General features: G+C 46.6%; 6 protein-coding genes across 6 annotated transcripts; 1 reads left to right on the forward strand and 5 right to left on the reverse strand.

The window, feature by feature from the left end:
* Positions 1–18,063: 18,063 nt before the first annotated feature.
* On the reverse strand, positions 18,064–20,696 carry LOC139830193 (uncharacterized). Its single transcript, XM_071818196.1, has 7 exons — positions 20,606–20,696; positions 20,278–20,517; positions 19,810–19,887; positions 19,608–19,636; positions 18,942–19,108; positions 18,501–18,573; positions 18,064–18,336 (listed from the first exon to the last, which is right to left on the reverse strand). Exons 1-7 carry the CDS (start codon positions 20,694–20,696, stop codon positions 18,064–18,066), a joined length of 951 nt encoding a protein of 316 aa, XP_071674297.1.
* On the reverse strand, positions 20,661–24,664 carry LOC127295860 (uncharacterized). Its single transcript, XM_051325859.2, has 5 exons — positions 23,916–24,664; positions 21,760–21,955; positions 21,514–21,643; positions 21,096–21,420; positions 20,661–20,795 (listed from the first exon to the last, which is right to left on the reverse strand). The coding sequence occupies exons 2-4, from the start codon at positions 21,927–21,929 to the stop codon at positions 21,349–21,351; spliced, it is 372 nt and encodes a 123-aa protein (XP_051181819.1). The 5' UTR covers positions 21,930–21,955; positions 23,916–24,664; the 3' UTR covers positions 20,661–20,795; positions 21,096–21,348.
* A 651-nt stretch (positions 24,665–25,315) lies between these two features.
* On the reverse strand, positions 25,316–30,041 carry LOC127295859 (uncharacterized). Its single transcript, XM_051325857.2, has 6 exons — positions 29,610–30,041; positions 28,230–28,427; positions 27,906–28,145; positions 27,299–27,516; positions 26,516–26,767; positions 25,316–26,031 (listed from the first exon to the last, which is right to left on the reverse strand). Exons 1-6 carry the CDS (start codon positions 29,989–29,991, stop codon positions 25,747–25,749), a joined length of 1,575 nt encoding a protein of 524 aa, XP_051181817.1. The 5' UTR covers positions 29,992–30,041; the 3' UTR covers positions 25,316–25,746.
* A 35,333-nt stretch (positions 30,042–65,374) lies between these two features.
* Positions 65,375–67,659, forward strand: LOC127295861 (protein disulfide isomerase-like 5-1). The gene is made up of 4 exons (XM_051325860.2): positions 65,375–65,572; positions 66,093–66,151; positions 66,253–66,428; positions 67,301–67,659. Exons 1-4 carry the CDS (start codon positions 65,438–65,440, stop codon positions 67,384–67,386), a joined length of 456 nt encoding a protein of 151 aa, XP_051181820.1. The 5' UTR covers positions 65,375–65,437; the 3' UTR covers positions 67,387–67,659.
* Positions 67,660–69,340: 1,681 nt separating this feature from the next.
* On the reverse strand, positions 69,341–72,538 carry LOC127295862 (elongation factor 1-alpha). Its single transcript, XM_051325862.2, has 3 exons — positions 72,435–72,538; positions 71,236–71,718; positions 69,341–70,463 (listed from the first exon to the last, which is right to left on the reverse strand). Exons 2-3 carry the CDS (start codon positions 71,695–71,697, stop codon positions 69,582–69,584), a joined length of 1,344 nt encoding a protein of 447 aa, XP_051181822.1. The 5' UTR covers positions 71,698–71,718; positions 72,435–72,538; the 3' UTR covers positions 69,341–69,581.
* Positions 72,539–124,526: 51,988 nt separating this feature from the next.
* On the reverse strand, positions 124,527–125,503 carry LOC127348988 (LOB domain-containing protein 1). Its single transcript, XM_051374823.2, has one exon. It carries the CDS (start codon positions 125,451–125,453, stop codon positions 124,776–124,778), a length of 678 nt encoding a protein of 225 aa, XP_051230783.1. The 5' UTR covers positions 125,454–125,503; the 3' UTR covers positions 124,527–124,775.
* Positions 125,504–144,179: the final 18,676 nt, after the last annotated feature.

Raw genomic sequence — 144,179 nt, forward strand, 5'->3', positions numbered from 1 at the left:
ATCAGGAGCCAAAAATAATCCAAGAAAAGAAATTTTATTGTACATAGAGGATGACATGCGGGTCCCATGAGCCTGTAGGGTCCTCAACGTGGCATGAGATCGAAAGAAAAATGCAAGTGACCAAATATCAGGAGCCAAAAATAATTCAAGAAAAGAAACTTGATTGTCGTAGAGGATGACATGCGGGTCCCATTTAGCAGCAGCGGTATCACCGTTTGAGAGGCTGCACGGGATCGAAAGAAAAAGGCAAGTGACCAAATATGAGGTGCCAAAAAAAATCCTAGAAAAGAAAGTTTTATAGTACATAGAGGATGACATGTGGGTCCCATTTAGCAGCAACGGTCTCACCGTTTGAGAGGCGGCAGGGGATCGAAAGAAAAAGGTAAGTGACCAAATATGAGGTGCCAAAAAAAATCCAAGAAAAGAAAGTTTTATAGTACATAGAGGATGACATACGGGTCCCATTTAGCAGCAGCGGTATCACCGTTTGAGAGGCGGCAGGGGATCGAAAGAAAAAGGCAAGTGACCAAATTTGAGGTGCCAAAAAAAACTCCAAGAAAAGAAAGTTGATTGCTCATAGAGGATGACATGCGGGTCCCAATTAGCAGCAGCGGTGTCAACGTTTCCAAGGCGGCAAGGGATCAAAAGAAAAAGGAAGTAGCCAGAAATCAGGGGGTCAAAAAAATCCAAGAATAGAAAGAATTTTGGTTCATAGAGGATGACATGCGGGACCCATGATCCTGCATCGTAAACGGCTCGATCGGAGAGCGTTGAACGAGAAGGCGCGATCGAGAAAAAAAACAATGCCAGAGAGGCTGCCATCTGGGCCCTACATCCCTCGGCGGTGCGGATTTGCGTTGACTCGGCTGGCGAACCCGAGAATTCGAGATGCACCACGTCCCGGGCCACCATACGCAACGTTTTGGCCGGTTTCGGCGGGCTAGGTGGCTCAAAAACGAGAAAAAAACGTTTTGACATGCACAACGGACATACCCAAAATTGTCGGCGATGGTACACCAGCAACCACGGCGCGACTTCAACTTCGTCGGCCATGGCAACTTTTCTTGTAGTGGGAGAAGTGTTCTATTAGGATATCACGGGGATTTGCATGGTGGATAGGGCACAAGCATACGCGTTTATCATTCTCTTATTGCTTGTGTCCTTTATGTGTTTTATTTGAACTATGTTGCTTGTTGGTGTGATCGTTTAAAACTATGTGCTACTTGTGGTTGTGAGACTTTATGCTAGTTTGCTATGGATTTCGGATTTCTATATGTTGAGACCAAGATTTATCATATGGTGTGTGATATTATATATCCGGTATTATATATCTCCATATGGGTATGATTTCTATCACTTGTCTCAACTACATATTTGTCATGTTGGATATATCTAGTGTTGAGGCACCTCACACCTATATGTTGTGTATTTGTATTCAAATGCAAATTACTTGTATTCAAATGCAAATTACTTGTATGCACACATGTAGGGGGAGTGCCCCTTTGTTTTTGCCATCATGCTTGCTCTCTATAGTGTTTTTCTTGCAAATCCGTATATTGTCATCAAACACCAAAAAGGGGGAGATTGAAAGAACATCTCTCACAATTTGTTTTGTGTGTTTGATGTCAATGTATGCGATACTCTAATGTTTGATGAAGTGGTGCGGGATGTATATAGGTACATGAATATTTGTGTGTCTTGTGTGGAAACACGAGTCAAAAGACAGCTGAAAAGGACCATCAGGCCGGATAATCCGGGCCGGATATTTGCAAAATATCCGGCCCCCAATTTCTAGCTAAGGACTCGAGGAATTGTGGCTCAGTACAGGGGCCGGATTTTTGGCCGGACATTTGGCCGGAAATTCCATAGGGCCGGATTATCCGGGCCGGATTTTCCTGAAATATCCGGCCCCCCAAGAAACGACTAAGGACCAGAGGAAATGTGGCTCAGTATAGGGGCCGGATTATTGGCCAGACTTTTGCCCGGAAATTCCCTAGGGCCGGATAATCCGGGCCGGATAATCCGGGCCGGATTTTCTCGAAATATCCGCCCCCCCTCAAAAATGGCTAAGGACCAGACGCGGAGCAGCCCTGGACATGGGGCGGACTTTTGGCCGGACATTTGGCCGGATTTTTCCACAGGCCGGATTTTTGGTGTGGGGCAGATTATCCGGCCCCAACTTAGGCCGGATTATCCGGCCCCCCGAAGACTGCAACGGCTGGATTTCTGGGGGGGGGGGGGTATAAATACCCTCCTTCTTCTACCTTGGATGCTTGCTAAAATCATTGCTCAAAAATCAGCCAAGCCTCACCTCCATTAGAGCCACCTCAAGAAACACAAGATTTGCAAGATCTCCTTCCTCCCCCAACCAAAGCTCTTGATCTTTGGAGATTCGAAGGAGAAGACACTGATCTACATCCTCACCGAAGCGTTTTTCATTTCCCCCTCTCTTGTTTGAGGGATCTCATGCTAGTGTTCCTATTTGGTTCCCTAGTTGATTTGTGTTGATGTGTTGTTGTTGATTGTTGTATTGTTACAGATTTGGGAGCCTCCAATTCAGTTGTGGATGTGTGCCCCAAGAACCTTGTAAAGGCCCGGTTTCCGCCTCGAGGAAATCCCTTAGTGGAAGTGGGCTAGGCCTTCGTGGCGTTGCTCACCGGAGATCTGAGTGAAGCCTTCGTGGCTGTTGGTTTGGCTTTCATAGCAACCACACTCCTCCAAACGTAGACGTACCTTCTTGCAAAGGAAGGGAACTACGGGAATCATCTCCGTGTCATCGCGTGCTCCACTCTCGGTTACCTCTATCCTATTCTATCTCTTATATTGCATAGCTATATCTTGCTTAGTTGATTGCCTTGTCATATAGGTAAATTCACTTAGTTGCATATCTAGAGAATTTACCTTTGTGTCAAGCCTAAATTGAAAAAGAACTAAAAATTGGTTAGCACCTATTCACCCCCCCTCTAGGTGCGGCATACGATCCTTTCAGGGGGTCTCCTTTAGCCTTCTTGTTCCTTTGATACACCATTTATGCCTCTTTGCCTAATACCTGAGATTATCCTTATAAACATGTATTAGGCCAAATACTCTAGCACGGTGTCATTGTTACCAAAATAATGGATAAGGGTAAAATACCTTTACAATCTCCCCCTTTTTGGTATACGGTGACAAACCTAGCTAGAGTCACATATAAATATTATGATAAGCTCTAAACCTTGATTCCATATAAGATATTACGACAGCTCCCCCATAATATGTGCACTTGGAAAATTTGCGTTTGAATACAAAGTGCACCATTTGTGGAATATGAGAAGCTCCCCCAATATCTTTAGGAAACAAGCATGGTATGGACAAGTATATCAAGATATATAAGCATAAAGCATGATCATCCTAATAGAGTGATTAAGCATACAAATAGTCGTCCATACACGAATTATTCGAAGTAGCAAATGGTTCTTGAGAAATCAAAGCAAATAAGCACAAGCCATATAAGAATCAAATAAAGCAACACCCATGGCTTGTGACAATCAAAGAACCCCGTGAGTCCTAGACTCTACTCTCTTCTCCCCCTTTGGCACCGGAACACCAAAAAGGCGAAGAAAAGAGGAGAGATGCTACCACACCCATCAATAGAACTCATGCCCAGTGGAATATGAGCTCTCGCCATCATCACGCGCATCCTCATCACCTTCATCCTCTTCATCATTATCATCATCAGCAGGGGCACTAGCAGTCCTAAGAGGAAGGCCACCATGAGCATACATGGAGAGGTCAAAGTTCTGGAGCATCTCATCAGTAATGGGAGGCATCTCCCAAGCAGGTGCAACCACAGGCTCCATCTCAGGGCCAGAAGGAGGAACAGGGACATTCCGTCCAGCCATGAACTCATTCTGTCTCCTCCGTGTCTCCTGGTTCAAAGCAAGACTTTGATGTGCAACATCATTGGTATTCTTGCACATTTGCCACATGCTGGAGAAGAAGCGAGCGGCACCGCGCTTGGGGCGCCGAGAGTAGCTGGAGCTAGCTGCAGGATCATGGCGTTCCTTGGAACGGCGCTCAGAGGGCATCATGGTAGGGACGTCCGGACGGTTGTCCTGAGTGGAGAACTTGAATGGTTCCATGATGACTCTTTGATCAAGTGTGTTGAGAGGAGGAGGTACCATGTGGTTGATGAGCCGCTGAACATACCGAGCATAGTTGGGAGTCATGCGGCCCATAACTGAACGCTTCAGTTCACAGTGAATGAGATCACAACCATCAATTTTTCTTATCCTGTCAGGGTGGCAATAGTACATCAGATTCAGGTGGTAGTTCCTGACTTCACTGGAATCGCCTGACTTGCTGATGAGACTCTCACGGAACATCTTGGCAAGGACAAGATAAGAGTAGTACATCCCAGAGATAGTGGGAGGCCCAGCTGTAGGGTTCGGGGGATAGCAAAAGGAGATGTCACCTTTAACGAGCTTAGCCCGAGAATGAATCTTGAACCCTTGAGCAAGGCCACCACCAAAACCCATGGCTTCACAGAACTGAGTGTAGGTGCATGAGTACTTCTCCTTGCCAGTCATCCAAGTCATAGTGCGATCCTCATCATCATGGAAGAATATGGTGCAATGGAATTGACGGACTAGAAGGGGACATAAATGCCTTCTGTTTGGTCATCATCGGGCTTCAGGCACACAACTTCATATAGTCCCAAACCCTTCAAGGTTTCAACCACAAAGCGGTACTTTGTGGCTTCATGCAAGGCAAGCTCTTCAGGGTTGATGGCCTTGGGCATCACAACAACACCATTCTTCATACACTCTCTAGTGTCATAGAAATCTCCCATAGGCGTGCTTGAGTCTTGGTCCAGAAGAACTTGTCCCCACCAGTGTAAGTCCGTTGCACATAGCGATACGGATTCTCCGTCCTCAAACTCTGCCAATCACCACGATGTGCGTCTCCTATATTAAAGGCTGGCACTATTTCATCATCCTCTTGGGCGGCATGCTTGTCCTTCCTCTTACCACCAACTGTCTTGCTTCTTCCCCCAGCGGAGCTGCCAGTGTCAGTAGTCTGAGGTGCTTTAGGGGGTATGCGGCCACTAGAATGGCGGGGTGGAGGCACTGTAGGCCTTCCTCTCTTGGCAACAGCGTCACGTTCTTCACCACTCCAACTATCTGTGAATGAGAAAGTAGAGCGAGGATAGCAGTGGGGTAACTGTACATGTCATCAGTAAGTAGGGAAGCCAAAAAGCATAGCATATATCCAAGTGTTTTGATGAGATTATGCGAAGAACTGGGCGATCTGGCGCACAGGCCGGTCCAACCGGACGGCAGACCGGACGAGCCGGTTGCCAATCCGGTTGACCGGGCGGCACGCCGGGCCGGCCGGTTGAGAGGCCGGTTGACCGGGCCGATGATCGGGTCTGTCGAATTTGTGAGATGTTGCCCAGAATTTCTACCACAAAATCATGCAAAAACTCATAAACTTGGACATATACTATAGCAATAGAGTGGAATATGTGCATTGTGCTGTGAGACACTCTAATGGCATGAGGACTTACAAACCCTAACCCTAACCCTAAAAATTTCCTCAAATCTTCTCAAAGATGTGCAATGTGTGATGAGGACTAGGAAATAGAGAGAAAGAGAGAACAAATTACCCGAAGACATGGTCCTCCTTGATCAAGAGAACAAGAAGAACACTTAGGTAGGCCTTGAGAGCCAAAACCCCAAGATCTCCTAAAATAGCTTGAGAGGGACCAAATCCTTTGGTGGAGATGTTCCAAGGGTCCCGATCTATGATATGGTGGAGTTTGGGAGGATTCTAATGGTGGGAAGACCCTAGGAAGAGGTGGGGATGAAGGGGGCGGCGGCAATGGTGTGTGGGGTGGATGGGGGAAAGTGAGGAAGAAGAACCCCCAAGGGGTAACCTCCTCCCACTTAACCAGCCGCACGACCGGTTTGGCGCCCGGTCGACTGGGCCTGGCGCCGGCTGGCCCGGCGCAGAGGCCGGTCCAACCGGGCCAGAGACCGGCCGGGACATTCTGCCCAGTTTTGTCTTGTTTCGCCTCGTTTTTGCCCCTATTCTTTGTGTAAATGTGTATGAATGCTCAGATGATGACATGTACATATAGATAGATAGATGATGATGAGATGAGCATAGGCATGGGGTTGGAAACATAAAGTTCTCTAGGCATACCCATTGGAGTGAAAATCCAAACAAGATGGAAATAGCAACAATGGGCATGATTCGAAATATATATCAAGAATCATAAGTCATTTTGAAGTGATTTTTGCAATCAGATCATTTAGCCTTATATAGTCAAATCAGGTTGTAATTGAGGCTCAATGAGGGGCGGGGGATTACTCCCCCTATGCTAAAGCGCAAATGTCATGAGACCTCGAAGAGACATGCTTGGGTCCATATAATGACATTGGGTCTATTTATGTTGCACACATGGGTATGCATCATACCAAGACATGGTAAGATTACTATCCCCATATGTGCTATGCCTCTAAGCTAGAGAGCAAGATAAATGTGAGAATATAGTGCAAGAAGTTAATCAATCCAAGTTTTTAGGATCAAGAATACCAAGTTCTCCTCTCAAGTTAACAAATCGGGCTTCATCCAAAGGCTTAGTGAAAATATCCGCCAATTGGTAGGTTGTCCCCACATGAGTGAGATCAATATCCTTATTGGCAACATGGTCACGTAGGAAGTGATGGCGAATGTCAATATGTTTGGTGCGAAAATGTTGAACCGGGTTATTGGCGATCTTAATTGCACTTTCATTGTCACAAAGAAGAGGCACCGTACCAAGAGACACACCATAGTCTTTCAAAGTTTGCTTCATCCATAACAATTGAGTGCAACAAGATGCCGCGGATATGTATTCGGCTTCGGCGGTGGATAGAGCGGTGGAGTTTTGTTTCTTGGATGACCAACTCACCAATGACCGGCCAATAAATTGGCAAGCCCCGGAGGTAGACTTCCGGTCAACCTTATCACCGGCCCAATCGGAATCCGAATAGCCAATGAGTTCAAAGGTTGACCCCTTTGGATACCATAGCCCGAGAGTAGGAGTGAGAACAAGGTATCTTAGAATCCGTTTGACCGCCATTAAATGGCTCTCCTTAGGAGCGGATTGAAAACGAGCACACATCCCTACACTTAGCATGATATCCGGCCTAGAGGCACAAAGGTAGAGCAAGGATCCTATCATGGAGCGGTATACCTTTATGTCCACATCCTTCTCACCGTCACATGAGCCAAGTTGCCCCTTTACGGGCATGGGTGTCTTCATTGGGCTTGCATTGGTGATGTTGAATTTCTTGAGCATGTCCTTCACATACTTTTCTTGAGAGATGAAGGTGCCTTTTGCAAGTTGCCTCACTTGGAAGCCTAGGAAGAACTTCAACTCTCCCATCATGGACAACTCAAATTTCCTAGTCATCAATAGCTCAAAAGCTTTGTTATGATTGGGGTTAGTTCCACCAAAGATAATATCATCAACATATATTTGACATATAAATAAGCCACCCCCTTTAACGCGTTTGGTGAAAAGGGTGGAATCGATCGTACCCATGCAAAACCCATCACGTAGTAGGAAATCCCTAAGGAACTCATACCAAGCACGTGGAGCTTGCTTGAGACCGTAGAGTGCCTTATGGAGTAGATACACGTGGTTGGGTCGGCATGGGTCTTCGAAGCCCGGGGGTTGAGCCACACATGCGGTTTCTTTTAGGGGGCCATTCAAAAATGCACTTTTCACATCCATTTGATATAGTTTGAAATTGTGGAAAGATGCAAATGCAAGCAAAATATGAATAGCTTCAAGACGGGCTACCGGCGCAAAGGTATCCTCAAAATCCATACATTCTATTTGGGCAAACCCTTGCGCCACTAACCTTGCTTTGTTTCGTATGACAATGCCATTCTCATCTTGCTTGTTCTTGAATACCCATTTGGTCCCAATAACATTGATGCGATGATCCTTGGGTCTCTCAACTAGAGACCATACTTCATTACGAGTGAAACACTCCAATTCTTCTTGCATGGAAATTACCCAATCCGGATCAACCAAGGCTTCATGTACCTTGAGTGGTTCAAAACTAGACACAAAGGCATGGTGTTGACAATAAGTGATAAGTAATGCATGGTGTCTACGAGTTACCACTCCTCTTGAGATGCTACCAAGGACTTGATCTACTTTCATGTCACTTGCCCTTGTAGCAGCCTTGATCTTCCGAATGGTTCCTTCATGATCAATGAATTCATCTCTTGCTAGTGCTTGATCATGAGGGATCACTTGAGCTTGATCATGAGTTGAGGATGTTTCTTGATCATCATCATGGTCTTGCTCAGTGGAATGAGGACTTTCTTCTTGTTCTTCGGAATGTGACTCATCTTGAGTGGAGGATGGTTCTTGAGTTGCACTTGATGGTTCGGCTTGAGTTGAGCTAGGCTCCACTTGAGCCGTGCTTGATGCATCTACTCCATCATCTTGATCATCATTATGAACTTCCATGGGCCGGATGTGTCCAATGCCCATATGCTTGATGGCACTAGATGGATCATCATTACTACCTGCAACACATGGAACAACTTGCTCCACTTGGGAGCCATTATCCTCCAAGAACACCACGTCACAAGATACTTCAATAGTCCCAGTGGACCGGTTGTAGTATCTATAGGCGTGAGAGTTCTCCACATATCCAACAAATATACCCTCTATGGTTCTAGTTTCAAATTTACCGAGCTTTCCTTTGTTGTTCTTAACAAGACATTTGCATCCAAAGACACGAATGTACATGACATTAGGCTTGTTACCTGTGAGAAGCTCGTATGGAGTTTTGTTATGGAGGGGACGGAGGAAGAGCCGGTTGGAGTAGTGGACAGCCGTAGAGATGGCTTCTCCCCAAAAGTTGTGGGGTGAGTTGAATTCACTCAACATGGTTCTTGCCATCTCAATGATAGTCCGGTTCTTCCTTTCAACAACACCATTTTGTTGAGGGGTGTATGGCGCCGAAAACTCATGCTTGATGCCCTAATCATCAACAAACTCTTGCATGGTGTAGTTCTTGAACTCGGTGCCATTATCGGTCCTAATCACCTTGATCTCGGATTCATACATACGTTGAGCTTTCTTGGCGAAGGTGATGAACTCTCTATGGGTCTCGTCCTTAGACTTAAGGAGAAAGACCCAAGAGTATCTTGAGTAATCATCAACAATGACAAGTCCATACTTGCTCCCACCGAGAGTATCATAATGTGATGGCCCAAAGAGATCCAAATGAAGGAGCTCCAAAGGCCTAGATGTGGTGATGATACTCTTGATAGGATGTTTCTTCTTGAGTTGCTTTCCGGCTACACATGCACTGCAAACACGATCTTTCTCAAAAGAAATGCCGGTTAGTCCCACAATGTGCTCACCCTTTAGGAGTTGTTTAAGATTTCTCATGTTAACATGACCAAGGCGGCGATGCCACAACCAACCTTCGTCATGCTTGGCCGCCATTAGACATGTGGAGGGAGAGGAGCTCTCTTTCGAGAGGTCAACCACGTAAAGGTTGTTCTCCACATATCCAACAAGGACCAATTTGAGATTGTCACTCCTAAATACTTTCACACAATAATTAGTAAAATATGAATTGTAACCGGCATCGGCAAGATGATATATAGAAAGTAAGTTATAGCCAAGGGATTCAACAAGCATGACCGTCTCAAGGCACAAGTCCTTAGAGATTTCCACCTTGCCATACCCAAGTACCTTTCCCTTTGAGTTGTCACCAAAGGTGATGCTTGACTTCTTGTTGATACCTTCAATGAATTGATCAAGCACACCTCTTCCTCCGGTCATATGATTGGTGCATCCACTATCAAACACCCATTTTGTACCACCGGAGGAATACCCCTACAAAATCAAGTAGAGGATTTAGGAACCCATCGATTAATGGGTTCCTTTGCAATGGCAACAATATCTTTTGGTACCCAAATTGAGTACTCTCTATAAGCATAGCCATTAGGAGGGCCAACATAGTTAGCATAGGCATCACCATAATAATCAACAAATAAAGCATAGTGATCGTTTGGCCCCGTGCGGTCACCACTAGTGGCTTTTACCTTTGAGGCTTTGCCATCATTAGTGACCTTCTTGTTCTTATCTTGAGCGGGTTTCTCCTTCTTGTAGTTATTCTTCTTGTAGGACTTGGGAGCATATCCAAGTCCAAACTTTTGATTGTTTGACCTTTGCTTACTCAAGAGGTCATCCAATCCCATCTTGTTCGTGGCGGTGGTGAACTTTGCAAGTTCCTTTGTTAACCTAACATTTTCCTCAAGAATAGATGCTTGCTCACAAGAAGATTCATTAGGATGATAGTCGAGACCATATTTAGCACCAAGGATTCAAGATATGCATTGGTCTCAACATGCAAAGAGAGTTCCTCTTGTAAACGAACATGTTCCTCAACAAGCTTAGCATGCTCAATAGTAAAAGAAGTGGAGGAGCTAGCAAGCTTTTCAACAACAATGGGATCCTTCATTGATCCAATAGCCTTTTTGTAGGTTTCTTGGAGTAGGTCATGGTTCTCTCCAAGTTTCTTGAGCTCATCCTTAACAAGCTTGTTAGCTCTTTCAAGGTGGTCAAGATCCCTAGTGAGAGAAGCATGAGCAACTTCAAGCTCCTCCTTTGATGCATTGAGCTCTTGAGTCAATGATTGAGCCCTATCAATAGTTTCTAGGTCCTTAACTTTATCAAGTTCATAAGTTTCAATTTGTTGCTTAAGGCCTTGAGATATGCACCTTTCGGTTTTTAGCTCTTGTCTTAGGAGATTGAATCTCCGTTCCTTTTCATTCAAATGATATTCTAATTCCTTAATGGACTCATCCTTTTCCTTGAGGGAGTCCATCAAGAAATCAAACTTGACAAGAGCTTCACCACGAAGGGTGCATCTAACATCATAAAGTTCCTTAAGCACAATTAATTCTTCTTGATTTTCAGTTTCATCATCGAGAACACTAGATAGAGAAGGTGGGGGTTCCATTACCTTGGTTTCTACGTGCGGAGGCATTGAGTTGACGGTTGTAGAATTCGGTGGAGGTCAACCGAATGGGATCATGTGGCTCCCGGTATCCATGAACAATGATCTCCCATAACTCCACACTGCAGCCACGAATATGAGATTCCATAGCAGATTTCCAAAAAGGAAAGTGAGTTCCATCAAAATGGGGAACATTCCCACTATGGTTTATATGAGGCATGGGTGAAGTGTTTTTGGGATAGTCTTGGTTGGCTTCATGAAAGCTCCCTAGGGAGGCCGAAGCCGCACTAGGAGTCCCACTAGTCAAGTTCTTAAGCATGGCAGTCATCTCTGCCATTTGGCTTTGTAGTTCATCCTCCTTTTTCTTCTTCTCGGCATCATATGCCAAGAATCTAGATTTCATCTCTTTAACCGAAAGGTTAGAGTCTTCATCTAGACCCTCGAATAGTTTATCCATCTCACTCTTAAGGCGGTGAAGCCCTTAATAAGAGTCCAGGCTTTGATACCAATTGAAAGTATACATATGGTAAACCTAGAGGGGGGGTGAATAGGTTTCTACAGATTTTAATTCTTTCTTTGCAATATTAGGCTTTGCGGAATATAAAGGTGAGCCTAATGCAAACTAGGTGAAACAACCTATATGAGAATACAACTAACTCGAGCACGAAGGCTCTCACAGCCAGTTAAATCACAAGTAAGGAGTTCGGTTAGAGATAACCGATAGCACGCGGAGACGAGGATGTATTCCCGTGTTCCCTTCCTTTGCAAGAAGGTACGTCACGTTTGGAGGGGTGGAGGTCCCACGAAGGATTCCCCACGCCACGAAGGCTCACCCTATTCTCCGGAGCCTATCCCACGAAGAAATAGCTCACTCACTTGTGGTAGACTTTGAGGTAGCCTCCAAACCTTCACAATCTTTTCCGGAGCAAATCCACAGCCCGGATGCTTCCGGACCACTCTTGCCCACCTAGGGTTTTCAAGGAACCCTAGGAAGCAAGCTTCTCGATGAATACAAGGGGGAATGAGATTTGGCTTGGTAGAACAGTAGATCGGGTCCTCCTCTAACGTTTCCCTGGAGGGATTTGAGTTTGAGTGGAGGAGGAGGGAGATCTGAGGCTTTTGGTGTTTCTAGCAATGGAGTATGAGAGAGAGAGAGCTCAAGAACAGCTTGTAGTGTAGTGCCTAACTCTTCAGAGGTAGGAGAAGGGCTATTTATAGTGTCACTTGAAATATGGCCGTTGGAACTTGACACATCAGCTTTTCTCTCGACAATCCCGGTCAACCGGACCACAGACCGGAGTGTCCGGTGCAGGGGCCGGTCGGACCGGACCAGGGACCGGACCCACCGGTCCAAACCGGTCGGCAGGCCGGACCCCGACCGGGGTCACTTTGCGTCTTCCAGTAGGTCACCCGGTTGGCGCCCGGCCGACCGGGTGGCATGCCGGAGCCAGTCCGGCGCACAGTCCGGCTGACCGGGCACGAGCCGAGACGATCAGCGCACTGATCCGGCCGATCAGGGCGCAGGCGGAGCCAGTCCGGCGCATAGTCCGGCCGACCGGGCGGCAGGCCGGATTCCTGTTGTAGACCCCTTTTTGATTGTTGTTGAAGTGGGGGGTCTCCTTTAGCCTTCTTGTTCCTTTGATACACCATTTATGCCTCTTTGCCTAATACCTGAGATTATCCTTATAAACATGTATTAGGCCAAATACTCTAGCATGGTGTCATTGTTACCAAAATAATGGATAAGGGTAAAATACCCTTACACACACCCAGTCACCCAAACTGGAAAATTCAGCGGGAGGATGATGCCCTTGTTGGTTCTACCGATGAGACGAACATCCAGAAACTTCCGTACACGTATTCGCTGCGAAGAAACAACACTCTTCATCATCAGTCGTCCTCCTCGTCGGTGTTGTCGCCGTGGTAGTCCCGACGGCCGCGCATCTCGTTGAAGACCTTGACGCTCATGTCCCTCGCCGAAGTAGGAGAACAGGAGGATGAAGCCAGCTTCGAGGCTGTGGTGGCGCGCAAACTTCTCCCAGCCGATGTTGAGGTACATCTTGCCACGCGCATCGTAGATCACGTCGACGATCCACCGGTAGTAGCCGCACGAAGCCTCCCGCAGATGCATCGTGCGCGGGCGGTCGTCGCCGGTGACGTACTCGGCAAAGTAGTCCGGCAGTGGATGTCGCGTGGGTCGCCCTTGAGGACGAGGACGAACTCGAACAACACGCCCGACTCCACGTCCATCTCCGACGGTGAAGACGATGGCGTGGCAGGCGACGGCGAGCGTGACGTTCTACCGCGGCCACGACCATGACCACGGCCACAACCACGGCCGCGAGCTCGGCCTCCGCCTCTACCAGACATGGCGTCGACTCTTGTTGAGATGGTGGCGGCTAGGGTTGCGGGGAGAGGCGCTAGGGTTTGTGTGTGAGAGGGATGATGAGAGACGGCCCTTTTTATAGGCCGGAGGGAGGCGGGGGAGCGGTGGCGCTCATTAACGCCGGCACGCAGAGCTAGGCGCGACGAGACGCGTCGATGTGCCTCTGCGGGAACTGCACCGTCGCTGCGCGCCAATAACTTCCGTCGCGAGGTAGGCGACGGTTAGGTTAAAATTTATTGTGCCGCTGACGGGTCGGCCCCGCCACTCTCCGCCTCGCTTTTCGGTGTGTCCGGCGTCCCCGGTGCGTCCCTGTGGGGCGGGGATGGGCTCGGGACGCCGGACACCGTATCGAGGCGCGCCGGACAAAATTGAGTTTTGGGGAACGGGAACCGTTTTTTGGTCCGGCGCGCCCCAAATTGCTTGGCGGACGCGACGGGAGATGCTAACTTTGGAACGATTCCAGCCGCAACATAGGCACACAGCCGGACTCTCGGCCAGCGACGACAACTGGTGCCATGAAGCCCGGCTAGAGATCTGAACACGAGAACAAGAACAAGATGATAGCGAAGATGGTGATCGACGTAAGAGTTTTTTTTTCGAGGGCACACAAAACGCGTGCCAAAGCTTTATAGAAGAAAAGAGAGTAATTTACAAGATCCGACGCCTAGATGCGAACATCTAGGGAGGGAACTCCACCCAAGACACCCGCTAGCCTACTCTCGCGGCATGACCCGACTCCCTCCGACTCGCGCTAACCTCCAAAGCTCGAACTCATCCTTGATTTGCCTGACAAGCTGTTGTACATTGCGCTGCTGTGTAGTGTTGTTGAAGACTCGGGCGTTTCGTTGTTTCCACAAAGCCCTTCCTGTCCTTCTTGTGCACCAGCTCCCTTGCTGCTTCCCACCAGGTACTGAGCTTGCTCTCCGTGTTTGGCTCGACGATGTTCAGACCTGCCGATAGCAAGCACTGAAACCAAACCTGCCGCGCAAAAGGGCATCGCATGAGGACGTGATCCACCGTGTCCTCCTCTTGCAAACAAGTGAAACATGTCTCCGTGTCTTCCTGTAGACCATGTCTCTGACGCCTGTCCGAAGTCCATAACCTATATCTGAGAGCCAACCAGCAAAAAATCTTGCATTTGAGAGGTGCTAGCGATCTCCAAAGAGGAATGTGCATGCTGAACTCCTCCTCTCCAAAGCATAGCAGACGGTAGGTTTCTCTTGCAGAGTAAGCGCCATTGGATGTGCCCGTCCATCTGAAGGAGTCCTGGCGCGTGACATCCCTTTGCACCAAGTCCACTGCTTCCCAAAGCCGTATGCACTGAGCCCAGGCCTCAACCGAAAGATCAAAATCGATGTCTAGGAGCCAGGCGTTCCCCATCATGGCTTCAGAAACACGTCTGGAGTTCCTCTTCCTCGTGCTGACTGCTCGTACCATCGAAGGAGCAAAGTCCTCGGCACATTTACCATTGATCCATCGATCCGTCCAGAAATAAATCCTCGTGCCATTCCCAACAGAGAACTGGGTGAAGCTCTGAAAGACGGTTGTCGCCTCCGTGTCTCTGGTCAACTTCAGCCCTTGCCAGGGTCTGCTCATGTCTGTCCTCTGGAACCATTCCCATCTCGCTCTGAGGGCAAGCCCTTGTAGCTTCAGGTTCTGGACTCCAAGACCTCCGAAGCGAGTGGGTTTACAGATTGTGTCCCAAGCAACAAGGCAGTGCCCACTACTATTACTGTTCTTCCCAACCCAGAAGAAGTGTCGCAGATGTTTATCTATCTCCTCCAGAAGCCATGCTGGGGGCTCATCCACAAGGATGCGGTGAATGGGTCTAGCTAGCATTACAGACTTGACCAAAGTCAGCCTACCAGCTCGCGCGATCAACCCTCGCTGCCAGGCCGGTACCACCTTGATCACTGAATCAAGAAGAGGTTGCCACTCCGCGCGTGTCAACGGCCTCAAGGCAAGCTGTAAGCCAAGGTATCGAATTGGAAAAGGGGTAACTTGGCAGCCCAAGTGTTCCTGAACCCTGGACTCCTCCTCCTCCGTTCCCCTGATCAAAGTGGCCGAGGTTTTGGTGTAGTTGACTCGCAGCCCTGAAGCTTCCCCAAACATCTCAAACAGGCGCTTGATCGCTATCAATTCTTGTGGCGGGGGTTTAAGGAATACTACCACATCATCAGCATAGATGGAAAGTCTCTGCATCGCTGTGATACCGGCCAGATTGCTCACAAGCTCCTCCTCAACAGCTTTCGTGACCAAGCACGTCAGAACCTGCATCCCAATGACGAACAACATTGGAGAGGCCGGGTCTCCCTGGCGCAAGCCACGCGTATGCTGAATTTTCCTCCCCGGCACGCCATTGACAGTAACCTTGGTGGTGGCCGTTTGGAGTAGCAAGGCAATCCATCTCATGAAAAGTTGTCCAAACCCCAGGCATCTCAGAACTTCAAAAAGGAAGCCCCAAGACATGGTGTCAAAGGCTCGAGACAAATCCAACTTAAGCAAGACTCCAGTTTGTCTCCTGGTGTTTATCTTCCTGGCAACCTGACGAACAAGCATGAAGTTGTCGTGCAAGCACCTGCCTCTGACGAAGGCAGACTGGTTCGGGCTGACCATCTATCCCAGCCTTCCCCTCAATCTGTTGGCAACCAGCTTGGAGAACAATTTGGCGAAACTGTGCACAAGGCTAATGGGCCTGTAATCTCTGATCTCTTGCGCGTCTTGTTTTTTGGGGATCAGCGTAATCAACGCCTTGTTCAGCCTCGCAAAGCCCCTTCCATCCCCAACTCCTAACTTGAACAGGCATGCCATGATGTCCGGCTTGATAACTGGCCATGCTCGTTGATAGAAAGCTCCAGAGAATCCGTCTGGTCCGGGCGCACTATCTGCCGGGAGTTCTCTGACCGTATCCCACACTTCCTTCTCCGTAAACAGCGATTCCAGGTCTTGTAGCTCCAGTGGCTGCATCCCGACAGCGTCCAAATCAAAGGTGTGCAGCCTGGTGCGAGCAGTGCCGAGGATATCTGCATAAGCGTCCGAGAATGCCTCCACCTTCTGATCTTGTTCCGTAATGATCTCATCGCCAACCCTAATCGAGGGGATAAAATTCTTGATTCTGCGTCCGTTCGCCACTGCATGAAACAGTTTGGTGTTTGCGTCTCCCTCGCGAAGCCATCTGATGCGCGACCTCTGTCTCGCCATGGTGCGCTCCATGGATGCCAAGCCCAACACTAAGTGCTTGAGCGTCCTCCGTAACCATTGTTCTCCCGGGGACAAGCTCCTGAACTCCTGTGCCGCATCCAACCGAAAGATAACCATGTTTGCCATGGCCAGTTGCAGCTTTAGGTTACCAATCCTCCTCTGTCCCCATCTCTGCAAGGCCTCCGCCGCGTTCCTAAACAGCGCGTCCAATCTCCTGAAAGGATCTGTGATCCCACTGCCGCAGACCCACGCCTCCTTAACCGCTTCATCGAAGCCCTCCAATTTCAACCAGATCTGCTCGAAGCGAAACCGTCTCTTTGGCCTGAAGAAAGCACCCAACGAAACGTGCAGTGGTGCGTGATCCGAGACCGACGCGGAGAGAGCTTGCATCAGGGCGTCAGGATGCTGTAAATCCCAGTCAACCGATACCAGTGCTCGATCAATTCTAGACATCGTGGGAGTCTCTCTCCCGTTGCTCCAGGTGAACTGCCGTCCGTGCATGTATAGATCCTTTAGCTCGAGGTTTTGCGCGAATCTGCGGAACCTCGCCATCATGGCCCTATCAAGATTGTTGTTGTTCTTCTCCGACGCATACATAATCATTGTTAAACATCATTCACAGAGGAGTTGCAGATTGCTCACCTAGCAGCTTCACCACCTGGTGCTATGCATGTGCTTGGGAAAGAGTAGCAGATTGCTCATGGGTGATCACCGACTGATGTAGGTCCACTGTCGAGCTCGAGACCACAACACTCGAAGCTGTGATGTACCAGTTTCGCGACCATGCCACTAGAAAAGCTCTCTGACTTGAGGGCTCATTCTGAATGAAAGCATTCTGCGGAAAAAAAAAATTGGAGTGCGCAAGCAAGAGTCTGAGGAAAAGTTTTTTTCCAGCCCGAACCTAGCCCAGATTAAAACCGGGCGTATTACAGGAATCACTGAATGCCAGTAGGCAACATGATCAAAAGCAACTGCGCTTCCAGAATCAGTAAGGCTGGAACAGCAAGACGACTATATAGCTGATGGAGCAATACAATCATCACATAACGTCAGTAACATCACATAATACCAAGTGTGCAAAATAAGTATGCAAGGGCGTCGCGTTATCAACGGCCAATCCAATGTCAATATCTGAGAGCTATACTAGATGCGCACCGAGCAGGTGATGATGTGCAGACCTTTCGAGACCCTTTGTACACTGCAGCAAACCAGTCAACCAGCACATTCACCAGTGGAGGCGGTGGAGCCTTTCCCCGTCCAGACTCAAGAGTTTGCTTGTTTATACTCTGCGCTCTACAGGCGCATGCCCAGTCCTCCACCTGTTGCTTGGTCAACATCCTTCACTAGTGGCAAAGAAAAGCCTATATGTCCTGTGAGATCTGTGTTAAAAGTCGTAGGTAGTAACATCTCCTTGTATCTATACTGATGATCCTCTCAATCCGGACATGATCAGGCCAAGCCTGTCGTTTCTTGCTCCTGATCTGCTACTTCCTCATGTGCTGCTGATGTTTCTTCCTCGAGTTCTGGGGTTGCATCGGGTACAGGATCAATCGGGCCCTGCGGAGTGCCGAACAGGGTGGAGAATATCTGCCTGTGGCACTCGTCGCAGAAACAGAAGTACGAGAAGTGGCCTTCGTCCAGGAGCTTGTGAACCGTGGCTCCTGGAACCATCCTACGGACAAACTCAGTTGCCGATGGAGGCACCACCCGGTCATCCATTCCCTGTTACAAAAAAATAATGAATGGAGTTCAGTGCTGCTTCAGGAATAATAGGACAAATGGGGATGCAGGCTATAGGATTGATCAAGCAGTATATCGATTGGACAGTAGCAAAGATGACATGTTGTGCTAATTTATGTGCAACAATGCCCATTTATCAATTTTACTGCCATTTGAGATTCATTCTGAGTACATAGGCAAGTCATTGCTGTCAATATCAACAGGTAGACCTTGAGCTTCCTAATCATGCAATGCATGACCATTTCAACTATAATTAAATACATATGCAAAGTCCTTGTGCTGTTATAATTCATTTTCCAAACAAATTTAACCAATAGTAAGGTTGTTCAACAACAGTCCTCGTGAAAAGCAGCTGAACAGTATGTTCTACTAACCCCAGCCACTGTCATTCAATTAGAAATCAAGCTGAAATATCCATATTAGTTGGACTAACAACAACTGTACACGAATATGCCATCTCGATTCGAAATCAACAGTTATTTCTAGCAAACAGATTACAAACCTGCCATATGTGTATTGGGTCCAGAAATCCCACCCACTCTAGTTCAGTGTGGCTGAACAGGGACATGATCAATTCAAATAATCACTGATCCTCTTTCTTCTGCATTTGAATGTCAGACAGGCTGAAACCCCAATCAGATACTTGCATCACAGCTTCCTCTACAAATGGTTGCGCATCTGCCTGGCGCACAGACTCTGCAACATCCTTTTCCCAGGATGCATTGAACATAGGAGCTTCCAGTAAAGTTTTATCCTGAGCAATGCACAAAAGAATAGCATTTGGCATGAAAAAGGTATATGCTCAAGCTCAGCAAGTTATTACTGGTTTCAGGCTTTGTCAAAGGAATGCCATGGATATAATTGAACGAATCAGTTACTAGATGCTGCTATCCTTTGTGGAAGTGGAACTGATGCTGCAGTTATGTTATTACAGGGAAACCAATGCATTAACAGCAATTAAACGACAGTTCACTCAGGAGCTCAAGCCCAAATGGATGTATCTATAGCATTCTTCTGGGTCTTATATTGGGTACAAATCATACAAAAGTTTCTCTTTTCCTACAAGGAGATCACTGGAGAGTCAAATCATACCAAAAAAAATGTGATGTTATATTTTTCTATACAGAACAGAAGTTTCTCTTTTCCTAACTACAATGTGTGGCCTACTCTTGTATCATCGTCCGAGGTACAAGATACGCCAGTACAAATCCTGCATCTGATTCATTTGTGGATAATAAGGGAAAATGGTATACCCAGAACAGATTCGACATAGCATTTGCACCTGACGATTGTAAAAAAAACTGGTAACAGCATACCTTCTTTCCCAGTGACAGTGATAACCAACTCTCGGGCTGTCCTTGCTTTCCAGAAAGGAAGCTCCGGTGATAGAAGAGCCACAATAGTGATGGGAACCTCCGAGCTAAAATGTGAATTAGTTTCCTTTTAGTTGACCACCTGCCCATATTTTACGCTTCTCATCTTTGCTCATCTTGGAGTCATATGGATTTGCCATAGGGGCAAACATTGCTGCACCTGGATTTAGGAGAATGTGTCAACCATGAGAATTCTATCATAAGTGTAAAATATCACAAAAACTTCAACAGGAAATGTAAGCCTGCGTTCTTGCAGACTTGGAATATACAACCAAAAATGATTTTGACTGATCATAATGATAGACATGGAATTAAAAACATTGTTACTATGTCTTGACAAACTAAGGCACCAGAGAAGGAACAGGCATACAGTGCTCCGAATTAGAAGCATATCCAAATCTTCTACTTAATGAATAAAAAAATAAGATTTTCATTTAAGAAAGATTTAGAAGATATTTGAACAGTTTGGTCATCTGATTTTACAACCATGGGACAGGACTATGAACAGAATACTCCATAAGAACATAGCAAAGCATCCAGGGTCGGGTACCTGCCACTCGGTCAGGAATGTATCGAAGAGCACTCCAAGCATGCATGCCACCTCCAGAATAGCCTACAACCCAGAACTTGTCCACAACCCCGAGGGCATCAGTCAAATGAAGCATGTCCAATGCAGAAGAATTGAGATTTCGGCCTGGATGAGGATCACTTTCAACAAAACCAGGAAGATCATGGGTCACAAGTCGTGCCCCAAATTCCTCTAGAAGTGATGTGCTGATTCCAGGGATTCCTGCATAGAAAGGAACAGAGTGGATAAAGAATGCAGCACCGTGCCAATATAATAGCCCAGAAAGAATGTAACAATTGTCCTCACCTGCTAGCCTTGACGAAAGAAAAGAATGGGGAGCAGTGAAAATCTTGCCCTGTCAGCTGAAATTCCTTTTTCTTCATAAGCCAGATGCCGTCCATCAGGAAGTTGAAACCTTTTAGCGTTCGGGGGGCTTATGTAGAGTTTCTTCGGTTGCTCTACTGGGGTTGGGGTATCATCGACACTTCCCACACCTAATACTGCATAGGAAGAGTGTCACTAATGAAGCAATCAATTCAGTTAAGCAGGAGCAGTGCATTTACTTCTACAGGTAGATACTGCTACACACTGGTGAATGAAATACTTCGTACAAGAGACTTATACTGTTGCCTGGTGCAATGAAAAAATGATAGTGCAATACCAAACAGAGTAAAGTTGACATACAAGAATTCGCAATGGCACATAATATGTTTTTTCTCTTGCCCAACAGGTTAACAAGAATGGAGTCATGATAAACTAGACAAATGAACAAAATGCCTAACGTTGAGACATAACAACACCTGCCAAGCAAGAAGCTTTATGTTTATCACCACAAAAATCTCATAGGTATGCCATGGCTGCCTCCTGCGCTACAAACACTGATTCCTACAGCTGGTGGCTGACGAAGCACAAAGCTCTGGTGCTAGTGTCTTCCTGATCTTGTTTTGATACTTGGATAACATCCGAAGGAATTCATGAAGAAACAAGACGAAGAAACCTTCCGGAGCTTTTTAACCAGTTTCCCACTCCTCGGGATGTAAGCAACACTTTACTTCATTTGTTTTCATTTGGTTTGGGAATTCTCTTGTAGTCATAGCTATTTATGTCAACCTTCTTCTGCAAAGCCTATAATACAGAGAGAGAGGTAGCTCATCAGTCAGACCAATCATGAAAAAATGGCAGACCTCGTTTCTTCCACAACGATGAAGACGACATTACCTTCAGTTCATCCTCTAGTGAGAGATTCTTAGGCTTATATGCCCCTTCCACTGGTCCTGTTCGGCTCAGAGCTTTTGTTGTCTCTACAACCTCCCATTCTATATCCTCCTTTTCCTTTGTTACCTCTTTGCTGCAATACAAATGAACTAGCACCATGAAACATGTGAAACAAAAGGATGACTATATACAATTCGAGAATAAGCGAGCATCATAGTTTTGGCCAGTGCAGAAAGGTGAATAACTTACCCTCCCTGTATAAGATGACCTAGACCGACGGCACCAAACACTGTCAAAGAAATGAGTGGAAGGCCATATCGAACAAATGGATGTTTTCGTCCCCATCGTTTGAATTGTGAGGCTTGTTGAGCAATCCTAGCAGCTGGTTCCTCAGGGTCAACTTTCTGAGTTGTATTCATCACGGAATTTGACCTTTTCAATGTAACTGCCACGATAACAGAAGGTCCACTCAAGATTATAACAGTTGATAATAGAACAATATCAGGAATAGGAAAAATGGCATGTTTTATGCCCTAGAGTAAAACAGTTTATGATCATTCAAATTGTCAGATTAGCATGTAGAATGCACTTCATGCACTATTGAATTAAGATCCAATTATGCAGAAGTTTTAGACTGCATTAAAAGCCCCAAATTATTAACAGGGCCCAATAAGCAGCGGATTGTCACAGTACTCAAAACAATCTTTCATGACTAGACAGTGGAGCAGATAAGGTTTTAGCAAACAGTATATCATGATATGTCTAAAACACAACAATGAGTCAACAACTGCCTGCACAGTTGAAGTTAGACATAAATGTCAAGTAGATGCAGTATTTCCATGGGGTTAACTATACCCTTCCTCATAAATCCCCTACAACTAACTCAAACTGTTTGGCACACAGGTTAACACAAAGGTGTTTCAACAATAAAAACGTGAATTTTTTTTCATAGCACATGACATTTTCAGCGGCACTTTCGATTCAAGATATATCAGCAATAAAAATTTAGGGTTCCTTTGATTCATAGGATAGGGAAATCATAGAAATAGGAAAAGTATAGGATTGAAATGTCATTGCTACTTGAATCCTATGGGAAGATGAAATGTGTTTGATTGTAGTAAAGAAAATTTTCCATGAGGTATGACCTCATTGTTTTTTTCCTATAGGATTTAAACTACAAGATTCCTATAGGATTAGTTCCAATAGGAAGCAAACAACATGTGTAGGAAATTTTCCTATAGAATTCAAATCCTACACTATTCCTATGCAATTCTTATGAATCAAAGGAGTCCTTAGTCTTTATAGAACCTGGGCACATAGCTTCGACACTTGTTTTTATCATGACACGCAGCATTACATGAAAAAAGAATATCTCATACTCCCTCCGTCTATAAATAGATGACTGAGGTTTGCCTAAATCTAGATGTATCTAGACACTAAATAGCTACTAAATAGCTTCTACATATATTCATATTCAGATAAATGTCAGACATCTATTTATAGACAGAGGTAGTACGTTATTACAAAAATAATTTTGATCGGGAACAGAACTCGCGCATCACTATAGGAACAAGAATATATCATCGGTTACAAAAGATTGTTTTGATCAGAAATACGAATATCTCACGCAGCATTATATAAACAAGAACATTTGCAAATGCTCAAACACATCAACTCCTATCGCAATAGGAACATTGGTATTTTCAAGCTAAATATTCTCAAGTAGCAGAATCAGTTTAGCGTCAACAAAATTCTGCGGACGATAAACCATTGAAGCATCCTTGAACCAGTCGAAATAAGGGCATCCATAACAAAGGAAGTGACAGACCGCGCTTAAATATCTTTCCAATTTGAAATCCAAAACCATATTCATCTACATACATATATATTCAGCCCAGATCCGCGGTGAATTCAGATATAGAACGTACCCTACATGTGATTTAAGATCATAACCTATATATTAGTGAACTGTCGAATGGAGTTATGAGATGATGGGATACACACAGCTTGCCAGCCTCACCAACAAAGAAAACTGGAAATGCACTTCAAATTCAATGAGAAAAGAAAGGAAAATCACTGGTAGTGCTCAGCAGTCAGCAGGGGCAAATGTTGCACGCTGAACAGCAAATGCATGTCAAGAATGCCACAGTGATAGGCAGAGAGCAAGGTCCAGATTGGTGTGCAGACCTGGGCAGCTTATAATAATGCAATCCTGACATCCTAAACAACACCAACGGTAGGCAATATAAACTGCCAAGCAAAATAGTAGCATGAACACAGAACTAATCACCACAAGACAACAAATTCTAATCCGTACAGATGCTAACAAAGCTAAATCAAGAACTCTAGGTCATTCATCTAGCAGTAGATGGGGAGAGGACGGGACGAACTGGAATAGGACGTACAAGAGAAAATTTCAGGTCTGCCGGCGAAGAGGGGCGCCGGAAGAAGCTTGGTATCGGTGGCGTCAGATGCGGAGGCGGCGGCGCCGCCAGTTGTGGAAGGAGTGTCCTCGGCCGGGAAGAAGAAGTCGTCCTGCAGGCTGTTTTTCTGCTGGATGGATAAGCAGCCGCCGCCGCCGCCGCCGTCGCGCGAGTGTAGATCGGGTCGTGGGCTCGTGGCTTTTGGACGTGGCTGCGAGCGCCGTGTCCCGTGGGTTTTCTGGGGCTGAGCTCAGGGTGCAAGCGGACTCGGGCCGTCTGCGGCGCCCCACAACCGCCCCGCAAATAATCGTGCGCGGACGCCCGGAGTAGACATGATTATTTATGTTGGATTAAGCGGCTAATCACAAGGCCCACTTCCAGGCCCGCATAGCCGAGTATCGAGCACAGCGACCTTCCGCCATGGCCGCTGTCCCGGCGCGCTAGAGACCACCATCGTTCTTCCTTCCTCTATCTCGAACCACGCTGAGCGAGGCGTCGATTCGCTCCTCAGACAGGGGCGCGCCCTGCCTAGGAACGGCCGTGGGCGGCGCCGCCCATGCCGGCACGAGTGCCACAGGAGGAGGTGGAGGGAGGGGGGCCTTGGCGGAGGTGCAGAAGATGGTGGAGCGCGCCTGGCCATCTTGGCTAGCGCCGGGCGCCAGAGCTCCTCTTCCTGCTCCGAGAGATGGACCTCCGCCAGGCCACCAAGTACCAGATCGGCGCGGGGAAGGGGGCGGGGCGGGCCGGGAAGGCTGGTGGCGCAGAACGGCAGAAGTAGCACAGATCCCTTCAGGCTTCAGATGTGTGCACGTTGTGTGGGCTTAGGCGGGGGCCCGCCTAAATGCTTTCGGATTTTGTGGACTGTTGCGGCATCCTGCTTATCAATTGAGGCACAAGTGGCACATCTGTGGGCCCCCGCATCTTGTCCCACTTGCACCCTGAGGCTGAGCCCGCCGGAGACCGGCCTGCCACCATCGGAGCCGCTGTACTGGGTTTCGGCGTCCAAATAATGGGCCTCCGTCCAGCTCAATCCGGGTAAGTCGTCTGCTAATCCAACGCTCAAATTGCGAGCGTCTACACTCCTACAGTATTTCTACAATTGTACTCCAGTAGCGTTGTTCTCAAAAAAAAAAATACTCCAATGGCATGTCAGCCAGCTTCGCCGTCTCCGGCATGCCTCGAAAGCGTCGTGTCGCCTCGCCCTGCTCCGGCCGCCTGCTCTGGCCGCCGGGGAGCCACAAGTGTGCAAGAAACAGTTCAAGTCCGCAAGAGTACGGGGTAAGATATTTTTCCCAATCAGAACTTGACCCAGATTAACCACGGCGTACATCAGGAATCACGAGGGCCACAACACGAAAGCAGTAACATTTCTGGAAACAGGATGGCTGGAAGCCTGGAACAGCAAGGCCACTATCATAGCTGACGGGGCAACACAACCATCCCATTACATCATGACATCACATAGTACATACAATTGTGCAAAATAAGTTATGCAAGGGCGTCGCGTTATCAACAGCCAATCGAATGTCAATATCGGAGAACTACACTAGAGGGGCACCGAGCAGGTGATGTGCAGCAGACCTTCTGATCGAGACTCTTTGTACATTATAGCGAACCAGCGCATTCACCAGCAAAAGCCTTCTCCCGTCCAGACTCCAGAAGTCCAGAGCTTTGTTCATACTCGCGGGCGGGCGCTCTGCAAGGTCAGCATCCTCCACTAGTGGCAAAGAAAAGCCTATCTTTTCCTGTGAGGTCTGTGTTAAAAGTCGTAGGTAGTAACGTCTTCTTGTATCTATACTGACGATCCTGAAGATCAGGCTGAGCCTGTTGGTTCTTGCTCCTGTTCCGCAGCTTCTTCCTCATACGCTGTTGTTGTTTCTTCCGCGAGTTCTGTGGTCGGTTCGCTGGTTTCGGGTACGGGGTCGATAGGGCCCTGCGGAGTGCCAAACAGGGTGGAGAATATCTGCCTGTGGCACTCGTCGCAGAAACAGAAGTACGAGAAGTGGCCTTCTTCGAGGAGCTTGTGAACCGTGGCTCCTGGAACCATCCTCCGGACAAACTCGGTCGCTGAAGGAGGCACCACACGGTCATCCATTCCCTGTTAAAAAAAAAAATTAATGAGTTCAGTGTTTCAGGATGAACTTAGCCAAGTGGGGATGCAGAAGGTATAATTCGAAGGACAATAGGACTCATCAAGCAGTATCTTGATTGGACAGTAGCAGTTAATTGCATCCAATAATGACATGTGCTAGTGCAAGTCATTGCTGTCAATATCAACAGGTAGACCTTGAGCTTCCTAATCATGCAATCCATGACCATTTCAACTAGTATAATTAAATGCATATGCAAAGGCCTCCTTGTGCTGTTATAATTCATTTTCCTAACAAATTCAACTACTAAGGTTGTTTAACAATAGTGCTCATGAAAAGCAGCTGGACAGTACGTTCTACTAACCACAAGGCACTGTCATTCAACTAGAAATCAAGCTGAAATATCCATATAGTTGGAGTAACTGCAACTGTACACGAATATGCCATCTCAATTCGAAATCAACAGTTATTTCTAGCAAACAGATTACAAACCTGCCATATGTGTATTGGGCCCAGAAATCCCACCCACTCTCGTTCAGTGTGGCTGAACAGGGACATGATCAATTCAAATAATCCCTGATCCTCTTTCTTCTGCATTTGAATGTCAGACAGGCTGAAACCCCAATCAGATACTTGCATCGCAGCTTCCTCTACAAATGGTTGCGCATCTGCCTGGCGCACAGACTCTGCAACATCCTTTTCCCAGAATGCATTGAACATAGGAGCTTCCAGTAAAGTTTTATCCTGAGCAACGCACAAAAGATTAGCGTTTGGCATGAAAAAAGGTGAATGTTCAAGCTCAGAAAATCATTACTAGTTTCAGGCTTTGTAAAGGAATGACATGGACATAATTGAACAAATCAGTTACTAGATGCTGCTATATGTGGAAGTGGAACTGATGCTGCAATTATGCTATTACAGGGAAACCAATGCATTAACAGCAATTAAACGACAGTTCACTCAAGAGTTCAAGCCCAAATGGATGTATCTAGAGCATTGTTCTGGGTCTTATATTGGGTACATAAGATCACTGGAGAGTTAAATCACACACACACACAAAAGCGATGTTATATTTTTCTATATAGAACAAAAGTTTCTCTTTTCTTAACTACAATGTGTGGCCTACTCTTGTACCATCGTCCAAGGTACAAGATACCCCACTACAAATCCTACATCTAATTCATTTGTGGATAATAAGGGATAATGATATACCCAGAACAGATTCGAGATAGCATTTGCACCTGAAGATTGTAAAAAACACCGGTAACAGCATACCTTCTTTCCCAGTGACACTGATAACCAACTCTCGGGCTGTCCTTGCTTTCCAGAAAGGAAGCTCCAGTGATAGAAGAGGCGCAATAGTGATGGGAACCTCCGGGCTAAAATGTGCATTAGTTTCCTCTTAGTTGACCACCTGTCCCATATTTTACGCTTCTCATCTTTGCTCATCTTGGAGTCATATGGATTTGCCATAGGGGCGAACATTGCTGCACCTGGATTTAGGAGAATGTGTCAACCATGAGAATTCTATCATAAGTGTAAAATATTACAAAAACTTCAACAGGAAATGCAAGCCTACGCTCTTGCAGACTTGGAATATACAACCAAAAATGATTTTGACTGAACATAATGATAGACATGGAATTAAAAACATTGTTACTATGTCTTGACAAAACTAAGGCTCCAGAGAAGGAACAGGCATACGGTGCTCCGAATTAGAAGCATATCCAAATCTTCTACTTAATGAATAAAAATAAGATTTTCCTTTAAGAAAGATTTAGAGGATGTTTGGACAGTTTGGTCATCTGATTCCACAACCATGCGACAGGACTATGAACAGAATACTCCAAAAGAACATAGCAAAGCATCCAGGGTAGGGTACCTGCCACTCGGTCAGGAATGTATCGAAGAGCACTCCAAGCATGCATGCCACCTCCAGAATAGCCTACAACCCAGAACTTGTCCACAACCCCAAGGGCGTCGGCCAAATGAAGCATGTCCAATGCAGAAGAATTGAGATTTCGGCCTGGATGAGGATCACTTTCACCAAAACCAGGAAGATCATAGGTCACAAGTCGTGCCCCAAATTCCTCTAGAAGTGATGTGCTGATTCCAGGGATTCCTGCATAGAAAGGAACAGAGTGGATTAAAAATGCAGCACAGTGCCAATATAATAGCCCAGAAAGAACATAACAATTGCCCTCACCTGCCAGCCTTGACGAAAGAAAAGAATGGGGAGCAATCAGTGAAAATCTTGCCCTGTCAGCTGAAATTCCTTTTTCTTCATAAGCCAAATGCCGCCCATCAGGAAGTTGAAACCTTTTAGCGTTCGGGGGGCTTATGTAGAGTTTCTTCGGTTGCTCTACTGGGGTTGGGGTATCATCGACACTTCCCAGACCTAATACTGCATAGGAAGAGTGTCACTAATGAAGCAATCAAATCAGTTATGCAGGAGCAGTGCATTTACTTCTAAAGGTAGATACTGCTACACAGTGGTGAATGAAATACTTCGTACAAGAGACTTCTACTGGTGACTGGTGCAATGAAAAAATGATAGTGCAATACCAAATAGAGTAAAGTTGACACACAAGAATTCGCAACGGCACAGGATATGGTTTTTACTTTCTTTTTCCCTTGCCCAACAGGTTAACAAGAATTGAGTCCTGATAAAACTAGACAAATGAACAAAAAGCCTAACGTTGAGACATTGAAGATTGAACAAGACCTGCCACTTAGCAAGCAAGAAGCTTTATGTTTACCTGAGACCTGACTACTATAATATTTTTGAAGGATTAAATACTATAATAGGCAAAAGATATTAGTAATAGAGGGCATACAACCCAAGTAAGCAGCTAGCCAGCTAGGCGACTCAACACTAAAACAATTGACTGCCCATAACATTATCCATTAGGCTGACTTGGTAGCTATATCAGAATTTTAAAAGAGAGTGATTTTTAGAATCAACAGAAGCTCATTCATCCGTCTACTATTGAAGAGATAATTACAGATAAATCGGAGAAGGAAGTGGGCATAGAACCAACCCAGAGCCAGGACCAATACTCAGGACTGGTCATTTGGCACACATGTGTGCAGCACGATTAGCTCCGATGGTTTTAAGAAGAGACCGTGACGATCTTCTATTTAGAATCAACGGAAGCTCATGCATTCATCCGCCAAGAGAAAATTGTAATTGTGCGGAATAAACTGAAGATGGGGTCAGCAAAAGACAGTCTATGCTGAGGACTAGGCTGTACTGCCTTGCCTTTCTACCTAGCCAACGAATGTTTGCCGAATCACACTAGGCGGTAGGCATGGATCCCACATTGCGACCTTTTGTCCTCAACATTGACGAAAAACAAAAGCCGTGCAGAGGACTGATTTTGAAATCCGAAGCAAACCCTCGGGGGTGGGGGAAATCAGCACACAGTTCGCGTTCCCAGAGCCGGTCCGTTAGATCCAGCAAACACTGGGCGCAACGCGCGTACCATGGCGCGCGCGACCCACGCTGGACGCTGTGCCGGAGGCGGGGGAGAGACGCGCTCGCGCGCGCGCGAGGCAAGAGCAAGAGCGGCGGGCGGTTACGTACCGAGGAGCGCGACGAAGGCGACGGCGGCGACGACGGCCCAGCACCGGGCGGGGTCGCGGTCCTCGGGGAGGAACTCGTTCATGAAGCTGAGGCGCTTGCCGGCGGCGGCGGCGGGGCGGCGCAGGCGGCGCGCGAGGTCGCTGTCCTCGGCGCCGGCGAGGCTCTGCGCGGCCACGTCCCAGACGCCGAGCCCCAGCTCCCGCAGCATCTCCGCCGTCGACTGCGCGAACCCCTTGGCCTGCTGCGCCCACCCCTCCTCCGGCTTCGGCTCCTCGTCGTCGTCGTGCCCGTACCAGCCGCGGGCCGAATTCGGCGCCGGCGCCGCGTCGCCGACGAGCGTGGCCAGCTCCTCGTGCCACGTCATCGTCGCCGCCGCCGCCATCTCGGCGCCGATCGCTCCGCGTGCGTTTGGTGGGGTGCGTGCAGTGGGAGAGCGAGCGAGCGAGTGGCGAGTCACTGGAAGAAAGAAAGAAAATGGGGTTGAAATTGAAACGGAGGCGAGGCGAACAGGAAAGTGTAGCGGGGGGCTGGTGGGTGGGCCCCGCCGGCGGGTATGGGTATGTTGTTTTGTCCTGGTTGGTTGGTTGTTCTTGGGTTGCTTTCGTGGACGCAACGCAGGCGGCAGCGGCACACGGATCTGCGCCGCAGGATGTGAGGATTGAACGGCAACCGCTGTTAAATGGGCGGTTGGATGCACGCGGAACGGCCTATGGGGTACCCTCTCGTTCGTACCAGCAGATGCAATGTGTGATAAAAATAATTTTGCTAGCCTACTTTCGAGAAAACTTCACCAAGGAGCAGCAACAAAGATGAAAATAAAGCCTTTTTTTGGAAAATCTCAAGTAAAATTTGATTAAACTTTAAAAAAATCAATGAAAATAATATTATATGGACATCATATGAAAATATGGTTCATGAGTGTATCCAGTTATATTAATCTCGTATTATACATGTTACTGATTTAATACGTGGTTTCTCTTTTATTAAAAAAACCTTCCTGCTAATTGCAACGGAGGTAGTATGCTTGAAGATAAAAACACACGTTGGATTATCCGATATCTATCTCTCGCAGCATTCTTTCATCCAGCTTTATAAATAAAGTAACCACATTTATATAAAAGGTTCAAGTGTAAATCAGAAAATAAAAGGAGCATATTGGGGCAGCATTACAAACATGCCCAACTACCACATGATAAGCGTGGTAAGCAACCAAAAGAAGGACATGCCCAACAATAATAAAATAGGTGATGACACAACTCCAAAAGAAAGTGGAGCTCAATGGCTTGTATGTGTATAGAGAGGCGACCGCGATGCCACAACCAGAGAATTATCAATCACGTCTAGCTAGTTCCTGCGGTGATGCCGAGAGAGGGTCTCGGTATCACTGATGCAAGAATGTCAACAACAACAAAATACAAGCCAAAAGGTGATATTTGTTGTGAAGTGTATATGTGGATTGTCTAGCCCTATCAATCAGTTCAGACTTTTGGTTCAAGTGGCTAGTGCATGAAGCTTAACATGGTATCAAAGCCCCAGGTCTCGAGTTCAAATCATGGTTTTCGCAATTAAGCCTAAAAATTATTGTTGCCCCCCTCTTTAGCCACCGCTGTGTTTCGGTGTGCTCTTCTTCTTTCACGTGTTGACTTTCTCTTCTCCCGTCACACATGAGTGGGGGTGTTGTGAAGTGTATATGTGGATTGTCTAGCCCTTTCAATCAGTTCGGACTTTTGGTTCAAGTGGCTAGTGCATGAAGCTTAACAATATTATGCATGAGATTGAAATATCTTGCAAGAACATAATAGATTTTTTTTCAAACACCACATATGGTGCAAAGTTAACAAGATGATCCCTCCATTCGTTCGATCACTCTGGTTGCGTGCGATTGTTAACCTTTCCGTGAGAATTGTTCAAAGCTGCTGAACTCTTATATTTGCAAGCATCCAGTCGCTTGCAACCATGGACCCCTGGTATGCATCATCCGGTCAGCCCCGTTGAAATGTTGTAGATCGTTCTTGTATCTACTCTCCGGACATCTAGCACAGAAGGGCACCTCCAACGGGGCGATGCATATTTATGTCCGTTTGCGTCGGGTACGGACACAAAAAACGTCCGCATGTCCGCATGCGTCTGCCCCTTCTCCAGCGGCAGAGACGCATTTATTTGACCGCATGCGTGATTAGAGAGGAGAGAGAGGGAAAGATTCTGTTTATGTGGCTAGAAATAAGCAAGCGCATGCGTGATTAAAGGAGGAGAGAGAGGGCTGCATACAGCCCAACCGGACACAAACGCATTCCTGACGCATATTTGGTCCACGTTTGCGTCAGGACGGATACTGCGGACGTTTTGCGTCGCTCCGCTGGAGGGCGTTTTTTATCCGCGCAGACGGAAACGGACCATTTGCGTCGGCCCGCTAGAGATGCCCGAACATCTGTCTTGTAAAAGCCTCCAGCGTGTCTAGCACGCTCTAGCGGTAGCAAGAGAGCTCATTAAATCCGTCTTTGCCTCAATTCCTTTATACTACATGTCAAACATTCTGTTTTCAAAAAAATTCTTATCCAAGCTTACTGCTATTATCCGGACTTTCTGGTGGACGGGAGTTAGAGAGGAGAACACGAGTCGAGCTCTTTGTTTGAAAGCTTGGAAGGACATATGCACTCCGAAAAGAGAAGGTGGCCTAGGTATCCGAAATTTTCAGGCTGTTAACCAGAGTCTTATTCTCACGGCTGCTTGGCGAATAGCTCAAAAACCAGATGATTTCCTTCATAGGGTTCTAAAGGCAAAATATTTTTATGATAGCTCAATTTGGCGTCCAAAGACCAATGTACCTAAATCAGCCTTCTGGACCTCTGTTTTGAAAATTCTACCTCTCCTCAAAGCCCATTCCTTCTATCAAATCACTCAAGGAAATATCTCTTTATGGAGTTCTCCTTGGTTCCAATCATGGGAAAATATTTATAATGATCTCATAATTCAACAGCTAGACTTTGTCTATCCGACGCTTGTCAAGGATCTTTGGACTCCTAATCGGAAAGCTTGGAATGTGCAGCTTATTGACTCTCTGTTCCAACAACCTACAGCTCAAATTATTAAGCAAACACCCATTATTAATTCTCAAGAGCAGGACATTCTATGCTGGACGCTAACCCCGAATGGAAAGTGCAATTCAAAAACTTCGTACTATGCATGCTTGCAGAGATTACAGGAACAGGGAGAGCCAAGGCCAAGGCAGGTTTCGCAGGCAACAACACAACTTCTAAATCAGGTTTGGAAGAACAAAACAATCTTGCCAAGGATTCAAGCTTTTGCTTGGCGTTTTCTTCGAAGAGCCCTTCCTACTGGAGCCAGGGCTGGTAAGTACTCAAAACACATTAGCAAACTTTGTTGCAGGTGTGGTCTGGAGGAGGACGATATTCATCTCTTTTTTACTTGCCATTTCGCAAAAGCAGCTTGGTTTATCTCTCCCTGGTTTATTCGATCTGATCAAGTCATACAAAATAACAGCTCTTTAACGCATATTATAATGAATTTGTTGAATATCAATCATCCTTATGCTTCTCTTCAGAACATTTTCACCTTTATGTGGTGCTTATGGAAGTCTAGAAATGATTGCCTCTTTGGCAGAAAAAAAGGAGAACCGTATCAAATAAATCTGAATGCACAAGCTATTCTGAACAATTTGGAACTTGTTGTTGCTTCTGATCCTCTCTTGCAGGTACAACCAAAGTCCCAAATCCCAACGGGGATATCAGCCATCCCTGTTCAAGGAGTAACACTCCAGTCCGATCTAGTCATTGCAGGTGCCAAGGTCTATTCAGATGCTTCTTGGAAATGCAAGAAAATCCCTGGAGGTGTAGGAGCAACAGGAATTGGTGTATTTCTGCAGTACATGGAGAACAGCCAGAACTTCAATGTCATGGTACAAGCTTCAACGCCACAAGCAACTTCTGTTCTCCAAGCTGAAGCTGATGCAATGCTCCTCGCAACAAAGCTAGCTGAATTACTCAACATAAACAGCCCAACTCTACTGACGGACAACCAGATCCTTGCGAAAGCGATGGCGAGTAGGAAACTGGATAACCCTCAACTGCATTGGAATGTAAGGGAAACGTTTGCGGAGATCCTCAACTCCATGTTGAAGACAAATTCGCAGGTGTTTCACATCAAAAGAGATCTAAATGGTGTCGCCCATAACTGTGCTCATCAGGTTCTTAGGCAATCCCTAGATGAACCTATATTTAGATGTGTTTGTTCAGCTCATTCTTCACCCTCCTGTCATGCAATCTCTATTCTACAAAATGTATCCTGGCAGGACTATGTAATACAAGCTGTACTCTGCACTTGAGCTGAATATGTGTTTGGCGCCCTCCGCGCCCTTTTTCAAAAAAAAAAAAAAAAAAAAAAAAAAAAAAAAAAGCCGACGCGCGCATCGGACGGGCGCAGCGGGTGGACTGGGCTGCGCTGCGCGGAGACCGACCGTCCTTCCCTCGGGCCCCACGTCACGGGCATATCTACCGCCCCCCGATGCCAGCCGGGTCCCACCGAGCAGTACGCCGCAAACGGAATGCGCCACACCTTATCGATGCGTTCCGCCGCGCACAGAGGATCCGAACCGCCCAACGCGCGCGTACCGGCTACGCTTCGGGGCAGGTGGCCGTTCCGCGGCGGGATCCCGTGCGCCCGCCCCGCACACCGAGCTGCGTCGCGAGTAGCGTCGTCTCTATTCCTGGATCTTGGATTCGACGCGACGCTGGGGTGTGTGCCTGGGGATGTACGGTAGGGCCTTTTTCTGGTTACGGTCCTCCCGCCTTGCAGCCTTTAACTTTGAGCGAGGTGTGCTGGCCAGTAGGGCCGTGCCACGTCGTGGGTTAACGACTGCTGCGTCGGCGAACGTGGCTGCGGTGGCGATCGATCGGCCAGTCTGTGACTGTAATCCTATTCTTCTCAACTGACGCCAACGGTCATTGACAGCAACTAGCAGAAAATTTGGGAGCATACATGTGCTCGAGTTCGAGTAGACAGATTTCTTGTTCAGCTGCGTGTGTGTGTTTTTTTTCGATAGTAATGTTCGGCCGTTTGTGTTCATCCCTTCGGTTCGGAAGCTGAGTGCACCACCTAGAGTACAAGTTTTTCTTTCTTTGGTTAGTTAGTTAGTTATTGTCAAACAACAAAATCCTTATATACTACGATGATCTAGCTAAGAAAGAGCAAAGAGATGCTTATTTTGCTCTGAATAGGAAAGTGTACAAAGATCAGTTTTCTGATTGCGATACTATCGAGGCCGCGTGGTACTTCGTTTCTATGTGCTTGGAAAATGAGAAATGGATTGTTTTTTGGTTCGACTGATCTCAACCGGAATGCGGGTAATATGGAGGAGGATTATACAGCTATTTAGGCGATGGATCTTGTTGTGCAAGGCCATGTGGAGGGTGAAGATAGAAGAATGGTGCGTCCAAGTGGAATGGAAGGCACGGGAGCTTCCCCAAGTAAGGTGGCAATGAAGAGGAGGAAAACGTACTGGGGTAAAGTCGATTGTCGATTGGCCTAGTTGCACGCGGTGAGCTCAAACTGAGAGCCAAGCAAAATAGGTAAATCATGAAGGAAAAAACTCCCAGGAAGAAAAGGTTGAGTTGACGGGATGGATTTTCTCTCTGGTCGTCAGTTGTGGAGAACAAAAAAACTCAAACTTTAAGCTCGCTTGCGTTTTGGCCTCTACAGTAGGTTTGTATGGGCGTGAGGATGATGTCTGTGAACGGTGTGTTTTGTTTCTTAATAAAATGGAACATAGCGGGAGCGTCTTTCATCTAATATTCTTGTTCAACACATTAAATAAAAGTATCAACAAGTGTTCATGTGCCCTCCGGTACTCTCACATGTTGTAATACTTTTATTTAAAAAAAGATGATTAAAGTTCAGAAAATAAAAGGTACAGATAAAATTAGGGAGGATTCTGATGAGACAAAAGAGAGGTGACGAAACATTCATTGTCCACATGAAAACTTTAACGAGGACAACATATTTAGTTGAAAAACATTCGAGCGCGTACATCACTTTCCAGTTGCACCCGTGAGTATAATATTATCAAAACATTGTCTAGCAAATTCAGGAGTCTTACACGTGTGCCCAAAAAATCTCATAGTGGAGCATGTGAAAACATGTCTAAATTGGACATACTCAATAATTTTGTTACTTGTAAGAAAAGAAGAATAAAGTTAAAAAATATAAATGAAATGATGGGACAAAAGAGAGGAGATGAATCATTCACTGCCATGTTGCCACTGACTTCGTCAACCTCAAGATATGCCGGCTCAGTCCCTCGGAGGTGCTCATAGGGGTAGGGTGTGCGTGCGTGCGTTCATAGGGGTGTTTGTACGTGCGTGTTTGTGAGCGTCTGCGTTGTACTGTGTTCTCAAAAAAATGTTGCCACAGAAAAACTTGGACGATGACAACATATTCCTGATGCAAGATAAAGCATTCAGGTCCGTCGCTTTCCAATCGCATTGTCCATGATTATTATTATATTTTCTTATCATATCCCATTTTAGCAAACTCAGGAGAATGACTTGTGTTGACCTTAGAAAAAAAATTCATGGTAGAGTGTGAAAATGCCATGCGTAAACTGAACACGTCAACTTCCCAAGATTATATATAAATTGTTGCAACGGCCGATGAGCTGCCGTTACGCGCTCCCTGGCCACAACATCTATCTTGCATCTGTGCAGGCTTAGAGCATCTCCAGCCGCGTCCCCAAACCGTCCCCCAAAGCAATTTGAAGTGCGTCGGACCAAAAAACGGTCCAGCCGCGCCCTCCAAAGCCCAATTTTATCCGGCGCCCCGATACGGTGTCCGGTGTCCGGCGCTCCGAGCCCGTTCCCGTCCCACAGGGGACGCTCCGGGCACGCCGGACATAACGAAAAGCGAAGCGACGCGGGCCCGATGCGTCAGCGGCTCTGAAGGCTAAAACCCGGTCGCCTACCTTTGGTCAAGCGACGTTAATGCCGTCTCTGTTTTCCCAGACGACGCAGGGACGCGTGTCGTCGTGCATGGCCGCGTGGCCGCCCGCGCCGACGTTATTGCGTGCAACCACCCGCTGCCGCCGCTGTACATTAAGACGCCATGCAGTTCGTCCCCCAATTTCTCACCGCTCCCAAACCTTCTCGTCGCCGCCGCCTCCCCCCTCCCAGATCTTCTCCTTGCCGCTCCAAAAATGTCGAGCTCGTCCTCCCGCAAGATCGCCGCGGCGAACGGCTTCGGCCGCGGCAGCCTAACCGTGGCGGAGGCGTGGGCGCTGTACCACGCCCGATATCCAGTCCCGCCGGACATGCGGCTGCCAAGCAGCGGCGGCTGGAAGATGGCCGTGAACGGCATTGGCGTCTCGCCGCCGCCGAAGCCGGGCACGGACCAATGGAGGGACGGCATCAAGGCCCGGCGGGCTCAACTCACCGCCGAGGAGCGGTTGGATCCGACGTGGGCGGCCAACAACAACGACAACTGGTGGAAGACGTACTTCAAGGCGAAGTACGACGTCGAGATGTACAGCACCCACGGGCTCGTCGGCGGGCCCAACAGCTGGAACAAGGACGGCCGCGCCCTATTCTGGGGCGTTCCGGGGCGCACCCTCGAGAACGTCATCCGCGGCATCCGCAATGGCGCTCCAAGGTTGGAGACGGTGGCGGGTTGGAGACGCCGTCGTCACCGCCACCGTCTCCTCGAGGAGGACCACCGCAATGGCAGCCGAGGAGGACGACATACTCATCCTCCTCGAACTCTTCTTCCTCAGGACTGGCCCGATCGACGCCGTCCTCGTCGTACCGCTCGGCGCCCTACAGCGTCCCCAAACGCGAGGTGAAGGAGGAGCCGGCGACGCCCGTCAACACGAGGAGTGGCGGCAGCGACAGCCGGCGGCAACAAGAGAGGTGCGGCGGCGCCCTCCTCATCCCGAAGCCGGAGGTGAAGGAGGAGCCGGAGGAAGCGGCGCAGGCGGCGCTGCTGGCGGAGTACGAGCGGCAGCAGCGGCTCATCGCCAGCAGCGACGACCCCGAGGACTGCCCAGGGCTGCGGGCGGCGTGCTTGGCGTCCATGAACGACAAGGACGCCTGGAGGGGCGACGTCGACATGGCGATCGCCATGTCAATCCGCGACTCCGGCAAGCCGCTCATGGACCTCACCGACGATGGTGAGGCAGGACCAAGCGGCTTGGTGAAGGATGAGCCCGTCGACGAGCGCGTCAAGCAGGAGGTCGTCACCGACACGTGTACAACTTCCAGCAGTACTACGACGCCTCCAGTCGCCGCAAGTACTTCTAGATTAGGTTTAGTTTAAATTTAGTCAAATTTCGTTCGAATCTATGTAAGTTTGGACGAATCTAATCAAATCTAGCTTAAGTTTAAAATTTCCGAAATTTTGTTTGGGGAACGCGACTGGGGAGCGACGTCCCTCAAACGCGGCACGAACTAAACACGTCCCCCAAGCACTCAATCCAGCGCGTTTTGGGGAACGGTTTGAGGGACGCGACTGGAGATGCTCTTAGGACTTTGCATTGTCTCCAAAATAGTCTCGCACATCTCGGGTAATTGATGTTTTCCGTTAGTAATCTTTGGCAATACAAGTTAAATTGTGGTGCAAATTTGTTTATGCCAAAGATAAACTATTAACAACAAAAGCAATATAAGTGGTGAAAAATACATACGTTGAGTTGGCACGTGAGTAAAGTAGCCAGGTATGGTAAACAAGCAACACACAAGTTGTCACTACCTTAAGTTTGTTTTTTGGGGGATTACTGTATCAAACAAGTTACCTCGTATAGTTACCTCGTCTGAGAGAGCCAGCGATTGGTGGATGGTTAGTGGAGTGGTTATACTTCTACCCCACCAAATTATAGGTCGTGTGTAAGGTAAACAACCAACATACTAGTGGACAGTATGGCAAACAAACAACACATGCAATGCAATTGAATGTCCTTGTGGTTAGACCTTCGGCTTGGTTTTTTCGAGATTAGTAAAACAACTTACATCGTAGGAGAGAGGGCCAACCATAAACTATTGAGTTTTTCTTGGATAAAGAAAATGTATTAATATCGCAAAGATATCAATTACACCTAGCCTCAGTCGGTGCTTTAATGGCAACACGGATGCACACAGCAAACAAAAAAAATTATAAAAAAAAAAAGTCTCGCTATAGTGATCTATTTCTTGTAGTAGCAGACCAAACGCAACCAACACAACACCAGAAATCCATCTTCTCCTAAAACGACGCATCTAAAAAGGGAACACTTCACAAGCGCCAACGCCGCCCTGGTCATAGATCATAGGTTTTCACCCTAGAAAAAGGTCCGCTCTCAAAACAATGCATTCAACAAGGCTATTGACATGCACAATCAATTAAGGTCACACCTTGGGTTTCCATCCTGAAGATCATACTCTGAACTTCTCCTGTTTTGCCGTCCCCACTTGCTAATGTCGTTGCTCCAAGTCACAAATCATCTAGCCAATCCCTCATCTCCACCAGGACTCGAACCACCATTATTAGTCCTCAGATCTCGGCTTTCATGCCATTCTCCACTACTGACATCACCAAGAAACTAAAGACATGTCCCATGATGAAAATAGACTGCAAAGCTTCGCATCACACCCTCTGAAACCAAACGGTCAAAAAAACATGGTTGCACGCGACCGAATTCCATCTGATCCTGCAATCTCTAGCATGAGTCGCCCAGTGGGGTTTGCCGGCGAAGCCTTTCAGGATATGACACTTCGTCCAGATCAACGTACACATGCGTCAAGCAGATCTTCGTCTTGGCTTGAGAGGGACCCTATGACCGCCTCCTTTATTTAAATCGAGCCAGTAGACCCCACGCCACCCGCCGATAGCCTGAAGGCTGCTCCCAAGTGAAATAACGAGACAAGCAAAGACGATGCCTTCGACAAGGTAATGACGCCAAGCGACGACGCCATCGTCTGCCCAGACCGAAGTCAAGGCTCAGTTTTCACCGGCTGCCATGGCACCCCAAACTCGTCGGCGAGACCACCTAGTCGACCACCTCCAGTGGAGAAGGAGGTCACCACTCACCACCACCATGCAAGGGGAAGTTTCCCCTAGCGTCCTCGTGTCGCGAGCATGGACCGGGAAGTCTTGTGCGAGCCGCTGTCAAGGACGACACGAAGCAGCAAGCAGCATGGTTGCGGCCCATCTAGGCCTAGATCGGGCATGGACCACCTGACATAGGCATCCCAAATGGGCCTGCCGAAGATGGTACCCGGGGTTTACTGGAGGCCCAATACCCGAAGAATAAGAAGATTCGGGAGCCCAAGATTTACTAAGGAAAGATAGAGTTGTAATAGGAAGTGTTGTTTGTAATCTGGCGGGATGAGTTAGAAACCGTCCCGGACTCTGTAAACTTGTATAGCACGAATCCCTCGGCTTCACCTCATATATAAGGGGGAGTCGAGGGACAAAAGAATCGACCGAATCATTGTCTGCAAACCCTAGTTTTCACAATCGTCGAGTACTTTTCGGCTGAAACCTTCGAGATCTACTTACCCTCTACTTCTAACTAAACCCTAGCCTACAATCCATAGGCATTGACAAGTTAATCCCTTGTCAATTGGCGCCGTCTGTGGGAATTAGAGGCGTAAGGAGCTGATCTCGATGGCACGCTCAAGATCTTCGACATCGTCAACCGCAAGCAACACAATGGATCGAGGTAAACAGATCGCTACTGGTCTTGTCGATTTTGTTCCTCACCCACCCTCCCGTTTGGATGCATATGCGTATCTGGCGGAGCCCATGGAGATGACGTTCGGAAGGTTCCACTTTCGCGTCGAGAAGGAAGGATCGTATCGTGTCGAAATTCCGATTTCGTCGGGATCATCAGTGGCCGATTCCGATTTTTCAAGCTATGCATCGTCAAACGAGTCAGGAGAAGAAGAAACCTCGGCGACACGCTACGTCAGTATCAGAGCAAGAGAGAAACTCGCCAAGATCTTCAACGACATATCGTTTAAGTCATCTGCGGACTCGTATATAAGCGATGGCTCAAGCGATGTCGACAGTCATGACTTCATCGACAAATCTCTCACAGTGGGCAAGGTCTTCATCAATCTCAACGATGATGTCACCAAACCCAACATAGATCTGAGTACAAGGTATCATCAGATTTACGCCATTGAAGGTCAAGAGGAGACATCTGAGGCTTTCGACAGTTTGGGAAATCCATACGTCGATCCCTCCAATCTGCGACAGGGCTTGGGCAACAAATACGTCGGGCCAGAGCCGCGAGATAGAGTTCAACTTTCACAAGCAGCGTGGGACAGAGCTGCGAGAGCTATGAACGGCACAGAACCAATGGCTACCACAGCCACACCAGAAGAATTGCAAGCATATCAATATAGGCTCGCACGAGCTGCCAGGGAATTGGAAAAACAGACAGCTGAGTTGAACAGGAGAGAAAGGAGGCAGCTTACGCATCCAAGCAGGAGAAGGGCAGATCTAAGTCGACAATCTAGAACTACGGGTGATAGCCATCGGGAGGCGCGGAACAGAGCAAGATCAAGGCTGCAACACATACCCGAGGCAGAAAGAGAACACTTAGTTCAAAACCTCGACATGTCCTTTATGTCGATAGATACAAGAGGAAACATCATCCCTAAGACACCAGAGGCTGGGTATATGGCGACACATGCTTTTATCCTTGCATCTAAACCACCTCCGGGTGACCCAATGGAAAAACTTTAAAATATGGCGGTAGCGAGTTGGAGCTATGGGGACAGCGTTTATATCAACGCCTCCCGAAGGAGTGGCAAGGCAAAATAGTCCGCGACCCGCAGCAGCAATGGCAAAGACTCGAAGGGCCAAGTGGAGCAAGAGACACAAGAGCACAAGCAAGAGTCGACGGAGCGCGGCAAAGCGAAGGGATCATCGGCAATCCCCGAACTTAACGACGAAGATATGTGCGGCTTACCATGCTTCACGAGGAGAGTCCGAAAACGCGAGTCCCCTCAGGATTCAAGTTACCCGATAATTTCAAGAAATTCGACGGCCTTCAAGATCCAGAGGATTGGCTAGTCGACTATCTGGAGACGGTGAAGCTGACAGGAGGAACTAGGGCAACAGCCATGCAAAGCATCCAGGTGCACCTGAGTGGTGCCGCACGATCATGGATAAAGAAACTCGCTCCAGGATCCATCGACACTGGGAAAGTTTCGAGGACGTGTTCGTCAAGAACTTCAGATCCACGTGCAAAAAACCCGCATCGTTAGAGGAGTTGAGAGCGTGTCGACAAAAGCCGATGAGCCAATGAGAAAGTACATCCAGAGGTGGAATATCATCAAAAACTCGGCAGAAAACATATCCGACGAGAGAGCAATAGATGCGTTTGTCGCAGAGTCGGCGTGGAGACTTTGTCGAGGATTTGGGAAGGACCAATCCAAGGACGGTATCCGCGTTGATGGAGATAGCAAATAAATGGGCAGATGGAGAAGACGCTGTCCACAACAAACGACACAGTCGCCGAGAGGAGGACCGTGGTCGAAACTATCAACCGAGGCGAAGATTTCCTCGGACGTACCAGAACTACGACGCCCAGGACAAATTTCGGCAGGTTTTCGGACGAATACAGGAGGCAACAGAGATGATTACCGGAGAAGCGGTGAACAGCGAGGTGATAATAGGGATGATTCACGCAACGAGGCAAAATAGTGGGCCGAGGTTTCCAAGACCTTTCGTGTCCCCCGAGGAAATGCTGAACGGACCGTGCAGATGCACTTCTTCCTCGACAAAGAACGGGAAAAGACAGTCGGGGCACTGCAGAGAAAGGCTGTCGAAATTTTCAGTGCAATGTTCGAGATACGCAGAAAATGCTCACGCTCGAGCAGCACAGAGAAACCCTCGGGAGCCTAGGAGCGAGGTTCATCTACCGCCACCTCCCGCGATTACAGAGGACAATCGACACCAGCTAAGAATAGCGGCAAGCTTTGCACCACCACCCTATGTTGATCCTAACTCCAACGGAGCGGTGTTGATGATTCGAAGGGAAGGCCGTCCAATAGAGCTCAAAAAGTAATCTCACGACAGGTGTTTATGGCAGAGAAAATGCCTCCACCAACAGTTGAGTACCTTAATTGGTCAGGACAAGATATCGGCTTCACAATAGCAGATCATCCGCAGCAAGTTCCTCGACCAGGGCGAAGGTCGCACTTATTACGCCGATTATCGCGAGATTTGATGTCTCTAGAGTGTTCTGAGTCGGCTGCAGAAGATTGAACCTCATGTATGCTTATACTTTTAGTAAGATGAACATATCCTTAGCAAACTTGAAACCAACAGACACAAGATTCCACGGCATCACACCAGAGAAACCAAGTTATCCATTGGGAAAAATCAATCTCGATGTTCAATTCGGGACCCGAGAAAATTATAGAATCGAGAAGCTCGAATTTGAAGTCGTGGATTTTCCATCACAATACCACGCTCTGTTGGGACGACCAGCATATGCTAGATTTATGGCAGTACCACACTATACATACCTGTTGTGGAGGTTGCCCGGACCAAGAGGACCAATCACGGTCAAGGGAAGCTTTGCCTTAGCCGATAAGTGCGACAAGGATTTTCACAAAGTTGGCAGAAACTTTCGGGATGCAAGCCGAGTACTTGGCGTCAAAAAGCATGACTGATTACGACGCATCGCCGTACGCCGGAAGGGCAAATAAAGAATCAACTTTCAACACAGAGAAAAATTCTAAGGAGGTGCAGATTCACCCGACAGATCCAAAAAGACGACATCTATCGCAAAACGATATGGATATCGCATAGGAAAGCGCGCTCGTCAAGTTCCTCCGTGAGAACTGGAAAATCTTTGCATGGTGTCCAGGTGACATGCCAGAGTACCCAGGGAACTTGCCGAGCACCACCTAAATTTGGATCCAACAAATAAAACCAATCGAGACAACCTTTGCGGCGATTTTCGGAACCAAACCGCAAAGCCATGCTTTCGAAATAAATCGACTCGAAGAAGCTGGTTTTATCAGAGAAATATCTACGAAGCCACATGGGTAGCTAACCCGGTGATGGTGCCGAAGAAAAACACGACAGTCCTTCGCATGTGCGTCGACTTTACGTGTCTCAATAAACATTGTCCTAAGGATCACTTTCCCTCCCAAGGATCGATCAAATTATCGACTCCACGGCAGGTTGCGAACGTCTTTCCTTCTTGGATGCATACTCTGGGTATCACCAGAGCCGATGAAAAGAAGATCATGAAGCCAACACAGCTATTATAACACCAGACGCCGTGATTTGCTACAAAACAATGCCCTTTGGTCTAAAAATGCGGGAGCAACATATCGAAGGATGATGCGAAGTGTTTAGCAACACAGATCGGGAAAAACGTGCAAGTATACATCGATGATGTCGTCATAACATCAAAAAAGGGGACAACGTTGATCGAGGATCTCAAAGAAACTTTTGACAACCTCGACAAATTCTGCCTCAAACCGAACCCGACGAAGTGTTCTTTTGGCGTCCCAGCAGGAGAACTTCGGGGTTTCTAGTTTCGGCAAGAGGGATTGAAGCAAATCCCGACAAAATACAAGCCATAGTAACAATGAGAAAGCCAACAAAGTTGAAAGAAATACAGCAGCTAATCGGGCGAGTCGCAGCTTTGAGCAGGTTCGTCGCCGAGTTAGGAGAAAAAGCGTTACCATTTTATGCGCCGATAAAACAAGGAGATAAATTCCGGTGGAACGAAGAGGCCGACAGAGCTTTCGAGGATCTGAAGCGATAAATCGCGACACCACCCATCCTGGTGGCTCCAAAGGAAAAGGAACCTCTCTGCTATATATTGCAGCCACGCCCCAAGTGGTTAGCACGGTATTAGTTGTCGAAAGAGAAGAAGAAGGGAAAATCCATGGAGGCGGCGGCGTATACTTCGTGGAGCGAAGTCTTGTCACCTTCAAAACAAAGGTACCCTCGCACCAAAAACTAGCATATGGAGTGTTCACGACAGCACGAAAATTGCGCCACTATTTTTCGGCACACCCGATCATAGTGGTCAATGAAGCTCCCTTATCAAATATACTGAATAACCCAGAAGCTACGGGTCGTGTCTCCCTTTGGGGAATAGAACTTTCCCCTCGGGACATCACGTATGAAAAAGAAAAGCAATAAAGTCGCAAATACTGCCAGACTTCATCGCAGAATGGATGGAGTTGCAAAATACAGGACCTCCAGATTTATCGAGAACTTGGACCATGAACTTTGATGGGTCCAAGAGACTAGAAGGAGCTGGCGCAGGAGTAGTACTCATATCACCTGAAGGCGACAAATTAAAGTACATCCTCCGGATGACGTTCCTTAACGCATCTAACAATGAAGCAGAATATGAGGCTCTCATACACGGGATGAAGATGGCAAAAGCCTGCGGAGCAACTCGATTAAAAATCTTTGGCGACTCACAGTTGGTGGCTCAGCAAGTTATGAACCAATGTGATGCAATCAATGATAGCATGATGGCATACAAGGAGGTGTACAACGAGCTTGAGAAGTTATTCGATGGATGCGAAGTAAATCATATTAGCAGGTTGAGCAATGACGAAGCCGACGTTCTTGCAAACATCGGGTCACAGTGCCTTCCAATCCCGCCAGGTGTATTCTGGGACGAGATAACAGAGACATCCCCAAAGCCAACTAAGACAAAAAAGAAGGAGAAGAAACCCTCGGGGGCTGCCAAGGAAAAGCAAGAGGACGAAGAAGAAGATCAGGACTTGGTCATGGTGATACAGATACCGTGGATGCAGCCGTACATATCATACATCATGAGGAAAGAAATACCCGATGATCCAGTTGAAGCAAGGCGAGTAATTCGACGCTCCAAAGCTTTTACGGTGGTCAAGGGAGAATTGTATAAGCGAAGTATTTCAGGCGTCTTGCAAAGGTGCATTACACCCGAAGAAGGAAGAATAATCTGAAGGATGTACACGAAGGAATATGTGGCCACCACGCAAGTAGTCGAGCTATCGCAGCCAAGGTTTTTCGGGCAGGATTCTCTTTGGTTGACAGCAATCGAGGACGCCAAGGACATAGTAAGAACTTGCGACGCATGTCAAAGGTTCGCCGCAAAACCTCACTCTCAATGCAGAGCTAGCACCAATACCATTGTCTTGGCCCTTTGCTCAATGGGGACTTGATATGGTGGGTAAGTTACACAAATCCTGGCCAGGGAGGAAAGGAGTACATGCTAGTAGTGTCGATAAGTTTACAAAGTGGATAGAAGCGAAGCCGATAAATTCACCAGATGGAGCATCCGCAGAAAATTCGTAAAAGGCCTCGTCTTCAGATTTGGAGTGCCCCACAGCATCGTCACTGCACAACGGCAGCAACTTCACATCCCATGAATTCAAAGATTATTGCGAAGAAGTGGGTATTAAGCTGAACTTTGCGTCAGTCGCACATCTCAAACCAATGGGCAAGTCGAGAAAGCCAATGGCATCATCTGCAATGGTATTAAAGAAACGCTTGTTAGGACCACTGGAAAAAGCTCGACATACCTGGCCGGAAAGAACTACCAAGCGTGTTGTGGAGCATCCGAACAACACCAAACACAGCAACGCAGGAAACTCCGTTTTTCCTGGTTCATGGAGCAGAGGCAGTACTACCAATCGAGATAGAGCACAACTCTCCACGTGTCTCTGAATATGATGAAGAAACGTCGAGAAGAGCGCTAGAAGATGACGTCGATGCACTTGATGAAGCTCGAGATGAAGTATTATCTCGGGTAACTAAATATCAGCAGGACTTGAAAAATTACCACAGCCGACGATTGCGGCCAAGATCTTTTCAGGTGGGAGACCTAGTCCTTCGACTCACGCAAAAAAGTCATGAAAAACTCGAGTCACCGTGGCTTGGCCCTTACATCGTCACGGAAGTAATCGGAGGAGGAGCATACAGAATAAAGGACAAGAAGACAGGGGTGGAGGAGCCAAACCCCTGGAACGTGGCGCAACTTAGGCGTTTTTACGCCTAGAGTCAAAATATAGTCTTTGTAAAGCTTCAATGTACTGAAACGCCCGCGAGTTTTCAGACGCACTCTTTTCCTTTTTCGGGGCACCGAGTGGGGCCGGAGAAGGTTTTTAATGAGGCGGGCTCGCGGTGCTGCAATATAATAAAGATAGTGACAATATAACTTCTCTTCTTTATCGACATGACCAAAGTCTTCGCTCCGACGAATTTCAACATAGTTCATCGACAAAAAAAAAAAAAAAAAAACCTTGCCTTGGTATTCAGATACCTCGTGAGTAAACAAAAATGCAAAATAGTACTCAATAAAAACTCGGGGGATCATATTCGCCCTAAAAATATAAATGCCTTGGTTCAAAACCTCGCAAACATACAAATATAGTAAAGAGTCACCGAAACACTCGGGGGCTAAACAAACAGAGAAATATAATGATTGCTTTACAATATAGTCATGGATTACAAAGAAGAAATATCTACAAGAAGAAAATAACTAGTCTTGATTCAATATGTCATCAAGAGTAATTCTGTTTTCCTCAGGAGCGGCACCAAGGAAATCGGCATAATGGCCATCGGCAAAAAAGTCGGCATCCATCCGAAGCAGGTCCTCAATCATTTCTTCGGCTATAGGCGTAACCTTTGTGTTAATCCTGTCAATACCAACTCTCCGACGTTTTACCTTTTGATGAACCCTCTCGACAACCTGGGTAAGGTCAAGCTTCGAGTGGCAGATCTGGAGCATGATAAGAGCAAATCTGGCGCCAGCTACCAATTGGGCTTTGACAAAATCATGGATACTGCGCGCATCCTTGAACCTTTCCATCAATTCAGGAAGAGTTTTTGGTTGGGCGTTCCGAGGAAACATGGAGTTATAAACCATGGACAAGGACTTGGTACAGAAGTCAAGGAAATCGCGAGTTTGAGAGGCGCGATCTTGAAATCTGACAATTTGGCGGGTCCTCTCCGGGGTAGCCCAAAACAAAGAACCATGGTCCAGGGAAAGATTAACAAGGAGGGTTGTCCTAGCATTTACCCTCTCTTCTTCGGCAGCAGCATCAGTAAAGGCACCTATCAAAACAAAGAAGTGGAAACCTTTAAAAGACAGTAGCATGAAGATGGAAGATATCAGAGGATGAAACAGACATACCCGACATATCTGCACTGGCTTCATTCATTAATTCGAGCATGAAATTTTCTCGAATAGTCGCCTTTTCAGCCTCGGAAGCAGCAATTTCCTTAGCAGCTACGGCCTCGCGAGCTTGTTGAAGAGCAATTTTTTCGGCTTCAGATGACTTACGAGATTGCTCCATCATCACAAGTGTTTGCTTCTTCGCATACTGAAGTTGTTGCCGAAGTTCATCCAGTTCTTGCGACAAGGTATCGTCAACAGGAGCGGTATCACCAAAAGCTTTCCTCGCGCGGGAAGAAGAAGGCGAAACATTGGAAGGAGCGAGAAGATGGAGTATAGTTATCAAATATCAACTGAAAAATAAACAAGACAACATCAAATCACAAGCAAAGATAGAAGTCTTCATTAATCTCTTGGAATAATTACAAGGGCATTACAGTGGAGTTAAGAAAGTACGTGTCGCCAAATGACTACTTTGGCGACAGAAGCAAAAGAAACGGAAAGAAAAACAGAGGCATGCAACTAGACCTCCGGCCTCGAGGAGCTAGGAGTTGAAGCTGGCTTGATCCCCAGATACGCCAAGATCTTCTTCGTGTTGGGCTTGGCCGCCTTGATCAGCGACCTCCATCTTGACTGCTCTATCCGATCGGTGTCGCCAACCTTCATCCAATCAAGCGTCTGTTGGCTGTCGGCAACCAGGGCAACAGTACTCTCGACAAAGAACCTTCATATTCTCCCGACGCATCTTCAATCCCAGGTCTTCCGAAGCATTAAACATCTTGGCAAGGTTAAGGAAAGTTGCGGGTTCTTCTTTCTTCGGAAAGAAATAAGGGAACAACGCTGACAATCCTGCATTAGCATTTGCCACGCCTTCACGAATTTCGCGCCCGTGAAACTCCAGAAGAGAAAGTGCGTCAAGGAGAGGATCGTTGACAGGATTATCCAGATCAAAATCCTGGTTTGTTTGGGCTGCCACACGAGACAAGACATCAGTCAAACAATCAAGAAACAGGAAGTGCAGTAAAATAAAAGGGATTGATAATATTACTCAGAGTACGTCGACTTTGCGACTTCAAACGCTTGAGGATTCCTTCGTCACGAGAAGCTTGTGCAGCTTTGAGCTCATCCAAGGCAGTTGTCGCATCCTCAAGTTTCTTCTGCAGTTCCTCGACACCAGCAGCTTTCGCCTTAGCTTCATCAGCTTCGACCTTGGCTTTGCTAGCAGCGAGTTCGGCTTTCTTGCGAGCCGCCTCACTTTGCTCAAGTTTTTGAGCCAGTGCGTCGGCGCGTTCGTTAGCCTCTGCAAATTTCCCTGTCGAGATATGGAAAAAAGAGAGAAGAAAGATCAAAAAATCGCGGCAAGCAACAGGAGTGACAAATTAAGGAAAAACGACAAGTATGACAGTCGTTACCTTCGGCTCTATTAGCATATTCACGGTACCCAATAAATTGGGAACCGATGCGGAGAAGATCCTTGATCATAGGCTGTTCAACGTGAACACAGTAAGAGAAACATCGGCATAAAAAAAAAAAAAAGAGAGATGTGAAGAAATAAAATAAAGAAAATATAGATGTCGACAAACTTACATCATCTAGGAGCGGGGGCGACGAACTGCCCAACTGAGGGGCAGGATCAACAATCTTTTCAACCCGTGCCCTTTTTGGTGAAGGGGCACGGGGCTCGAAGGAGTAGATGTATCAACATTTTGTTGAGGAGGCGACGATTCCTCCCCTTCAACCGGTTTTTCGAAATTACTAAAGTATGTGACGTGCTCGTTCGAGCAGCCACATCTAAAGTTGGAGTTTCTTCATCATCACTGTGACAAAATAGTGGCAGCATAAAAAGCAAGGCAAAATAAAATTCTTCAAATAAAAAAGGAAAAGAGCAAGGAACCTACGAGCTGATGATACTCTCGATGTATGGATCATAAGCTGCTTTTCGAGGTGCAGGAGCAGTTTCTTCGGGTTTCGAGGTCCCGGAATCTTCGGCATTGCTCCTTTTCCTTTTGCTCTTCGGAGAAACAGCAGGAGGAGGAGATTGTGCTGATGTTGTATCTTCAGAGGCAGCATCTTTCTCAGTAGATCCCGCAGATTTTCGAGAATCTGCGGGTTCATTCACAAAAGAGGGGGTCTCCTGGTTGACATCATCGACAACGGCTCTTTCTTCGACCTCTCCATCCTCAGGAAGAGGAGGAAGGGAAGCCATAGTAGGATGATTCTACAAAGAAATAGTGACAAAAGAGAACAAGTGAGATACCACTGCAAATAAGATACGAGGAACAGTTCAAAACAAGATAAAACTTCGAGAAGACAAAATACCTCGGGAAGAGGATTGGAAGCGCTGTATGGTTCCACTCGACAGGAGGAGGGAATAGGATCCTTCTTGCCTAATCGAGAAATTCTTCGAACCAATTTTTCCAAGTCCTTTACAGAAAGATCCTTTGGAGATTCTGTTGGCGTCATTTTCACCAGAATACGTCCAAAGGGGATTTTTGCGAGCCTGAAGAGGCTGCACTCTAATCCTAAGGAAGTAGGCAGATAATTTGAACACCAGATAGCTCTTTGCCTCGAGTGTTTTGAAGATGACGGATACGAGCCATGAGCGCCTCGTCGCTTTTTTCTCTTCTTGAGAAGCTTCGGCATCCCAGGAACGGCGACGCTGAATCCACGGCACTTCCGTCGAAAGGAACTATGTTGTGCTCCACGAATTGGCGCTTTCTTCGTGGATGTAGAGCCACTTTTTGCGCCATCCTTGGACAGAATCAGGAAACTTGACGTCGAAATAATCGACATCAGTCCGAACACAGATAACAACGCCACCTATGTTATAAGTGACGTTGTGGGAACCATTACGGCGGAGGCAGAAAATGCGCTTCCACAGAGCCCAATTGGGAGTGATTCCGAGGAAGCATTCGCAAAGTGTGATAAAAATAGAAATGTGAAGGATGGAATTGGGAGTCAACTGGTGCAGTTGAATCCCATAAACAAAAAGAAGGCCGCGGAGGAAATCGTGGATTGGGGTTGAAAGGCCGCGGATCAGGTGATCAACAAAACTAACCCGATACTCCATTGGAGGCTTGGGGTAGCTTTCTTCGCTAGGAAAGCGGATGGCGTCCTCCTTCGTCATGAGGCCGAGCCTCTTCAGCGTGTTGATGTCTTGATTGGAGATTTTGGATCTCTCCCACTCAAAATCCTCGGCGGCCATCTTGGATTCCGGCGTCTTGTGGCGAGTCGACGCGTGCGCGGTGGCATCAACGGCGGTGGGCGAGCAATGTATGTGCGTACGGAAGATTGGAGAGAGTTGGGCGCGAGGGAAGTTTTGCGAAAAGGAGCAGTGTAAGCGGCGCAAGCGAGGGATGAACGAAGGTTGAAGAAGGGTTTATATAAGATTCGGGTGAAGCGGTGTGCCGTTGGATGAAGAAATCGTGTGGTGAGGATGGATCTTCTAGACACAAGGGCAAAAGAGTATTTTCTTGAAATAGGCGTTACCGTACGTGCGCCAGGAAAAGCGGAGGACGTGTGTCCACTACTTGCACGACGTGTCAACGTAGTCGAAGCAATGGACCCACAGGGCAGAAAAATCACGATTATTCGAGGAGGATGAAGTAAATTTGATTAAGGGAAGTATGTCGACAAGAAAAACGGCGACAGAAAGAATTATTCAATACCTCGGGAACCTTTGGTCAAATACAAGTTTTTGCCCAAATGCTCGGGGGCTACTTCAGAAAAAAGTAAATTTTCGAGTATGATAAATATAGAAATTGCGGGAGCCTACAACCAAGCACAAGTCCTTGGCTGTAGCCTCGGGGGCTACTCCCATCGAGAACGCTGTTCGCGCACCCGAGAGATAAAAAAAAGAAGAGAAAAAAGAAGAAGAGAGAGAAGAAGAAAGAGATCATATTGGGAAGTAATGAAAATATAGCGACAAGGTGGACTAAAATGTTGAGCCTACAACCAAGCACAAGTTCTTGGTTGTAGCCTCGGGGGCTACTCCCATCGGGAACGCTGTTCGCGTGCCCGATGAAATTAACAAAAATAGAAAAACAAGAGAGTATATTTCGAGTTATAATTAACTCTACATATACTCCCATCGGGAGAACAATATAAGTCATATATGACTCGATAAAATGTGCCATTCCAACAGCCGGAAAAGCACTCGACAATATATTCTCAGAACGCCGAAGTTGCGATCAATTTCTGAATGCCGCAAATTTGCGAAGATAAGACCCAGATCCGTTCTGGGCGTGGCATCGCCAAAGACTGCGCTCTGCTACTTTTATCCGTATCAACAGATACGAAGAAAAATCCTAACGGACGCGTTAGGTACCCGATAAATTTGACTGGGACTCGACGTAATGGTAAGACCTTAAGCGGCACTGTCGACGTTTACACCAGTATCCCGAGATCATGTCCGGGGACGTGATTTTGAAGTAGGTTTTTGCGGATTGCCACTAGAGCAGTTAACTAGTACCTGATCCGTCAGATGAACTAGCCCCAATTACCAGTATCCCTGTACAATATAGAATTTTATGTGAAGAAATATAAAAGGTTAAAGCTTTCGAGTAAAAATAAACAATGGAGATTTTCCCTGACTCTACGATTCAAGCAAAATCTCGGGGGCTACTGACATAGGCATCCCAAATGGGCCTGCCGAAGATGGTACCCGGGGTTTACTGGAGGCCCAATACCCGAAGAATAAGAAGATTCGGGAGCCCAAGATTTACTAAGGAAAGATAGAGTTGTAATAGGAAGTGTTGTTTGTAATCTGGCGGGATGAGTTAGAAACCGTCCCGGACTCTGTAAACTTGTATAGCACGAATCCCTCGGCTTCACCTCATATATAAGGGGGAGTCGAGGGACAAAAGAATCGACCGAATCATTGTCTGCAAACCCTAGTTTTCACAATCGTCGAGTACTTTTCGGCTGAAACCTTCGAGATCTACTTACCCTCTACTTCTAACTAAACCCTAGCCTACAATCCATAGGCATTGACAAGTTAATCCCTTGTCACCACCACCGCTGCCTGTTGCCGTCGATCGTCAAGGGTCATCGAATTCCTCCGGCCGTCGCCAGCCACGACACCACTGTCAAAACAGCCCGATGCAGGCGTCGCCGCGAACACATGATTCGCTCCCCCGTGATACGTCCAATTTGCATCACTATTTTATATCATAATTTGCTGTTATTCATTGATATATTTCATATTTGTACATAATGCTTATGTTATTTCATCTATTTTGCATGTTTCATGATTATTTGGGGATTGCGCACCGGAGCCAGGATTCTGCTGGAAAAAGCACCGTCAGAACGCAATATTTCGGAAGATCAACAGTTGAAGGAAATTATACGAAAATTCCTATTTTTCCAGATGACGAAGGGAGCCAGAAGGGGGAGCTGAGGAGGGCCGCCATGGGGCCCCCTCACAGGCCGGCGCGGGCCCTGCCCTGGCCGCGCCGCCCTATGAGGAGGGGGCCCACAGCCCCCTCTCGCCTCCTTTTCTTCGCACACGCCTTCGCCCCGAAAACCTAAGCCAGAGGGGTACGTCGAACAGAGCCACAGCCGCCTCTGCGGGGCGGAGAACACCAGAGAGAAAAGAGCTCTCCGGCGGGCAGGAATCCGCCGGGGAAATTCCCTCCCGGAGGGGGAAATCGACGCCATCGTCACCGTCATCGAGCTGGACATCATCTCCATCACCATCACCATCATCTTCATCATCATCACCGCCGTCTCCACCGCTGCACCTCGTCACCGCTGTAGCAATTTGGGTTTGATCTTGATTGTTTGATAGGGAAAACTCTCCCGGTGTTGATTTCTACTTGTTATTGATGCTATTGAGTGAAACCGTTGAACCAAGGTTTATGTTCAGATTGTTATTCATTATCATATCACCTCTGATCATGTTCCATATGATGTCTCGTGATTAGTTCGTTTAGTTCTTGAGGACATGGGTGAAGTCTAAATGCTAGTAGTGAACTATGGTTGAGTAATATTCAATGTTATGATATTTAAGTTGTGGTGTTATTCTTCTAGTGGTGTCGTGTGAACGTCGACTACACGACACTTCACCTTTATGGGCCTAGGGGAATGCATCTTGTACTCGTTTGCCAATTGCGGGGTTGCCGGAGTGACAGAAACCTGAGCCCCCATTGGTATATCGATGCAGGAGGGATCGCAGGATCTCAGAGTTTAAGGCTGTGGTTAGATTTATCTTAATTACTTTCTTGTAGTTGCGGATGCTTGCAAGGGGTATAATCACAAGTATGTATTAGTCCTAGGAAGGGCAGTACATTAGCATAGGTTCACCCACACAACACTTATCAAAACAATGAAGATTAATTAGCCGTATGTAGCGAAAGCACTAGACTAAAATCCCGTGTGTCCTCAAGAACGTTTGGTCATTATAAGTAAACAAACCGGCTTGTCCTTTGTGCTAAAAAGGATTGGGCCACTCGCTGCAATTGTTACTCTCGCACTTTACTTACTCGTACTTTATTCATCTGTTACATTAAAACCCCCTGAATACTTGTCTGTGAGCATTTACAGTGAATCCTTCATCGAAACTGCTTGTCAACACCTTCTGCTCCTCGTTGGGATCGACATTCTTACTTATCGAAGATACTACGATACACCCCCTATACTTGTGGGTCATCAAGACTATTTTCTGGCGCCGTTGCCGGGGTGACAGAAACCTGAGCCCCCATTGGTATATCGATGCAGGAGGGATCGCAGGATCTCAGAGTTTAAGGCTGTGGTTAGATTTATCTTAATTACTTTCTTGTAGTTGTGGATGCTTGCAAGGGGTATAATCACAAGTATGTATTAGTCCTAGGAAGGGCAGTACATTAGCATAGGTTCACCCACACAACACTTATCAAAACAATGAAGATTAATTAGCCGTATGTAGCGAAAGCACTAGACTAAAATCCCGTGTGTCCTCAAGAACGTTTGGTCATTATAAGTAAACAAACCGGCTTGTCCTTTGTGATAAAAAGGATTGGGCCACTCACTGCAATTGTTACTCTCGCACTTTACTTACTCGTACTTTATTCATCTGTTACATTAAAACCCCCTGAATACTTGTCTGTGAGCATTTACAGTGAATCCTTCATCGAAACTGCTTGTCAACACCTTCTGCTCCTCGTTGGGATCGACATTCTTATTTATCGAAGATACTACGATACACCCCCTATATTTGTGGGTCATCAAGACTATTTTCTGGCGCCGTTGCCGGGGACTGAAGCGCTATTGGTAAGTGCAATTGGTAAGGAAAACCTTTACTGCTTGTGCTGATTTTATTTTTGCCTGCTGCTATAAGTCATTATGGAGAGATCTTCTCTTCAATTTTTATTTGGGAAATCTACTACTACTGCAACGGTAGTGGATGAGGCGCCAGGTGAGGAAGTAATACCATATAAAATACCTATGAAAATTATTGAACGTGTTATGGATAACCGCTATGAAGGGGATGAAACTGTCCATCCTGGTGATCATTTACTGTTTTTACATGAATTATGCGGGTTATTCAAATGTGCAGGTATTGCTATGGATGAAGTTAGAAAGAAACTATTCTCTATATCGCTGTCTGGTAAAGCAGCGCACTGGTATAAATTGCTGAAGAATAGGGATTCTATTGATTGGGAGGACATTGTGCCTTTATTTTATTCCAAATTCTATCCTCCAAGTGAAATTCACAAAGATCGGAACCGCATATATAATTTCTGGCCTCATGATGGAGAAAGCATTGCCCAAGCATGGGGGAGATTGAAGTCTTTAATGCTCAAATGCCCCATTCATGAGCTTCCTGGTAATGTTATTATTGATAATTTCTATGCAAGACTTACTTTTCAAGACAAGACCTTGTTGGATACTTCTTGTTCTGGATCATTTACACGCAACAAAGAAGAGTTTAAAAGGGACCTTCTTGATCGGATCCAGGAGAATACTGAAGGATGGGAGAACGACAAAGATAGAGAGTCAGGTATAAACTTTGATTATAAATGTATTGAAGCTTTTATGGATACTGATAAATTTCGTAATATTAGTGCTACTTATGGTCTTGATTCTCAAGTCGTTGCAAATCTTTATAAAGCTTTTGCCTCTCATTATGAATTGCCAAAGAAGAATTTTGATAAGTATCATGAACGGTATAAAGATAAAATTGATTCATCTATAAACAAATGTGTTGTAATAGAAACTGTTGATCATGTTATTCCTGAAGCTTATATTGAAAAAACTCCTTTCCCTGCTAAAATGAAGGAGTACTCTGTTATAAATAGTGTGGTTAATAAAAGTGAAAAGAAACCTATAGAACCTGAAGAGCAAATAAAAGTTGAACCCGCTGTTGCAATTATTAAAGATCTTGTGACTGAAAATGTGGAGGATGGTCATATTATTTTCTGTGAAGATGCCTCTAATATTGTTTCGCATCCTAATAAGTCTAGGAAAGCTAGTGTTCCTATGCTATCTGTTAGAATTGGTGATCATTGTTATTATGGTTTATGTGATATTGGTGCAAGTATTAGTGCTATTCCTTATGAGCTTTACACGGAGATCATGCATGAAATTGGTTCTTGTGAGCTTGAAGATATTGATGTGGTTATTCGGCTGGCTAATAGAGAAACTATCTCTCCAATTGGTATTGTTCAAGATGTGGAAGTGCTATGTGGTAAGATTAAATATCCTGCTGACTTTTTGGTACTTGGTTCTGCTGCTAGTAAATATTGTCCTATCATTTTTGGTAGACCTTTTCTAAATACTTGTGGAGCTATTATAGATTGTAAGAAAGAGAAAATTTTGACTAAATTTACTGGTGAATCTTATGAGTTTAACTTCTCTAAATTTACCAAAACTCCTTATAAAGCTGATTTGCCTAATAGTGATTTTAAAGTTGAACAGTGTGCATCTATTGCTCCTGCTCCTAATAATCCTTTGCAGCAACATTTGGAGAATAGTGAGAGTGAAGTCTTTAGGGAAGAAAGAAATGAGCTTGATGAAATTTTTCTTCGTCAACCTATTCTTAAGCATGATTTACCGGTGGAAGATCTGGGTACAACACCACCACCAAAGGAAGATCCTGTCTTTGATTTAAAACCATTGCCTGATAATCTTAAATATGCTCATATTGATGATAAGAAAATATATCCTGTTATTATTAGTTCTAAGCTTTCAGAGTTTGAAGAAGAAAGGTTATTGGAAATACTGAAGAAACACCGAGGTGCTATTGGCTACACTCTTGATGACTTGAAGGAGATTTCTCCCTCTATTTGCCAACACGCCATTAACATGGAAGATGATGCGAAGCCTGTTGTTGAACCTCAGCGCCGTCTAATTCCTAAGATGAAGGATGTGGTAAGAAATGAGGTATTAAGACTCCTTGAAGCTGGTATTATATATCCTATTGCTGATAGTAGATGGGTTAGTCCTGTGCATTGTGTTCCTAAGAAAGGAGGAATGACTGTTGTGCCTAATGATAATGATGAGCTCATACCTCAAAGAGTAGTTGTAGGGTATAGAATGTGCATTGATTTTTGAAAAGTTAATAAAGTTACTAAGAAAGATCATTACCCTTTACCCTTTATTGATCAAATGTTAGAAAGGTTGTCTAAAAATACTCATTTTTGCTTTCTTGATGGTTATTCTGGGTTTTCACAAATTGCTGTTAAAACTAAAGATCAAGAGAAAACCACTTTCACTTGTCCCTATGGAACTTATGCTTATAGACGTATGCCTTTTGGTTTATGTAATGCTCCTGCTACTTTTCAAAGATGCATGTCTGCTATTTTTCATGGATTTTGTGAGAGTATTGTAGAGGTATTCATGGACGATTTTTCCGTCTACGGAAATTCTTTTGATAATTGCTTGCGGAACCTTGATAAAGTTTTGCAGAGATGCGAAGAAACTAACCTTGTTCTTAATTGGGAGAAATGCTACTTTATGGTTAATGAAGGAATTGTATTGGGACATAAAATTATCGAGAGAGGTATTGAAGTTGATAGAGCTAAAGTTGAAGCAATTGAGAAGATGCCCTATCCGAGGGATGTTAAAGGTATTCGAAGTGTTCTTGGTCATGCTGGGTTTTATAGGAGATTTATTAAAGATTTCTCCAAAATTTCAAAGCCTCTTACTAATCTTCTTCAAAAAGATGTACCTTTTGTTTTTGATGATGATTGTAAGGAAGCTTTTGAAACTCTAAAGAAAGCCTTAACAACTGCCCCTATAGTTGAACCTCCTGATTGGAACTTACCATTTGAAATTATGTGTGATGCTAGTGATTTTGCTGTAGGCGCTGTTCTTGGACAGCGAGTAGATAAAAAACTGAATATTATTCATTATGCTAGTAAAACTCTTGATGCTGCTCAAAGAAATTATGCTACTACTGAAAAAAATTTGTTAGCCGTAGTCTTTGCTTGTGATAAGTTTAGATCTTATATCGTTGTATAAAAAAAAGTTACTATTCATACTGATCATGCTGCAATTAGATACCTTATGACAAAGAAAGATGCTAAGCCGAGGCTTATTAGATGGGTACTTCTTTTGCAAGAATTTGATTTATATATTGTAGATAGGAAAGGTGCTGATAATCCTGTTGCTGATAATTTGTCTAGATTGGAAAATATTGCTTATGATCCTGTTCGTGTTAATGATAGTTTTCCAAATGAACAATTGGCTGTAATAAAGGTGAGTTCGCGAGACAGTCCTTGGTATGCTGATTATGCTAACTTTATTGTTTCCAAGTACTTGCCTCCAACCTTTTCAGCTCAGCAAAGGAGGAAATTCTTTTATGACTTGAGGCATTATTTTTGGGATGACCCACACTTATATAAAAAAGGAGTGGATGGTATTATGCGAAGATGTGTTCCTGAATATGAACAACAAGAGATATTGAGTAAATGTCATGGTAGTGCTTATGGAGGACATCACGCCGGAGATAGAACCGCACAAAAGGTTCTACAATCAGGATTTTATTGGCCAACTCTCTTCAAAGATGCAAGGAAGTTTATTTTATCTTGTGATGAATGTCAAAGGGTTGGTAATATCTCCAGGCGCAATGAAATGCCTATGAATTATACTCTTGTTATTGAACCATTCGATTGTTGGGGATTTGACTTCATGGGTCCTTTCCCTTCTTCAGAAGGTAACACTCATATACTTGTCGCTGTTGATTATGTTACTAAATGGGTAGAAGCTATACCCACAAAAAGTGCCGATGGTGAGACTTCTTTAAAAATGCTTTTAGATATTATTTTTCCTAGATTTGGAGTACCTAGATATATTATGACTGACGGAGGTTCTCATTTTATTCATGGAGGTTTTAGAAAAACTCTTGCTAAATATGGTATTAATCATAGAATTGCTTCCGCTTATCATCCTCAAACTAGTGGGCAAGTAGAACTATCAAATAGAGAAATTAAGTCTATCTTGCAAAAGACTGTTAATAAAACTAGAAAGAACTGGGCTATTAAATTGAAGGATGCACTATGGGCTTATAGAACTGCTTATAAAAACCCCATGGGAATGTCACCTTATAAAATGGTTTATGAAAAAGCTTGTCATTTACCTTTAGAACTAGAGCACAAAGCTTATTGGGCTGTTAGAGAACTAAACAAAGATCCTAAACTAGCCGGTGATAAGAGGTTGTTGCAATTAAGTTCTCTAGATGAGTGGAGAAGTGAAGCATATGAAAATGCTAAACTCTTTAAAGAGAAAGTTAAGAAATGGCATGATAGAAGGATTATCAAAAGAGAGTTTAATATTGGGGATAAAGTCCTATTGTATCGGTCTCGTCTCAGATTCTTTACAGGGAAATTACTCTCGAAATGGGAAGGACCATATGTCATTGATGAGGTTTATCGGTCAGGAGCAATTAAAATTAGTTCTCTCCAAGGCAATGCCACGCAAGTGGTGAATGGACAAAGACTCAAGCACTATATCTCAGGTGATTCTTATAATGTAGATGTTGATGTTATTCGAGTGGAAACACCGGAGGCTTTCATCAAAGGTCAAATTTACAGTCCGCCAGAACCCGACTTTGAATAGGTAACAGTACAGGTAATAAAAAGTTCGCAATTTACTTTTCTAACAATGTTTTTGCTGTTTTTGGAAAATATGAAAAATTACGAGATCGAAACGGAGTGGAGGAGACGCACGAGGGCGTGCCCCATAGGCCGGCGTGGGCCCCAGCCTGGCCGCGCCGCCCTATGAGGACACCGCCTCGTTGTCCCTCTCCGACTCTTGTTCGATCTGTTACTTTCCTTCTGTCGTAAAAATTACTGCTATATAATCCCCTGGACCCCTGGAGGTCCGTATATCGTTTTCTCGACGTGTTTTGTTTCGAGCTGTTTTCTGCCAGGATCTGTTTTTGATCTAGAAGCACCATGGGCTCCAACAACAAGGACAAGGGACCTTTGAAGGAAGAATTCAAGGAGGAAGTGGAGGAGACGTCATCAATGAAAAGGAAGTGGCAAACTATGGGGATTAAGCCAATCTTGGTGGGATCGGTTAACACTGGACGTTCTTTTTCTCATAACTTGCAGGGACCTCTACCGCCTGCTCTTAGCCTCAATTCTTTCCCTTGTGCGGAGGAAGCGTTACGGGTTACAGATGAGTTTTGTGATCAATACCGTGCGCTGAGAAGGGAAGTGGAGATACTTCTTGAGGAGAACAACCGACTTCGCAGAATGCTGGAGTATTACTCAACTACCATCACAAGACCGCCACCGCCACTTTCAGATAACAATGAATCTCTTCGAGTTTTAGTGCAGAATTACCAAACTGAGAGGCGGAAGCTGAAGGATATCCTTAAGGATCGCAGGAACGAGGCATCACCATCACCACCGAAGGAGTAATTCATCATCGGTATTGGCATCCCCTTGGTTTGTTCCAAGCTTGGGGGAGTGCCGCGGTATCACATCATCACTATCTTTTACTTTTTATTATCAAGTAGTGTCATATCATGAGTAGGGAAGTTATTATATAAGATGGGTTGCAGTGTGGAAGTATCTCTTCTTTAGTTGGTTGTCTATGTATCCCTTGGTGTGAGTTATCGTTATGAAATATTAATGAGAAGTCTTATCATTTACATATTGCACATCTTATTTTAGTTTGCAATTTCTAGTATATGATTGATCTTGATTTTAGTATTGGTACCACTTTGGGAGCATTGAGTAAATCTATTTGGTTTTGGCAAACTTAGCATTGGTCAATAGCAACAACACCTTGAGGTTTAAGTAGAAAAGAGAAATACATATAGTTGTTTCATTGTCTTCCTTTCTTGTTAGCTCATAGCTTATTATTCTGAAGTTAAAATTATTTGTGCTTGCAAGAAAGATGCATGATTATGTCTATCACATGTATATTTGTTTGTTTCCCTCAACTCCTATGCTTGCTAATTAACCTTGCTAGCCAAAGACCACATCTTGAGAGGGAATGCTTCTCGTGCATCCAAACCTTTAAACCAAAACCCATGCCATGTGTGTCCACTATAACTACCTATTATGTGGTATTTCCTGCCACTCCAAGTAAATACTTCATGTGCTACCTTTAAACAATTCAAAACTTTATTACTCCTTATTTGTGTCAATGTTCTATAGCTCATGAGGAAGTATGTGGTGTTTATCTTTCAATCTTGTTGGGCAACTTTCACCAATGGACTAGTGGCTTCATCCACTTATCCAATAACTTTGCAAAAAGAGCTGGCAATGGGATTCCCAGTCCCAAACTAATTAACCAAAATAGACACTCCTCCATGGTATGTGATTGTTGGACGGCACCCGAAGGATTCGGTTAGCCATGGCTTGAGAAAGCAAAGGTGGGGAGGAGTGTCATCTAAAATAAAACTAAAATAAAAAGACACTCCTTCATGGTATGAGATTGTTGGCAGGCACCCGAGGATTCGGTTAGCCATGGTTTGTGAAAGCAAAGGTTGGAAGGAGTGTCAACCAAAAATAAAACTTTATGGGAGCCGCTCTTTGAGAGTTTGTCTGGCAAGGGGGTTAGAGTACCCGCTACCAGTCGTTGACAACAACAAACACCCCTCAAAACTTTACTTTTATGCTCTCTATATGATTTCAAAACTTGAAAAGCTCTAGCACATGATTTAATCCCTGCTTCCCTCTGCGAAGGGCCTATCTTTTACTTTATGTTGAGTCAGTACACCTATTTCCCTCCATCTCAAGCAACCATTTGAGTTGTTGTGATCGAACCATTATATTGTGATTTGCTTCATCATGTTTTTACTCTTCCTTGTTTAGTACAAGTTTTATTTGAATGAGTATAGCTTTGCAAGTTATCAATGATCATTATGATTGAGTATGCAAGTTTACCATAAGCTTTAACATAAGAGCGCTGCTCAATAGATGAGTATAATCTGTTAACTGTTCTCTGACCAAGAACGAAGTTTGCCATCACCAACTATGATTTCTTATGCACCTTTATTTGTGATTACCTTATACTTGTTTCAAGTTGAATTATACGAGGAAGTTGTTTACTAGAATGTCTTGTGTGAATGAATATGATGCTTCTCGTCCGTATTTTATTTATCGACTCTTCACTCCATAAACATGTGGTCCTGTTTACCGAGTTCAGTTTCGCTTGGGGACAAGCGAAGTCTAAGCTTGGGGGGAGTTGATACGTCCAATTTGCATCACTATTTTATATGATAATTTGCTGTTATTCATTGATATATTTCATATTTGTACATAATGCTTATGTTATTTCATCTATTTTGCATGTTTCATGATTATTTGGGGATCGCGCACCGGAGCCAGGATTCTGCTGGAAAAAGCACCGTCAGAACGCAATATTTTGGAAGATCAACAGTTGAAGGAAATTATACGAAAATTCCTATTTTTCCAGATGACGAAGGGATCCAGAAGGGGGAGCTGAGGAGGGCCGCCATGGGCCCCCCTCACAGGCCGGCGCGGGCCCTGCCCTGGCCGCGCCGCCCTATGAGGAGGGGGCCCACAACCCCCTCTCGCCTCCTTTTCTTCGCACACGCCTTCGCCCCGAAAACCTAAGCCGGAGGGGTACGTCGAACAGAGCCACAGCCGCCTCTGCGGGGCGGAGAACACCAGAGAGAAAAGAGCTCTCCGGCGGGCAGGAATCCGCCGGGGAAATTCCCTCCCGGAGGGGGAAATCGACGCCATCGTCACCGTCATCGAGCTGGACATCATCTCCATCACCATCACCATCATTTTCATCATCATCACCGCCGTCTCCACCGCTGCACCTCGTCACCGCTGTAGCAATTTGGGTTTGATCTTGATTGTTTGATAGGGGAAACTCTCCCGGTGTTGATTTCTACTTGTTATTGATGCTATTGAGTGAAACCGTTGAACCAAGGTTTATGTTCAGATTGTTATTCATTATCATATCACCTCTGATCATGTTCCATATGATGTCTCGTGAGTAGTTCGTTTAGTTCTTGAGGACATGGGTGAAGTCTAAATGCTAGTAGTGAACTATGGTTGAGTAATATTCAATGTTATGATATTTAAGTTGTGGTGTTATTCTTCTAGTGGTGTCGTGTGAACGTCGATTACACGACACTTCACCTTTATGGGCCTAGGGGAATGCATCTTGTACTCGTTTGCCAATTGCGGGGTTGCCGGAGTGACAGAAACCTGAGCCCCCATTGGTATATCGATGCAGGAGGGATCGCAGGATCTCAGAGTTTAAGACTATGGTTAGATTTATCTTAATTACTTTCTTGTAGTTGCGGATGCTTGCAAGGGGTATAATCACAAGTATGTATTAGTCCTAGGAAGGGCAGTACATTAGCATAGGTTCACCCACACAACACTTATCAAAACAATGAAGATTAATTAGCCGTATGTAGCGAAAGCACTAGACTAAAATCCCGTGTGTCCTCAAGAACGTTTGGTCATTATAAGTAAACAAACCGGCTTGTCCTTTGTGCTAAAAAGGATTGGGCCACTCGCTGCAATTGTTACTCTCGCACTTTACTTACTCGTACTTTATTCATCTGTTACATTAAAACCCCCTGAATACTTGTCTGTGAGCATTTACAGTGAATCCTTCATCGAAACTGCTTGTCAACACCTTCTGCTCCTCGTTGGGATCGACATTCTTACTTATCGAAGATACTACGATACACCCCCTATACTTGTGGGTCATCACCCCACGCCAAGTCGCAGTCGAGGAAATCCTCCGCCGCCACGCCACCGGGGCTTTGCCTGGTAGTGCCTCCGGCAGCGGTGACGGAGAGAGGAGGCACACATGGTGTGTGGGAGGAGGTAGCCGCCTGGGAGCCCTGGCGCGGCGCCGCCACGCGGGGCTGGGGTTACCATAACCTTTGATGGATGGTTAGTGGAATGGTTATATTTTTAGCCCATCATCGACCAAACTATAAGTTTGATGTCTTGTATTCCGTAGTTATAGGGATTAATCTTTTGATCGGACATGTTGCTCGTGATGATAGCGAGGCATATGTTGTGGGTTCGTTTGCATTTAAGCTCAGCTACTCTGATCTTTGCTCTTCATTCTTTTTGCATGGGGGCTATTGGCGTGTGTGGCAGCCTATAATTTGTAGTACTCGGTAATAGAACTTGTTGAACTACTACTTACAAAATTAGTGGTAATGACATAAGCAAGAAAGATATGTTACTACTCAATCCCTCCATGAATTAATCAAAAGCCTAGCTTTGGGTGTCGGCGATGACGTTGAGCTGACTCACAGATTGGACTGGCTCTTCCTCTTCATGTGCACCTACATTAGACAGATGGATTAGATATCGATCCAGTGGAGTCATCAGCCGGAGCAAGGAGATAAGATGACTTGTAAAGAGTGATCAGCACCTCCGCAAACCGACGGCGTCGAACGTGGCCGTGCTTGGGTTGGATGGATGGCTGTGGTTGCCAAAAGCTAGGGGACGGGCCGGCACGACGGAACATGCTCTGGGACACCCACGATTCTTCTTCCATGATCTTCTTCAGCTTGGAGCCTCGTGGTGGTTAGCGGCGCTTTGACAGCGACGCAGTCGACGATCGATGATTAACCTCGCTCCGCTGCGGCCTGCGGGTGGTCCGCTGGATTCTGCTATATCCTGAAAGGTACAGAATGGAATCTTCCGTCGTGCGCGTGTCTGTCCCGAACTGACCATCGCATGATTCCTAGAATTATCCGTGGCCATGTACCGTATCTGAAATTAAATATGCACAGTTGCTTAACGTCGGAGTTAATTGTCCTTAATTAATAGGGGTGTGATTGTTAAGATCGTGGAACTTAATTCGTGTTGGTATCGTCATTGCACTGCTCCCGGAGCCACCGAGAGAGCATGTTACGGATGCGTGCAGTGAAACAATTAAATTTGAAATAAATTGGTATGAGTAGGATCTGTAGTAGTACTGGACAGCGCTGCCAGTTGCTAGTCAGTAACTCGACATCAAGAGTTCAATACTATGACTGTTTCTCTGAGCAAATAAAGTTGGTACAAGCAGGCGAGCACTGTAGCTGACGAGAGGGTTTTTTTTTTGAGGAGGCAAAGTATGAAGGCTGGGATACTGGGCCGATGAGGCAAACGCGTAGGCCCATAACTGAGATGCTAAACCCACCCAGCCTAGCCCATTCCGGCCCGGCCCAATCGAGTACTACATGGACCCACCTCCAAGGCCCCACTCGCGCATCCGGCTTCCCGTTCAACCCCGTCGCTTGCCGTCCCCGACCTCCGTTGGAGCCATGGATCCGGCTCTTCGCCGCCGCTCCCGCCTCCCCATCCACCTACTGCTGGTGGCCGTCGCGCTACTCGCGCTCCTGCCCGCGCAATCGGGCGCCGAGGTCATCACCCTCACCGAGGAGACCTTCTCCGACAAGGTACTTACTGCTTTCCCCCCCTTCTCGCGTCTCTCCCATCTCCGACCTCCCCATCGGAGGTGTGGTAGTTCCTTAAAGCGCACCGAGCGATCCAGTAGCTTCCGGAGTAGGGTTATAGGAGTATCTAGTTGATGGGTCGAACTGTACTGGCGATGCTTAGTCGCTAACCTGCGGCTGCCGTGTGCCAGATTCGTTAGCGGTTCCAGCTTGTCTAGCGCGTCAGTGCTAGTTCACCTCTCAGTTGGTGTTCATTAGACCACCATAACTCTCTATTGGTTTCACTTGATCCAGTAGGAAAGGTTTGGGATTTAAGAAGTGGCACTCAGGCCAAACCGCTGTTGGGTTTAGGGAATTAATAATGCCCTTGCTTCACTGACTGCATATGCAGTGAAAACAGAGGTCGCAACACCCCATAGCTCTTCGAACCATGGAAATTCAAGTTGCTTCGCCATGATGCTCTCTCGTTTGTTCGTCGTTAGTTAGGCAGGTTTGATCGTCACAAATTTGTCTCTTTGTTTAGATAAAGGAGAAGGACACGGTGTGGTTTGTGCAGTTCTGCGTCCCTTGGTGTAAACACTGGTAAGCTCTGCATGCCCTAGCGGTGAGATGGATATGTTCACTTTATCATACACAAGACTTGGCTGCTCGCTTCTAAACTAGGACGCTTGTTACGTTTGCAGCAAGAGCCTAGGAACACTTTGGGAGGACCTGGGGAAGGTTATCGAAGGTACGGATGAAATCGAGGTCGGGAAAGTTGACTGTGGTGCAAGCAAACCAGTATGCTCGAAGGTGGACATTCATTCGTACCCAACGTTCAAGGTGTTTTACGATGGCGAGGAGGTTGCGAAATATAAAGGTAATCTTTGTCACGTTTTCTGTTAGAATCCATTGCATTCGGTTCAGTTCCCTGTGAAGAAATTAGACATTGTGATAGATTAGAGTCCATAACCACACTGTGGAGACTCAGAGTTCGGGCATGGCTCTGTGAACTTGCACCAGTAGGTTGGAAAAAACTTACGTTTTTGGAGATTATATCCTATATAACAGGATTTAACATCACATTCACTGCACCCTATGTAGACCAGCCATGACCTGGATATTGCTAATACAGCTAGTCCTTAGTAGCCGAGATGTCAGTGTTTCATAAATAAGTAAAAAAACATCACAGGAAGACTTTACATACAACTCTTGCCATATGTCAGTAACTTTATGATTTTATTGGTCATAAAGGTGTGCTTGTTTAATGTTTGAACATCCGACCATGTTGCTCCATCCATTGGATTCGTTCTGGTGCTTTGTTCACAGAATGTTATTCAACAGCAAGTATCCACTTTCGACAACCAAATCATAACCATTGTTGCTCAGAAGATGATTACATGTAACTGTTAGGCTTTTCTTGCATCGTGGATTCGTGGTTTCCCAACATCACTCAAAATATCGAAACTACGCATCCACTAACGGCTTCCCTTCCGGTAGTGCTCGTCTGACTTCTGTTTCACAAAACAAGGGATGTTTTCCTTCATAAATGAAATGGAGTTCCTTCTGGACATTTTTGTGCTTGGTCATATGCAGTTTGCCAATACGTTTTTTTTATTTGTCTAGTTTCAACTTGCCCTTTGTAACCTTCTCCCTTACTGTTGTGCTTCTATTTTTATCATCCCCTGCATCCTCATTTCGTCAATATTCAGGTAAGGCAATGCCTAATCCAACTCCTGGGTGATATTGCAGGACCTAGGGACGTGGAGGCTCTCAAGAATTTTGTGCTGAATGAAGCTGAGAAAGCAGGAGAGGCAGCGCATCAAGATGAGCTTTAGGGTGTTGGTACCAAGCAGATGCTGATAGACAACGATACTCCGGTCAAGCAACTTTCGATTACTGCTGGACCTGTTCAATTTTTGTTTGATCGAGTTGGCTTGTACTGCCTCCTGTCGTTTGTTGCTAACTTAGTACTTATTACGTCAGATGCAAGAAGAAAATATTTTGTAATCTTAAGCCTTTTCTGAGTTAGAAGATCAACTGAAATGATTTTGTAAATGTTGTCCACAGCTCGATGAAACATGTATTCCAGGGAAAGTGTTTACGATTTACGAGGGCTTCTGAACTTGGCTCTGAGTAGAACATGGCTCTAAAAGATCAAAACCTATGTCTATGTGAACTTGCACCAATAGGCTGGAAAAATCTTATGGCGATTATCCTATATACCAGGATTTAACATGACAATCACTGTTTCGAAAAGTCCACTGTTTAGACCAGCCATGGCCTGTATATCACTAATACACCAGCTAATTCTTATTAGCCGTTCAGTGGAAGACTTCGCATACAACTCTGCTCATGTCTCGGTAACTTTTATTGTTCTGTTTGTCATGAAGGGGTGCTAGTTTAATATTTGATGAACATCTCACCATGTTGCTCCATCCACTGGATTTGTTGTGGTACTTTGTGAAAATACTCTTCAACAGCGAGTATCCACTTTCAACAAATCACAATCCTTGTAATAGACTGTATCTCACCATGTTGCGCTGTCATTCCTGACATCAAGGATCAAAACTACACATCTACTGATGACTTCCTTCTGGCAGTGATTCTCTAACTTCTGGTTCACGTAACAGGGTGACATGAACAATATTAATGAAACAAATTGTCGTTTGATCATATGCAGTTTGCCATTGCGTTTCTTATTTGTATTTTCCACCTACTGTCTGTAATCTTTTGCCGTGCTGCTGCTATTGTTCGTTTTTCTATGACCTCCTACGTCCTTTGTCGGTATTCAGCTAGCCAATGCCTAATCCGACTCCCCGATGGTATTGCAGGACCTAGGGACGTGGAGGCTCTCAAGATTTTTGTGTTGAACGAAGCTGAGAAAGCAGGAGAGGCAGGGCTTCAAGATGAGCTGTAGGGTATTGGTAGCAGGCACATGCTGATAGACAATGACACTCCGGTCAAGCAACTTTCGATTACTGGTCGACCTATACAATTTTTGTTTCATCGAGTTGGCTACTTGGCTTGTACGTCATATGCAAGAAGAAATATTTTGAAATCAAGTCTGTTCATCTGAAGATCGACTGAAATTATTTTGTAAAAGTTGTCCACAGCTCAACGAAACATGCATTCAAGAGATTGTGTGTTTGCGGGCATACAAACATTGCTTTGATGTATACCGAACTCCATATCGTATGGAAACTGCTTAAGTTCGCATCTACTACTCTTCAGATACAAACAAAACTGAAGATATGACGGTAACACAACGTCCTTAGCAAAAATGGCGTTGGCTTCTACAGTTGTTATGGTAGACAACAATTCCAAGACGCTTGCGGCCCCTTCGGTCTACTTGAAGATACATATATATAGATGGCAGACAGCACATAACCTAAATCACATTTTCATCTGAAAATTTCAGCAAATAAGAACATTACTAACCTATTATGGCCAGCCTAAAGTATGGTTAAAATTCATTTTTCTTCAGTGTGTGGGAGTGGGCGAGTGGCCATTCATAATTAAATTGTTCATTTCTAGACATAGGAAGTTTATGTTATTGTACATAAAGATAACTGCTAGATCAATGTATAGAAAGCAGCATCTCCCACCTCAATAAAATTGTGTTAGAATTAATTAAGTCTATATGTTGTGCAGCCTGTGATTGAATCGGTGTAATGACAAAGCAATTAATAGTTCTCAACACGAAATGACAATTACAAACGCAGCAGGCAAAATGGTAGTAAATTAAGACAGATCAAGCAAAGGATTTCATGTAGATCACGAGAAACAGCATGGCCAAAGATAACTCACTACCTAACTTGCATATATTTGCCATAACAGAAGTCTCAGAAGCATCAGGTTTTGCCTAAAGCCGAAATAAAGAAAGTACTTAAAACGACACATCACAGGCAAATATCATACAGTGCAAACAGTAAGAAAACTGCAGACACTGCAAGATGACGATGTCCTCTTAACAAAACTCAGACACTAAACTAGTAGGTATCGCAAAACCAGACATGGATCGGTAAACACCTCACTTCTTCTTGGCAGCAGCCTTGGTCACCTTGGCACCAGTTGGGTCCTTCTTCTCCACACCCTTGATGACACCAACAGCAACTGTTTGTCTCATGTCACGCACAGCAAAGCGACCAAGAGGAGGGTAAGTGGCAAATGTCTCAACAACCATGGGCTTGGTGGGAATCATCTTCACAATACCAGCATCACCGTTCTTCAGGAACTTGGGCTCCTTCTCAATTTCCTTACCAGATCGTCTGTCAATCTTGGTGATCAGCTCAGCGAACTTGACAGCAATGTGCGAGGTGTGGCAGTCCAGCACTGGGGCGTAGCCATTGCCAATCTGACCAGGGTGGTTCATGATGATGACCTGGGAGGTGAAGCTGGCTGCCTCCTTGGCAGGGTCATCCTTGGAGTTGGATGCCACAAACCCACGCTTGAGATCCTTCACAGCAACATTCTTGACGTTGAAGCCAACATTGTCACCAGGGAGCGCCTCCAGGAGAGACTCATGGTGCATCTCAACAGACTTAACCTCAGTGGTCAGACCGGTGGGACCAAAGGTGACCACCATGCCAGGCTTGATGGTACCAGTCTCAACACGGCCAACGGGCACAGTTCCAATGCCACCAATCTTGTAAACATCCTGAAGGGGAAGACGCAGGGGCTTGTCTGAGGGCCTCTTGGGCTCGTTGATCTGGTCAAGAGCCTCAAGCAAGGTCGGGCCCTTGTACCAGTCAAGGTTGGTGGACCTCTCAATCATGTTGTCACCCTCAAAACCAGAGATGGGGACAAATGGGACCTTCTCAGGGTTGTAGCCGACCTTCTTCAGGTAAGATGAGACTTCCTTCACAATTTCTTCATAACGGCTTTTGGAGTACTTGGGAGTGGTGGCATCCATCTACAAAGAGCAGCAGGACAATGGCATTTGTTAAATAAAACTTCCAGCTCGTACCAATCGATAAGAAAAGACATGGAAAAATATGTAATGAAATTGCAGTAGCAGACATTTGATGATAACATAAAAGCAACAGAAAGTTCCAATTTAAAACAGCATGGATGGTAGTACAATAAAACGGACAGAAATAATCACTATCAGGGATATAGTAATACATAATCTTACATGATTACGGATAGCATTACACCATTACTTTTATAACATGTGAACTAATTTCAAAATAAAGCACTGGATGCAGAAAGTTAAATGTTAATTAAAATCAGGCATTCAAATCAGGCAGCAAAAGTAAATCAAACCAAGGATTAGTTCCACTATTTGCAGTAACATGTCATTCCATGAACAAATGGAGTTCAAACAAGCTACAAGAGCAGAATCAAACTAGCTGCACAAAAAACTGCTACGATGGTGTTATCCAGCATATGCTAATATACAAGAGCAGAATCAAACTAGCTGCACAAAAAACTGCAACGATGGTGGTATACAGCATATGCTAATATACAATCGTACATGACTACTGACAGCAGGTGGTATAACCACAAGCAGAAATTTCAGTAAACAACTAGATCATCACATTTAAGATCCATGTGTGCACTAGTTTGAAATCAAGCAACAGAAAAAGTAAATGTTAAATAAGCATTCACATCATGCAGCAAGCTTAAATCAATAGTATTAGACTAGTATTACGTTGTTCCACAAAAGTTTTGAGAAGTAATACCTTGTTGCAGCAGCAGATCATCTGCTTCACACCAAGGGTGAAAGCAAGGAGAGCGTGCTCACGGGTCTGTCCATCCTTGGAGATACCAGCCTCAAAACCACCAGTGGTGGAGTCAATGATGAGAACAGCGCAGTCAGCCTGGGAGGTACCAGTGATCATGTTCTTGATGAAGTCACGGTGACCAGGGGCATCGATGACCGTACAGTAGTACTTGGTTGTCTCGAACTTCCAGAGAGCGATATCGATTGTGATACCTCTCTCACGCTCGGCCTTGAGCTTGTCAAGCACCCACGCATACTTGAAAGACCTCTTGTTCATCTCAGCAGCTTCCTTCTCAAACCTCTCGATGACACGCTTGTCAATTCCTCCAAGCTTGTAAATCAGGTGGCCAGTGGTGGTCGACTTTCCAGAGTCGACATGGCCAATGACCACAATGTTGATGTGAACCTTCTCCTTACCCATGGCTGAGTGTCAGCCAACGAACTGCAACACACAAAAAAACAAGGATTAAAAATGACACACGGAGATAATCATTACGTGAACAAAGCTGATGGATAAATTATCATACTCCAAACGAAGGTCTAATCAGATACTTCAGCACCCGAGCCTATCAGAAATATGGACTAGCTAGATTTAGGCACTACAGAAAGAAGGAAACAAAAAATACTAGAGCACTAGGACTACACCTCAAGATTTATATCACCGCGACTAGAGATAGCAGGAAAAATAATTCTAGATTAGATCACCACATGATAACAGTACAAATTAAGGATGTCAATTCCAGGACGCACGAAATTAAGCTACACATCTATATACCGGTAAAATAAACCAAGCACGGAGATTATTGGGTAATATTTCACGATTGCAGCTGCTCTAAACAAAATATCAAATTACACCTAGAAAATCTACAGATCAAGCACGGAGATTATTAGGTAATATTCCACGGTTGCAGCGGCTCTAACAAAATATTAAATCATACCCTAGAAAATCTACAGATCAAGGCGATCGTGTGAGTGGAAAGTCAGCCAGAGTACACAGACGATGAGACGAAAAAGCGTTGCAACCGAGCGCAAAAGCAACTAAAACTCGATCCACTGGCAGATAAGGGCTTCTAGACAGAGACATGATCTAAAGCTTCTATCCAAGCATGAACACCGCGTCTAAAGAGAGGTAGCTGGATCAGAATTCGGAACACTGACCTCGAAGGATGGAGTCGGAACCGAGATGAGGCGGCGGCGGAAGGCGTCTGTGAGGGAAAGAACTGTGGGTGGGGCTAGGACGATCTGAATGGCTCCCCTCTTTATATCGGCGACGACGGGCGCTAGGGTTAATTCCTGGCCGTCTGATCTAAGGGTGGTGGCTGTCGCTGAGGCAAATCTGGTCCGTAGGATTTTGAGCGTACGACTATTATATGTTTCATGTTTCGTAGAGAAAGGATGTCGGTTTGGACATTTCGCGACCCGCAAGTTCCGCAATCGGCAATCCCTGTTACCGCCTTTTGTCCTGCCTGGAAGTGGATTAGTTCCTGTTTAAAATATCGATTTTGCTATGTCTATTCCTTAAGTCTCAGTCACCCACAAAAATGAAGTTGAGTGCATTTTTCTGTCAAAAAAGTGCAATTGCACTTTTCTACAAGAAAAGTGCAACTGATCCGAGTTGCACATTTTTTTGAACTGCAGTTCCACTTTTCTGAGGTGATTGAGACTAAAGAAAATCTCAGTCGACTGAGACATAGGCACACCCTTAAAATATTTTATAAACCTCCTCACCGTGTGAGTGGGGTAATTAGTTATTGAGATGCCTAATTATGGCGTTGTCATGATGTGGGCATTGGTATTACTCTATCCGTCTCACCAAAGTGTCTCGACTACTACCTCCGTGACGGTTTATAGGTATTGCACGTATTCCTAGATTGCCAATTTAACTAACATAACACAAGTACTATAAAATATATATCATTAGAAAGTTTAGATATTGTATTTCCTAATGTTATATTTTTATAGCGTAAAATTTATATTATATTGATAAAATTGACAAACTTAGGATACATGTAGGCCTTGTAAAATGGGACGAAGTAAATACATCCAAATTTTGACAAAGTTGACACATTTTTAGTGGGATGGAGGGAGTAGTTCTCGGTTCAGTTCGAGTGATGGTCACGCGAATAGTCAACTTGAAGAAAATCCATCCAGCATCCCATTGGGGTAATGCCAGAACAACAATAGCACTCTGATAAAATCAACGACGACCGAATCAATGCAACACTGAGCCTCCCCATGCAACATATTTTAGTATGCTTGCAATACTTTTCATATGATCCGCATATTGTGTACAAAATGATACTTCCTCCAACTAACGAATAAGGCTTATAAATTTAGTTAAAAGTTAACATCCTCTAGCTTTGACTAATTTCATAGACAAAAACATTAACATTTACAATACGAAATCAATATTGGTAGATTCGCCATATAATATATTTTCATAATCTATTTAGGTAAGAATCACTTCTAGGCACAAGACCATGTGAGACCCCTCAAAAAGGTTGAAAAGATTGAATACGGTGCTCTACACCTCATGGTGGTGAAGCCGTAGGTGTGCGTTGTTTTAGTAGTTTTGTAGATGATTGGAGAGAACTATCTGAAATTTGCATGCCAAAATTCACTTGTCCATGCCAGAATCTCCGGGGTGTCAGGACGGAATCTCCTGCTGTGGCATTCTCGCATGTGTTGTATGAAGTCTCTAGACAGACCATAATCTTCGGCCCACCCGACCGGAATCTCCGGACCTTCTGGCCGAAGTCTCTGATCCGTCGGGTCGGAATCTCCGGCCTAGAGGTTTCCACACCCGCCCGAGATGCGTCTCGCACTGATGTCAGTCCGGAACCTAGCTGGAATCTCCATTCTGTCGGTCCGAAATCTCTGGCCTGGACTTGGACGGGCCAGGCTGCGCACAACACTGATGCCAGGCTGGGAGCTAGCTGGAGATTCGGCCGGAACCTCTGGGTGAGGCTGGAATCTCCAGACCAGCATATGCTTAAATGTCCATCCCTTCAGGCCAGAATCTCCGGACTCCCGAGCCAGAATCTCAAGAGTAAGTGGATCTCCAGTGGGCGGAGAGCTATATAAGAAGGTCTTCTTCCTCCTCGCAGCACCTCGACTTCCACTCTCTCTCCTCCATTGATTTGAAGCTCAAATCTCACAGACCTCCCTCCTCAACCTACCTATCAAACCCATACTTGGGAAATCAAAGGAGGAGGCCTTGATCTAACTTTCCACCAAAGAAAAAAAAAATCAAATTCCCCTTGATCCTCTTGTGTATTTAGGAACCCTAGAATTCCACTTGTGGGATTCCTCGAAGAAGAGCTCACCTAGAGGCTATCTTGGTGTTGTGCTAACCCTAGGTGATGTTGGGAGCCTCCAAGGTTGTGGAGTCTTGCCCCAACGCGTTGTGAATGTTTTCCGCCTCGACCGGCTTTGCTTAGTGGGGAAGTGGGTGCGCCTTGGTGGTGTTCTCACGGAGGAATAGGGTGACACCTTTGTGGCGGCTGGCAGCCTTCGCGGTTCCACACCCCCTTAACGTAGACGTACTTACCTTGGGAAGGAACTACGGGAAACATCTTGCTCATCTAATCTCTGCCACCAACTCGGTTGTTTAGACTCCTTCACTTTGTTTCTTCGTTGTTCATATCTACTCATACTATGCCTGTTACTAACTTCAGCGTTCAATTTATGGACTGAAGCAAGCATCACAGATTTGAAATATTTGCTTTGATGAATAGTCAAGGTTTTTGGCTTTATCAAGAATGGCGAGGAGGCATATGTTTATAAGCAGGTGAATGGGATCTCACTGCATTTCTAGTCTTGTATGTGTATGCCATATTGTTGATAGGAAATGATATACCTTTTCTTACCACTATTAAAGAGTCTTTAAAGAAAAAAATGATGAAAAACTTCGGAGAAGCTGCATACATATTAGGAATAAAGATCTATAGGGATAGATCTGGGATCCTAATAGGGCTTAGCCAAAGTACATATCTAGATAAATTCTTGAAGAGGTTCAAGATGGAAGATTACAAGAAAGGATCCCTTTCGGTAGTGAGTAGAAAATCACTAAGCAAGAAACAATGTCCTTTGACTATTGATGAGCGAGAATATATGTACCATATGCCTCGTCAATTGGTTGAATCATGTATGCCATGATATGTACACGACCAGATGTGCTCTATGCTCTCAGTGTTACGAGCAAATGCGAGAGTGATCCAGGAAAGGATCATTGGACATCAATGAAAATGATCCTTAAGTACTTCTGTAGGACTAAGGACATGTTTCTCATCTACGGAGGTGATGAGCAGCTTGTTGTAGAGGGTTACACTAACACCAGCTTCACCATGGACCCCGACGACTTCAAATCTCAACCGGGTTACGTGTTTACTTTAAACGGAGGTGCGGTAAGCTAGAAGAGTTCTAAGCAAGATACAGTTGAGGATTCTACAACAGAAGCAGAGTACATAGTGGTTGCTAATGCTGCTAAGGAGGGCTTTTGGATGAAGAAGTTCGTAACATAACTTGGTGTGGTTCCAAGTGCCTTACAGACAATGGAGATATATTGAAACAACAATGGTTCCATAGCTCAAGCAAAGGTACCAAGGTCCCACCAGAAGAACAAACATGTACAAAATAGATTTTACCTCATACGATAGTTCATAAATGATAGTGCTATCAAAATGTGTAAAATTCATACGGATCTAAATGTGTCTGATCCGCTGACAAAGTCCATGCCAATTTAAAATTATGAGCAACACCGGAATATCATAGGTGTTAGAGTGCTAAATTGTAAACTGGATTAATGGCTCTAGTGCAAGTGGGGGACTAGAGAAAATATGCCCCAAAGGCAATAATAAAGTTGTATTATTATATTTTTGTTTCATAATTAATTTTATAGTATATGCTATAATTTTATTAGCTTTGTATATTATGATATTGGAGGAAAATATAATTGCATGTGTGGAATAATAAACACCAATCAATGAGATCCCTAGTAGCCTCTATGACTAGTACATGTGATAATGATAGTCTTGTTTCCCTCACTATGGTGCAATTAGTAAGAGTTGTTACGAGGTTGTTATAATCACATGTAAGTAACATTGTTAGTGAACAATGATATTGGATACACCTATTTGAATACCGTGAAACACATTGTCAATACGAGTTATTGATAGTTATCAAAGACAAAGTATTACCGTTACTAAGATCGTTAGACCATGAGAACGTTATGAGCTAGCATATGATATAGATGTCATGCGATCTTCAAACGTCACGTAAATATGTGATTATAAAGTTGATCTTTGTTCTTCCGCATAATACGGTGAAGTGTTATTTCATGTGATCATGGAAATTTCTACTCCGACGATGGAGAAGATACTATCTGGGCCCACTCATATATATCATGATGTTCATCATCGTCTGGCCAGAAACATGACTAAGTTGTTACGTCACAGGAACATCGATAATATGGGGCAAAGAGAACATGACGGGTAACGAGGATAACCTAAACTTTTCACCTCGGGCAATGTAAAGTATCGCTAGGAAATGCGACGTGTATCGAATAGTAATACGAAAGGTTCACTCGACAAAAAAAACTTCATGTTATATGTAGGGATTGTTGCGGCTATCAAGGCACGCTCAAAATCGATCATTGTAGCGGAAGGACGTTCTAGGCATGTTTCCGCTTTGATGATGTGCTTGATCACACTTCAATGCGGTGTTGCTGGTCTCGTACGTGTGGATACCGTAGAGGTGTTGTTAGAATCGTGATTCTGAAACGGATCGGAACCTCTATGTTAGGATCGTAAACCATAGAATCTTAACTTTCAGAATCGTAAAATCTTAGATTCTATGTAGTAGAATCGTACAATCATTCCACTTAGTTTGGGTCGTAAAGTCGTAGAATATAGTAGGATCACGATTCTGACAACTATGCATGCGGCACTATTTCCTGGGATAATACATCTTCTCATGACAAGATGAGTCTAGTTGCAGGAATCGACTTGCGTCTTCATCAAGCTCGTCATCGACAAACTTCTGCTAGTTCGATCTGCAAGGATACGTTTCGTTGCCTCCTCTCTCGCATATGATCTTGGTTATGCGTAAGAATTTTTTGTTTTCTATGCGCGTTCCCCAACATGGAGAGCCACCGATACGTGGGGGTGGGGGTTTCAGAACTGGTTTGAGAAACATGTAAGATACTCAATTGCACTCTGAATCGTATATGGATTTTCCACATGTGATGATCGCTGTCTATTTTGTAATCGTAGATCTCTAAAACGCGTGAGGAGAATGCATGCGTTGTTAGTGACGATCTCTTTGACCTATATATGGTCCTTATAAGAGGGTGCTAGTATCCGCAGCTTGCAATGCCAATAGTGTCAACTACAACTCTTATGAGCGTGAGCAACATTTGAAGACATGAAATAATGGCATCACGGCAGTGGAGATCACTTGATAGCCAAAAAGAATAAATCGTAGTCATTTGACAATTATGGTCACATAGAAGAGGTTATTGAGTTGTTATATAGTGATATGGTCACTGTCTAATATGTGGTTCTATTTAAGTATTATTGGTACAACCAAGATCCAAACAAAGGAAAATGTGCCATAAATGATTGGTACTTCATACCAGTTAATACTACTGCTCGGTGGTACAAGGATGAACCTTATAGTTTGGTACCTCAAGCATCCAAGGTACTTTTCTTGAAAGACGGGTGTAGAAAAGGATGGAAATATGTGCAAAAGTTTGTGGATAGGAACATATATAATTTGGATGAGAATGTTGATCCAATTATTGGTGTTCATCAAGATGATCTCGTTGGTTGTATGGAAACTAAAGTTGTTGACATTGATGAAATCTTGTTGGATATATGCGTCCCTGCATATTTTGGAGAAGTATATTTTACTGTTAAGGTTAGTATAGTCAACAGAAAAATGGATTAATTGAAGCTACCTGGTGAATCTAGGGAGGATAGTGATAAAAACTATGCAGAAATATGAGAATGAAGATGGAGCTAAAGGCTATGATGATGATGATTAGATTGTTGTCTTTGTATTATGCAGTGAGATGAATCACCATGATTCGTAGGTATGCAACTTACAAGAAAGACCATTACATAAAGGATAATGACTTTCCTGTAGTACAAAAATAATTCAATAAGGTTCCTGAACTGTATGACGTTAAATTTTCAGTAGAAATACTTATAAAGTGACATGGTAAACTTCCATCCTGTACATATCAACATAAACAACCAATGGTCCATTCTCATACCAAGGATGAGAAAAGAACTTCAGGCTATATATAGATATACCACCTCATTGTTCATATGAGAAACGAAGAACTCAAGTGTGCACATGCCAATTTTATACCCCCACAAAAATCATGCTTCATTCCAGTCATATATTCTCTTCAAATATATCTTAATTGAGAGTCCCTTAAATTTGAATCAAATAATTAGTGAAATAACTTGTTTCAGTAAAAAAATTATACGTACAGACAAAACAACAGAAGCTCTACCAAATATGCTTGAAGTACAACATAGGTTTAGATATTCGAAATACAACCAGCTGCTAGTTACATGGGTACAAGCACCAAGTACCGTCGAAAAGAACCATAGCTTTGCATCTTACAATCATTTGAGGAAGAAGCAGTTAACCAACTGTTGTACTCCCTCCGTCCCAAAATATAAGGCGTCTAAGGATTGGTCAAAAGTCAAACATTACAAACTTTGACCAAATATTTAGGAAAATATATTTGCATCTACAATATCGAATGGACATATTAAGAAAATATACTTGATGGAGAATCTATTGATTTTGGTTTAGTATTGTAAAAGTTTATATTTTTGTGTATAAACTTGGCCAAACTTAAAAAACGTTGACTTTTGATTAATCCTTAGGCGCCTTATATTTTGGGACGGAGGGAGTACTAAACTATCCATATAATCTGCCAAAGTAACTAAGAGAAATAGAAACCAGATGTGCAGAAACTGAAGCTAATTATATCTCAAGAAGTTTATATTAGTGTAACATGCCAATACAAGTAAACTAGCTCATTACCTAAAGCTGAATGGGCTCAACCTTTAGTTGATCTATCCATATTAGATTTGAGGTATATACTCATAAGATAGTCAAGCATGAGTTCATGTCCAGAGATTCAAGACCAGAGCACAATGTAAGCAATGAAACAAACTGAGAAGTGAGGACAAACGTCTACATAAATAAGTATATTAAGCCTTACAATAATGAACAATAAAATGAAATTTTGTGTATTTACCTGCAATCACCACAATATATTATGCTTAAAAAAAATCACCACAATATATTTCCCTTTTGCAGATTCCAAAACAAAAGCAACATGAAGTGACAACAAAACGTAAAACAAAAAATAGATATGATTTGACGAGAAACCTATAATATAGACAGAAAAAATATAAAATATAATTTCCATTTTATGGCTTACCCAATACTCCTAAGCAACCACATAGTTTCTATATGCTATGGTAGGGCTACAAACAAAAAATGCGCAATGAAAAGATACGTGGGTCTACAATCATGCAATAATTATATCAAACAAATATTTGTAGAACATCCAGACATGGATTTCCTCTAAATGTAAGAAAATACACATTTTGATAAGTGTCTACTCAAAAGGACAATACGTCAAACTAATTCTCCTCTGTTTACGATCAATCAAAGCAACATAGGAACTCATTGCTACAAATACAAAAAAAAAAAAACGTCATGGATTGGAAACCATTGGTCAGCCGACAAGGTTTATAATGCATAACAGTTTCATCCAGTCTAGCAGGCTAAGATACAAGTGTAAGGGCCTGATTGGTTGCTAGCAGAATTTGGTCGCATCTGTGGAACATGGCTCCGTTGATGCTGTCCGAGGAAATGCAACCTCTATTCCATGTTGTGTAAATTGTTTGGTTGCAAACAATGACATAGGTATAATATATTGAGTAGTCGGCATACTGTACCCTGGTGTGGATCTAGAAAGAGTATATGCAGCCCATGAAGAACAAGGAAGGCGAAGCCCAAAAGAAGTCCATATCGGGTGAACCGACATATGCATTGTAACCGACTTGGACATTGTAATCGACCCAGAGGTGGACTCTGAGTCCTAGCCCACTATATAAAGGGCTAGAAGGAGCCACCGAGGACAGATAGACTCATACACAGAGAACCTCTGTAACCCTAGTTTTGCAATACATACTTGGCGACTTTTACAATCTATAATTTTCATTGGCTACGATAGTTTGGCTGATAGGTCGAAGAAATCATCAGCGCTCTCCTTCCTGTAAACCCAAGTCCATCAATATGGGCATTGCCGAGGGTACCACCTCGTCATTGGCGCCGACCGTGGGGAGCCTGGGCGCTGGAGTCATGAGCTCGGCGACTTTGACTTCATCAAGCAGCAACTCGACAAGATCGGCTGATAAAGTGCGTTTTGGATCAGTAAAAATTCTACCGCACCCACCCACCCTTCTCTAGGCTTTTGGCGACAAAGGCCAGTAGGTGGAACTGGCGACCGGAGCCTTCGACTTCCGCGTTGGGGTGCAAGGAGCATACTGTCGGCCAGATCCGATCTATTCGTGCTCGTCGTCGGAAAAATCGACTCCAGCAAAAGCAGCTTCAGCGTCATCCATCGAGTCTAAGGGCGAGATAAACTCGACCCTGAAAGCAAGAAGCAACATAGGATTTGCTGCGAGCCTGGGATACCTCGCCGATCTATTCGACGGCGTCTCTGTCAGCTCTGGCAGCAACATGTCATCTCCTCGGATGCGCCGTACCACGGAACCCGAGGACTGCGCCGGCGATGGAAGCGATAACGACAACGTGACCTCCGGAATCAGGAAAGCGAGTTCATACCCCTATTTCGCGCTAACAGATGCTACTTAGATCGTCAACAGATGCTCATGGTCGAGATAAGCGTCAATTGTGAAGCATTGTCCCCTGGCGTTTGGTTGCCCACAAATCGTGTTTCAACAAATGCAACGGCTGTTTGGTTACAGCTAGTGTGTCGAATACGATCACCTCCTACCCTTCTTGGTGAGCTTACCCAGTTCACGTATATGCCCACAATGTGTTTGACGAAATAGGAAATAACTAGAAAACAACCATAGATCACATAATTAGTAAGGCTAGCATACAGATAATAGTTCTAGCAGTAGAGTTGCACCACGAGGTCATGAGCAACATCTCGTGATGCAACATAAGTTCATCAGCTGAGGGGTTACCTAAATAGCGCCACGCGTCAGTGCATATCAACCCTAGCTACTCCCAAAATATATATCATGGATGCGGTGTCCATCATTGTCAGCAGAACAACCACGACAACAAGAATCCAATGCTCGGGTTTATTAGAGGTAATACTTCGTCAAGAAGGCGGTGAACTAGGCCATCATGTTAGCAGGGGTCATCGCGAGATACCTTTTGGCATGTGCCTTGTGAGCACGGTGGACCGCGGCGGGAGTGAGCGGAGCATCTGGAATACGGTTGGCGTAGATCTTCTTCATCCAAGCATATTTATCTATGGGCTTGTTGATGAGATCCGTGTCCCTAGGGTGAGTCTGCGATGATGAGATTACTTAGTTCTTCCTCATGTTCAAGCTAACAACATCCATCATAATTAAGTTACTTAGTCAATGAAATGTAAGAGAAGGTACAATGCGCAAACCTCGGTGTAGGCATAGTATGCATCATCGCCCATCATGATAGCTGATGTGTTCTCCACCCAACGCACCCCCTCCAGATTTTTTAGTCTGCATACTTGAGCCCACCTTGATCTCCAGTGCCTCAGATGGTTGTAGACCTGATCGACAACAATCTTACGGCCAGTGAACTTCAGAACAACATGTACAATCTCCTTCAGGTCTCCGTTCCTAAAGAACTACACTCCGGTCATCTCTTCGTTGACCAACTCACACACCCGGTTCAACACGAAGGTGGACAGAGCGGTAGGCCATATCATGTTCTTCTTCTTCTTCATAGGAAATTGCCTATCAGGCGCTAGGATGTATCGGAGTGGTACAACATGCAGCATAGACTTCAGTGACAGATCAGGGGAGTCCGCGTCCTATACAGACAATGAAAGTAGAAAAGTGCAAGAATATTGGTAAGAAATCTATTTGTTTCACACTTAGAAGCTCCGAGGACAACATTATGCAACAATAAGAAAGCAAGCATGCTAACAAGTTTAGTGCAGTTGCAAACACATTGTATGCACACAAATTGAACATAACAATGTACTAAGAGCATCTCCAACAGGCGCGCTATCCTGCGCCCGCGCTATAAAAACCGCCAGTATGCAACGCGTGGAGACGAAATCGGTCCTCCAGCAGGCGCGCTATCTGCCGGCGCTGCAAAAAATTTGGTGCGCGCGCCGTTTTGCACTATCCGGGGCACCATATGTGACGCGTCGGCTGCAACGCGCGACATCTTTTCGGACGTGCACAAATACACAACGACCGGAAAATTTCACCCTACGCCCTCCATTTCCGCACCCGTGCCGCCGCCGCACGATTCCGCCGGCGTCGGTCGATTTCGCCACCGGCCCCGCTCTAGTTAGCCGCAGAGTCGTAGATCAGCCTCGCCCGCGCTTCCTCCCGGCAGTTTCGACCGTTCTGCCGCACTGTACCGAGCCGCCGCCGCCACCGACGGGAACAAGGCCGGCGCTTCCGACGACACTTCGCCTCCCCCGCGCCTCCTCCTCTTCGTAGCGACGCGCTTGAGCGACGTCCATGTCGTCGTCGAGACTACAACATGGCGCAGCCAAGATGCTCGCCTGTTTGCTCGCAAGGTATGCATCTCCACCGGCCGCCATCATTTTGTCATTTTTTTTGCTACAAGCTAGTTGTAGTGAAGTCATTTCATCTGTATATTTATAGAGTTCATCATACGATTCATCGGACGACGAGTACGACATAGAGGAAGAAGAGAACATATCTATACTATTAGCATACCACACCGTAAAGAAGCCAAAAATAGGTGGATTTGTGTTCGGTAGACAGAAGTTGTGGAGAGAAAGGATTGAAGGGCACGAGAAGTTGATGCGGTCGTATTTCAATTAGAATCCGATATTTCCTATTTTCGGCGGTGTTTTCAGATGAGCATCAATTTGTTCAAGCACATCGCAACGTAAGTGACCAAGTATAATCGATTCTTTGAGCAACGGAGAAATGCCGCCTGAGAACTTGGTCATAGCACATATCAGAAGGTGACCGCCGCCTTGCGTATGTTGGCATACAATATACCGGTGGATCTAGTTGATGACCACTTGGCCATAGGAGAGAGCACTTCTATCTTGTGTTTGAAGCGCTTTGCCATGACAATTGTGAATGTTTTTGGATCCACATACTTGAGAGCCCCTGATACGTTGCAAACGTATCTATAATTTTTTATGCTCCATGCTTGTTTTACACCAATTTCTATATGTTTTGTTTACACTTCGTGGCATTTTTATGCATTTTCTGGAACTAACGTATTAACAAGATGCCACAGTGTTAGTTCATGTTTTCTGCTATTTTTGTATTTCAGAAAAGTTGTACATGAAATATTCTCGAAATTGGATGAAACAAAAGCCAAATCTCCTATTTTTCCCGACCCAAAGACGGAGTCCAAAGCAGAGACGGAGAAGAACCAGGCCGCGCCTAGGGGTGGTGTGGGCCCCTTGGGCATCCACCGACCTCGCTTTTTTGCCTTTAAATTCACATCCTCGGGAAAACCCTAAACACCCGAGCCTCCATCCACGAAAAGTTCTGTAGCCTCCGCCATCGTCAACCCTAGTTCGGGAGAGTTCTGAAGCTCTTCCCGGCACCCTGCCGAAGAGGGAGATCATCACCAGAGGCCTCTTCATCACCATGCCCGCCTCCGAAGTGATGCGTGAGTAGTTCATATCTGGACTACGGGTCTATATCAGTAGCTAGATGGTTGTCTTGTCCTCATTATGCTTCATGTTTAGATATTGTGAGCTGCCTATCATGATTAAGATCATCTTTATGTAATGCTACATGTTGTGTTTGCTGGGATCCGATGAATATTGAATACTATGATCGATTGAGTTGATTATAGACCTGTTTATATGTTATTTTTGATCTTGCATGCTCTCTGTTGCTAGTAGATGCTCTGGCCAAGTATGTGCTTGTGACTCCAAGAGGGAGTATTTATGCTCGATAGTGGGTTCATACCTCTAGTAATCTGGGAGAGTCACAATAACTCCTAAGATTGTAGATGTGTTGTTGCTACTAGGGAGAAAACAACAATGTTTTATCCAAGGATGGCGGCGGGCAGCGGCTCGGGAGGCGCAGGCGACGGCGGGCGGGCTGCTCGGGAGGCGCAGACGGCGGCGGGCAGGCGGGAGGCGGCAGCGGGCAGGCGGGAGCTCGGAGCTCGGGGAGGGCGCGTGGTGGTTAGGGTTAGGTGCTGGTCTGGCTCGACCAGCACATAACTGACCCGTCCGACCGACCGTCCCTATGCCGAGGGCCAGGCATATGCCGAGGGCAGCCCTCGGCATAGCCCCTTTTTTTATTTTTCAATTTTTTTTGTATTTAAATTTTATTAATGTCAATTATATTTATTAAATTATATATTTCCATGCAAATTTGTTTTAATCTTCTACATTCCCAAGCTATGCGTATAAATATTTTTACCATATCTTAACTTAATATTCCCCCTGGTAGACGAAACCCTAATCCGGGAGCCCCGCAGATCTACCCCTTTGACCGACCTCCGATGATAGCTGACCCATGGACTTTTCTCTTCCCTTGTGTTGTGTTAGGTCATCGGAACATGTAGTATCAATAGTTACCCTATCGGCGCATCAATATTCCCACCGGTGGAAGAAACCCTAATCTCGGGAGCCCCGCAGATCTACCCCTTTGATCGCATCCCATCGGGGTCCCCGGTGGGCATATGCCTCCACTTGAGCTTGGTTAGGTCATAGGTACATGTGGAAACAAGGATCATCCCATATGATCTCAAGTTTCTCTCCGGTTCAACCTCGAGGAGTTCCCCCCCGTACATGCGAGACCGCCTAAGTGTAGGAACCCCCGTCCGAGAAGCCGACACACCTGGGGGTAGCCTTGGATATAAAACCATCTCAAATCACTTTTGTGCATTCCATGTGGACACACACAAGTTTTGGGGCCATTCCCTAGATCCGATGCTCGATTTCCGACGAAACCCTAGTTCTTTTGCCCGCGCGGTCTACCCCTTTGATCGCATCCCATCGGGGTCCCCGGTGGGCATATGCCTCCATTTGAGCTTGGTTAGGTCATAGGTACATGTGGAAACAAGGATCATCACATATGATCCCAAGTTTCTCTCCGGTTCAACTCCGAGGGAGTTCCCCCTATACATGCAGACCGCCTAAGTGTAGTAACCCCCGTCCGAGAAGCCGACACACCTGGGGGGGTAGCCTTGGATATAAAACCATCTCAAATCACTTTTGTGCATTCCATGTGGACACACACAAGTTTTGGGGCCATTCCCTTGATCTGATGCTCGATTTCCGATGAAACCCTAGTTCTGTTGACCGCGCGGTCTACCCCTTTGACTGCATCCCATCGGGGGTCCCCCGGTGGGCATATGCCTCCATTTGAGCTTGGTTAGGTCATAGGTACATGTGGAAACAAGGATCATCCCATATGATCTCAAGTTTCTCTCCGGTTCAACTCCGAGGGAGTTCCCCCCTATACATGCAGACCGCCTAAGTGTAGGAACCCCCGTCCGAGAAGCCGACACACAGGGGGGTAGCCTTGGATATAGAACCATCTCAAATCACTTTTGTGCATTCCATGTGGACACACACAAGTTTTGGGGCCATTCCCTAGATCCGATGCTCGATTTCCGACGAAACCCTAGTTCCGTTGGACCGCGCGGTCTACCCTTTGATCGCATCCCATCGGGGTCCCCGGTGGGCATATGCCTCCATTTGAGCTTGGTTAGGTCATAGGTACATGTGGAAACAAGGATCATCACATATGATCCCAAGTTTCTCTCCGGTTCAACTCCGAGGGAGTTCCCCCCTATACATGCAGAATCTGCCTAAGTGTAGTAACCCCCGTCCGAGAAGCCGGACACACTGGGGGTAGCCTTGGATATAAAACCATCTCAAATCACTTTTGTGCATTCCATGTGGACACACACAAGTTTTGCTGCCATTCCCTAGATCTCGATGCTCGATTTCCGATGAAACCCTAGTTCTGTTGACCGCGCGGTCTACCCCTTTGACTGCATCCCATCGGGGGTCCCCCGGTGGGCATATGCCTCCATTTGAGCTTGGTTAGGTCATAGGTACATGGTAAAACAAGGATCCCATATGATCTCAAGTTTCTCTCCGGTTCAACTCCGAGGGAGTTCCCCCCTATACATGCAGAATCTGCCTAAGTGTAGGAACCCCCTGTCCGAGAAGCCGGACACACCTGGGGGGGGTAGCCTTGGATATAGAACCATCTCAAATCACTTTTGTGCATTCCATGTGGACACACACAAGTTTTGGGGCCATTCCATAGATCCGATGCTCGATTTCCGATGAAACCCTAGTTCCGTTGGACCGCGCGGTCTACCCTTTGATCGCATCCCATCGGGGTCCCCGGTGGGCATATGCCTCCATTTGAGCTTGGTTAGGTCATAGGTACATGTGGAAACAAGGATCATCACATATGATCCCAAGTTTCTCTCCGGTTCAACTCCGAGGGAGTTCCCCCTATACATGCAGACCGCCTAAGTGTAGTAACCCCCGTCCGAGAAGCCGGACACACTGGGGGTAGCCTTGGATATATAACCATCTCAAATCACTTTTGTGCATTCCATGTGGACACACACAAGTTTTGGGGCCATTCCCTAGATCCGATGCTCGATTTCCGAAGAAACCCTAGTTACGTTGGACCGCGCGGTCTACCCCTTTGATCGCATCCCATCGGGGTCCCCGCTGGGCATATGCCTCCACTTGAGCTTGGTTAGGTCATAGGTACATGTGGAAACAAGGATCATCACATATGATCCCAAGTTTCTCTCCGGTTCAACTCCGAGGGAGTTCCCCCCTATACATGCAGACCCGCCTAAGTGTAGGAACCCCCGTCCGAGACGCCGGACACACCTGGGGGGGTAGCCTTGGATATAGAACCATCTCAAATCACTTTTGTGCATTCCATGTGGACACACACAAGTTTTGGGGCCATTCCCTTGATCCGATGCTCGATTTCCGATGAAACCCTAGTTCTGTTGACCGCGCGGTCTACCCCTTTGACTGCATCCCATCGGGGGTCCCCCGGTGGGCATATGCCTCCATTTGAGCTTGGTTAGGTCATAGGTACATGTGGAAACATTTAGGATCATCACATATGATCTCACATATGATCTACCCCTTTGACTGCATCCCATCGGGGGTCCCCCGGTGGGCATATGCCTCCATTTGAGCTTGGTTAGGTCATAGGTACATGTGGAAACAAGGATCATCACATATGATCCCAAGTTTCTCTCCGGTTCAACTCCGAGGGAGTTCCCCCCTATACATGCAGAATCTGCCTAAGTGTAGGAACCCCAGTCCGAGAAGCCGAACACACCCGGGGGTAGCCTTGGATATAGAACCATCTCAAATCACTTTTGTGCATTCCATGTGGACACACACAAGTTTTGGGGCCATTCCCTTGATCCGATGCTCGATTTCCGATGAAACCCTAGTTCTGTTGACCGCGCGGTCTACCCTTTGATCGCATCCCATCGGGGTCCTCTTGGGCATATGCCTCCATTTGAGCTTGGTTAGGTCATAGGTACATGTGGAAACAATTAGGATCATCACATATCATCTCACAAAAGATCTACCACGTTGTCTGCATCCCATCGCGGGTCCCCCGGTCGGCATATGCCTCCATTTGAGCTGGGGTAGGTCATAGGTACATGTTGAAACAAGGATCATCACATATGATCCCAAGTTTCTCTCCTGCTCAACTCCGAGGAGTTCCCCCCTATACATGCAGAATCTGCCTAAGTGTAGGAACCCCCTGTCCGAGAAGCCGGACACACCTGGGGGGGTAGCCTTGGATATAGAACCATCTCAAATCACTTTTGTGCATTCCATGTGGACACACACAAGTTTTGGGGCCATTCCCTTGATCCGATGCTCGATTTCCGATGAAACCCTAGTTCTGTTGACCGCGCGGTCTACCCCTTTGACTGCATCCCATCGGGGGTCCCCCGGTGGGCATATGCCTCCATTTGAGCTTGGTTAGGTCATAGGTACATGTGGAAACAAGGATCATCACATATGATCCCAAGTTTCTCTCCGGTTCAACTCCGAGGGAGTTCCCCCCTATACATGCAGAATCTGCCTAAGTGTAGGAACCCCCTGTCCGAGAAGCCGGACACACCTGGGGGGGGTAGCCTTGGATATAGAACCATCTCAAATCACTTTTGTGCATTCCATGTGGACACACACAAGTTTTGGGGCCATTCCCTTGATCCGATGCTCGATTTCCGATGAAACCCTAGTTCTGTTGACCGCGCGGTCTACCCCTTTGACTGCATCCCATCGGGGGTCCCCCGGTGGGCATATGCCTCCATTTGAGCTTGGTTAGGTCATAGGTACATGTGGAAACAAGGATCATCACATATGATCCCAAGTTTCTCTCTGGTTCAACTCCGAGGGAGTTCCCCCCTATACATGCAGAATCTGCCTAAGTGTAGGAACCCCCTGTCCGAGAAGCCGGACACACCTGGGGGGGGGGGTAGCCTTGGATATAGAACCATCTCAAATCACTTTTGTGCATTCCATGTGGACACACACAAGTTTTGGGGCCATTCCCTTGATCCGATGCTCGATTTCCGATGAAACCCTAGTTCTGTTGACCGCGCGGTCTACCCCTTTGACTGCATCCCATCGAGGGTCCCCCGGTGGGCATATGCCTCCATTTGAGCTTGGTTAGGTCATAGGTACATGTGGAAACAAGGATCATCACATATGATCCCAAGTTTCTCTCCGGTTCAACTCCGAGGGAGTTCCCCCCTATACATGCAGAATCTGCCTAAGTGTAGGAACCCCCTGTCCGAGAAGCCGGACACACCTGGGGGGGTAGCCTTGGATATAGAACCATCTCAAATCACTTTTGTGCATTCCATGTGGACACACACAAGTTTTGGGGCCATTCCCTTGATCCGATGTTCGATTTCCGATGAAACCCTAGTTCTGTTGACCGCGCGGTCTACCCCTTTGACTGCATCCCATCGAGGGTCCCCCGGTGGGCATATGCCTCCATTTGAGCTTGGTTAGGTCATAGGTACATGTGGAAACAAGGATCATCACATATGATCCCAAGTTTCTCTCCGGTTCAACTCCGAGGGAGTTCCCCCCTATACATGCAGAATCTGCCTAAGTGTAGTAACCCCCGTCCGAGAAGCCGACACACCCGGGGGTAGCCTTGGATATAAAACCATCTCAAATCACTTTTGTGCATTCCATGTGGACACACACAAGTTTTGGGGCCATTCCCTTGATCTGATGCTCGATTTCCGATGAAACCCTAGTTCTGTTGACCGCGCGGTCTACCCCTTTGACTGCATCCCATCGGGGGTCCCCCGGTGGGCATATGCCTCCATTTGAGCTTGGTTAGGTCATAGGTACATGGTAAAACAAGGATCATCCCATATGATCTCAAGTTTCTCTCCGGTTCAACTCCGAGGGAGTTCCCCCCTATACATGCGTAATCCGCCTAAGTGTAGGAACCCCTGTGCGAGAAGGCGGTCACACCTGGGGGGGTAGCCTTGGATATAGAACCATCTCAAATCACTTTTGTGCATTCCATGTGGACACACACAAGTTTTGGGGCCATTCCCTAGATCCGATGCTCGATTTCCGATGAAACCCTAGTTCTGTTGGACCGCGCGGTCTACCCTTTGATCGCATCCCATCGGGGGTCCCCCGGTGGGCATATGCCTCCATTTGAGCTTGGTTAGGTCATAGGTACATGTGGAAACAAGGATCATCACATATGATCCCAAGTTTCTCTCCGGTTCAACTCCGAGGGAGTTCCCCCTATACATGCGACCGCCTAAGTGTAGGAACCCCCTGTCCGAGAAGCCGGACACACCTGGGGGGGTAGCCTTGGATATAAAACCATCTCAAATCTCTTTTGTGCATTCCATGTGGACACACACAAGTTTTGGGACCATTCCCTACATCTGATGCTCGATTTCCGACGAAACCCTAGTTCTGTTGACCGCGCGGTCTACCCCTTTGATCGCATCCCATCGGGGTCCCCGGTGGGCATATGCCTCCATTTGAGCTTGGTTAGGTCATAGGTACATTTTTAAACAAGGATCATCACATATGATCTCAAGTTTCTCTCCGGTTCAACTCCGAGGGAGTTCCCTCATACATGCAGACCGCCTAAGTGTAGGAACCCCCGTCCGAGAAGCCGGACACACCCGGGGGTAGCCTTGGATATAAAACCATCTCAAATCACTTTTGTGCATTCCATGTGGACACACACAAGTTTTGGGGCCATTCCCTAGATCCGATGCTCGATTTCCGACGAAACCCTAGTTCCGTTGGACCGCGCGGTCTACCCCTTTGATCGCATCCCATCGGGGTCCTCTGGGCATATGCCTCCATTTGAGCTTGGTTAGGTCATAGGTACATGTGGAAACAAGGATCATCACATATGATCCCAAGTTTCTCTCCGGTTCAACTCCGAGGGAGTACCCCCTATACATGCGAGACCGCCTAAGTGTAGTAACCCCCGTCCGAGAAGCCGACACACTGGGGGTAGCCTTGGATATAGAACCATCTCAAATCACTTTTGTGCATTCCATGTGGACACACACAAGTTTTGGGGCCATTCCCTAGATCCGATGCTCGATTTTCGACGAAACCCTAGTTCTCGTTGGACCGCGCGGTCTACCCCTTTGATCGCATCCCATCGGGGTCCCCGGTGGGCATATGCCTCCATTTGAGCTTGGTTAGGTCATAGGTACATGTGGAAACAAGGATCATCACATATGATCCCAAGTTTCTCTCCGGTTCAACTCCGAGGAGTTCCCCCTATACATGCAGACCCGCCTAAGTGTAGTAACCCCCGTCCGAGAAGCCGGACACACCTGGGGGTAGCCTTGGATATAAAACCATCTCAAATCACTTTTGTGCATTCCATGTGGACACACACAAGTTTTGGGGCCATTCCCTTGATCTCGATGCTCGATTTCCGATGAAACCCTAGTTCGTTGGACCGCGCGGTCTACCCTTTGATCGCATCCCATCGGGGTCCCCGGTGGGCATATGCCTCCATTTGAGCTTGGTTAGGTCATAGGTACATGGTAAAACAAGGATCATCCCATATGATCTCAAGTTTCTCTCCGGTTCAACTCCGAGGGAGTCCCCCTATACATGCAGACCGCCTAAGTGTAGGAACCCCCGTCCGAGAAGCCGGACACACTGGGGGTAGCCTTGGATATAGAACCATCTCAAATCACTTTTGTGCATTCCATGTGGACACACACAAGTTTTGGGGCCATTCCATAGATCCGATGCTCGATTTCCGATGAAACCCTAGTTCTGTTGACCCCGCGGTCTACCCCTTTGATCGCATCCCATCGGGGTCCCCGGTGGGCATATGCCTCCATTTGAGCTTGGTTAGGTCATAGGTACATGTGGAAACAAGGATCATCACATATGATCCCAAGTTTCTCTCCGGTTCAACTCCGAGGGAGTTCCCCCTATACATGCAGACCGCCTAAGTGTAGTAACCCCCGTCCGAGAAGCCGACACACTGGGGGTAGCCTTGGATATAAAACCATCTCAAATCACTTTTGTGCATTCCATGTGGACACACACAAGTTTTGGGGCCATTCCCTAGATCCGATGCTCGATTTCCGACGAAACCCTAGTTACGTTGGACCGCGCGGTCTACCCCTTTGATCGCATCCCATCTGGGGTCCCCGGTGGGCATATGCCTCCATTTGAGCTTGGTTAGGTCATAGGTACATGTGGAAACAAGGATCATCACATATGATCCCAAGTTTCTCTCCTGCTTCAACTCCGAGGGAGTTCCCCCTATACATGCAGACCCGCCTAAGTGTAGGAACCCCCTGTCCGAGAAGCCGGACACACCTGGGGGGGTAGCCTTGGATATAGAACCATCTCAAATCACTTTTGTGCATTCCATGTGGACACACACAAGTTTTGGGGCCATTCCCTTGATCCGATGCTCGATTTCCGATGAAACCCTAGTTCTGTTGACCGCGCGGTCTACCCCTTTGATCGCATCCCATCGGGGTCCCCGGTGGGCATATGCCTCCATTTGAGCTTGGTTAGGTCATAGGTACATGTGGAAACATTTAGGATCATCACATATGATCTCACATATGATCTACCCCTTTGACTGCATCCCATCGGGGGTCCCCCGGTGGGCATATGCCTCCATTTGAGCTTGGTTAGGTCATAGGTACATGTGGAAACAAGGATCATCACATATGATCCCAAGTTTCTCTCCGGTGCTCAACTCCGAGGGAGTTCCCCCTATACATGCAGACCGCCTAAGTGTAGGAACCCCCGTCCGAGAAGCCGGACACACTGGGGTAGCCTTGGATATAGAACCATCTCAAATCACTTTTGTGCATTCCATGTGGACACACACAAGTTTTGGGGCCATTCCCTTGATCCGATGCTCGATTTCCGATGAAACCCTAGTTCTGTTGACCGCGCGGTCTACCCCTTTGACTGCATCCCATCGGGGGTCCTCTGGGCATATGCCTCCATTTGAGCTTGGTTAGGTCATAGGTACATGTGGAAACATTTAGGATCATCACATATGATCTCACATATGATCTACCCCTTTGACTGCATCCCATCGGGGGTCCCCCGGTGGGCATATGCCTCCATTTGAGCTTGGTTAGGTCATAGGTACATGTGGAAACAAGGATCATCACATATGATCCCAAGTTTCTCTCCGGTTCAACTCCGAGGAGTTCCCCCTATACATGCAGAATCCGCCTAAGTGTAGGAACCCCCGTCCGAGAAGCCTGACACACTGGGGGTAGCCTTGGATATAGAACCATCTCAAATCACTTTTGTGCATTCCATGTGGACACACACAAGTTTTGGGGCCATTCCCTTGATCCGATGCTCGATTTCCGATGAAACCCTAGTTCTGTTGACCGCGTGGTCTACCCCTTTGACTGCATCCCATCGGGGGTCCCCCGGTGGGCATATGCCTCCATTTGAGCTTGGTTAGGTCATAGGTACATGTGGAAACAAGGATCATCACATATGATCCCAAGTTTCTCTCCGGTTCAACTCCGAGGGAGTTCCCCCTATACATGCGGGTAATGCTGCCTAAGTGTAGGAACCCCCTGTCCGAGCAGCCGGACACACCTGGGGGGTAGCCTTGGATATAGAACCATCTCAAATCACTTTTGTGCATTCCATGTGGACACACACAAGTTTTGGGGCCATTCCCTTGATCCGATGCTCGATTTCCGATGAAACCCTAGTTCTGTTGACCGCGCGGTCTACCCCTTTGACTGCATCCCATCGGGGGTCCCCCGGTGGGCATATGCCTCCATTTGAGCTTGGTTAGGTCATAGGTACATGTGGAAACAAGGATCATCACATATGATCCCAAGTTTCTCTCCGTTCAACTCCGAGGGAGTTCCCCCTATACATGCAGACCCGCCTAAGTGTAGTAACCCCTGTCCGAGAAGCCGACACACCTGGGGGTAGCCTTGGATATAAAACCATCTCAAATCACTTTTGTGCATTCCATGTGGACACACACAAGTTTTGGGGCCATTCCCTTGATCTCGATGCTCGATTTCCGATGAAACCCTAGTTCTGTTGACCGCGCGGTCTACCCCTTTGACTGCATCCCATCGGGGGTCCCCCGGTGGGCATATGCCTCCATTTGAGCTTGGTTAGGTCATAGGTACATGGTAAAACAAGGATCATCCCATATGATCTCAAGTTTCTCTCCGGTTCAACTCCGAGGGAGTTCCCCCAATACATGCGTAATCCGCCTAAAGTGTAGGAACCCCCGTCCGAGAAGCCGGACACACCTGGGGGGTAGCCTTGGATATAGAACCATCTCAAATCACTTTTGTGCATTCCATGTGGACACACACAAGTTTTGGGGCCATTCCCTAGATCCGATGCTCGATTTCCGATGAAACCCTAGTTCTGTTGACCGCGCGGTCTACCCTTTGATCGCATCCCATCGGGGTCCCCGGTGGGCATATGCCTCCATTTGAGCTTGGTTAGGTCATAGGTACATGTGGAAACAAGGATCATCACATATGATCCCAAGTTTCTCTCCGGTTCAACTCCGAGGGAGTTCCCCCTATACATGCGAGACCGCCTAAGTGTAGGAACCCCGTCCGAGAAGCCGACACACCCGGGGGGTAGCCTTGGATATAAAACCATCTCAAATCACTTTTGTGCATTCCATGTGGACACACACAAGTTTTGGGGCCATTCCCTACATCTCGATGCTCGATTTCCGACGAAACCCTAGTTCTCGTTGACCGCGCGGTCTACCCCTTTGATCGCATCCCATCGGGGTCCCAGGTGGGCATATGCCTCCATTTGAGCTTGGTTAGGTCCTAGGTACATTTGGAAACAAGGATCATCACAGATGATCCCAAGTTTCTCTCCGGTTCAACTCCGAGGGAGTTCCCCCGCTATACATGCGTAATCCGCCTAAGTGTAGGAACCCCCGTCCGAGAAGCCGACACACTCTGGGGGTAGCCTTGGATATAAAACCATCTCAAATCACTTTTGTGCATTCCATGTGGACACACACAAGTTTTGGGGCCATTCCATAGATCAGATGCTCGATTTCCGACGAAACCCTAGTTCAGTTGACCGCGCGGTCTTCCCCTTTGACTGCATCCCCTCGGGGGTCCCCCGGTGGGCATATGCCTCCATTTGAGCTTGGTTAGGTCATAGGTACATGTGGAAACAAGGATCATCACATATGATCCCAAGTTTCTCTCCGGTTCAACTCCGAGGGAGTTCCCCCCTATACATGCAGACTCTGCCTAAGTGTAGTAACCCCCGTCCGAGAAGCCTGGACACACACTGGGGGTAGCCTTGGATATAGAACCATCTCAAATCACTTTTGTGCATTCCATGTGGACACACACAAGTTTTGGGGCCATTCCCTAGATCCGATGCTCGATTTACGAGGAAACCCTAGTTCTCGTTGGACCGCGCGGTCTACCCCTTTGATCGCATCCCATCGGGGTCCCCGGTGGGCATATGCCTCCATTTGAGCTTGGTTAGGTCATAGGTACATGTGGAAACAAGGATCATCACATATGATCCCAAGGGTCTCTCCGGCTCAACTCCGAGGGAGTTCCCCTCATACATGCAGACCGCCTAAGTGTAGTAACCCCTCGTCCGAGAAGCCGACACACACTGGGGGTAGCCTTGGATATAAAACCATCTCAAATCACTTTTGTGCATTCCATGTGGACACACACAAGTTTTGGGGCCATTCCCTTGATCTGATGCTCGATTTCCGATGAAACCCTAGTTCTGTTGACCGCGCGGTCTACCCCTTTGACTGCATCCCAGCGGGGGTCCCCCGGTGGTCATTTGCCTCCATTTGAGGTTGGGTAGGTCTTAGGTACATGGTAATACAAGGATCTTCCCATATGATCTCAAGTTTCTCTCCTGCTCAACTCCGAGGGAGTTCCCCCTATACATGCGTAACCGCCTAAGTGTAGGAACCCCTCGTCCGAGAAGCCGACACACTGGGGGTAGCCTTGGATATAGAACCATCTCAAATCACTTTTGTGCATTCCATGTGGACACACACAAGTTTTGGGGCCATTCCATAGATCCGATGCTCGATTTCCGATGAAACCCTAGTTCTGTTGACCGCGCGGTCTACCCCTTTGACTGCATCCCACCGGGTTAGAGTTAGGGTTAGGTTAGGGTTAGAGTTAGCAATGTATGTGGAAACCCTAGGGTTAGGGTTAGGGCTAGAGTTAGGGTTAGGGTTAGAGTTAGCAATGTATGTGGAAACCCTAGGGTTAGGGTTAGGGCTAGAGTTAGGGTTAGGGTTAGAGTTAGCAATGTATGTGGAAACCCTAGGGTTAGGGTTAGGGCTAGAGTTAGGGTTAGGGTTAGGGTTAGAGTTAGGGTTAGAGTTAGGGTTAGGGTTAGGGTTAGAGTTAGGGTTAGGGAAACCGTAGGGCGGGGACCCCGCGGATCTACCCATATGTACATCGATAGCAAATGTTGGGCCTAGTGGCTCCGGTTGACCCGTCTGCGAAGAGCGTCACCCGTGGGACCTACATATGCCATCTACGAATTCTTAAAAAATAGAACCATTTTTTACATAATTCATACTAGTAAATAAATAATAGAAACATATTATAAAGTAATATGAGAGAGAAAAAAAATTAAAAAAAACCCTATATGCCGAGGGTGGCCGTCGGCATAGGGTGGCCATGCCCTATGCCGAGGGTGGCCCTCGGTGTCTGGCTGACGCCGTGAGCGGGCGGTGACGGCGCGGACTGGGGCAGGGGCGATGCCGGTGCTACGCCGAGGGCCAAGTTGACGCCGACGGCTGCCCTCGGCGTAGCCTCCTCTACGCCGACGGTATGTGTACGCCGACGGTCGTGTTCCGGCGGTGCCCTGGCGAGGAGGTACGCCGACGGCCCCGATAAAAAGCCCTCGGCGTAGAGCTTGGCCGTCGGCGTCTGGCTCCATTCCTGTAGTGACTCCTCTCACGGCTAAGGATGCCAGAGCAATCCATCGTATAGTGACGAGGCCGCCTTCTGTTGCCGCCATAGTGCATAACATAGATGGACTGACTGTCCATGTTGCTCATAACCTCGATGCTACGTGGTCCGAAACGAACGCTGTCTCTACTACAGAATACACCAGGATCATCAGCACCATCTGCAGCTCGGAAGGCCAGCCCATCTCGTCGGTGCAGTCCGGACTGCCTTCCAAGCTGCAAGATTGCCTGGAAACAGCAGCTCGCCAGGCGATTTGGTTGAAGGCCCCGTGCGGTGACGCCTGCGATTACCTCGAGACTCTCAAGATGTACCTATACGGTATGATTCACAACCTCTACATCAAGGCGCTCAAGCTGCTGCCCACACCATCGGGCCCCTTCATGCGCAGCTTCCTCATAGCCGGCCACTGCTACGGCTCCATGGACCCTGTCTCCAACATAATCGTCAACTCCATCTGGATCTACAGCCGTGGCTGCTTCCTCCCACTTTCTGAACTCAGGAAGATAGAAAAATACAATGACATCTTCGACCCTGTGGCGCTGCTCCCCGCACAGGATCAGTCCCTCGCGGGCCTTACAGAGCTGGTTTCATTTGTCGACCCCCATTTCTCGGTGGCGGCTCGTGCTCTGGAGACACTCTGCAGCGCAAAATGCGACATTGTTAGCATGTTACCATCATCCACAGAGAGGCTTCAAAAGAACTTCTTCCATGAAGCTGCCATGGCCGCTCGACACCCTCTGCCCCTTCAGCTGGGTGAACTGCACCAGCTGCTGCTGCTCATGCCTGCTGAGCGGAACACGTTGCTCTCCTTGATAAGCGAGGCTCGAACTAGTCGTACTGTGGTGCCCGTCCACCAGATGACTAGCGTTCTGGAGGCCGTGTTGACCAGATCCGAGGCTCCAGAACCGGTACTAGTGCAAGCTCCTAAACTTTGTGCAAAGGCTTCGAAGAAGGTGTCAGATACGAGATCAGGCTATGAGGCGAACATGAGCTGGTACCGTCCACGCATTGAACGGGTGCTGAAGGATTACACGCTGAAGCACTTTTGGGAACCAAAGTATAAACTTGATATTATCCTTGGTGTGGAGGAACGCAACGAAGGCCCCAAACGCAGTTTCGGCACGTGCTACCGCGTGAACTTTACGGCTACTTCTGATCTGAAGCTCGAGAGGACACTATTCTTTGCCGAATTCTCGTCCTCGAGTAAGCCAAAGCCAAGCTTCTGCTGCCCTCTACCCTATCCGTGTGTGGCCCGCTGCTACTATGGCCCGCATAGCGCAAGGAAGATTGTGTATCCAGATCGCTCCGAGGACATCGGGCGCAACATCGATATCACCAAGTATGGAACCCAACGCGTGCGTTGCGTGCTAGAGATGGACCTCGTCTACTTCAGTGCCAAGATAGACGCGCAGTTAGCGAAATATCTGAATCATGCTGCCCAGTCAGAGTCTGAGCAGTGTAATGATACAGGCCGCGGCCACCCTAAAAAAAAATCCAGGCCGCGGCCACCTAGTGTGTGATGTTATCACGGAAATATCTTTCTCCGGTGAATGGACATCCCATGCACGCGGTTGCCCTCCGATTCACTTTGTTTTCTGCTTTTATATTCGTGTTGCAAGTAATATTAAGTTTTGTTATGTTTCGAAAATCTAAAATGTAATTATTCGCGATGAAACCTAACGTTTTCGTGCACGTGAGAATCACCGCTCTCGATGTTATCAACTCTGAAGTGAGAACATATATATATATGCTTCCTGCCGTGTGTTATGAACTTATGATGTCCGAATGAATGCACATTCTGCGATGTATCATGAAATGGACGACATTGTGTTGTGATATACTCGTACTCCAGCATCTTTTGTTAAAAAAAAGGGAATCGGGACCTGTGGTGCTTCCACCGTGGCCGCTGATATTGGTCCAAAGTGTCAGCGCTAGTCGTCGTGTTGCTCTTCCCCCCACCCCACCGCATGCTTCCTTGCGTTCATGTTGCTTTCTTGTGCGTTCCATGCATTCGTGGCGCTTGCTTGTGTGTTTCGTCTCGGGAACCAACTCGATCCACACACATCTCTCATGTTTGTTTTGAACATTGAGCAGAGCAGCAGCGAGCCACCGCCCTAATCTCAACATCCCGCTGACCCCGTCTCCCTTGGCTCGTCCGTCTCGTCTATGTGGCTCCGGGGAACTCATGCCATCTTGTTCCGTGTTGAGATGGGTTTACGCAAGTAGAAAATCCCTAAAATTATGTTAGTGGCACCTGTGATATTACACATCACCGATATTTCTAAGACATTGGTATACGCCACCAAGTTTACCGAACCCACAAGATTGAACAAGCATGTCACCACTCACCACTATTTTCATGTTTCCATGATCTAACCAAACACAAACAAACGGAAAATTTCACTCGTCAACCCTTATCGAAGTCGTTCAAAAGGGTGGACGACTTGGGCCCATAGGTTAGGGTACATTTCGCCTGAAATGGCACTTCGAAGAGTCGGAATATCTCAAAAACTTGCATATGGTTCTAGTATATGTATAAAATAAATCTCACTATTAGAAAATAGCTAATTAGTGGCGCACCTATATTGGCTATCAGTGGCACACCCAGGTGTGTCACTGCTAGGAGTGACGCACCAGTGGTGCGCCATTCCAATCTGGCTTAGCAGCGGCGCACCAAGTAGTACACAACTACTAGATTCATGGTGCGCCATTGCTAAACACGTGAGGTGTGCCACTGGACAAAAAAAAGGTGTGCCGCTGCTAAAATATAAAATTTCTGGATCTGGATCTGGCATATTTTTCTCGTTTTTTTTCTTGTTTTTGTTGCCCAAATTATTTTTCCCGTGTTCATTCTCATTCATAGCCTAGCCTCCGGTGAGGATGGATGAGAGAGGGAGGAGAGGTGAGGATGGAGGATGGAGGAGAGGAGGGTTGATGGAGAGGAGGGCCACCGGAGGTCGCCGGAGTGGATGGAGGAGTAGAAGGAAGGAGGAAAGGAGAGGAGAGGAGGAGAATAGAATATGTGAAGGATGAGGGAGTAGGAGGGGTAAGTGTGCGACCAATTCAAATTTGGGAGGCGGGAAGCTTAGTAGCATGGGTGCGCAACTGCTATTTTTTTTCTTTTTTTGAAAAATTTCTGTCCGAAAACTAAAACCTGAAAAAGTCATGTTTTCTTTATGATTTTCGGGAATCTAAATTTTTTCTAAACGCCTGAAGAGGGTTGAAATCGGATAGGAAATTTCGCGTAGATACATTTTCATACAAAAAAGATTTTCATCGGAGGTCGTATGCAACCGGAAATCCAGTTTTACCAAAGCATGACGCCATTTTGCTAAAAAAAAAAGTCGAAATTCATGTTTGTTAATTCTCATTAAAACTATATGACATAATACATGGGTATCTCGAAGGATTTTATTTTTTTAACATTTATATATATTTCTTTTATTTGGTGGTGGTGGGGGGGGGTTGGTAGAGGGAATTTTGGGGTGCGGGCCAGTAAACTCGTGCCCATCTCTATATCCTCAAATAGCCTCAAATAGCAGTGGCGCACCTAGATAAGTGTGGGCGGTGGTTAAACCATGGCCATCCCTAGTGGTGGCGCACTACTCACCCGGCACACCATTGGTAACATTGATAATAGTGAAACACCACTTTTTGGCGCACCAGAAAAATGGTGCGACACTACTAGCATCTACGGCTTGACCTTTTTCTAGTAGTGTCCATCCCACCCGCAGCTGTAGAGTAGGTGGAAATATTGGTTGACTAACAAATTCGATGGCCGGCCGTCGATAGAGTTGTGCCGCAGGTGGAGGTGACTCCTAGGCGTTCTCCTCCGTTCGCGCATATGATGCCTTGGTGTGTTCCTTGTTCTCTTTTCAGTGCAGTGTTGGTAGCGATGACTCGTGATGCCCACTCCAAAATATGTACCTATGCCTTGCTAAGCTAATCACCTAGCTGCTTGAACATCGCCATGGTCGTGGCGCTTTCCACCACCACCTTCCCCATGGATTGAGTCATCAAGGATTCAAAAGGAATGGACCTCCTTGGCGCCAATATATACATCGTTGGTGGTGTTTAGGAAAGCTATTGCTATCCGATTGTCACGCATCTAGATGAGATGTGGAGAGAATAATGGTATTCAGGAGGGGCTCTGAGGCTAGGAACGAATAGAGTAGAAAGAACGTACGAGAAGGGGAATTAGGAACATCCATATTTCATTTGACAATCAACGCCACGGTATATTTAGTCCTAAATAGTACATTGTAGAAATACATGGGTTGTCTTCAATGATTTTTTTTCCCCGATCTCTGCATAGCTAAGATGCACACAACCGTTTAAAAGATCTCAAAAATCTGGAGTGCTAAAAAAGACGAATTACATATCAGACATGAGCAAAAGTAAAACACCTAAGGTGAGGGTTGAGGCCCAATCCGTAGATTATGCTGTCACCCATATAGGGAAAAAGTATCCCTCGCCGTGTCCTCCAACCGTGTACAGACTTCCGTAAGCAGGTCACGGTTCTCCATATTATGCAGTGCAGACCACGAACGGAGAGTACCGGTACATCTGTAGATAACCTGCAAGAAAAAATAATTCTTGTCATTAAAAACTTTGTCATTTCTACACAGCCATAGCGACCATATAATGGCAAGCGCTCCCACCCTAATAAACGTTCTAAATCTGTGATCGATACCATGAAGCCAATTACCAAAGATATTGGCCACACTAGTCGGGGGATACAGATTAGAAGATACTTGGATGCATGACCATATAGACCTGGCAAAGTGACATTAGAAGAACAAGTGTTTAATTATCTCATTGTGTTGACAAAAAACACACTGCGTACTACCATGCCAATTGCGTTTCGCAAGATTATCTTTGGTTAGGATTACTCCACGACGCAAATACTAGCCAAAATTTTCAATTTTGAGTGGTATTTTCATCTTCCAAATCTTCTTGTTTTTATCAACTGGTATTTCCGGTTGGATAAAGGCATTGTACAAAGAACTTACAGAGAATTTTCCATTGGAATGTAAGTTCCAACGAAATTCATCATGCCCTTCAGACAAGTGAATGGATTCCAAACGTAACAGTAAGCTATTCCATGCGAGAAGTCTCGGACCGATTAAATCTCATCTAAACGTCTGTTATCACCAGATTTTGGCCAAATCAGGAGGTGGGCCGTAAGGGAGATGGGCTTGGAAGGTTACACGTGGAAGATCTCTGAAGCGGCCTTGCACGAAGAGTTTGGGCTAGATTGCCCGTGTATCTTTAATTATGGTAGATTGTATCTTAGATTAAAAGTTAGAGTTTGTATCGTGCACGGTGGGGATTATTCCCACGTTAGAAAGTCCCCTGGACTATAAATATGTATCTAGGGTTTATGGAATAAACAACAACCAACGTTCAACCAACCAATCAATCTCGGCGCATCGTCAACTCCTTCGTCTCGAGGGTTTCTACCGGTAAGCATCATGCTGCCTAGATCGCATCTTGCGATCTAGGCAGCAGAAGCTTCATGTTGTTCATGCGTTGCTCGTACTGAAGCCTTTTTGATGGCGAGCAACGTAGTTATCATAGATGTGTTAGGGTTAGCATAGTTCTTCGTATAACATGCTATCGTAGTGCAACCCTTGCATATCTAGCCGCCCTTACACCTATCTTAGGTGTAGGGGCGGCACCCCGCTTGATCATTATTTAGTAGATCCGATCCGTTACGGTTGCTCCTTGTTCTTCAAAGATTAGTTTAATATCTGCAATAGTTAGGCCTTACAAAGGGTTGGAGGATCCAGCGGCACGTAGGGTGTCGTTTGCTAGTCCTAGACAGGATGTTCCGGGGATCAACCTCGCGTTGGTTTTTAGGCCCTATCTAGGATCGGCTTACGATCACCGTGCGTGGCCGCGAGGCCCAATCGTGAGTAGGATGATCCGATTATGCGGTGAAAACCCTAAATCGTCGTAGATCGCATTAGCTTTACCTTGATCAAGCAGGACCACCATATATTCGTGCACCTCGTACGAATCATGGGTGGATCGGCTCCTTGAGCCGATTCACAGGATAACCTGAGAGCCGATCGAGGCTCGTATTTAATGTTTACGTGTATGCCATGCAGGAAATTAAGCGAGGCATCTCCATCACCTTCCTGACCAGGTATAGGTCAGGTGGCACGCCCTTGCATCAGCATCGGACGTGTGTACCAGAGGCTTTGCGGGCCGTCGCTCGGAGGGACCAGGGCCAGCCGCAGCCCTAGGTTGTTCCCGGCTCTACTGTGTTGCCCGTCGCTGCCCGCCGGTGGGTTTTGACCGCAACACATTCTGGCACGCCCAGTGGGACCAGCTTCGTCATCGACCACATCGCCATCTACATCTGAGATGGCGGACGGCACTCCAGTCACGTACGAGGATCTGACCGACGAGCTCAAGAAGAAGTATGATGAGGTCAAAGCCATCCTCGAAGCCGACCTCATCGGCTCTTTTCACAGAACCCGTTCACATGGCATCCGGTGGAAGGGGTTCTCACCGGAAGGCGCGCTCGATGGAGTGGACCTATCCGTCCCGTCAGAAGAACGTACCAGGTCCCTGCGCCAGGAGATTAGCTGCATGGTGACTCACTCGCTGCATCGCCATTCTGAGAGCCTGGTGAATACTTTGGAGCATGTTGCTTTTCGGATGATCCAGGAGGTCATGAAGCATCAGCACTTTCTATTAGGACCAGCTCTCGGGACCTACCAAGGAGGAGTGCCACTTCAGCCCCGTCCACCATCGTCATTCGCATTGGCGGCACCAGAAGTGCCTAATCCACCGTCATGCGCCGCTGACACGGTTGAAGACACTTACTCCAGGAGGTGCCAGCCAAGATACTCGTTCAACATCAACATGGTAGAACTGGGGCACCGCCTTGATGAGGGTGGAGACGAGGGCAGCTGCTCCCATAGCGAAGATAAGGAAGAAGCTGCTCCACGCGATCGGCCCCGACACCGCCAAAAGATCCTGGTGATGATCAAGATGGAAGCCGATTCTAGCGATCGGCCCGCATTATCCATACCACCTGCTCTCCCAGTATGTGGCGTCGACCTCACAGGTGACGGAAAGCTAGGGTATGGGTTTACATCGGCTGATGAGCTAGAGGAAGTCGACATTGGTCCTGGGGATAAGCCGCGACCGACTTTTATCAGCAAGAAGTTAGATCCACAGCTCAGGGGACAGATGATAGCTCTGTTGAAGGAATACCCAGATTGCTTTGCATGGGATTACACGGAGATGCCTGGGTTGGACAGGAGCATCATTGAACACCGGCTCCCCCTTAAGAAAGGATTTCGGCCGTTCCAACAACGAGCACGTCAGATGAGGGCCGAAATTCTGGAAGAAGTCAAGAAAGAGATCGAGAAGATGTTGGCCGCCGGGTTCATCAGGCCATGCAGGTATCTTTGAGTGGATCTCCGATGATCGTTCCTGTAGAGAAGAAGGACGGCCGATGGCGTGTGGCCATCGATTTCCGAGATCTCAATAGAGCCACTCCAAAGGACGAATATCCGATGCCGGTGGCAGAAACGTTGATAAATGCCGCTGCTGGCCACAAGGTGTTGAGCTTCATGGATGGCAACACCGGCTATAACCAGATCTTCATGGCTCCGGAAGATATACACAAGACCGCATTTAGAGTACCAGGAGCAGTAGGTTTGTTTGAATATGTGGTCATGACCTTTGGGTTGAAGAATGCTGGTGTAACGTACCAACGAGCCATGAATTATATATTTCATGATCTGATCGGTAAGTTGGTGGAGATCTATATCGACGACGTGGTAGTTAAATCTGTCTCCATGGGGGGACACTTGGATGATTTACGGCGTGTCCTAGACCGAACTCGGAAATTCGGACTGAGAATGAATCCGAAGAAGTGTGCCTTTGGCGTGACGGCTGGTCAATTCCTAGGTTTTCTGGTTCATGAACGGGGAATTGAGATCGGCCTGAAAAGTCAGGAGGCGGTGCGTACCATGCAGCCGCCAACCACGAAGAAGGAGCTCCAACGTCTCATCGGCAAGATCAATTTTGTCCGACGATTCATCTCTAATCTGTCAGGGCGAATCGAGCCGATCATGGCGCTGGTGAAGACTAAATCTGATGACGAGTTTCACTGGGGGGCAGAACAGCAACAGGCGTTTGATGAGATTAAGCGGTATCTGACGACGCCGCCTGTGCTAGTTCCACCCCAGCAAGACCGGCCGTTCTACATCTACTTGTCTGTAGCTGACACATCCATCGCTTCGGTAGTGGTGCAACTCTACGAAGGCGTTGAAAAGGTCGTTTTCTACCTCAACAGAAGGATGCTGGACGCGGAGACAAGATATCCTGAGGTCGAGAAACTTTGCCTCTGCCTGTTCTTTACCTGCACCAAGCTTCATCACATCCTTTTGACGGCAGAGATCATCGTCATATGCAAGTCAGATGTTGTCAAGCACATGTTGTCGGCCCCTGTTTTGAAAGGCCGACTTGGTAAGTGGATGTTTGCGTTGTCAGAGTTCGATCTCCGGTATCAGCCTGCGAAAGCAGTCAAGGGACAAGCGTTGGCCGATCTTATCGCTGAACGGATCAGTACCAATATAGCAGCACTATCTATACGTGCATGGGCTATGTTCTTCAATGGATCGGTTTGTGACGATGGTTGTGGCATCGGCATTCTGCTCGTATCGCCTCGGGGGGCAGAATACTCCTTCTCCATCAGATTATCCACCCCTTGCACCAATAACGTAGCAGAATATGAGGCAATACGTAAGGGGATGGAGTTGCTACTGGAAGCCGGAGCAGAAGCGGTAGAGCTTTTTGGAGACTCCAAGTTGGTGATTAACCAGCTCACGGATGAATATAAGTGCGAAAGTGAATCGCTTTTCCCATATTGGGTGGAATGCCGTGAGTTGATGACACAGTTTCGGTACATCAACTTTAATTGGGTCCCAAGATCCCAAAATACCGAGGCCAACAATCTCGCACAAATGGCGTCAGGCTATATAGATATATCTGACGGGTCGGAGGTTCAGGTACAATTCCTGGAACAGGATGATTGGAGAGCCGAAATCTTCAATTATTTAAAAGATTCGGCTCGGGGGGCACCTAAACGGATAAGGTACAAAGCCATGAAGTATGTCCTCATAGGAGACGATATGTTCTACAGGACGTTGGAAGGGTTACTACTCAAGTGCCTGGGGCCAACTGAGTCTAATCGGCTCTTACATGAGGTGCATGAAGGCGCCTGTGGAACTCATCAGTCGGCTCATAAGATGAAGTGGTTAATCAGGCGATCAGGGTTTTATTGGCCCACCATGCTTGAAGATTGCTTCAATTATTACAAGGGGTGCCAAGCGTGCCAGATGTTCGGGAAGATTCAGATGGTACCAGCATCAGCGATGAACCCTATCATCAAGCCTTGGCCGTTTCGAGGGTGGGGCATGGATATGATCGGCAAAATCCATCCGGCGTCGAGCAAAAAACATGAATGGATTTTGGTTATCACAGATTACTTCACCAAGTGGGTGGAAGCCGTCCCTATGAAAAAGGTGAAATCAGAAGATGTGATCAAATTTGTGAAAGAACACGTCATTCATAGGTTCGGGATTCCCCAAACTATCACGACCGATGGAGGTTCGGTCTTTGTTTCTAAAGAGTTCAGGAAGTTCTGCGATGACATGGGGATTAAACTGATCTGATCATCTCCGTACTATGCTCAAGCCAATGGGCAAGCTGAAGCGTCCAATCAGAGTCTAATCAAGCTAATCAAGAGGAAAATTGACGAGAACCCTAGGGATTGGCATGAGAAGTTGTCAGAAGCGTTATGGGCCTACCGCATGTCGTGCCATGGAGCTATAAAGACTTCGCCGTATCAGCTTGTCTATGGACAGGAAGCTGTATTGCCTTGGGAAATTACGGCTGGATCAAGACGTGTCACGTTTCAGAATGATCTGACAACTGAGGAATATGCAGCCTTGATGAGTGACACTATTGAGGACGCAACAGAGCTTAGGCTTTGGTCGTTGGAGAAGATTAAGGAGAACAAAGCCAGGGTGGCTCGTGCCTACAATAAAAAGGTTAGACCAAAGGAGTTTCAAGTTGGTGATCTAGTATGGGAAGCTGTGTTGCCATTAGGAACCAGGGACAAGGCATATGGCAAATGGTCTCCTAATTGGCACGGTCCGTACAAAGTTGTCCAGGCCTTGAAGGGCAATGCATACATGTTGGAAGAGTTGGACGGCGAGAAGTTCCCAGTAGCTGTCAATGGTCAACACCTCAAGAAGTATTTCCCAAGCATGTGGGATGACGGGCAGTAAGATGTGAGGGCCGATTTAAAATCGGCCAGTAAAAAAAAAATCACAGCCGATGCGCAGACATCGACTTGAGAAAACGTATGGAGATAACAGTATGCAAATGCAGCCGATGCACGGGCATCGACTTCAGAATAACAAAGCCGATACGCTGATATCGACTCTAGAGGAATAAGCTCAAATTAGCAAGTTAACGGAATCGGTTCAGACCAGAAATCATGATGTGTGAGACGAATCTCCTAGTGGTTGCTGAGGAGTTCAATCTGATGGTTTGGATGAGAATTAGGCCTACTGAGGCCTGTTGGACTGTGTGTTTAGGCAACAGTTTGGCCTCAGATCGCAGTGCGAGCCGATGTTCTGCTATCGGCTCTCTGTACGGCAGCTCCATTCAACGATCGGCAAGGTTGACAAGGAAGCAAAGTTAATTGAAGGATATTTTCTTCATTAATAAGGGGGTTTCTTACAAAGAAAGAGCCGATTGCTCAGGGAAGAAGAGGGCAAAAGCCAACTACTACTACTGGTCCCTAATCTAGGGGCCGTTGTTGCCCTCGTCGTCGCTGCCTCCGGCGCAGCTGCTGAGAGGCTCCTCATTAGAGCTTCCGTAGCCTTCTACGGGAGCTTCATCTTCCTCATCGTCGTCATCGCTGTCGTCGTCCCACCAGGTGCGGAGGCGCTTCGCTGGTGGGAAACCTTCGAGGGAGTCGTCGTCATCGTCGTCCTCCTCCGCCTCCTCCTCGGAGGAGGTGAAATCGTCCCAGGAGAAGCGGTCGTCCTCGCTCTCCGCCTCCTCTTCCCCGTCGACGAGGAATTGGAGGTCGCCCTCTCCATCGGTCAGAGATTTGTCATCTTCAGACCAGATGGAGGAATCGTGTTCCTCCTTGTCCCACGTCGTTGGGGCGAGAATGTCGTGCGCCGCCAATGAGCCCCACTCCGGCGTCGGCTCGCGGGATGAGGAGGAGTCAGAGAAGATCGACGAGGTGGAAGAGGAAGAAGAGGAAGACATGGCTATGAGAGATTGGGGGTTTTTTGGGTGCCGATGGCCAGAACAGAGCAAGGTGATGAAGTGGCAAACTGCTCAGAGCGGTTAAATAAAGGGGCTATAGTAGAAATTCAAGGCCACAACAGTTTCCGAGGAGGCGGTGCCCAAAGACAACGGTAAAATCACTCAGAATAGTTGAGAAGACAGGGCATCATGATGAAGAATACTGCGACAGGTCTGCTCTGCCACGACATGACCCTTCGAAGAAAAAACAGAGTGGTTTTGAAATTATCATTGCCAAAACCAGGGGGGCATGTGTTATCACCAGATTTTGACCAAATCAGGAGGTGGGCCGTAAGGGAGATGGGCTTGGAAGGTTACACGTGGAAGATCTCTGAAGCGGCCTTGCACGAAGAGTTTGGGCTAGATTGCCCGTGTATCTTTAATTATGGTAGATTGTATCTTAGATTAAAAGTTAGAGTTTGTATCGTGCACGGTGGGGATTATTCCCACGTTAGAAAGTCCCCTGGACTATAAATATGTATCTAGGGTTTATGGAATAAACAACAACCAACGTTCAACCAACCAATCAATCTCGGCGCATCGCCAACTCCTTCGTCTCGAGGGTTTCTACCGGTAAGCATCATGCTGCCTAGATCGCATCTTGCGATCTAGGCAGCAGAAGCTTCATGTTGTTCATGCGTTGCTCATACTGAAGCCTTTTTAATGGCGAGCAACGTAGTTATCATAGATGTGTTAGGGTTAGCATAGTTCTTCGTATAACATGCTATCGTAGTGCAACCCTTGCATATCTAGCCGCCCTTACACCTATCTTAGGTGTAGGGGCGGCACCCCGCTTGATCATTATTTAGTAGATCCGATCCGTTACGGTTGCTCCTTGTTCTTCAAGGATTAGTTTAATATCTGCAATAGTTAGGCCTTACAAAGGGTTGGAGGATCCAGCGGCACGTAGGGTGTCGTTTGCTAGTCCTAGACAGGATGTTCCGGGGATCAACCTCGCGTTGGTTTTTAGGCCCTATCTAGGATCGGCTTACGATCACCGTGCGTGGCCGCGAGGCCCAATCGTGAGTAGGATGATCCGATTATGCGGTGAAAACCCTAAATCGTCGTAGATCGCATTAGCTTTACCTTGATCAAGCAGGACCACCATATATTCGTGCACCTCGTACGAATCATGGGTGGATCGGCTCCTTGAGCCGATTCACAGGATAACCTGAGAGCCGATCGAGGCTCGTATTTAATGTTTACGTGTATGCCATGCAGGAAATTAAGCGAGGCATCTCCATCACCTTCCTGACCAGGTATAGGTCAGGTGGCACGCCCTTGCATCAGCATCGGACGTGTGTACCAGAGGCTTTGCGGGCCGTCGCTCGGAGGGACCAGGGCCAGCCGCAGCCCTAGGTTGTTCCCGGCTCTACTGTGTTGCCCGTCGCTGCCCGCCGGTGGGTTTTGACCGCAACAACGTCACTGTCGAGGGTGAGGTTGCCATTACTAATACAATGGTATCACTTTTGCAACGAACAATGCTATATAACGCTGGATATTGTTCAGAAAGAGGTCTATTACCTAGCCATGTATCCTCCCAGAACCGTATCTGCGATCCATCCTTAATATTGAAGTACCATATTTGAAGAAAAATTTCTTCGTTGCCATTAGGCCAGCCCAAAAATGCGAGTCTCCCGATTTTCAAAGGATATGGGATAACGCTTTGGTGCCTATGTACTTTCTTCTAACCATGGTCTGTCATACGCCATCTTCGGTTTGTAGCTTATAAAGCCACTTACCTAATAAGGCCGAGTTCTTGACTTCAAGATCGTGAACTCCTAGCCCACCCATATCTTTAGGACGGCATACGACAGACCACTTGATCAGTCGATATTTTTTTCACTATCCCCTTGCCAAAAGAATCTCGATCTATAATAATCGAGCTTGTGTAATACACCTTTTGGTAGGATGAAGAAGGATATCATATACAATACCATATTGGTTAGAACTGCATTAATGAGAACTAATCTTCCTCCAAGGGATAGCATTTTACCTTGCCAACTACTAAGTCTCTTCTGAAGTCTTTCCTCGACTAGTTTCCACTCAGCCATCGTTAATCTCCGATAATGAATCGGGATACCCAGATAGTTGATAGGAAACTGGCCTTGCCCACAGCCAAACAGTTCCGAATATTCGACGACTGAATCCTGAGCATCGCCAAAACAAAGCAATTCGCTTTTATGGAAGTTTATTTTGAGTCCCGATAAATGCTCAAAAGTTGCCAAAATTAGCTTTAAATTTCGAGCTTTATCGAGATCATGTTCCATAAATAAAATTGTATCATCATCGTATTGAAGATTTGATAAACCCTCATCCACTAGATGTGGGATCACTCCTTCAATTTGACCATCAGATTTAGCATGTTCGATCAAGATAGCGAGCATATCCACCACAATGTTGAATACAAGTGGTGATAGAGGATCGCCTTGGCATAAACCTTTTCGTGTCTGGAAGAAGCATCTCGTATCATCATTGACACGAATCGCTACACTTCCTCCATACACAAAATTATTGATCAACACTCTCCACTCTGGTGAAAAACCTTTCATCCTGAGTGTCTGATTGAGAAAAGGCCAATTGACTTTATCATAAGCTTTCTCGAAATCAAGTTTCAATATCACCCCATTCATCTTTTTGGTATGCAGTTCATGAACCGCCTCATGTAGAACCACAACTCCATCTAGGATATTGCGTCCTTGCGTGAGCGGTTTGCGACAGCCTGACCACATGATCAGCCACTTATTCAGTCTAATGGTGGCCACTTTCGTGAATATCTTGAAACTTACATTTAAGAGGTAAATGGGTCTATATTGTTGGATCCTTTCTGCCTCTTTAACTTTGGGTAACAAGATAACCTCACCAAAATTTAGACGGAATAATTCTAGCTGTCCAGCGTGTAAAACACTAAACATTTCTAGGAGGTCGTCTTTAATGGTATCCCAAAAAATCTGAAAAAAATCAGCGGGGAAACCATGTGGACCCGGGGCTTTATTATGTTCCATTTGGAAAATAGCCTTATTAACATCCTCCTCCGAGTAAGGAGCCGTTAAAACAACATTCTCCTCCTGAGACACTTGGGGTATATCTTCTATTTGGGACTCTCATCTGGCGGACCAAATAGACCCTTATAATAATTAGTAATATAGGATTTGAGTTGCTCATGGCCTTCAATTAAACCCTCATCTTGTACTAGAGAATGAATACGCTTTATCATGTGATGGTCATTGGCGATTCCATGAAAATATCTCGTATTCGAATCTCTTTCCAGAATGAATTGGTATTTTGAACGCTGGTACCATTTCAACTCTTCTTCCCAACCTACTATTTGAGCATTAGTTTGAATTTTCAAATCCAATTCCATGCTCGATAACGGTCTCACTTCAGCAAGCGCTTCTAACTCATCTTTGATATTCGATAGGCGAAGGTTCTCCTTTTTAAGAATACCAGCTGTATGCCTCGCCTATCCAGAAAGGTGTTCGCGAACAGCTCGCATCTTTTTATTCCACCTTATAACCGAATTTTCGACATACACTGATCTTTCCCATACATTTTTAACCATCTCGTGAAAATCTTCGCGCTGTAACCATCCAACGATTAAAGAAAAGTAAGAAAAAAAAGCAATTTTTTGATATCTTCAACTCTTTTCTTCTTCCAAAATTACATTGTTGCACTTTTCTGAAGTCAGCTGCGAACGTTGTTCCTTATCTCTCAATCGTATGTCTTATAACTTTTTTTTTAGACAAAGTATGCCTTATAAGTTATAACTAGTAGTTGTTACTTACGCCTTATGAAACTTTACACATGCAAGGAATGGCCAAAGGCCCACACGGAGCCCATATGGCCCATAGGTTCTAGCCCACCGTGAAAATGCATAAAAATGGGTTTTTTTTTTCGAAACTTCTGCACAAAATACATCGAGTTTGATTTTTCTTCAAAAAAAGGCCTCTTTCCATGGCATCCGAGTTTAAGTAGATAGCATGATGTCTTTGCCTAGTTTAGAAGTCACACTGCTTGGCGCACACTACCTCAACCAAGGACGCCATGTTATCTCGCACGATGCCCCAGGCCCGTGCGTCATGGAAACATGCCATTTTTTCCTCAAGTTTTCAAAAGGAGCTATTTTGCCTATTTCCTGGCAGCGGTGCCTTCGTCTCAGCGGATGACGCCACGGTGGCCATGACACGATTACCGCTGTTTTTTCTTAAGCCAACAAGTAAAATTCAACCATCACGTGTTTTCCAAGAGATAGGGAGCAGGGATGGACGTTTTAGGTCCGCATGGACATTCTATACGCGGAGCCAAGGGATGTTTGGATCCATGCGGCATGATTTGGTCAAGCGCCACGCCATTTCCACACTACTCTCTTGCCTAGCCTCTAGGACACTGCAGCGTTAAACAAGGACAGTACATGCAGACTGGGTTAGGGCATCTCTAGCGGCGCGACGCAAACGGTCGTTGAGCGACCGTTTTTGTCCGCCGTGACCGAAAATGCGTCTGGGGCGACGGAAAGTGACCGGGCCGATGGGCCAGGTTTGCGTCTCCGCGGACGCTCGGCCGTCGCGCCGAGTGTCCGTCGAAAAAGACGTAGGACCCGCACGTCAGTGGCTGCAGGGCGATATTATTCCCGCCACTGGCCATTCCTCCGCGCTAAATTGGATACTAGACCAGCGCGAGCAGTCTAGAAGCGATGGACGTCCTCGCCGTCGCAACTACCGCCATGGATGCAGAGCAAACCCTCGCACCCGCCGCCGCCCCACACTCCCCCGTAGCCACGGCCATAGCCAGAATGGACGCTGCAGCTCCGGCGGAAGCAAACCGGGCCGCCACCGGCGGCGGCCGGGAGGCAAAGCCGAAGGCGGCAAAGAAGGTGCTCTCCGCGGAGGAGAAAATCGTGGAGGCCGCGAAGCGTCGCGGGCGGCGCAAGAACCAGAAGATCAAGACTGCCGCGGCCGCCAACCAGCAGGCCTAGCAGATGCAGATCAAAGCCGGCGTCGCGCAAGTAGCCCTCTGATGGCGTGTATTTCACACGTTCGTTGGGCAACCCCAAGAGGAAGGTATGATGCGCACAGCAGCAAGTTTTCCCTCAGAAAGAAACCAAGGTTTATCGAACCAGGAGGAGCCAAGAAGCACGTTGAAGGTTGATGGCGGCGGGATGTAGTGCGGCGCAACACCAGGGATTCCGACGCCAACGTGGAACCTGCACAACACAACCAAAGTACTTTGCCCCAACGAAACAGTGAGGTTGTCAATCTCACCGGCTTGCTGTAACAAAGAGTTAACCGTATTGTGTGGAAGATGATTGTTTGCAGAAAACAGTAGAACAAGTATTGCAGTAGATTGTATTTCAGTAAAGAGAATTGGACCGGGGTCCACAGTTCACTAGAGGTGTCTCTCCCATAAGACGAACAGCATGTTGGGTGAACAAATTACAGTTGGGCAATTGACAAATAAAGAGAGCATGACCATGCACATACATATCATGATGAGTATAGTGAGATTTAATTGGGCATTACGACAAAGTACATAGACCGTCATCCAACTGCATCTATGCCTAAAAAGTCCACCTTCAGGTTATCATCCGAACCCCCTCCAGTATTAAGTTGCAAACAACAGACAATTGCATTAAGTATGGTGCGTAATGTAACTAGTGACTACATCCTTGAACATAGCACTAATGTTTTATCCCTAGTGGCAACAAAGACACATCCGTAACCTTAGTGGTTCTTGTCACTCCTCCAGATTCACGAGAGACATGAACCCACTATCGAGCATAAATACTCCCTCTTGGAGTTACTAGCATCAACTTGGCCAGAGCATCTACTAATAACGGAGAGCATGCAAGATCATAAACAACACATAGACATAACTTTGATAATCAACATAACAAGTATTCTCTATTCATCGGATCCCAACAAACGCAACATATAGAATTACAGATAGATGATCTTGATCATGTTAGGCAGCTCACAAGATCCGACAATGATAGCACAATGGGGAGAAGACAACCATCTAGCTACTGCTATGGACCCATAGTCCAGGGGTAGACTACTCACACATCACACCGGAGGCGACCATGGCGGCGTAGAGTCCTCCGGGAGATGATTCCCCTCTCCGGCAGGGTGCCGGAGGCGATCTCCTGGATCCCCCGAGATGGGATCGGCGGCGGCGGCGTCTCTGGAAGGTTTTCCGTATCGTGGTTCTCGGTACTGGGGGTTTCGTCACGGAGACTTTTATAGGCGGAAGGGCAGGTCAAGAGGCGGCACGGGGGCCCCACACTACAGGCCGGCGCGGCCAAGGGGGGGACCGCGCCGCGCTAAGGTGTGGCCCCTCCGTGGCCCCTCTTCGTCTCTCCTTCGGACTTCGGAAGCTTCGTGAGAAAATAGGCCCCCGGGCTTTGAATTCGTCCAATTCCGAGAATATTTCCTTACTAGAATTTCTGAAACCAAAAACAGCAGAAAACAAAGAATCGGCACTTCGGCATCTTGTTAATAGGTTAGTTCAGAAAATGCACGAATATGACATAAAGTGTGCATAAAACATGTAGATAACATCAATAATGTGGCATGGAACATAAGAAATTATCGATACGTCGGAGACGTATCAGCATCCCCAAGCTTAGTTCTGCTCGTCCCAGCAGGTAAAACGATAACACGTATAATTTCGGAGTGACATGCCATCATAATCTTGATCATACTATTTGTAAAGCATATGTAGTGAATGCAGCGATCGAAACAATGTATATGACATGAGTAAACAAGTGAATCATATAGCAAAGACTTTTCATGAATAGCACTTCAAGACAAGCATCAATAAGTCTTGCATAAGAGTTAACTCATAAAGCAATAATTCAAAGTAGAGATATTGAAGCAACACAAAAGAAGATTAAGTTTCAGCGGTTGCTTTCAACTTGTAACATGTATATCTCATGGATATTGTCAACATAGAGTAATATAATAAGTGCAATAAGCAAGTATGTAGGAATCAATGCACAGTTCACACAAGTGTTTGCTTCTTGAGGTGGAGAGAAATAGGTGAACAGACTCAACATTGAAAGTAAAAGAATGGTCCTCCATAGAGGAAAAGCATCGATTGCTATATTTGTGCTAGAGCTTTGATTTTGAAAACATGAAACAATTTTGTCAACGGCAGTAATAAAGCATATGCATCATGTAAATTATATCTTATAAGTTGCAAGCCTCATGCATAGCGTACTAATAGTGCCCGCACCTTGTCCTAATTAGCTTGGACTACCGGGTCATCACAATGCATTGTTTTTACCAAGTGTCACAAAGGGGTACCTCTATGCCGCCTGTACAAAGGTCTAAGGAGAAAGCTCGCATTGGATTTCTCGCTATTGATTATTCTTCAACTTAGACATCCATACCGGGACAACATAGACAACGAGATAATGGACTCCTCTTTTATGCATAAGCATATACCAACAATTAATAATTTTCTCATTTGAGATTTGAGGATTGTTGTCCAAAACTGAAACTTCCACCATGGATCATGGCTTTAGTTAGCGGCCCAATGTTCTTCTCTAACATATGCATGCTTAACCATATGGTGGTAGATCTCTCTTACTTCAGACAAGACGAACATGCATAGCAACTCACATGAAATTCAACAATGAAAAGTTGATGGCGTCCCCAGTGAACATGGTTATCGCACAACAAGCAACTTAATAAGAGATAAAGTGCATAATTACATATTCAATACCACAATAGTTTTTAAGCTATTTGTCCCATGAGCTATATATTGCAAAGGTGAATGATGGAATTTTAAAGGTAGCACTCAAGCAATTTACTTTGGAATGGCGGAAAATACCATGTAGTATAGGTAGGTATGGTGGACACAAATGGCATAGTGGTTGGCTCAAGTATTTTGGATGCATGAGAAGTATTCCCTCTCGATACAAGGTTTAGGCTAGCAAGGCTTATTTGAAACAAACACAAGGATGAACCGGTGCAGCAAAACTCACATAAAAGACATATTGAAAACATTATAAGACTCTACACCGTCTTCCTTGTTGTTCAAACTCAATACTAGAAATTATCTAGACCTTAGAGAAACCAAATATGCAAACCAAATTTTAGCATGCTCTATGTATTTCTTCATTAATGGGTGCAAAGCATATGATGCAAGAGCTTAATCATGAGCACAATAATTGCCAAGTATCACATTACCCAAGACATTTATAGCAATTACTACATGTATCATTTTCCAATTCCAACCATATAACAATTTAACGAAGGAGAAACTTCGCCATGAATACTATGAGTAGAAACCAAGGACATACTTGTCCATATGCTACAGCGGAGCGTGTCTCTCTCCCATAAAGTGAATGCTAGGATCCATTTTATTCAAACAAAACAAAAACAAAAACAAACCGACGCTCCAAGCAAAACACATAAGATGTGACGGAATAAAAATATAGTTTCAGGGGAGGAACCTGATAATGTTGTCGATGAAGAAGGGGATGCCTTGGGCATCCCCAAGCTTAGACGCTTGAGTCTTCTTGATATATGCAGGGGTGAACCACCGGGTGCATCCCCAAGCTTAGAGCTTTCACTCTCCTTGATCATGTTGCATCATACTCCTCTCTTGATCCTTGAAAACTTCCTCCACACCAAACTCGAAACAACTCATTAGAGGGTTAGTGCACAATATAAATTGACATATTCAGAGGTGACACAATCATTCTTAACACTTCTGGACATTGCATAATGCTACTGGACATTAATGGATCAAAGAAATTAATCCAACATAGCGAAAGAGGCAATGCGAAATAAAAGGCAGAATCTGTCAAAACAGAACAGTTCGTATTGACGAATTTTAAAATGGCACCAGACTTGCTCAAATGAAAATGCTCAAATTGAATGAAAGTTGCGTACATATCTGAGGATCATGCACGTAAATTGGCTTAATTTTCTGAGCTACCTACAGGGAGGTGGACCCAGATTCGTGACAGCAAAGAAATCTGGAACTGTGCAGTAATCCAAATCTAGTACTTACTTTTCTATCAACGGCTTAACTTGGCACAACAAAACACAAAACTAAGATAAGGAGAGGTTGCTACAGTAGTAAACAACTTCCAAGACTCAAATATAAAACAAAGTACTGTAGTAAAATAACACATGGGTTATCTCCCAAGAAGTTCTTTCTTTATAGCCATTAAGATGGGCTCAGCAGTTTTAATGATGCACTCGCTAGAAATAGTATTTGAAGCAAAAGAGAGCATCAAGAAGCAAATCCAAAACACATTTAAGTCTAACATGCTTCCTATGAAAAGAAACCTTGTACACAAATAAATTCATGAAGAGCAAAACGACAAGATCAGGAAGATAAAACAAGTGTAGCTTCAAAAATTTCAGCACATAGAGAGGCATTTTAGTAACATGAAAATTTCTACAACCATATTTTCCTCTCTCATAATAACTTTCAGTAGCATCATGAGCAAACTCAACAATATAACTATCACATAAAGCATTCTTATCATGAGTCTCATGCATAAAATTATTACTCTCCACATAAGCATAATCAATTTTATTAGTTGTAGTGGGAGCAAATTCAACAAAGTGGCTATCATCATATATAGGAGGCATATTGTAATCATAAAAGAAAATTTTCTCCTCAATGCTTGGGGGACTAAAAAGATCATGCTCATCAAAGCCAGCTTCCCCAAGCTTAGAATTTTCCATAGCATTAGCAACAATGGTGTTCAAAGCATTCATAGTAATAACATTCCCATTAGCATGCATATAAAGTTCCATGGGTTTTTTAATTCTCTCTTCAAACACATCATGTCCTAATTCAAGATAAAGTTCATAAAGATCTCTCATATTTTTGTTGTTTTCCATTATGCTTAACTAGTGAAATAAAAACATGCATGATATTAAGTAAAGTAAAACAAGTAACTAATTTTTTTTGTGTTTTTGATATAGCAAACAAGATAGCAAATAAAGTAAAACTAGCAACTAATTTTTTTTGTATTTTGATTTAGTGCAGCAAACAAAGTAGTAAATAAAACTAAGCAAGACAAAAACAAAGTAAAGAGATTGAGAAGTGGAGACTCCCCTTGCAGCGTGTCTTGATCTCCCCGGCAACGGCGCCAGAAATTTAGCTTGATGGCGTGTATTTCACACGTTCGTTGGGCAACCCCAAGAGGAAGGTATGATGCGCACAGCAGCAAGTTTTCCCTCAGAAAGAAACCAAGGTTTATCGAACCAGGAGGAGCCAAGAAGCACGTTGAAGGTTGATGGCGGCGGGATGTAGTGCGGCGCAACACCAGGGATTCCGGCGCCAACGTGGAACCTGCACAACACAACCAAAGTACTTTGCCCCAACGAAACAGTGAGGTTGTCAATCTCACCGGCTTGCTGTAACAAAGAGTTAACCGTATTGTGTGGAAGATGATTGTTTGCAGAAAACAGTAGAACAAGTATTGCAGTAGATTGTATTTCAGTAAAGAGAATTGGACCGGGGTCCACAATTCACTAGAGGTGTCTCTCCCATAAGACGAACAGCATGTTGGGTGAACAAATTACAGTTGGGCAATTGACAAATAAAGAGAGCATGACCATGCACATACATATCATGATGAGTATAGTGAGATTTAATTGGGCATTACGACAAAGTACATAGACCGTCATCCAACTGCATCTATGCCTAAAAAGTCCACCTTCAGGTTATCATCCGAACCCCCTCCAGTATTAAGTTGCAAACAACAGACAATTGCATTAAGTATGGTGCGTAATGTAACTAGTGACTACATCCTTGAACATAGCACTAATGTTTTATCCCTAGTGGCAACAGCACATCCGTAACCTTAGTGGTTCTTGTCACTCCTCCGCATTCACAGAGACATGAACCCACTATCGAGCATAAATACTCCCTCTTGGAGTTACTAGCATCAACTTGGCCAGAGCATCTACTAATAACGGAGAGCATGCAAGATCATAAACAACACATAGACATAACTTTGATAATCAACATAACAAGTATTCTCTATTCATCGGATCCCAACAAACGCAACATATAGAATTACAGATAGATGATCTTGATCATGTTAGGCAGCTCACAAGATCCGACAATGATAGCACAATGGGGAGAAGACAACCATCTAGCTACTGCTATGGACCCATAGTCCAGGGGTAGACTACTCACACATCACACCGGAGGCGACCATGGCGGCGTAGAGTCCTCCGGGAGATGATTCCCCTCTCCGGCAGGGTGCCGGAGGCGATCTCTGGATCCCCGAGATGGGATCGGCGGCGGCGGCGTCTCTGGAAGGTTTTCCGTATCGTGGTTCTCGTGCACCGGGGGGTTTCGTCACGGAGACTTTTTATAGGCGGAAGGGCAGGTCAAGAGGCGGCACGGGGGCCCCACACTACAGGCCGGCGCGGCCAAGGGGGGGGCCGCGCCGCCCTATGGTGTGGCCCCTCCGTGGCCCCTCTTCGTCTCTCCTTCGGACTTCTGGAAGCTTCGTGAGAAAATAGGCCCCTGGGCATTGATTTCGTCCAATTCCGAGAATATTTCCTTACTAGGATTTCTGAAACCAAAAACAGCAGAAAACAGCAACTGGCACTTCGGCATCTTGTTAATAGGTTAGTTCCAGAAAATGCACGAATATGACATAAAGTGTGCATAAAACATGTAGATAACATCAATAATGTGGCATGGAACATAAGAAATTATCGATACGTCGGAGACGTATCACCCTCCATCCGAGCTTAGCGGAGGGCTACATGCTCGTCAAGAAAGAGGGGATGGCCGGCATCGCGCCTCTGGCCTCGTCGGTGAGCTCGGTAAGTTCCCAGCTGCGCCCTGGAACTCCCGCTCCCTTGCAGGGCCACGCGGCGTCGCGGTTCGCCTCCGGCCTGCCGCCGGTGAAGTTGACCGAGGCGGCGGTTCCAGACCTCAACCGGACGCCTAGAAGCGGTGACTCCTGCCCGGGCGCGACACAGAAGAAGCGCCAGGTGCCGGAGGAGAGCATGCCGCAGCCCCGCATCCTGTTCGACGAAATGGCGCCGTCTGCCCCGACGATGGACGACCCGGTACGTGAGCTCTGTCAATGTGTGCGAGTGTCGTGTATCATGCGTCTGATGTCCGGTCGTTCGTAGGACTATTGGAAGGACCGCCATGATTCAGACATCCAGGAAATTATCTACGGCGGCGGCTTCGTTCGCGATGATCGGGCCGGGACAGGCGCGCCTAATGACTGGCCACCAACGCAAGATGCGGAGGACATCGACACCGCACGACTGTTCGCCACCCAGCAGACGCAGCCAACACCCGTGTCCGTCGACGACTTCGACGACGCGCCAACACAGCCTATCCCCACGGACATTGCGACGAAGAAGAAGGGCAAGAGCTTGAGGACACAAGGCTTCGTCGACGACGAGGATAAGTGTTCGTGTGAAGCGTGGCTGGCAACGACCCATGATTGTATCAATGGCGCCCAGCAAAAGGGCAAGGTCTATTGGGCCAAGGTCTTGCAGCAGTACAACGAGACGAGGATGCACCCGCCCAACCATATCACAGGCCCTCAGATGGAAGAGTCCCTCCGGAAAACATGGAACTACATCAAACAAGAGACAAGCAAGTTCTGCTCGGCGGTCGAACATGCTATTAAAAACCCCGTAAGCGGCACTGGCGTCATGACAGTGGTAAACACGATACAACCATCATCATTCTACACAATTTGTATCATTGTATGTACATCATTGGTGACTATGATTGCAGGTATCCCGCGCCTTGGAGAAGTTCAGGGCGACGCATAAGAAGGGCTATCATATGGTCCATTGCTGGGACCTGCTCAAGAACAACAACAAGTGGATGACAAGCTTTGCGGCCTACAACGAAGCTGTGAGGAATGGGACAGCGATCAACCTCGACGGTGAAGACGACGATCAAGGCCGTCCAGCCCTTCCACCTCGTCCACGAGGCCATAAGGCTACCAAGGCCGATCTTGTCCGGGAGGCGCAGGCCATTGCGTTCACGCAGAGCATGGAGAAGATAATGGCCGACAACCGTGCCGCCATGGCTGCTAGGGACGAGAAGAGGCGTCTGGAAAAAGATGCCGCAGCTGCCATCTACCAGAACCTCGCCAAGGAGGTCCTCGATGTCCAAAGGCTGGACATCGAGGCCAAAAAGGCAGACGCCGAGGCCAAATTACGTGCAGAAGACACAAGGATCATGCTTGCCGACTTGAGCGGCGTCGACGACGACACCAGGGCATGGTTCATGAAGAGGCGCGCCAAAATCCGCGCGCGAGACGCCTGATCGCCGGCGCCATGCGCCCATCACCTTGGCCTCCTTTTGGACTTTTTTTATTGCTGTTCAGGCCTTGTTGTGCCCCTTTTGCTCCACTTTGCGCCGTACGAGCTGCAAAGTGTGATGAACTTGTTTCAGCCCTCAATTTGCGGCTGTATTTTTGTGCAAAGTCGACGCTATTTCATCTTTTTTGAATTCTGGCCTGCGCCGAAAATACGTCGCCCCGCTGGAGCCAACCCTAGACGCAAACGGACGCACGACCATTTCAGCGTCCGCCAGACGACGCAAACGGATGCCCGCGAATAATTTAGCGTCTGAAATGCGTCGCGCCGCTAGAGATGCCCTTAGGACACACGGTTAGTACCGATCAGATGAGCAGAGACGGGCCGTCGCCGCATCAGGTATGGGTGGGATACTTGGAATGAAACCGTTAATATATGAAGACGGTCCACGCAGACAAGGGCTTGGAGATAGACTGATGGGAGTTAGGCCGCCTGCTTTTGGTCTCTTTTGGGGTTCGTCTGATGATCGATGTGATGGCGCCCAGTCCGTTCGTGCATGGCTGCAGCATCGGCCGGGAGTGTGCGCGCTCCGAAGCTGCGCGCGCGTGCGTTCGGTGTGGTTTTACACCTGTGTCAAGTGAGGTGCTGCCCGCGCGCGTACTTCCATGCTCAACACCATGCTAATGAAAGTCACGGCAGAAGGTTGAAAGTTGAAACCCTCCCGGGCCGTTCGTGCGAGTGGTTCCGGAGGCACCCCAAACCCTAGAAAAGCACCCCCTTTCCACTCTCCCTCGCCACGGCCGCCGCTGGCCGCGCCCAGCTGTCGAAGGAGGACGCGTGTTTTTCGTTGGCGCTACCGAGGAGTGGAGGCTAGGAGGCACAAGGCCCGATCTGGGTTCCTTTGGCCGGGCCAGCTGTACGGCCGCACAGTGCGAGGGCATGGTTCCTGCTGGCGGCGGTTCGCTGCGGAAGACGGCATCTCCTTGGGTGTGCTCGGAGCTGGCGGACCACCGGTGGTGGCTGCGACGACAAGGTGTTGAGGTGGCGGCGGTGTGGACGACAAGATCAGCTGCCCCAATCCGGTGGGTTGTGTGGGTGATGCGCGACACTACGGATGGGGCTTCGTTCTCCTCCTTGGAGGCGTCGTTGAGGTGTGTTGGCACTTCCCCGCTTCCACTTGGTTTGGTGGTGTCTCCAGGCGAAAGCCTAGGTTGAGAGTTGAATCGGCGCAATGATGGCATCTTGATGTCGTTCCTCTGTTGGGAGCATTGTGTTTGGAGACACGGCCTGTTGTTTCTCGTTGCGCCCTCCGGTGCTCGTCACTTTCCGAGGTTGATCGTCCGAGGCGCTATGCACGACATGTCAGAGAGTCCAAGACGACGCCTTTCTCGGGGCTGACCATGTCCCGCCATCTTCTTCTTTGGTGGTGCGTCGACATGGAGAGTTCACTTGGAGTTGTTGTTATGTGGAGGTGACCGGCGTGGTTCGAGACGTGGTTTTGATGTTCAACTTAGGATATGTTCTTTTGTGTCGTAGTTGTTGCTTTGGTGTTGGCTCTCTTCAGACTAGCCCGGAGTGGAGTTTCTATTGCGTTTGTTGTTCGCAATGAGTTGCAGTTATCTTGTACTTTATATCCTGCCTTCTATAAAGATAAGGTGTGCCTTTGGGCATACTCTCGAAAAAAATAAAGTAACGACACGCGCTAGCCGTAGGTGCTAATGAGCATGCTAGGTCCGTAGCACAATAAAAACTTTTAAAAACAAATGGCAGAGGAAAAAAATGCTAACACCGGTAGATCGATGGAAAACAAGATATCCAGCAACCGCAACCAATACGTCATCCGGAGAAGTTGCACCACACACCGAAGCGCCACATACCAAGCAGCATCTTCAACAAGGAAGCGACGACCGACAACGATGCTGCTGCTCGGATTAATTCCAGGGTTTCTCCCAGTACACGAAGAGGAGTGGGTACGGGGTACGCCCAACATCCTTCAGGAAGGAACGGCGGCACGAGCAGGCGTCACCGCGTCGGCATCGGACGGGTCGACATGGATTTCTCCCAACCCCAAAACCGCCACCCCGGAAGTTCCGGAGTGCTCCACTCAACCTGCCGCCCACCAGCACGCGCCATCATGGTCTTGAAGCCATCCTCACTGTCTCACCGTGGTCAACCATAGAGAAGCCTAGAGTGAGAGAAGGAGACAACAGGGTTGGCGGTAGCAGCACCGCAACCGCGCGGGAGGGAACAACCTCTACCGCTTTCGCGGTAGCGGACCAGACGTGACAACAAAGACACACCCAGCCCCTTCTGGCCCATAAAGTTCCCACCACCACGCTGCAGCAAGCCGGCTAATAGCGCCGCGATCACCCATCCCGCCGACACACCTCTACCGCCTCTAGGGAGCGCTGTCTGTGCCTGAGGCAGCCCATCCAGACCTAGATGGGGCCCAAAGGGCTCTGATGTGGGCCGGGAGCCCGGGAGGGCGGCCACGGTCAGGTGACCATCAAGCTGCTCCCAAACCACTACACCGCCCCGAGAACCATCCGATCGCGCCGGACCTGCACCAAGCCGAAGAGCACCGTCGTGGGATGACTGATGAGTGATTATGCGTCAAGTAGTCAAGTAGGTAAGTGTTGTTCTTGTGAGCTCGCTCGCAAATGAACTGCTCGTTTGATCGAGCCACCGCCCATCGGTAGCTAGCTAGTGGAGTGCCAATGGTAACATTGTCAGCATATACCTAAGTTCAGTTCGTTCAGTAATAGCAAAAAATTATGTTAGTGGCTGGCTACAAATCAAGCTCAGATGAGCTCAGCTCATACGATACGTCAACGTCGCAGTCAAAGAGTACCAGACCCGCGAAAATCAGATATTTTCGTGTATCAGAATTCCGAAACTGAACTATGTTGATCGGAAATCAGAATTCAAGAATACATATATCGATCTTAAACAAGCACTAGGATATTTGCCGGGTGTACAGCATAGTTGTGACGGTTGCCGTTGCAGGCTGCAGCATGTCCACAACCACGCGAGTGTGAGTCGCGTGGCAAAAAACGCTTTTCCGACTAGCTAGCGTAACTACTAGTGTACAGAGCTTCCGTGCTTATGGTCATCAGGTCCATAGTTGTCGCCGGGCCTCTTCCCACGCCGCTGAGTCGAGATCGTCTGAGTCTGTGCAGAGCGACGGGTACACCGAGCCACCGGGCCCGGCGCCGAAGCCGTCCAGCTGATCGACTAGTGGAGGCGGCGGGTGCTGCTGCTGGTGCTGGGTGGCGAACTCGACGCAGACGATAGCGAGCAGGTTGGCGTGCTGTGCCTGGACGCTGTGAAGATCGGCCTGTGCCCGCGCCAGCTGCACCTTGAGCTCGTTGGCCTCCTTCTGCAGCCGGCACACCGCCCCCGCGCACCCGTACACTGGGTCACGCAGCCGCGCCTCCGCCTCGTACACCATGCTGCTCACCGCGTCCGCCCTTGAATGCTCCGGCAGATCCTGGAGGAGCTTGATGATGTTGCTGGCGCCGAAGACGCGGTGGGCGGTGGTGAACTTGGCGGGCTCGGTCGGGGGGAAGTAGGGCGCCAGCATGCAGCCGTCGGCGCAGCGGCGGCGGAGGACCTTGCACGCCGCGCAGGGGCTTAGCACCACCGTCGGCGGCGAGGACGGGACGCTGCCCGCAAAGGGGAATACGGGGGGCGGCGAGCCTTCTGACGACACCTGAGATGGCGGCGACACGGGGCGCCCGTAGTAAGGCTGCGCCGCGGCGGTGTTCGTGGCATCGTTGCTGTACTCCATGGCGTCTCTAACAAGGAGAGCGAGACACCGGGGAGATCAATGTGTACTTGTGGTAGTGAGCTTCCAGATTGAGACGGAGCGTATGTATCGGTTTATATAGAGAACGTGCGCGCGTTCCTGGAGTTGGAGTTGTCCTCTTCTATTGCGAGCGAGAGCGAAATGTCTTCGTACGTGGAAGGTAGAAAAACGAGTGCGTTCGTACTTCGTAGTCGACAGCAAATAGGTTGCAATCTTCTGGTACTTACGTATATTACCAGACCAGTCTCGTGCTTGATAGGACAAGTTTGGCAGGTTTTTTGGATGGCTAGGTGCCTGGATGGCTATCTAAGTATTCAGACATGCTGCTTAATAAATCCGTCCGTAAGATCCTACTTGTAGGAATTCGTCATAAACAGGAGCGAGTGGAATTGCTCAGACTTCGGAGCATACCATAGAGCATAGAAATGTGCTTAACTAAGAGCATCCCGTATTTTTCTGCCCCTTCAAACGCTAGTAGAGGGCATGTATCAAAAAAATGCTCACGCATGAACCATTCCATCTAGCAGACCTCGTATTTCACCACGTATATTTGAAAATTGCAAACCCCGGAAAATTTCTCCGATACTTCATCAGTTCATAGGTAGATCATACATACGGATTTTACAAAATCGCGCGGTCCTAATGGATCGCGACTTCTACGAAGCGATCTAGTCGTCGAGGATGACGAATGGCGCATTGGCCTCCGCCTCCCGCGCCTACATCTCCTTCACGGTAGCGATGGCCTGCGCCGCATCGGCTTCCTCCGCCCGAGCTTTGTCGGCGGCATCCTTCAGGGACGCGGCCACCGCCTGAAAGTAGAGGGGGTCTTCCCCCTCCTCCGCCTCCTCTTCCTCCTCGCCGGCTGGCGGTGCTCCTCCGCCGCTGGTGCTCCCAAGCCGCGCCTCCCATGCCGCCTTCGCGCGGCGCTGCTATTATTAGGGCCCAAGATAGAGTGGGTCCAAGGTTAGATTCATGATCAACAGAGCCAAGCAGTACGATTTAGGTGAGTTATGACCGGTCCTATTATCTGCGGTTTAGCAAAAATATTTCAAAGTTGCTATTTTCTAAAACCCTCACCTAATAGTTGTGTTCCTTTTATATTTACTGTAAAAGTCTCGATGTATCAACCATTATCCATGCATGCTTGCTGTAGATCACTAGTGGAAAACGGGGCTATAGGCCCGGTCCATTTGGGCCTTTAGTCCCGGTTTCTAAACCGGGACCAATTAGGCGGAACTAAAGGGTCCCCCCTTTAGTCCCGGTTCAAAGTTGCACCGGGCCTAAAGGCCGCGCCACGTGGTGCGGCCAGGGCGCTCGCGGTGGATGGCCTTTGGTCCCGGTTCGTGGTACGAACCGGGCCTGGGGGTTCTCTGCCGCGGCAGAGGTTTAGGCTGGAGCAGCGTTTCTCTGCCGCGGCAGAGAAACAGGGCGTTTCGCTGCCGCGGCAGAGTTTCAGCAATGCATATATATCATTCAAGAAACCACAAAATATCGTCGTGAATATATATAGACATCGTCAACACTACACGTAATGCATGCATATTTACAATATAGAGTCGGATCTCTTTACTAAATCTATTAGCTTCTATGAAGTTGCTCAACATATTGATACGACCTTCGTATAGTGCTCTCCACCTGGGGTAATGACCTCGGTAAGAAAGAATCCCGCGATTTCCTCTTGAATTGCTCGTATTTGATCCTCCGTTATGAGAGTGTCCCGCAGGCGTATCATCTATATATTTAAAAAAGGAGATCAGTATATATATATATATGAATGGAACTCAATACAATAGATGGTACTAATTAAGATTAATTGTGAAAATTTGTTATCGTACACGAGTGTGGTGTATACGGGCATCCCCACCCTTGGGACATGCCATGTCACGAATGAAGGTGCAGACATAGTATCCACATAAGTTATTCCCGGGTTCCTGGCTCATACACTTTACGAAAAAATAGTTCGATCAAACTAATAATCAAGCATCGTATTGAAAGTAAATATCATATATAGAGTTTCACGGCCATAGCTATATATATAGTACTACTTACAGGGTAATCTTGAAATGTAAGCTCCGGTTTCCATTTACCCGGAACAGTAGTGATGAACCGTTTCCAAGCCCTGCCCGGCAAAAAATAATGAGTAAATGATATTGATTAGTTGATGATATCGTCGAATTAGAACAGATGAAGATGCCAATATGAAATTGATTGAAATTACCTCTGGAGGATGGCAGCCATGTCCGCCCATTCCGCATATTCTTTCCGTTTCGAGTCCATGACATTTACGACTCCTTTGTGAAGATCAAAGATTAGGAGAATAAAGTGAAATGTGCACAAGCATAGCTCAATGATTACGAGAATAAAGTGGAAGGTGCACAAGCATAATGTATGTTATATATAACACTCACTTGAAGTTGTAGAGAAAGAATATATCCTCTTTGTTTGCTTGCTTCACTAAAAACATTACCATGTTGTCCTCTGTGTCCTTGGCGAAGTCTCGAACCGTAACTTCATGAACTGTGTCTGGGTCTATGAACCCCATCGGTAGGAGCTTGCCTCTTTTGCATTCGAGCTTCTTCATTCTGCATAATTAAATGTATAGCGTACACAAAGAATATAGTGAGGATAATTGTTAGTGCAAATGAATGAGCGCTGAGCTCCAGACTTAATTACATAAATAAATCACTTACAGGCAGTAGCAACTGATGACAGCTTTGTCGAGGGCGTCTTGATTGAATAACTGAAACAGTTCTTCGAACTCAAGGTTTATCTCCTCCCGCCCCCGGAAGTAATGCTCATCTCTAAGATACACCGTGAGGTAGCAATCACTTCTTCGACAGGCTCTCAGGTACCATTCATGCAACCTTCGCATCTGAGTCCCTAGACGCGCGAGCTCGCCAGGTTTGACGAGATCGTGTCCGTATTTATACTTGTTTACGACTTCAGTCGTTGGATAGTAATCTTCGTACTCAACTGATGCTCCCTGAGCTCTAGCCTCCCGTTCGATCATCGATGCCGTCTCTGGATCATCATAGGACTGCACGCCGAAGTGGGGTATGGACTGTTTGTCCTGCTGTCCAAGTTGGACGACTTTTTTTGCTTCTTTGCTCGCTCTAGAGGACTGTCCAAGAGAGCGGTCATAATCAGCTCTCAGCTCAGGTCTCTTCATTCTCGTCTCGGCAAAGTGCTTCACTATATGCGGTGGAATAAACATCTTCTTCGGCGCAAGAAACGCCTTTTGCTCTTCAGTCTGCTCATGTGGTAACAACTCTGGAGTCTGTGCCCTCATCGGAGTTGATGATCTCTTCGGAGCTGTAGGAGGTGCCGCGGTTAGCTTCCTCTTTTGCTTAGGTGGAGGCGGTGGAGTCTCCTGATGACGAGGAGGAGGAGGCGGCGGAGTATTCTCACGCGGAGGAGACTGCTCATGCACAGGGGAATCATCATCGCGCAGAGGAGAATCATCACGCGGAGGAGACTGCGCAGGTGGCAGAGGAGGCGGACGAGGTGGCCTGCTTGGTGGCTTCTCACCTGGAAACACAATGTTCTCCTTCCGCCATTGCACGGTGGTTCTACGGGCTTCTCCCAGTTCTTTGATTTCCCCATCTTCACCTGCAGGGTGCTCAAGCACCAACCCCTCATATTCTGTCAACACTTCATCCACCATCACAACAGCAAAGTCGTCTTGGACCGGACGGCAATGGTAAGACCTTGTAGGTAAGAGGATGCCGACCGCCGCCTTGAAGGATAGGTTGAAAACTTTAACATGCAGCTCACAAGGACGGCTCTCGGTGAGATCATCCATGGGGGGGTAGCGAGGAGGCTCGACCACCTGGTCATCATCATCATTATCCACCTTCTGAGTTGAAGCCACGCTGCTTTTTCGGTGTTGTTGAGATTGCAGCGGGACGATAGCATCGAGCAATGCAGGATCTACAACCTTCCCCTGAGCCATCTGGGATGTAAGTACTTGGGTTACCATGGTTAATTGGGCTTTCATGGTGCTAAAACCCTCCTCTAAGGACGCTATGCGGTCTGTTTCCCTTGCCTTTCTCCTCTCATGGCTTTTATCAGAAAATCTCTTTCTTTCCGCAGGAAAGCCATACTTCCACGGAACGGAGCCTTCTGTGCCTCGTGTTCGTCCGCCGTGTTCTTTGTTCCGAAGGGCGCGTGTCAGCTCATCGTTCTCTCTGTCGGGCTGGAACCTCCCCTCCTCCACGTCCCTATGTGCTTGTTCCAGGGCTTCAATGGGAACCTTCAGATGAGCTTTCTTATAGATGCACTTCCCTGTTTCTGGATGCAACGTTCCCCCAATCCCGTAGAACCACTCCTTGCACCGTTCGATCCAACCGTGTGTCCCTAATCTGATCCCTTTCCTGGTCAGTTCCGCCTCAGCTGCCTCCCACTTAGGACGGTTAGCCCTGTTTCCACCTGGACCCAGAATTTGGTGATATAGCTTCAACGCAGCATTTGCCTTATTTGTTTCCGACCTTTTCTTAAATTCTTCTGACTCCGTGCTGTACTTCACGAATTTGTCCTAGTGATTTTTTACCTTCTCACTGTCCGGAGTCTTGTCTTTCTTGATAAAGCTGCGCAATCTTTTCTTGTGGTTCTTGAATAGTTCGGCCATCTTCTTCTTGGCAAAGTTGCAAAGGGCCTGCTCCATCTTTGCCTTTTCAGCGGCATCCCCCTCTGGAGGTACTATGTTGAAATGTGCCATGAGCTTGGTCAGAATGCTGTCTTTGGCTACATCGTCGATATAAAGATCTTGAGCTTCTTCCTCTGCAGACAGCACTAGTCCCTTCGGCTTGTTCCATTCTCGAACGGTGATCGGGACGTGGTCCCTAACAAGCACTCCGCATTGAGCTATAAATGACTTTGCACCTTTCTCTGGAGCAATCGGTTTACCATCCTTAGCGATATGGGTGATGTCGTGCCTAACACCGTCGTCCAACTTTTTGGCCGGGCCTCGCTTCTTCGACTTTACAGAAGAAGTGCTCGATCCGGAGGGCTAAAAAATAAATAATTCATAGTTAGTACAATTTAATTAGTTAATGCATCTAGTCGATCAACAGCGGCTTAATTAATTTATATACCTGGGTAACTACGGTTCCGGAGCCATTATGATGATCTTCTTCCTCGCCATTAGGATCTTCTTCCTCAATATTCTCCGCTCCCTCACCGGAGTCATTCAAAAAAGTTGCGGTGACATCGTCACCGTCATCATCTGGAATAACGTCGTCGTCGCGATCATCCAGAGTACCGTTGGCTATGAGGTTAGCCATGAAATTTTCTTGAGTTTCATCTCTCTGTCCCACCATGCTTTCTACAATGACTTGCAAGCTATATATAGGAACCATCATATGATCAAATTAAGGATAATGCAGAAAACTGAAAATGGAGTTACATATGTAGTTCTTAAGTAAGGATCGATAATATAGTGCTGAAAGCAGATAGTGCAGTTACATGCATACATAGATCGGGTTCATGTTTATTTAACCCTAATACATCAATCACTACTACAACCTCTCAACCGCGTCGACCGGGTCCTATAACGCGCCGACCGGGTCCTGAGCCGCGCCGGGTGAACCCCCAAAGCCACGGAACAACAACGGGAGCATAGCTAACATGAGATCCCTGCATAACTGACCATCCGGTCCTATACATGGTGTCTAACACATACATGTAACAGCGAACGTGCTCGTCCTCCGCTGCAATGCGCTGAGCTACCTCCTCCGGTGGGGCCGGCTCCCTCTGAAACGACCGTGGCCCATAAGACCTCCACCAGAGAATATTCGGGTCGACGACGGGACCCGGATTCCGCACCAAGGTGCGCGCCCCGGAAGCTAAGACCTCCCAGTGCCACCCCGGTGGAGCCCAGTCCCGGACCTCCCCCATCTGCTGCATGCCTGCATCTCCTCTAGAATAGTCCTACCACGACGCGGCGGCTGTCGCGGCATCGTAGCTACGAAAACAAATCATATATATATGTATCAACGTTAACATAAAAAAAAATAACTTCACTACTTTTATGTTAGTCGGCGCCGGTACTACCGTTTGGGGGGCGCCGACACTACATACTCTCTATTTTGGGGGCGTCGGCACTACCGTATTTTGGGGGCGCCATCACGAGCGTAGTGGTTACCGGCGCGACGGCTCTCATAAACACTAACTATTTTTCTAACACTAACACTAACTATTTTTCTAATACTAACACTAACTATTTACTAACTAATCTAACAATTAACCTAATAATTTTACTAATCTAACAATTAACCTAACAAATTTTTTCTAATAATAACACTAACTATTTACTAACTAATCTAACAATTAACCTAACAATTTTACTAATCTAACAATTAACCTAACAAATTTTTCTAACACTAACATTAACAATTTTACTAACTAATCTAACAATTAACCTAACAAATTAACTAATTAATCTAACAATTAAATAAATAAAAAGAGGAGAGCGGGGTGGGCGGCGCCGGCGCTTACCGGCGGATCGAGGTGGCGGCCGGGGGCGCGGCGGACGGCGAGGAGGCGGCCGCGGGGGCGGCAGGTGGCGGGGGCGGGCGGTGGGCGGGTGGTGGCAGAGACGGGACTAAAGGCCTATTTTGCTGCGATTTTCGTTGCGCGCGCAAAATAGGCCACCGACGCACACGTGTGCACCGCCGCCACCGCCATGTACTCGCCAGCACCGCACACCGCCGTGTACTGGCCACCGCCGCCACCGCCACCGCCGTGTACTGGCCACCGCTGCCACCGCCACCGCCGTGTACTGGCCACCGCCGTGTACTTGCCACCGCCGCCATCGCCACCGCCGTGTACTGGCCACCGCCGCCGCCGTGCCACACGTGTCCCTTCCTCGTGCCACGTGTCCCTTCCCCGTGCCACGTGTCGCCGCCGCTTCCACGTGCCTCGCCCCGCCGCCACCGCCGTGCGACGTGTAGATGCCACTTCCACGTGCCACGCCCCGCCGCTTCCCTGCGCCACCTGTCGCCAAACTTGCCGCGTCGTTGTGCTATAAAGCGCCGCGTGCGCGCGGAACCACACGTCGCCGTCGCCTCCGTTCATTCGTCGCCGGGATGCCGCCGCGCCATCGCGGCTCGTCCAGCTTCCGTGGTGTTCGAGCGCGTCCGAACGATAGGTTCTACACCGAGATGCGCGCCGGTGGGTTCCGGCTCACCCTCGGCACGTACAACACCCCGGAGCTGGCGGCGCGTGCTTACGACGCGGCCGCTTGGCGATTTCGGCGGCCACGGCGCGACATGAACTTCCCAGACGTCGAATCGCTAGAGGAGGCGGAGTTCCTCGCGCCGACGCCGTGCCTCGTCGACGACGAGGACCGTCGCCACCACCGCCAGTGCAGCGCCGGATCGCCATCGCCGAGTACGACGAGGAGTTGATGCGCCAGTGGAGGGCGCAGTTCCCCAACGACGTCGACAACACCGACGCGTTCTTCGCTGACCTCCGGGCACATCGCAGGTCCAATAGGCGCCACCGTCGGGCCATCGCCGTGTTCGAGCTCGACAACCCGAATACAACTTGGGCCGACAACGACCCTCGGTGGGACGACATTTGGACCGAGACAACCTCCGACGACGAGTAGATCGACTAGACTAGTTGTTTATCTTTTTTAATTGTATTTTCAATAAAGTTGTTGTGGCAGACGCTGATGATGAGAAAAGTTTCCCGCCAGATACATGGAATGAAAGTACAGAGCTACACTGAAAATTAATTAAGATACATGGCCAGATTCGACACTGTTCGAGTCATTCAGTCATACTCGTGCCTAGCCCTATAGTACTCGCCACTGTAGTCGTCGTAGTCGCCGTCATCATCATCGCTGGCATCGGGGTCGCGGTAGTCGAACCTCGGTGGGAGAGAACGTGTGGGCTGGGACTGAGGGTAGCGCAGGCAGGGGCCACGGTAGGCCATGACGCCCTGGAGAGTCCGGCCGTGCCACCACAGCCGACGGCCGGCCTCGTTGAAGTTCGAAGGAGGCGGGCCGCCCTCCTCGTGCCTGGCAAGCGCCCTCTCACGCCGATTGATGAAGAAGCTTTCCCAAGTCGGGCTGTAGTCGGGATGCCACTGGGGATTCCTCCGCTGCTCTAGCGTGAGCTCGAAGTAGTAGTGGTTCGTGATGGCTGATACGTCTCCGACGTATCGATAATTTCTTGTGTTCCATGCCACATTATTGATGATATCTACATGTTTTATGCACACTTTATGTCATATTCGTGCATTTTCTGGAACTAACCTATTAACAAGATGCCGAAGTGCCGATTCTTTGTTTTCTGCTGTTTTTGGTTTCAGAAATCCTAGTAACGAAATATTCTCGGAATTGGACGAAATCAACGCCCAGGGTCCTATTTTGCCACGAAGCTTCCAGAAGACCGAAGAGGAGACGAAGTGGGGCCATGAGGTGGCCACACCCTATGGCGGCGCGGCCTGGCCCCTGCCCGCGCGGCCCTGTGGTGTGGGCCCCTCGTGCTGCCTCCTGACCTGCCCTTCCGCCTACTTAAAGCCTCCGTCGTGAAACCCCCAGTACCGAGAGCCACGATACGGAAAACCTTCCAGAGACGCCGCCGCCGCCAATCCCATCTCGGGGGATTCAGGAGATCGCCTCCGGCACCCTGCCGGAGAGGGGAATCATCTCCCGGAGGACTCTACGCCGCCATGGTCGCCTCCGGAGTGATGTGTGAGTAGTCTACCCCTGGACTATGGGTCCATAGCAGTAGCTAGATGGTTGTCTTCTCCCCATTGTGCTTCATTGTCGGATCTTGTGAGCTGCCGAACATGATCAAGATCATCTATTTGTAATTCTATATGTTGTGTTTGTTGGGATCCGATGAATAGAGAATACTTGTTATGTTGATTATCAATTTATATCTATGTGTTGTTTATGATCTTGCATGCTCTCCGTTACTAGTAGATGCTCTGGCCAAGTAGATGCTTGTAACTCCAAGAGGGAGTATTTATGCTCGATAGTGGGTTCATGTCTCCGTGAATCTGGGGAAGTGACAGAAATCTCTAAGATTATGGATGTGCTGTTGCCACTAGGGATAAAACATTAGTGCTATGTTCAAGGATGTAGTCACTGATTACATTACGCGCAATACTTAATGCAATTGTCTGTTGTTAGCAACTTAATACTGGAGGGGGTTCGGATGATAACCTGAAGGTGGACTTTTTAGGCATATATGCATGCTGGATAGCGGTCTATGTACTTTGTCGTAATGCCCAATTAAATCTCACTATACTCATCATAATATGTATGTGCATGGTCATGCCCTCTTTATTTGTCAATTGCCCAACTGTAATTTGTTCACCCAACATGCTGTTTATCTTATGGGAGAGACACCTCTAGTGAACTGTGGACCCCGGTCCAATTCTCTTTCTTGAAATACAATCTACTGCAACATCGTTTCTACTGTTTTCTGCAAACAATCATCATCCACACTATACATCTAATCCTTTGTTACAGCAAGCCGGTGAGATTGACAACCTCACTGTTTCGTTGGGGCAAAGTACTTTGGTTGTGTTGTGCAGGTTCCACGTTGGCGCCGGAATCCCTGGTGTTGCGCCGCACTACATCTCGCCGCCATCAACCTTCAACGTGCTTCTTGACTCCTACTGGTTCGATTAAACCTTGGTTTCTTACTGAGGGAAACTTGCCGCTGTGCGCATCACACCTTCCTCTTGGGGTTCCCAACGGACGTGTCAACCACACGCATCAAGCAAATTTCTGGCGCCGTTGCCGGGGAGATCAAGACACGCTGCAAGGGGAGTCTCCACATCCCAATCTCTTTACTTTGTTTTTGTCTTGCTTATTTTTATTTACTACTTTGTTTGCTGCACTAAATCAAAATACAAAAAAATTAGTTGCTAGTTTTACTTTATTTGCTATCTTGTTTGCTATATCAAAAACACAAAAAAATTAGTTACTTGCATTTACTTTATCTAGTTTGCTTTATTTACTACTGCTAAAATGGCCACCCCTGAAAATACTAAGTTGTGTGACTTCACAACCACAAATAATAATGATTTCTTATGCACACCTATTGCTCCACCTGCTACTACAGCAGAATTCTTTGAAATTAAACCTGCTTTGCTGAATCTTGTGATGCGAGAGCAATTTTCAGTGTTAGTTCTGATGATGCTGCTGCCCATCTCAATAATTTTGTTGAACTATGTGAAATGCAAAAATATAAAGATGTAGATGGTGACATTATAAAATTAAAATTGTTCCCTTTCTCATTAAGAGGAAGAGCTAAAGATTGGTTGCTATCTCTGCCTAAGAATAGTATTGATTCATGGACTAAATGCAAGGATGCTTTTATTGGTAGATATTATCCCCCTGCTAAAATTATATCTTTGAGGAGTAGCATAATGAATTTTAAACAATTAGATACTGAACATGTTGCACAAGCATGGGAAAGAATGAAATCTTTGGTTAAAAATTACCCAACCCATGGACTGACTACTTGGATGATCATCCAAACCTTTTATGCAGGACTGAATTTTTCTTCGCGGAACCTATTGGATTCAGCTGCTGGAGGTACCTTTATGTCCATCACTCTTGGTGAAGCAACAAAGCTTCTTGATAATATGATGATCAATTACTCTGAATGGCACACGGAAAGAGCTCCACAAGGTAAGAAGGTAAATTCTGTCGAAGAAACCTCTTCCTTGAGTGATAAGATTGATGCTATTATGTCTATGCTTGTGAATGATAGGACTAATATTGATCCTAATAATGTTCCGTTTGCTTCATTGGTTGCACAAGAAGAACATGTTGATGTAAACTTCATTAAAAATAATAATTTCAACAACAATGCTTACCGGAACAATTCTAGTAACAACTATAGGCCATATCCTTATAATAATGGCAACGGCTATGGTAATTCTTATGGGAATTCTTACAATAATAATAGGAACACACTCCCTGGACTTGAAGCCATGCTTAAGGAATTTATTAGTACACAAACTGCTTTTAACAAATCTGTTGAAGAAAAGCTTGGGAAAATTGATATACTTGCTTCTAAAGTCGATAGTCTTGCTGCTGATGTAGATCTTTTGAAATCGAAAGTTATGCCTAATAGGGATATTGAAAATAAAATTGTTACTACAGCAAATGCCATCCAAGTTAGAATTAATGAGAATATAAGATTGATGGCTGAACTGCGTGCTAGGTGGGATAGAGAAGAAAATGAAAAACTAGCTAAAGAGAAGAATGTAGCTAAAGTTTGGACTATTACCACGACTAGTAATGCTAATGCTACACATGTTGCTGCACCTCCTACTATTAATGGTAAAATAATTGGTGTTGGCAATGTTTCCACTTCTAATGCAAAGCGCGAGAAACTGCCTGAAACTGCTAAAACTGCTGAAACTGCCTGTGATAAAGCTGCTGAAATTTTTTCCAATATTGGGGATGATGATCCCATTGCTTTAGATTATAATGGTTTGAATTTTGATGATTGCCACATCTCTGAAGTTATAAAGTTCTTACAAAAACTTGCTAAAAGTCCTAATGCTAGTGCTATAAATTTGGCTTTCACGCAACATATTACAAATGCTCTCATAAAAGCTAGAGAAGAGAAACTAGAGCGCGAAGCCTCTATTCCTAGAAAGCTAGAGGATGGTTGGGAGCCCATCATTGATGAAGGTTAAAGATTTTGATTGTAATGCTTTATGTGATCTTGGTGCAAGTATTTCTGTTATGCCTAAGAAAATTTATAATATGCTTGACTTGCCACCGCTGAAAAATTGTTATTTGGATGTTAATCTTGCTGATCATTCTACAAAGAAACCTTTGGGGAAAGTTGATAATGTTCGCATTACCTTTAACAATAACCTTGTCCCCGTTGATTTTGTTGTCTTGGATATTGAATGCAATGCATCTTGCCCCATTATATTGGGAAGACCTTTTCTTCGAACTGTTGGTGCTATCATTGATATGAAGGAAGGTAATATAAAATATCAATTTCCTCTCAAGAAAGGTATGGAACACTTCCCTAGAAAGAGAATGAAGTTACCTTTTGATTCTATTATTAGAACAAATTATGATGTTGACACTTCGTCTCTCGATAATACTTGATACACACTTTCTGCGCCTAGCTGAAAGGCGTTAAAGAAAAGCGCTTATGGGAGACAACCCATGTTTTTACTACAGTACTTTGTTTTTATTTTTTGTGTCTTGGAAGTTGTTTACTACTGTAGCAACATCTCCTTATCTTAGTTTAGTGTTTTGTTGTGCCAAGTAAAGTCGTTGATAGAAAAGTTCATACTAGATTTGGATTACTGCGCAGAAACAGATTTCTTTGCTGTCACGAATCTGGGCTGTTTTCTCTGTAGGTAACTCAGAAAATTATGCCAATTTATTTGAGTGATCCTCAGATATGTACGCAACTTTCATTCAATTTGAGCATTTTCATTTGAGCAAGTCTGGTACCTCGATAAAATTCGTCAATACGAACTGTTCTGTCTTGACAGATTCTGCCTTTTATTTCGCATTGCCTCTTTTGCTATGTTGGATGAATTTCTTTGATCCATGAATGTCCAGTAGCTTTATGCAATGTCCAGAAGTGTTAAGAATGATTATGTCACCTCTGAACATGTTAATTTTTAGGGATTTCTAGTTTCGTGCCCCTGGTTCGTTAGTTGTACTCAGTTTTCCCCAGTCCCTTAGTTTTTCCTCAGTTTTCCCCTCCTCTAGTTTGAAACACGCACAAGTGCTGGAACGGCCGGTAGCCGTCAGGTCAGAGGCCTTGACCGTTAGTCTGACCGGGTGGGGCCGCACAGGGGCAGCTCCTCCCTGACCGTCTCGTGCTGACGGGTAGGGTCAGGAGACACGTCGGAGCAGCCATCCATCTATCGCTGACGTGTGGGCCGTTTTATTTCATGATTTTATACGCGGTGCTGCCAATGACAAATGGGGCCGCTCTATAGGGCTGCCGCAGCCAATGACCAGTGGGGTCGTATATTTTTCAGTAAAAGACATATATTGCCGCTCTGTGGGGCTGCCGCAGCCAATGACCAGTGGGGTCGTCTATTTATTTAGGGAAACTCATATATTGCCGCTCTGTGGGGCCTCCGCAGCCAATGACCAGTGGGGTCGTCTATTTTTCAGGAAAAGACATATATTGCCGCTCTGTGGGGCTGCCGCAGCCAATGACCAGTGGGGTCGTCTATTTATTTAGAGAAACTCATATATTGCCGCTCTGTGGGGCCTCCGCAGCCAATGACCAGTGGGGTAGTCTATTTTTCAGGAAAAGACATATATTGCCGCTCTGTGGGGCTGCCGCAGCCAATGACCAGTGGGGTCGTCTATTTATTTAGAGAAACTCATATATTGCCGCTACGTGGGCTGCCGCAGCCAATGACCAGTGGGGTCGTCTATTTATTTAGAGAGAAAAAATCATATCTTGCCGTTCTGATATATGTCTTTAGAGAATATCATAGAGAGAAGCAACAAGTTCGCTAATTAATTATTCTTAAGCTAGACCGGAGAACCGCTGGCAGCTCGTTCCCCACCGTCGGACGGAGCAGCCATCGCCGGCGGCGCGCCGGCGCCTCGTCGCGCCGCCGGCTCTGTCCCCCGGCGGCGTCGGACGAACTGCGGCGCTGCACGTCAACCACGGCTCCAGCACTTGTTTCGTCCGCACGCATTGTACCCACCGCAGGAAAGTCCGCCGCAAGCAGATCCGCCGCCCACGACGACCGGGATTTGTTCCGCGCACCAATTGGTAGACCTCCGCTTCTGCCTCCCCCGCCCCCTAATCGATTCGGTTCCCGTAATTTATTGGAGTTTGCAGGTACGAAATAGTCCTCAATGTCTCGTCGTAGCGGGTACACCGGCGAGGGTGGGGATTCGATCATGTCGTGGCCACGTTCTACTTCTCCTACCTCGTCGGAAGTGCAGGTATATAGCTTCAGCTCTCTGTACTACCGTTGAATTTGAAGTTCCGCCATGGCCTGTTGGGGTGATTTCAGTTGTTCTTTTTTCCATTATTGTTACAGTTAGCTGTGCAAGCCGATGATCCATGGTACATTGCATACCAAGATGAATCAACCCAGTGGTGTAGCCAGAGGATGGATTTGGAGGAGAAGGTGGCCAATTTAGGTGATGAATTGGCCCGTAAAAACCTGATGATATTCGAGCTGAAGCGTATTGTGGATGAAGAAAAGAAGAATTCAGAGCTTATTCGCAAGGAGAAGTTGAGAGTTGAGACAGATCTTGCCGTATTTGATCAAGTGGTAGAAAATCTAGAACATGAACTAAAAGTGATGGGAGAGGAGAAAAGTAGATTCATCTGTGCAGTTTTATTAGGTGTCATCCCTGTCCTAGCAGTTATGTGGTTCGGTAGACGATTTAGTATAGAATTGTTATTCAAGAGATGGCTCTAACCACTGTATTTTGTTGTGGCTCTAAGCACTGTATTTCGGTGTACAATTTCCTACTTGTGCTAAGTAATGTGCACGATAATTTTAGCAAGGGATCCCAAAAGTGAAAGCATGTACCAGCCTCCGGATCAAATACATATCAATATCTTCCCAATCAAGTTGGGATAGAATTCAAATCATACATACGGATGTACATGGACACATCAAGAACGTGAAGAAGCTTTTTTTGAGACGGAGGTAGTAGTTCGAATTTATAATAATTTATCCCAATTTGCGGCGTCGAACACGGTCGCGCAGCGATGGGCAAGAAAGGCCGGGACGACGGGCGGCTGAGGGGTGGTCATCTGCGCCATCAAACGTTGAAGCGATGTTATCGGCGATGGCTTCAATGTTCGTGGCATCGATGACCACTGTCGGAACCGCCGCTGTCTTGGTGTTCTTCATCAGCGACGGATCTGCGGAGGGCTGGATCGGCGGCTTTGCAGCGCGGTTGTAGACGATGGCTTCAATCGTCTTGGCATCGATTCGCACTCTCGGCACCGGAAGTGAGACATCAACAGGCTCCGACATTGAAGGCTGGGTCTGCGCCGTCGAAGCGATGTTGTAGGCGATGGCTTCAATGTTCGTGGCATCGATGACCACCGCGCCGGCACGGCCGCCGTCTTGGTGTTCTTCATCATTCAACAGATCTGAGAATAGAATCGAAAGTGAGACAGAGAGAGACATTTCAACTATTTCTGACGGTTAGATCCTCACCGGCACTCTTAGATCCACGGCGCACGCACGGTTAGATGCACGCCGCCGCACGCACGGTTAGATCCGCGCCGCCGCACGCCGACGCACGCACGGTTAGATCCGCGCCGCCGCACGCCGCCGCACGCACGGTTAGATCCGCGCCGCCGCACGCACGGTTAGATCCGCGCCGCGCCGCACGCCGCCGCACGCACGGTTAGATCTGCGGCGCCGCACGCCGCCGCACGCACGGTTAGATCCGCGCCGCCGCGACCGCCGTAGTAAGAGAGGAAATACGAGAGAGGAGGATGCGACTGGAATATGCGATCGCTGTGGTTGGTAGGTATGTGCTCTGCTCTTGTCTCCGTATGCGTCCATCGTGGTAGAGAGAGAGAGATACAGGCCGTCCGATCATAAATGATCGAACGGTGCAAGCGTTCGTTGAGCTTTCAACTAACCAAGATCCGTGTGACATACATCTCGACCAATCAGAGATCAGCCAGTGAGTACAAGTTAGGAAAACTGAGTAGAACTAAGAGGGGGAAAAGTGAGGAAATGTTTATCGGAAGGGCAAAACTCGAGTATGACCGAGTAAAACAAGTGGGCCCGGAGGGGGAAAACTGAGTAATACTAAGTAAAACAGGGGCACCCAAATAATAAACGGACTAAGGGAAATTGAAGCTTTTGGCATAAAAATTGTAAAATTGTGTTATTTGAACAATATATTACATTTTGGCCGACTAGATATTGTTTGCAACTCAAAGATACACAAGTGTGACGAATTTGGACTCATTTGGACAAAGTTTGTAAGCATAGTGGGTATTTGGGAGGTGTATTGAGCAGAAAGCCCTGCATCTTCATATCTAGTAGCTCATGGACTAGGAAGTGGTTTTGAAGCTTTTGGCATAAAAACTTCATATCTCTATATTTCCTTTTCCATTATTATTTCTCTAGGTTGTAGGTAACATAACAAGGCTCCATGGGAAGGTTCCACCATGTTTTGAATTATTTTGAATTGAACCCTAAAACCCTAAAACCCTAAAACCCTAAAATGATAAATGTGGCTTAAATGTGGCATACAAATTGTTCATACAAATTCAAATTGTTCAACACAAAGGGATCCCCAATACAAAGGGAACCACAATACAAATTGTTCATACAAATTCAAATTGTTCAACACAAAGGCATCCCCAATACAAATTGTTCAACACAAAGGCATCCCCAATACAAATTGTTCAACACAAAGGGATCCCCAATACAAAGGGAACCACAATACAAATTGTTCATACAAATTCAAATTAGTTGTTCAGAATAAAATCTTTCTCTTGCTCCTGGTGTGACTCACGGGGCCACCACCTTACTCCGGGTAACCCTACCAGGGATATTACCGGTGTCTACCTTCCTTTTGCCCTCTTTCTTGTTCTTCTTCTTCTCGCAAAGCTTGTGCTTTTTCTTCTCGCCATGTACTCTTCGAAGTTAGCATCTATCATGGCCTTACTACTTTCGAGGCATTCTCGACTATACCGTTCCCTCTCCTCTAGACTCATCGGTTGAAGCCATTCTACATCCATCCTGTTCCCTCCGCTCTCGATCCATCGGTTCAATCTCCTCATGTTCAATTGCTGCTTCAATCTCCTCTCGCATTTGCTGCTTCAATCTCCTCATGTTGAACTGCTGCTTCAATCTCCTCTCGCATTTGCCGCTTCAATCACCTCATGTTGAATTGTTGCTTCAATCTCAAGTTGAATTGCTGCTTCATTCTCCTCTGCATTTTCTCGCTCCCGCCTGATCTTCCATTCCAAAAGCTGGGTCAACTCCATTTTTACAAATCCTAGCAATGTGTCCAGGGATTCCACAACGTTTGCACTTACGTTTCGAATCGGTGCACCACCCTCTGCACTAGCTCGATCCTATTCTTCCTCGGCCTACCTGCCGGTCTAGTCAATACTCGGAGAGTACAGTTTGAAGCCTGGATCGACTTTCATCCATTGGTCTTTTCCCAACAAGGTAGGAACATTCATAGCATATGCAGCCCTAAATTTGGCAACAGAGAAATACTCGACACATACCGATCAACTTCACCATCTTCACCCCCTATAACACTCATGAAAAACAATGCGTGTATGCAGTGGTATCCCACGGATCTGCCATCCCCTACAATGGCATGTCCTATCAACCAAACTCATCGGATACCTCCACTCACTGTTTTGACCGTCGGTGTAGGTTACCTCAGCCTCCATTCCTTTTCTGACGCATTGCATCCTCAATTGTTTTGCCCTCTCATGCAAAGACTTAATCAAAGATGGGAGCATGAGATGGCCAACATAATTTGTGGATGCAATTCTTTGACGCAGATCGATCTTTATCATGATCATCTGCCTAATCTTATCAAATATTTGCCACAGCATAAGCCCTTTCAATGACTTGACCTTTGAATTGAAACTCTCCGCAAGGTTACTTGTTACATAGTCTACCTTGCAAATTTCATTGAATTGGCTTCTTGACCACACCCTACCATGATGTTCATCCAAGTACTCCTTCACCCCAGGTTTTTGTTTATACAACACATCCAAATGAAACAGATGCTTCCTAGAGCTGCATGTGTATGAAGCTGGCCATAGGTTGTCAATAAAAACTTTACCCTTGAATTTCTTTGTAAAATTCTGTACCAAGTGTCGCATACATTCCCTATGCTCCACTCCAGGGAATACTGCTTCTACCGCAGTCTCCAAACCTTTGCAAGCGTCTCTGTGTGGATAACAAGTCCTGGTGGATGACCTATAAGGTCGCGCAAATTCTACAGAAACCAAGTCCAACTTTCCCGTGACTCAACCTCCAAAACCCCATAAGCAACAGGGAACATCCAATTATGTCCATCAACTGCAGTAGCAGCAACTAGCTGTCCTTTAAACCTGCCATGAAGAGCTGATGCATCCACGGCCAAATAAGGCCTGCAACCGTCCAAAAAGCCTTTCCAGCAAGCTTTGAAACAAACAAAAGCCCTTCGAAACATTCCTTGTGCATTACCTTCCCGCTTTTCAATTTGTAGGGAATCGTATGCTTGTCTATCGCTACAACACTGCCTGGACTAGCCATCTCCACTTCAGCTTTGAAAGTGTAAAGCAACTGAAAGCTTTCATTCCATGGACCATTGATCTTGTCAAGAGCCATTTCCTTTGCATAGAACATCCTCATGTAAGGTACTTCCATTTTATACTTCTCAACCACCTTTTTTACGAGTGTTGTTGGACCAAGTGAAGGATCTTCTCTCAGCCAATCTAGGATTATATCTGCCAACCACCTAGTCTTCGCTAGCTTTGTTTTCAGCTCTGGCTCTCCCCTAGAGGTGGACACCTATGGATCTCCTTATTCTTCTTTACCTGAAACATAATGATAAGGGATGTCGGTAATAGATAACAAATTTTACACTCGTGATCTAAATACACAACTCGGTTGGCGTAGTACAGAACCAAGCTGCTTCGCGCATTGTGGATGCATGCAGCCTAAACCTACACCTTGGGTATGGGCATTTAATTGTGAACCTACTGGCTCACTTTTAACAACCTC

The sequence above is a fragment of the Lolium perenne genome, chromosome 4, assembly GCF_019359855.2.
Source record: "Lolium perenne isolate Kyuss_39 chromosome 4, Kyuss_2.0, whole genome shotgun sequence".
In the NCBI taxonomy this organism is placed as follows: Eukaryota; Viridiplantae; Streptophyta; class Magnoliopsida; order Poales; family Poaceae; genus Lolium; species Lolium perenne.

Coding starts and splice junctions, on each gene's coding strand:
- LOC139830193 (XM_071818196.1), bottom strand. CDS start 20,696: ATGGACGGCATCTGGCTTATGAAGAAAAAGGAATTTCAGCTGACAGGG. Junction 19,637..19,809: donor GAAGCGTAAAATATGGGCAG/GTGGTCAACTAA, acceptor TACAATCGTCAG/GTGCAAATGCTATGTCGAAT. Junction 19,109..19,607: donor CTATGTCGAATCTGTTCTGG/GTATACCATTTT, acceptor TGCATTGCTCAG/GATAAAACTTTACTGGAAGC.
- LOC127295860 (XM_051325859.2), bottom strand. CDS start 21,929: ATGAATACAACTCAGAAAGTTGACCCTGAGGAACCAGCTGCTAGGATT. Junction 21,644..21,759: donor GGTCATCTTATACAGGGAGG/GTAAGTTATTCA, acceptor TTTGTATTGCAG/CAAAGAGGTAACAAAGGAAA. Junction 21,421..21,513: donor CACTAGAGGATGAACTGAAG/GTAATGTCGTCT, acceptor TCTGTATTATAG/GCTTTGCAGAAGAAGGTTGA.
- LOC127295859 (XM_051325857.2), bottom strand. CDS start 29,991: ATGGCGGCGGCGGCGACGATGACGTGGCACGAGGAGCTGGCCACGCTC. Junction 28,146..28,229: donor TCTTTCGTCAAGGCTGGCAG/GTGAGGGCAATT, acceptor CTTTCTATGCAG/GAATCCCTGGAATCAGCACA. Junction 27,517..27,905: donor CATTCCTGACCGAGTGGCAG/GTACCCTACCCT, acceptor TCCTAAATCCAG/GTGCAGCAATGTTCGCCCCT.
- LOC127295861 (XM_051325860.2), top strand. CDS start 65,438: ATGGATCCGGCTCTTCGCCGCCGCTCCCGCCTCCCCATCCACCTACTG. Junction 65,573..66,092: donor AGGAGACCTTCTCCGACAAG/GTACTTACTGCT, acceptor CTCTTTGTTTAG/ATAAAGGAGAAGGACACGGT. Junction 66,429..67,300: donor GGAGGTTGCGAAATATAAAG/GTAATCTTTGTC, acceptor GTGATATTGCAG/GACCTAGGGACGTGGAGGCT.
- LOC127295862 (XM_051325862.2), bottom strand. CDS start 71,697: ATGGGTAAGGAGAAGGTTCACATCAACATTGTGGTCATTGGCCATGTC. Junction 70,464..71,235: donor TGATCTGCTGCTGCAACAAG/GTATTACTTCTC, acceptor TGCTCTTTGTAG/ATGGATGCCACCACTCCCAA.
- LOC127348988 (XM_051374823.2), bottom strand. CDS start 125,453: ATGGAGTACAGCAACGATGCCACGAACACCGCCGCGGCGCAGCCTTAC.